Source organism: Mauremys reevesii, linkage group 3 (genome assembly GCF_016161935.1).
Source record: "Mauremys reevesii isolate NIE-2019 linkage group 3, ASM1616193v1, whole genome shotgun sequence".
Classification (NCBI taxonomy): domain Eukaryota; kingdom Metazoa; phylum Chordata; order Testudines; family Geoemydidae; genus Mauremys; species Mauremys reevesii.
The window spans coordinates 52,116,817-52,260,995 of NC_052625.1; the positions used below are offsets into that span (position 1 = coordinate 52,116,817).

At 47.2% G+C, this 144,179-nt stretch overlaps 1 protein-coding gene, 1 long non-coding RNA gene and 1 pseudogene across 2 annotated transcripts; all 3 read right to left on the reverse strand.

The window, feature by feature from the left end:
* Positions 1-52,321: 52,321 nt before the first annotated feature.
* Positions 52,322-57,201, reverse strand: LOC120400002. The gene is made up of 3 exons (XR_005595454.1): positions 56,891-57,201; positions 53,182-53,270; positions 52,322-52,977 (listed from the first exon to the last, which is right to left on the reverse strand). It is a non-coding gene; the product is annotated as an uncharacterized LOC120400002 (long non-coding RNA).
* A 6,917-nt stretch (positions 57,202-64,118) lies between these two features.
* LOC120400000 (golgin subfamily A member 3-like) lies at positions 64,119-66,910 on the reverse strand. The gene has a single exon (XM_039528325.1). It carries the CDS (start codon positions 66,383-66,385, stop codon positions 64,481-64,483), a length of 1,905 nt encoding a protein of 634 aa, XP_039384259.1. The 5' UTR covers positions 66,386-66,910; the 3' UTR covers positions 64,119-64,480.
* A 23-nt stretch (positions 66,911-66,933) lies between these two features.
* Positions 66,934-67,648, reverse strand: LOC120400001 (annotated as a pseudogene).
* Positions 67,649-144,179: the final 76,531 nt, after the last annotated feature.

Here is a 144,179-nt window from a genome sequence, read left to right on the forward strand (position 1 = left end):
CTATGGTGCTAACTGCTCAGTGAACTCTACCGCAAACATACTCAAATACAACTTTAGTCAGAGTTCAAGATGAGTGCATGAACCAGGAATGATTCATTCAAATATTTGTGTGCTCTCAGATTTTCCAAAGACGCTTCTAAGTAATCTGTTTTTATTTCTCTGGATCCCCATACATATTTTCAGCCTGATGGTTATGGTACACTTCAAACACAAGCTTGGTTTGATGGGATAGGTTGCATGAGCAAAACCACCTTGTATTTCTTATATATCTAAGCCTACCTGATGTGATCAAGTATTTCAGCCTAGTTCAACTTAATCCACTTCCCACTACTCGGAGGTAGCCTCCAGGACCAGCACCAAGAGGAGGAAGGAGATGATATTCCTCCCACCCCCATAAAACAGAGGTGTCATGCAACAATTGTAAGGAATCACAAGAAGAGTTGCTTTATTTTTCAAACACTGAAGAAGGAACTCCTTTAGAATTAGGAAGTAGGATTATCCCTAAAGATACTCTCTCTGCTTGATGTAGAGCTTCTCCTACAACCATCTCCATCCCACCTGACTTCCTTTTACAGATCTAAAGACACCATACACAGACCTTCACGCCATCCATCTGCACATCTGCCCAGTGCCATGCCTAGCTTCTTGGGTCAAGTGCTGGGCTCAGGCAGGCCCAGCAATACCAAGAGCCAAAGGGGACATTTTCATCCCCCGCCCCCTCCAATCATCTTCAAGGGGCCCCAAATATTGTCAGAGAAGCCAAACTTACTTCACAGCAAAATACAGACACAGTAGCCAAATTTTACTTCTTTTAAACTCCTAAAATCCAAGATTTTCTTGGCTTCTAACTAGCCCCTGGATTCCTGGAAGGTTGTTTCTTAAATAGCAATATCCAGGAGACCCAAAATATCCACTTGTCACCACCAAGTAATGGGAACTGGAACCAGCCCTGGGCTCAGGACTTACCCATCAGAGAGAAAGACAAGGAAGGAGAAGATAATCTAGGGTATGTCTTCACTGCAGAGTTATCTCAAGCTTTTACCCAAGTCAACCATTCTCCCATTCCCACACACACCCTCTTACCTTAGTTCAGGGTGCTTTCAACCCATCATTCAGCTGGGGGTGTGCATTAGAGCTCAGCTTGTGCTTTCACTCGGGGTGCTAACCCACCCACCTTGCAGTGAGGACGCAGGCTAAATCACTTGAGTGGTGATAGTCTTCTAGTGCTTTGCTCAGTTCCCCCCATGTGCCCAGCAGGACAGACAAGTTCTTCCACAATTCACTGGGAAAGATTCAGAGCAGCTCCTCTGACTGCAGGGCACAGAACCATGGGATATACCCTGGGAAGTCCTAACGACACACACGGGGCAGTGCACCACCAATGAGGATACAGTAACTTCGACATAACTTTGCAATGTAGCTGCATGTACCCAGACTGGGCAAACCCACATGCTTAGACCTGGATGCCAATCACCCTGACTGATCCTGCTAGCATACGCCGGCCAGCAACCATCATTACACCCAACTCATGGAGCCTTTTGTAATCTACGGCCATTTTTGTGAGTTTTGGTCTTGAGCTAGGGAGCCACAAAGAGAGCAGCAGTGGAGTCAGTGGAGTCAGTGCACTACACATTTACCATCTATGGCAGGCACATGAAAGTTAGTGGGTGCAGGAAGTGGAGGTGACATGAAGTTAATTTCTCAAGCACACAAATGGAATTTTTGTTGCTGCTGTTACATGACTCAGCATTTTCATATGTCAATAATTGACAACAGTTAAAATGAGACAGAAACCAAATGCATGTGGGAGAGGGAGATACAGGTCTCTAACCATGGGGGACAAAGGAGAAGTAGGCTGAGAAGCTGATACACTCTACACAGCACAAGAGAATCAGAATGAGTGTAAATGACATCCGGCTATGCAGTGTAAATTCATAATATGCTCTAGGGAAATCTCTGTGCCTGCCCGCAGAGGGTAAGTCCGAGGAGGCTTGAATTCTCACATGCAGCTAAATCCTAAACCCACTGAAGTCAATGGCAAAACTCCCATGGACTGCAATGGAATCGGGATTTGACTCATTTTTTATATGTCTGTAAGATTGAGCAGGTTTTGTCTGCTGCGTCTCTGTGCTATCCTGTAACATGGGAACAAGCCCTTGGAGCACCAGGGAGAAATACCCTTTTTGTTTATGAATTTTGAACCCTGATTTGGGGCCAAGGGGGCGGCAAGTAGATTCACAGATCCCATCAATTGTCCCAATACACTATGGGAATTCCATGCATCCAAAACCATCAATAACCTCCTGAGCATTACCAGGCTTCATACCCTGGTGTAACAGCACCTTTTCCACAACATCACACACCTGCATAACAATGGCCCAACGGTTGATCTCCCCGTGCCAAATTGGTTTGCTACAGACAAGCTGCATTTGGGGGTGGCCAACTTCCAGATAGCTATTGCAATGCACTTGTCCACTGGTATGGGGCACCATATGCTGGTACGCTGCTGTAGCTCCAGGGTTAGTTCAGCACGTATCTCCAGAAAGGTTGCCTTCTCCATCCTGAAATTCTCTCACCACTGCTGGTTGTCTCAGACCTGCAACACGATCCTTTCCCATCAATCCACTCTAGTTTCCCAAGCCCAGAAATGGTGCTGTATGATATGAAGCTGCTCCAGGAACCAGTCCTCTATCATCAGTTGCTTGGTATCTTCCTCTCCTTCCTCATCCCAATACCACTACTGCTGAAGACTCTCCCAATGCTGCAGCAGCAGCTGCTGCCACATCATCAGCTCAGTGGTGCGGCTGGTGAAGTTCAAAGCCAGTTTCATCTGAGTGAGTGCTCAAATACAGCCCAAGCAGCCTCTGCAATATTCCAGGTTGCCGGCAGAGTGGTGCTGAGCATTGTTGGGTCCATGCTGGCTGTCAGAAATTCAAACATGGCCCTAGTCTGCCCATAAGGAAAGCATGAGGCCGAGACAGATGAATCACTGGATTTTTAAAAAACATGAACTAGCCTGGTTTCCAGTGTGTCCCACAACGCACAGCAAGAAAAATCCCAGAATGCACACTGCTCAGCTGCAAAGCAAAGGAGCATGGGTTACCCTCCAAGAATGCCAGGCCCTCAGTTCACAGCAAAACACTGCCATGTGTACACAGGGATGCACTCTGACAGAGTCACATGGTCCTGTGTGCATGCTACCACTGCAGCTTGTGTAATGTGCAGCAAAAAGTGGTGATTAACCCCTCCCCTGGGTGTAGACAAGCCCTTAGACAGATTCTGTGACTGAATTTTAACATGAAAGTTGCATAATGTATAACCAAAAAAGAACTAGATAAGTTCATGGAGGATCGGTCCATCAATGGCTATTAGCCAGGATGGGTAGGGATGGTGTCCCTAGCTACTGTTTGCCAGAAGCTGGGGATGAGCAACAGGGGATGGATCACTTGATGATTACCTGTTCTGTTCATTCCCTCTGAGGCACCTGGCACTGGTCAGTGTCAGAAGACAGGATACTGAGCTAGATGGACCTTTGGTCTGACCCAGTTTGGCTAATTCTTATGTTCATTCACAGTATATGGAGTAATGCATAAGGTAAGATAAAAGGTAATCAGATCTCATGCTTTGGGGCATAAGCTGATCTCCAGAGCAGCCAGGGTGGCATCTTTCTCTTTCCCCACGTGCAGTGTTGCACAAGTTCTCTAAACTCATTTTATGGACTTTTTTTTACACCTTCATCTAAAGCATTCCGAGTGCTCAGATCCAGTATGGCACATCCACGCTTCCAAAACAGCAAAGGGTGAAGTGGGACATGCGTTACACTGGATAGCACATCCCTAATTCCTGCATTGAAATGATAGAAGCAATAGGTCTTTATAATGTGGTGATATATTTTTTTACGACTGACATCAATGGGTGATCTTCCTAAGTAAGGACTTCTGGATTGGGCCCATTGGGCTTAATTGATGGACATTCTGAAACTGTCGAGAACAGTACCAATAAGCTACGTGGGTTAATAGTCTATTTTACTCTAACAAATCTGGATTTACCTTGGCCCAGCGGGGCATCAAATGATTCATTCACATGCTAAACTTCTTTTTAACTGATCTGTCCATAAATTATAGCATTTTCATAATTATAATCGGCAGCTCTCCCTGATAACTGTGGACATAATTTGAAGACCATTGACATTTTAATATCTATTGCTCTTGAATCAGTATTAGGCATGCTGAGACGATTTCTTGGTGTTAAACTTTAAAACACAGGTGTGTCATAGGGAATGTTTTATAATGCTATGCTTAACATACAGACCTTTGTTACAAATTACTACAATGTGTGATCATTTTTCAACAATCACATGTATCGTATTGTTTTCTGCCCCAAATCTCCCTTCCACAGGCAGGAACAAAAAATACTGGTTGAACATTAAACAGGAAAACAATCTTTAAAAAGTTAAAGTGTGCTTAATTCAGTTTGTAAACTTGAAAAAGGTTCAGAACAAAAACAATTTTCCAAGTGTCAGAATTTCCCCATGAAATAGAAGTTCCATTTCCCAACCAACTCTAGTTATAACCTGATTACAAAAAGACTGCCGTGTGGCAGCTTAGTCTGCTAGCAAGGGCAACACATGATTCATTTCCAACTATTAGCCATGTTGTCCACAGTCTTAATTCCCTAGATGATTCCAAACTCTGTTCACACTTACCTGGGGAGACAAGACCTTAATGTGCTCTTGTTTCTTTAAGCAGATGTGGCCAGGAGAGGAATTACACACACTGGGGTTCATTCTGGTACTTTCTTTTTTGAATAAAGGGGTGGAATTACACACAGGATGCATTTTTCCTCATACCCAAATCATTTGGAGATAGGGTTCATAGGCAAACAAACATGCAAGGGTCACATCCTGTAACTACAGCTGGCTGCAGTGATGTCAACTGAAGAATGAATGCGGTGTTCCGAATGAAGGAACTATGTACATTTAAGACAATGTCACACCAGAGCAAAGGCCCGTATGTCTTTTTGAACCCTGATCAAGCTGGGAGTCTGTCCGCACATTGGGGAGGAAAACCCAAGTTTCCATTGGTCTGAAGCCCCTTTGAACAACATTAATCTGAGCAAGGATCTCAATTTGGGACAAGCCACAGCTTTGTTTAGGAACCTGAATATAGAGTAATGCATGGAGACAAAATAATCTTTTGAACCATTAATATTTGACATAATTAGGCTTGGCAACATTTGATTTGATTTTTTTTTATAATTTCAACAGATATCAATGTTTAAGCATTGCCATTTTTAATTAATTTTAACTTTCACATTTACAGGAAATTATAGGAGAGAGCAGACTATTTAAATGACAGGAGATGTTGGGATTCAAAAAGTTAAAGTTTTATATCCATTAAAACACATACTGTCAACATCACAAGTAAAACATCCTTAGATCAAATGACGTTCTCAAGCAGCATTCTTCTTACTTTGCCTATCTGTAAATTTCTACTATTAGCAATGGAAATTTTTCTTCATTGGTTTGTGTGTGCGCACAGTGAAATTGACCTTTACTGATGTTAACTGATTAAAATCTAATCTTTCAAGACTGGATATAATGCAAAGGGAACATTAGTCCTTCAGCTGCATATTACCCAGAGCTATGATCCCATCAGAGCACATAGGATTAACAAAATCAGGCCTGGTCAATGCTTGGATAGGAGACCTCCCCCTCCCAAAAAAGAGAGCCAGGTTGACGCAGGAAGTGGTGTTAGTAATTCAGTAGGTGCCAGTTTTCCCTCTTAATCTGTAAATGAACCAATTGTGCAGCAGATTGTTAGGGGTCACTGTCATGTTGGAAATATAAGATATAGAATGTCAAGTTCCTACTCACTTCTGTACATTAGAGACCCCAGAGAGAGCAGTTTTTGCAAAAGCAGAGGTGTTAGACTCTGACCTGATGCTGACATGGATCATTTTAATCTCATTCTACACCATGGTCCTCTAGCATTTTTTATTGGTTAATCTCCCTCACTTCCTAACAAACCATCATGCAGCATAACTGCATGCTGTCCTTTCATCTAACAGCGGTTACATCTCACTTCAGAAATGGCCACATCTTGACTGAAGTGATTCCCCTCCTTGGGCTTGACCACTGTAAATCTAGTGACCATTCGGGGTCACAGAGCAGCATAAAGGGGCTGGATGCCAAGCAGTTCTCCCCAGAGAGGAACCCCCACCAGAACAGCTCTCTGCCACGCTCCTGTGCAGACCTCAACACAGGAGCATGCTTGGAACATGGCTGGAGCACTCTTCTGACAATTCTAGGCCAGGGGGACGGCCCATATTCAGCCATTTAAGACCACTGTGACAGAGCAGTCTTGGGACTGCAGAGGGGCTGGTCAGGGCCCAGAGTTTGGGAGGTGCAATAGTGGTTTAAAGACACCTTTGCTTCGTTCCCCTTCTGAACTGCATTTCTCAGAAGGCACAGCTGAGAATTGGCACCAATGAGCTTTCCTTTGGCTTAGGAATTTATTGGAGAGGTTGTCTGGTGGAATTCTGATAGCCATCTAATGAGGCTGTGAATGCGTTCTTTATTTTTTTTATTGAAAATCCCAAAGGACTTGCCCTCTAAACTGACCCTGGAAAATGCTTGCACAAAACATGAGACATAATAATTTTCATATTTCTGGTAAACCTGTGGTGGAATGTCCAACGTTCAGAGGATAGTAGCAAAAATACTGCAGCGACAGCATTTCTCTGCTCCACTCTTTGTGGTTTCCAGCAAGGCAATACATTTTTCTATATCTTAATATTTAAAATCTGTAGCCTTTGAACTTTACTTATTGTATATAAATCAGCATTCCTGAAACATTCTGAGAGACAATCCATCCCTCTGATCAAAATATTGACCTGAACATTTTACTGACTCAAATATCCTGCAATTCTCCCAGGTTTGCCCTCCACAGCATAAATCCTCTGTCTAGAGACTAGTGCAAGGGATGACTGGGAAGCAGAATCCCTGAGTGGTATTTTCCAGATTTACCAACAGCCCACAGGCCATCCTCTCATCCAGAAATCTCAGCTCACACACCAGCATCCAAGAGGCATCCAAATATAAAGCATAAAGCAGAGAGCAAATTCTCCTAGCTTAGCGCATCTCCTAGTTTCTCTCCAGTGACCACTACATAACAAAGCAGATTGGAAAAAAAAGCTAAAACTAAACACTTGCTTATACAACAACAACAAAGAACTTGTGAGACTGTGTAACACCACCATCTGGTGATGCCTGCCATAGCAATATTAATCATGGTGGCTCATAACATTTCCTGACGATCCATATGCAGAAGGTGTGATATGCTTTGCTGCGGCACCATCCAGCCCCCAGTTTGCATGGTGGCCCTTCAGTAGGAGCTCTGTGTGGGGCAGAGGAACAGCTTGTTCTCTGTGACATGACCCCTGCTCTGTGCCTGGATTGCCATATAGAACTACAGCTGTTTTATCTCCATCCAAGGTTCCTCTACTGAGCAGCCTCGAGGTGACTCAGTCAATGGCAGTGCACCTCCTACAGGAGCCGCCATGCCAAGGAGAGGGATACAAGCATTCCTGTATCTGGCTCATGGCTCTGCAGGGAAAGGCATTGCAGTCTGCATGGAGCTTTGATCTACGCTTCCCCAGACCATCTCACCAGAGGACAGGGTGCAGGAGAACTCTGCAAGGGGAAACGGCATTGAATTTTCCTCCCTACGTTTCCCATTTTTGTGCCCTTTCCCATGTGGGGACAAGGGGTATGTGCACACCCAGGGACTAGAGTAAGCAGGGATGAAAATGCAGAATATGTCCAATATATCAACTCCTAAGCAATCTCTAAATTCCAGCTTTGATGTAACATTTAGCTCTAGCCCTTCTGGCTAGAAAACCCATGTCATCCTGTGCAGTGGAAAGAGTGTTCATTGTATAGTCTCCACACAGTATACCTTATCACCTCCTGAGATCTGACAGGGCCAAATTAACCTGTAAAATTCCTAGCTCTCCATTAGCCAAGGAATTGCAATATAGTGAAGAGCTTTCCGTTAACTTTATTCCTGAATAAGGGAAGTTTCTTGACACCAGCTATAGTAAGGCTGTATTAAATCAATTACAATCCAAACCAATGCTGCCTAAAAGTGACTTCTAATTAGAATGCAGAAACATTGTTAAAGTGTTCCAGATAGATCAATTAAATAGCTAAATTGAGAAGGAATAGTTTCCCAAAGGACTAATTTTCCTCCTCCTTGGAAATTAAAACCTACAGAAGTTAAAATTTCTCTGCAGAAATATGAAGTGATCAGATTAAAATACCACTTGCCAATGCTATGTTTTTGTCATCATGAAGTTTTTTTTCTTTTTAGATTTTATTTTTCCCCAGCTGTCACCCTCCAGATATGTTAGAAGTACAAAGTACAGCTTTTTTTCACATCTGAATACCCACTTTTGAATGATCCATGAAGAAACAGACACAATGACAGGAAAATATTAATTACATCATTGTTGTATGACTTGTATTTATTGTGGAGGGTCAGAGAGAGAGGAAATCTACTTGATCATTTGAGGAACTGAGAACCAGTCTGAGATAAGCGGCAGACAGAAAAATGATAAACTTGGATTAGGATCAGCCTGAGAATGCTAGAAATTTTACAAACATCTTTGGGAAATGTGAACAGATAAAGTATGCTTGATTTATCTATGTACTTACCAAAAACTGCACTGGTCTCTGTAGCACATAGATGTATTTGCATTCAATTCAAATCTAGCAAATGCAAAAGTATGAGTGTCTCCCGTGATTGGGAGAGTCAGTAAAATTAAAATGTAATGCACCATTCCCTGCATACACAATGCTTGCCTGTCCATGATCATTGATTAACTAAAGCCTGATTAAACCAGATCATCCTTATATCATGCTACAAAGATCACCAGAGTTAAGTTCTGGTGGACCAGCATAGGGGATCAGTCTTGGAAAATCTATTTCCAGGAAGCTACAGAAACTGTATCCAAGCAGGACTTGACTGTTCTCTCCCACCATTCTTCTCAATAATGGAGGCTGCTGCAGGTCAAACCAGCCCCTAGCATAAGTTAGAGCAGTCTCAGGGCTGCTCTAACTTGCACTGGCAGATATTGTGTGAGGGCCAAGGCATGGGTGACCTGGTCTTGGGGTTAGCTTCAGGAATGAGCTAAGGGTCCAGGTCCCAGGAGACAATTACAGGAACCAGGCCAGGTCAGGATACCAGGAGATCAGAATTAGAAGTCAGGTTAAAACCAGGCAAGCAGTTCATTGCAGGGCAGAACCCACTTACACAAACAACTTCCTGTTTCTTCCTCTGTCTTAAATAAGGGCTGCAGCCAGTCAGGAGCCATGGAGTTCTCCCAGAGTGTAGGGGTGGGGCTTCTGCTCCTGTTGGGCTTCATGTACGCTGATCCCAGCTGCTGTTTGTGAGCTGCCAGATGGAGGATGGGAGCATGACGACTCCCAGGACCCCCCTCTCCATACCTGGGTTCAAGACCTGTGGGGCCTGACATATTAGCTCTCAAGGAGTCACTCTGAAAGCCAGGCTTGCTAGAATGCATGGCACTCCAGCCCCATCTTCTTCCACCCAGCTCACTCCACGCCCGTTGTGGCCGGATATTAGGAACAACAGATGTAGAGCTAGTTTAACCCTTAACAAGTTGAGGATTCCCCTAGCTGGGAAAACCCAGAATTGCTTCCATAAGGCAGTTTTAAGTCCCCTTTGCACCACTGGAGCTGTGCAAAGAGGATTTATGAGGGATCAAGAATCTAGCCCAATGTCTGATAACTGCAGCTGAAAACCCTTTTCAAAGGGACATAGATCATATCAATTTATGTCTACCTCTAACAACAGAGCTATGGTACAATCCATGTTACAACTGCTTTAGAAACATGTGTTAATGGACATGGGAGTTGTTTATAGCCTCGTATGCAGCAACTAGCACCGCTGTTGGGGGGGAAAACCCAAAACAAGAGAGAAGCCTTGTTACAACTATGCTAAATATCAACCACCTTGCTGGAAAACACAGTAGCTTTCCAACATGACTACAGTTGGCCTAGTTCAAACATCGGTGTTGTCAGGATCTTCTTTCATTCTTAAAGGTAAAGTGGCGCGTGGTGCAGCGTTCCAAAAATTCCCACCCAGGCAAAAACTGTACATTGCAACTGAAAATAATGCTTGGCTCCTTAAATCCCTTTCCAGTAGCTTCCATCCCCTTTACAGGGTATTCTGCAATAATGGCACTAACTCTTGGAAACTGCCATGTTTTGGATAATTATTGCCAAAGGGACAAAGCATGGTTTAATGGCTAAAGCAAAAGATAGACTCAAGAGACCTGCTTTCCTTTCCCAGCTTTACTACTGACTGACTGTGTGACATTGGACAAGCCACTGTGGCCGCTTGGTGCCTCGGTTTCCCCAGCTGTATAATAAGGGCAATGTAAGTCATTCTTTCTTACCTAACAGGGGCACTGGTTGGCTGGAAAAACTTCAGATGAAACAAATGTCCTGTCCAAAATTAAAGATTTTCCCCAATGAAATGTTTTCACAGAACAATTTAGTTTGTCAATCAGCTCCAGTAATGCTTTGAAGACTGCTTTGGCCCCACAGTGACTGGGTGCATTAAAGAGTGAAATACAGACACAAGCATTTTCTAAAAACAAGTGTCTTACTTATAAAATATCATTTGTAAGGTCATCTAGGAGACTGTGTAATATCAGTACTGTACAAAGATCAGAGCTGGTGTACAATTCTGTGTCATCTTAACCCCCAAATGTTAAAGCAGAATGGAAACTAGTTTCCAATCACTCATGCTGAGCTGCAGGAAACACCCACATTAATTTTATATAATGCTGTTTGTAGTAGACTCAACAACCATTATAGCAGCTGCCAAGTTCATAGCTTGCTTTTTAACCTCAGCTGCACTCAACACTGCAAAGCCTAACCAAGTTAGGAGGCAAAGTTTCATTTTCAAAAGGGATTTAGGCACTTAGGAGCCAAAATCCCATTGACTGTCAATGGGATTTTGGCTAAGTGCCTAAATCCCATATGAAAATGAGACTCAGGCATTGCAACATTGGGTGCAGAAATGCCGAAAAATCTGGGCCCAAGTCCTCAGATGGTGCAAATTGGCTGGCTGATTTACATCAACTGAAGATCTGGCTCCAAATCCCTAGATTAGTCAAACACTATAGGCCAGATTCAGCCCTGGTGCAACTCTGCTGGGTGCAAAGGACCAGGGATGAGTCTGGCTGTGTACAGCATTCAGAGATCAGGGTGATTAATGCCTAGACAGACAGGACAGTTTTCCATGCTTGTATGTTTCTGATTCTGAAACTTACTTCACACAATCTTAACCAAGAAAATATCTTTGAAATAGACTCCTTAAGCCTATAACTGTGCGTGCACATGTGTGTGTGTGTGGGGGGGGGGATTGGGGTGATTTTTTGTTAAAAGTGTCACATATGGATTACCACACTGTATTATCATAGGACCGCAAGCATAACTGCTGTGCCTCACCCCTCACGCCAGGTGTGGTTTGGGCTGCATGGGAGGTTGTGGATTCCGCAGCTTCTGTGATGCACATCCTCAGGAAATCATCCCTGTGCAACAGATAATAATGATGTCAACGAGTGTGCTGTTCTGCCTTCTCTTTTAAATCCATATATAGCTCTCTGGTGTCTGCCAGCTGTGACAGCTGCTTGCTGTGTAGCGTTCTGTTTTGGGCCAGGGGCTATCTTTGTAGTAAGTTTTGTACAGTAGCTGACATAGCAAAGCCCTGATTGGAGACCCAATGCGCTACCACAATAAATCTGTAACATAACTAACACAGGAATAGAGCTGGCATATTTTGAAGTGCCATGAAACACTCACTAAAACCATCTTTATGGACTTTGGTCTATTTTTGAAAAGCGATTGATGAAGAGGTAAGCCGTAAAGTAGAATATGAAGGCAAGAGGCAGTCTAGTCCCAGATCCTGTATGAAAATTAGATTTAGTGCCACCACCCAGCTGTTCCCTGTTCCTTTCTTCCCCCAGTTAGGGGTAGCTGGAAAACTGGAACTCTGTTTCATGAAAAATGTCAAGGTTTTGACATGTTTCCATTCTACATGCTAATGAAAAATGAGATCTTTTGAATTTTCTTGAGAAAACAAGAGAAAAATAGCCAATAACTCAGACTATGACTCTACACAGCACACATCTTTCAGAAGAGTGTACCACGTAGCGTATGTGTAGCTACACATCACAGCAAAAAGCAGGCTGCATTGTCTAGCTACACGTCAGTGATAGGCTCTGGCAGTAGGGAGGCAGCAGGATGCTACACTGCTAAAAATAAAAGTTTAGGTGAGGGAGGATTCAGACATGTCCTTACCCTACTCACCGCCTCACTGTTTACACCCGGACTGGGAGAATGTGTAGGGTATGTACTCTATACACCATCAGAAGGAGCAGGAATTGTAGATGTACACTGTGGGTCAAGTCAGGTACATCAGGCAAAACAAGGACTTGAAACTGCGTCTTCCACATCCCAGGTGAGTGCCCTAACCATTAGGCTTTTGGCTTGCACATGGAGATGCCCAGAAATTACATCCTGGGCCCGAGAAACCTTCCCAACAAACGTTTAGTGAAAAAACAGACACATTTCCACCCCGCCCCCAAAGAACTGTTTCAACTGCTTGCCATTTTCAGTTTTCAGAGCCCACTGGTGAATGGCCCTGCTGAATGTGATGATCCTTTTGAAGGGAAAAGAGAGCTTAGATGGGCAGCAACATTGCAAACCAAGAAGAGCATTGTGGGATGGAACGTGCTGGGGAGAGGACTATGCTGTTTCTACAACTATTCTGGTGCCCTTCTCACCGAACTGCTAGAACAAACACCCCCAGCTAACCATGTCCGAAGAGGAGAGTGTGGTGAAGGTGGGGGTGCTGAAGGGAACGTTGAGTGGTAGTGTTGTATGCTTGGATGGAGTACTATGGTAAAGGAAGCACTAAAAGGCATGAGTTGAGATTGCAGCAGGTGGTCTACAGCGTGTTGTGGTAGAGATACAATATGTGCCTGAGGGTGAAGAAGAGAGTAGGCATTGTTACACCGCCTCGCTTTTCACTTCCTTGCTTCTGTGGCAGGTGTGCTGTGTTGCATAACTTTAACTGTGGCATACAGAGCTGAGCAAAAAATTTGGGGCAAATATTAAATTCACCAAAAATACATTTTGGGGGACACTGAAATTATTCACCAATTTGGGTCACATGCAGCAAATAGTTTTGGCTGGGGAAAAAAGGGAAAAAAATTAGGAAGTGTCAAAACATTCCATCGACCTGTTCTAAACCAATTGTTTCAATATTTTTTTTGAATCAACATTTTCAGAACCTGTCCAAATTTTGTTTGGGTAAAATGAAACATTGTGAATGTCATTTTGAGTAAATATTTGAAATGTTACATTCAACCCAAAGAACATTTTCAGTTTTTCATTTCAGCAAGAAAAAAAAAATCAGTGTTGGTGTGAAATAAACTAAGATTTTGTCCCGGGTTGGCCAAAGTGAATAATCAACTATTCACTCAGCTCCAGTTGTGGAGCAACTTCAATTGTTTCAGAACAAAGTTTTATATATTAAAATATATAGGTTTTGGGTAGAGAGCAATTCTACTGGTGGAAGTTACACACACTTCTAACATGATGAAATTCTGATGGACGCAAATTCCTCACGCTGCACAGCATGTAGCCACAGGACTAATACAATTTATCCCAAGTAGCACTGAAAATTCCGGGCAGGAGAAATTCTGGACTCACCAGACTTCACTAAATGCGTGAAATAAGAAATGACAGTCTTATTACTGTGGGCTTCTGTGTGGTGCTCATCATTTTAATATTTAAACACTTCACATATATGAATAGATTCCCTTTAACACCACACACAGATAGGTGGGGATTGCATTATTATCTCCCATTCACACTTGGGGAACTGAGTCACAGAGAGAAGAGATTTGCCCAGTGTCAGACAGGAAGCCTGTGAAAGTGCCAGGAATATAACTCAGATCTCCTGAGTCCCAGTCTAGTACCTTAAGCGTAGGGCCAGCTTTCTTCCAACCAGAATCTCCCTGATATAGGCAAGTGCTTTGAAAACATGGGAGACAGGATTAGGGAGGTAAATGGGCCAGTAAGCCAAGAAACAGAATGCCTGAACTAGCTAAGGTAAGAGGGAACACCCAGGGAACACTGGACAAAATAAGCCTGGAATGTAGGATGAGGTAAAAGGTAAATCATACATGCACAGAGCATGCTGTATAGGGATTGGTCCCTACAAAGCAACCAAGCCAATCCTGAAACGTGTAATGCAATGTATAGTAAATGCCATGTAATGTGTAAATGTCTATAAAGTAAGAGGTTTGCTGTGTAACTTTGGGTGCCTGGTACACCCTATACCTAGGGCCCTACCAAATTCATGGTCCATTTTGATCAATTTCATGGCCAGAGGATTTTTAAATTGGTCAATTTCATGTTTTCAGCTGTTTAAATCTGAAATTTCAAGGTGTTGCAACCGTGGGGGGTCCCAACCCAAAAGGTACCCGAAATAGGGTCTGATCTCCTCACACTCTTCCCCAGAGCTGCCATGCAAGGGAAGGACAAGTCCTGTCCCTGCCCAGCCCAGCAGGGATTCGCGGCTAGGAGCCCCCTGGCTGGAGCGCTTCCAGGAGCAGGAGGAGATTGAACCCACATCCACTAGCCTCCTCCAGCTGCAGGAACCCCTAGGGCTGGGGCTTCCTGCAGCAGGGAAGCACTCAGAGGTGGGTCTGCTCTCCCCCTGAGAGCGAGCGCGACCATGCAGGGGAAGGACAAATCCTCTCCCTTCCCAGCCCAGCAGGGACTCGCAGCTAGGAGCCCCCTGGCTGGGGCACTTCCAGCAGCAATGGGGAGATCAGATTTCATGGGGAAGTGCTTATTTCATGGTCCATGACACATTTTTCATGGCCCTGAAATTGGTAGGGCCCTACCTATACCCACCTCCATGCTCGAGTGTGATCAACTCTGTGTAGCTTTGTTGTATGCCAAATAAAGGAACCTGAGTAACAAGACTGGAGTTGAACAGAGTTCTTCAGGAATTGAGTGGAAGAGCTCTTGTGGGACCCCCAATATACCATACCAATTTTCTTGTGGTATTTCAGCACTTCTGCTTCCAGTCCAGCTGGAACCAAGAAGTACCGATATACTAACATACAACAAGGTGGGGACAACTAAGCTTAGTTTCTTGTTCCTCGAGTCAAACTGCTTCATTCACCCTAATGAGCATGATCAAACTTGAGTCAGACTGCGAGCAAATGAAAAGCCAGCCCAGCTACAGCCATTAGCGTCATCGCTACCACTCTATCAAGGTTCTGTGAAGAACGGGCTTTCCTGGCAGAATTGTCCTAGCTGAGACATCCATTTCTTCCCACTGCTATTAAAAAACAGTGAGGGCAAGGACACCAGTTTGGCTGATGCAGTGAGACACTTTGCCGTTTGCACAGCCCTCGTACAGAGGGATAGCTGTCTGCATGACTAGGTTTGATTAGGTGTTCTTAACACCATCTTAAACAGCCGGTCTGAGACTCCCCATCAAGAACATTAGTAAGCACAACAGGGATTATGCAATGCAAGTGCTGAATAATGGAGCAGCAATTGGAACAGAAATAACTGCCTCTCGTCAATAACTTGCAACGCTCCATTATAATTGTCTGTAATTTCGTCATAACCTTTCCCAAACAGGAGTAATGATATTGTAGAACAGGGAGTTACATCTTTGGTACACAGTTAACAGCAGTTCCCAGCAGGAGCATGTCAGCACTGGCATTGAGGATACCCTTTCACAGCCAGAATCTAAGAAATTAAGTCCCCTTTCAGTGTGGCACAGTCACCATTTGGTATCAGTGACCAAATTTGTTCCAATTACCATTCACTGAGTGATATCTCTAAGCACCCAGCCCTACGAACACAGCCTGGGGTTGGAAAAGTAAACCCTGTTCTTTGACTTTCTTCTCCACAGTAATAAATATCCAATTGAGTTAATACAGATTTTCATGAGTAAATCCAGTTACCAGCACTGAACTCTCCTGCATGCTCCCCCCACCTCCACGTTCTAGGACTGCCCTCCTGGCTGGACTTCTTGCGCCTCTGCACAACTTTTTGTCTGGACACTCCAGATGCATTTAAACATAGAACATCCCAAGGCAACAAAGCGTTGCCTTCGCCAGGAGCCTGCCTTGGGAAGTGATAGACCTACAAATTAAGAGTGAAGTGAGTCTGCATTGCAGAAGATAAATACTCTGACAAGGTGTACTGAGCAATATCAAAGCACATAGCTCTACTTTAAAAAAAAGCTATCTTAAAACAAGGGTAAGGGAAGTAGAAGTGAGTCAAGAAAAACCACCAGGGCACTGGAAGTAATGATCCCAGTGCCGGGCAGAGAGAGAAAATCCTATAGCACAACAGAGATGAGCGTTGTGCCTTAGCATCTCTGTATGTCACAAATACAAGCAACTAAAAATCCACTGATAATATTAAGAAAAACCATAACTTGGCCGCGCCCCTGCCCATTGAAGTTTCTAAAAATGGTGGGAAAGTCGTTTTGGCCAACTCAAATGTGTTCAGGATGCATGTCTGTTGGAGATGCACAAGTGTGCCTTATTTTCAGTTGGGAGAAGTTGGACTTTCTGCCCTGCCAAATTTATGTGACCCATTATATCAGTAACTCATCAATTAAGAGTCAGACGCTTGCTGACTCTCCTAGATATTCCATATATTCTCAAGAGTTTTCTGGGGGGCTGTTGTAGTTAAGTTATTCTTCAATCCCTCACCTCGTTCACTATACAAACCTTATTTCTGCATCAAATACAGTTAAGACTGGATCATAATGTGTATGCACGAGGGACTAAATTGAGATTGTGTAACCCCTTAGTTAGTGTATTTTACATGTACCACTTTGTGCTGGATCGACACAGGATATCAGTCTGCTACAGCCCCTGATGACAGAGCCTACTATAGTGACTCACATTTTTAGCTCTGGAGGTTCTCAATTTAGTGTCTGGTGTTAAATGAAATGACAGTCATCACAGCTGCACAAGGAAACTAATTTCTGAATGCTTGACTTTACAACCTTTACATTCTTTTGATGTATTTTTTCAAATAGATATAATTTTATAATTTGGAGGAGGATTGACTATAACTATGAATTGACAGCTTTGAATAGATTCATACATTCAAAGGCCAGAAGAGACCACTGTGACCATCAAGTCTGGCTGTATAACACCATAGAACTTCCCCCAAAATAATTCCTAGATCAGATCTTTTAGAAAAAACATCTTGATTTAAAAATTGTCAGTGATGGAGAATCCATCACCATCCTTGGTGAGTTGTTCCAAATGTTAATTACCCTCATTGTCAAAACTGTACACCTTATTTCCAGTCTGAATTAGTCTAGCTTAACTTCTAGCCACTGGATCATGTTATACCATTCTCTGCTAGACTGAAGAGCCCACTATTAAATATTTGTAAAAGCAACAAAGAATCCTGTGGCTTTTACAGATCCAGACTAACACGGCTACCCCTCTGATATTAAATATTTGTTCCCTATGAAGGTACTTCTAGACTATAATCAAGTTACCCTTTAACCTTCTCTTTGTTAAGCCAAATAGACTAAGCTCCTTGTGTTTCTCACTATAAGACATGTTTTCTAATCCTTTAATCATTCTCATGGCTCTTCTCTGAACCCTCTCTAATTTATCAACATCCTTCTTGAATTGTGGACACCAGAACTGGACACGCTATTCCAGCAGCAATTGCACCAGTGCCTGTTTATGTCGCCAAGGATTGAATTAGTCCTTTTGGCCAAAGCATTACACTGGGAGCTCATATTCATCGGATTATCCACCATGACTCCCAAATCTTTTTCAGGTCATTGCTTCCCATGATAGAGTCCTCTTCCCCTCCCCCCCATCATGTAAGTATGATCTACATTATTTGTTCCTAAATATATATGTAGCAGGGTGGACCCTGCTCCTGCTGTGAAGAGGTTTAAAAAGTGGCCTGGCAGGGCTTGAGAGCAGTGGCTCTCAAGGCTGAGTTGATTGGGGAAGTGGCTGCAGCTGGGGGCCACGCCCCAAACAGAGCAACAGGGCCTTATAAGAAGGCAGGGCAGCCAGAAGCCACACAGTCTCTCTCTGCTTGTAGAGAGAGATGGGCCTGGCTGCAGGGAGCTAGACCAAGTACCTGAGGGAAGCAGGGCTGGGGAAAGGCTGAGGAGCTGGGGAAGCTCCAGCCTAGAAAACCCCAGGCTGCAGCCTAGCACAGGGCAAAAGGTACTGGGGGTTGCAGGGGGCAACCTAGGGGTAGGCCAAGGCAGCAGGTCCAAACCCCCTTTGCTGATGATGAGTGCTGGCTACTGCAGTCTGCCCCAGTGAACGGGGGCTAGATAGAGACTGGGCAGTAGCCACTACTGAGGTGAAGTGGGGATAGTAGAGTGGGGGTTCCCCTGGGAAGGGGAAACCCAATTAAAGGTTAAAGGGGCACTGGGGTCCTGGGAGAGACATGGGGCCAATAGTAAACAGGTGGATCACCGGCCTGCAGAGGGCGCTCTGGGCTGGAACAGAGCTAATTCCCAGAGTCACCAGCAGGAGGCGCCGCAGGGGGTGAGTACAACCCTGTTACAATATACATTTAGCCATATTAAAGTTCATATTGTTTGTTTGAGCCCAGTTTACTAAGCTCTCCAGTAAACCACTTCTCCACTTTTTAGGTCCTCTGCAAACTATCAGTGATAATTTTATGTTTTCTTTCAGGTCATTAATAAAAATATTAAATAGTGTAGGGCCAAAAACAATCTCTGCAGGACCCCATTAGATCACACCCCTTCAGTGATGATTCCCCATTTCCAATTACATTTTGAGACCTACCAGTTAGCCAGCTTTTAATCTTTAACATGTGCCGTGTTAATTTTATAATCTTTCTAGTTCATTAATCAAAATATCATGCCATACCAAGTCAAATGCCTTTCAGAAGTCCATTACATCAATGCTATTACATTTATCAAATAAAGATATTAAGTTAGTTTGACAGGATCTATTTTCCATAAACCCATGTTGATTGGCATTAATAATATTACTCTGCTTTAATTCTTTATTAAATCAAGTGGATCCTAGACCATTAGGAGAGGAAGGTCATGATGTGTTACCCAAAGGATATTTTCCCTAGGTTTACAATATGGTCTTGGGTTTGATTTATGACTATAGTGTCAGGAAGTATTGTCGTCCTCCCTGCAGGTAAAATATGGGAAAGCAAATAATTTAATTTATAGTTTTATTAGTATACAGTATCAGAGGGGTAGCCGTGTTAGTCTGGTTCTGTAGAAGCAGCAAAGAATCCTGTGGCACCTTATAGACTAACAGATGTTTTGTAGCATGAGCTTTCGTGGGTGAACACCCACTTCTTCGGATGCAAGCAGTATACAGTGCCATTTTATTAATGTACAGAGTTCAAATCAATTAGTAAAGCTCACTAATAAAAGGAACTTATTTATATTACATATATATGTTTTATTGGAAATGGAGCTGAGAGAGAGAAAATATATACATACAACAAGCCTTGTACATTCATTTATTATTTCCTTTGCAGTTTTGGTTTGCTTACTAGCACATACGGTGTGAAACAACATGACAGAAGTGACTACCAGTAAGTGATACTTTCTAGTTCTCTTGTGACTTATCCTTCCCCTTCTCCTCTCCCTCCCCAACCCCTGCCCCTCATGGAACATGCCTGCATAACACTGACAGACCCCAGTCGTCAGTGGGCGGGATCAAACCTGGAGCCTCTGGAGCTTAGTACATGAGCCTCTACCACATGAGCTAAAAGCCAACTGGCTATTAGCTAAGGCAAAAGCAACTCCTTGGAGGAAAGAGGAAAATACAGGGCTGGCTCCCTGAAAAGTAGGTGGAATGCTGTACAACTGAAATATGACCAAGGGCATCATTGATATCGCCACTGTTAAACAATTGCAACAAACCTTGTACAAAGTGAGGTGTCAATGGAAATGTTATGACCAGTGGTGAGCTGGAGCAGGTTCCCACAGGTTCTCAAGAACCGGTTGCTAAAATTAGACCTCTGTGGAGAACCGGTTGTTAAAGGGCCAGGAGGTGGGCAAAGAACTCTGGTCCGCGGGCTGGACCATCCTGTTGCTCCCAGGATTCCCAGCTGGGGAGGCTGAGGCTCCCCCGGCCCTTCCCCCGCTTCCTCCCAGGTGCAGCGTGGCTGCCGGCATCAGCTGGGCAGTTCAGCTGAGCTCTGGAGTCGTCCTGCTGCCGCTTTTTGAATGGCCCAGCAAGGTGTGGGGTGCGGGGGCTGCTGCAAGCTCCAGGGCTGGCCAGAGGAGAGGGGAGGGGGCAAGTGGGGTAATTGTCCCAGGCCCTGCAGGGGCCTCCGGCCCCATGAGGATCTCTCCCTGGCCCCTCCCCCGCTCCTCCCCCTTAAATCAGAACTTTTTATAGGGAACCGGTTGTTAAGATTTTGGCAGCTCATCACTGGTTATGACTTGCTAAACATGATTATCCTGATTATATTCATGCACAGTTTTGCATCTGAAGTTATGAATGTTGGCTATATACCTGTATCACCTGTATATACCTAATCCCTCAAGCCTATTTTAATTCATTTTCCATGGTCACTATTCCTTTCCCAAAAAGACTGAAACTTCTATGTACTTTTCGCTTCTACAGTATTTGCTGGCAATTCCCCACTGTCATAGATCCCACACATGCTACCATCATATATTGTCAAAGCCCCTTTGGACAGAAGGGCCTGCTGGACCAGAAAGAGGGCCCTGAATCAGTTCCACCGCAGCCTTTTTAAGCCAAAAATCCTGTCTTTACTTTTTTAGGCTATGTCTACACTACAACACCACAGCTACACTGCTACAGTATAGGTATTTACTACAGAGATGGGAGGGGTTTTTCCATTGATGTAGGTAATCCACCTCTGAGAGGCAGCAGCTCTCAGAAGAATGGAGGGTAGGGGTTCTATAAATCTATCAGCAACAGGTTCAGAGAGGGTGGCCCATTCATATCAATAAGTGAGTGGGGCAGGGGCCCAGTTAGGAGGATGGAGAGACTCATGGACCTAGGGAAGCCTGACTGAAGCAGGGGCAGGAGTCCCATGGTAAGGGGAATGAGGGGCCCAGCTCAGCGTGCAGCTCAGTTCACATAATTAAAGTACTGTGGAACCCTCCAGTAAGCTGCTGCTTGTGATATGTGTACGCAGCAGCATAGGGCAGGAGACAGCAAGGAGCAACTTCTTACATGTTAATGGTTCTCTGGTGCCATCTAATGGCTTAATGGGATCAGGAGGGAGACCTGGAGGGGCTACTTGTTGCAGAAATTGGTGAGGAAGGGGGTGGATAAGGAGAGAGAGAGAGAGACAGCAGCCGTCTCTCACATGCATGAAGTTACTGTAACAACCATGTAATAAAACTATTAAGGTTCTGGGACCTAGACCATGGACAAGATTTCTCTCACTGGCCCTGTTAGCAACTACACACTGAAAACCTTTCAAAGCATCATCATTATCCCCATTCCACTATAACAAAATGTACAGGAGTGGTAGCAGCACAAATGAATCACATAGCAACCATGTGGCCTAGTGGAAAGACCACAGGACTGAGACTATTCTTGGCTCTGTCACTGACTTGATGGGTGACCTTGTACAAGTAATTTCACCTCTGTGTGTCAGTTTCCCACCTGTAACATGGGGATAATTTAAAGATTTTTAAGCTCTAATTAAAAGCATGAGATAAATGCTATGTCTTTTGATTATTACCTAGCCGCAGTAGCCTGTCAGTTGCAAACCTAGGTGCGAACAACAACTGCCTCAACAACCATTAACCCCTACCAACAATCATTTCTCTTTCTATTTAAAGAAAAGTAAAAATTAAGGTCTTGACTACACTGAAAACTCACATTGGCATAGCTATGTCTCTCAGGACCATGAAAAATCCACACCCTTGAGAGAGATAGCTATGCTGACCTAATCCATGGTTTAGACAGTGCGAGGGTGATGGAAGAATTCTTCTATAAACCTAGCTACCCCTTCTCAGGGATATGGATTAATTGCAGATATGGGAGAACCTTTCTCATCACCATAGTGAGTAGCTGCACCGCTGTAGTGGTTTAAGTGTAGACATGCCTTAAATGACAAAAAGCTTTGTTAATGTAGCGTTAAGGTTGCCCAGTGATAGCTCATGACTGATGAGTTTTGCTCAACTCAATGTTCTCAAACTTCTGAAAAACAGGAAATACAGAGTTAAGGTTAATGCACAGGCAAGCTTAACTCTGGCCTCTCTGAGCAATGCCTAAATACACCCATAAAACACACACACACACACAGCCTTTTCACTGTAATGGGCAGGCACCACATAAACTTGCCCTACACTCAATTACTGAGCTTGCTCCCCCAACAGAATATCATTTGGTGTCCTTTTACAACCCTCTGCACTTGCACACAGGTTACCACCTAAACCTATACTTTCTCCTACCCATCATGAAATCCACAGACTGCTCTCATATCTTGCCTCACTACTGACAATACCCATGGCAAGAAGATGCAAGTGCTCTGCTATTGACACAGCCTACACAAGTCTGCATTTAAATGATGCAGACCGGAACCTCAAGGTACACATGCACCTCTTTCCTTTGATAATACACAAAGGGACGCAGACCCAGATCTCCTCATAATCGCAATCACAGCTCTTCCAAGCTGCTCCAATTTATTCCTCCCCTAGTCAGTACAGTTACATCTAGCAAAGGGAATGCAGCTGGAGTGCATGCAGATAATTCCCAGTGGCTATAGTCAGTTCTGGGGTGGGGGTGGGGGTGGGGAGGCAGAGAGGAAGCATTAAGGTTGCAGAGGCATTTACCTTAACTCCATATTTCCTGGTTTGCAGATGTTTGAGTTTTGCTGATCTCAATACTCGGGAAGGGCACGAGCTATTGCTGAGCAACTCTAACTTTGCATTATCAAAGGAGTTTTTTACCATTTAATTATTGATGTTTCTATAGGGTAATCTTAATTAATGCCATGACTTGTTTCAGTCACCACATTCACTGCCACCATCCGATATTTGGATTACATGTGATTTCTGGGGAACGTGGAGTATGCTGAGAATTTTCCTTGCGGAGGAAAACCCACACGAACTGAGGGATATTCAGCAACAAGAAAAAGATCCTAAAATCTAAGACTAGAGCCCAACACACACAGCCTTCCCCAAACCTACTATATTTAATATCCACAGAGGTGTTCCTTAGAGCAGCTGCACAAAGGGTGCAGTATCCTTGCTTCCCAAAAGGTCCCTGCTTATTGTTGCTGCTACCACCATTGTTCAAAGCCACTTGTAGGCTTCTCGTGATCATGTCACTCTTCTGCTCTGCAACTCTTCCTCTAAAAAATGTCCCTGAAAAAGCTAATATTCCTCCAGGCCAATCAGTCATTCTTTAAAAGACAATTACCTATTTCAATGGAATTGTTACAAGAGGCACAGACAGTGTTCCTTTGAGTTCAATAAAATAAGTGATTCTTTCTCTAACTAAAAGAGCCTTATTATCAAACTAATTTAAAAAAGCCAAAGTTTATCTGGGCCTATGTTAATTGGCTCCTTGTTTAGGTCTTTCCCAGACTCTACAGTGTATGACAATTTTGATGTATTCTCTGATTTGTCCTTTGTCTATAGAGTGAGAAAAAACTAGAATTCAAATAACCCCATTTTCAGAGTAAAATCTATTAATGCTTTGTCCACATTTCTGATAGGTGAAAATGCAACAAAGTTTCAAGCTGTTAAATGACTACCTCTAGCTTCAATAATAATGATAAAAAGAATTTATTTCTTCACAGGGGTCTAGCATGCTAGTGTTCATTTTTCGAAGAGGGATGAGGGATGTATATTTGTAGAAATTGACAGTAAGTAAAATGTCTATTGGAAATTTCACCTAGTATATTACATGTTTGTATGTACCAATAACTGAAATGGACTGCATAAATCTTTGGCAAATTCTGAGTTGAAGTTTCTTGAATAATGAATAATATATATTTATTATTCATAATGAATATTTCATTAATTAGAATAGCAGCAAAGAGTCCTGTGACACCTTATAGACTAACAGATGTATAGGAGCATGAGCTTTCGTGGGTAAATACCCACTTCGTCGGATGCAAGCCATGCAAGTATTCACCCATGAAAGCTCATGCTCCTATACGTCTGTTAGTCTATAAGGTGCCACAGGACTCTTTGCTGCTTTTACAGATCCAGACTAACACGACTACCCCTCTGATACTTGATTAATTAGAATGATTCTCATGTTTGAATCCTGAATGACAGGACAATATGGATAGTGAGTCCCTTACTGAGATCCGGTAGTGGAAACTATTTTGTCATCTTGAGAGCGGTTACAGTGCATCTAATGGAGTAGTGATTAGAGATGTAAGCTCAGGACTCATGGGTTCTATTTCCTTTTGACTCTGTCTTTGACTCACAACACAACTTTAGGCAAGTCACAACCTCACTGCACCTCAGTTTCCACATGTGAAAAATGGGGTAAAAATACCTGCCTCACTAGGTTGTATAATGAGGCTTCATTAAATGTTTGTAAAGCCATTACTGAAAAAGTACTATATCAGTGCAGGTACTAATGTTGTTGTCCTCCAGAGATACATGCCAGCCATAGAAAACAAGTACAGATATTTCTTGCCTTTTATACAGAAGATGAGAAGAAATCACATCCCCCTAAAGATCCTGACAAAAATAGCAAATCAGATTCAGAATAAGCAGGGCATGTATCCTACTCACCTGGCAGAATGGCCTATTGCAAACACCAAGTAATGACAAGTATGATCCCGACTCGGCTATCAGCTCCTACAACAGAGTTTCGTGCCAGAATACCAGCAAAGAGACTATTGGGTGGGGAGGGCAGGGGGACCCACTGCTGGGGAAATACCTTAGTTTATTCTGAGTGCCAACAACAATCTTCAGCCTTTTGGGCTGCTTACTCAGACAATGCTCACCTCAGAAACCAAGAGTTATACCCTTGTAGAAAAGGAACAAGTGGTTTCTCTGTAGAACAGAAGTCACCTTCTTCCTCACTGGACTGCTCCTACTAGTTGAGTCTAGGGTGACCAGACAGCAAATGCGAAAAATCAGGACGGCGTGGGGGGTAATATGAGCCTATATAAGAAAAAGATCCCAAAATCGGGACTGTCCCTATAAAATGGGGGCATATGGTCACCCTATTTGAGTCTAGCTGCTCCAGCCATTTGAGCACTAACATTACTATTCCTCGGGGTCCTAGTTTCTTCCCCCACAGCTAGCAAAGAAAGATTTGAAAAGCACAGATGGCAGTTACTTAGTTCCTATTGGCTTTCAGTGGTGGCTAACTGCCACTTGTGCCTTAAAAAAAAAAGGCAGGGAAGATTTTCAAAGGGAAACTATCAGGGGAGCCATGACCATCAGTGTCTGAAAAGGTCTGTCTCTACCACTACAGTTCCTATCTTGCAGACTCCCAGCCCCTTCATGTTTACTTCCTTTATTGATCAGTCTTTCTTGTTTTAAGATTTTATTAGTATTTGTCCCTTTCCACCAAGAACCTAAAATACAAATGAAAAACAACCCCATAAAATCTTGGCAAAAGATAGAGACGTCAACTCCAGTTCAACATGCAGGGCTCATCTGCACACAAGGTGACTTTGGACTATTTTAAAAGAAGGATTCTTTACATTTCCTTTTAACGTAGTTAAAACAGTAATATTGAGAAATTAAAACAGCATCTGCTGGACACAGGGCCGGTGCTTCCACTAGGCGACCCTAGGCAGTCGCCTAGGGCGGCAGGATTTGCAGGGCGGCATTTTGCCGCCCTCAGCGGAAATTCGGCGGCGGGGGGTCCTTCCGCTCCAGGTCTTGGGCGCAAATTTGGCGGCGGGTCCTTCACTTGCTCCAGGACCCGCCGCCAAAGTGCCCCAAAGACGCGGAGCGGAAGAACCCCCACCGCCGAATGCTCAGAGGAGGACCACTGCTGCCTAGGGCGTCAAAAACCCTGGCGCCACTTCTGGCTGGACAGAACTAAATGATTGTGGATCACACACTCACTTCACTTGCATTATAGTTGGATAGGTTCAGAAAAGCAAAGGCCCAGCTTTGAGAGCATGTGTCTAGATTTTTAGAACTGCACACAAAAATTCAGGTGACAAATTTGCAGTTTCCACAACTGCACATGTAGTTTTGCACAGCCAGTTATAAAAACCATTGACCACATTGTCAGACTGAGCAAAATAACCAAAGACAGGTGACAATGAATTAACAAGTTTCTGTACCAAGATCCTGAATCGTAATACCCCCATACTCAAAATCCTGTTCCTACTCCCAGTTTTGCTCACTAGTCCAATTCTAACTGGAAGTAATGTAATCTTTGCAGACTTCTCTACTACACTCACTGTAACTAAAGCTTCTACAATTTAATTTCCCCTATAACATAGTGGGGTGGCCTAACAAGAAATCACTAGAGCTGTGTGAAACTATGGTGTCAGCTTGAAAGGTTTCACACCCCCTCTCAGGGTTGCTTTGAGTTTCTGGTTCTAATGATCTACAAAGTTAGAAGTGAAAGTCAGAAAAAATTGGCCAAATTTGGCCTAGTTATGTGTCATCACCATGGGAAAAGACACTGCAAGCCGATTAAGCAGAACATTTTAGCTCTTACCATCAGTAACTGGAATTCTGCTTTCCTGGACCAGTGGCTTCCAATATCTTGGGTGTTACAAAGGTGTGACACACAAGAGTGCTGGTTAGAGAATGGTCTTCATTTCCTGGTTAAAGTACAGCTAAAGTCAGCACTTGAAATAACCTGCTCAAAAAATTGGCCAGTTCAACCTGGGGTGTGAGCATCCAGACACTTAGAATATCAGCCCTTGCCCTCTCCTGTTCAACAGCAGAGTTCTGCGTCCCTGTATGGTGTTGCTCATGTCACAGGAGGCTGGTCAATATAGAGTTTAACAAAGCTATGCGTATTGTTACCAGGACTTTACATGCCACTCCATTGCCAGGGCTGCTGATACTTTGTAATACAGCATCGTTATTTGCCATGAGAAGACCTCTGTCATGCTGCTAGTCAAGATCCGTGAGAACCGTGACTTGCCTTTGTACACAGACCTCTTCAACCGCTCACCTATCTCCCAGATGCCCTGGATGGTCATTTAGATCACCACAGGACACGACGGTGGAATCTGCTTCGTGCAACGAGTAATCAGCGATGCCAGTTGTTAATCACACTCTCATCACCTAACCAACCATCCGTCCACCAGGTTTTGATCTGCCATGGCAACTGTAGTCATCTCTGAACTGGTTTCAAAAGGACAAGGCAACTGTGTGGCCACTCTCTTTAAACTGGGTTTTTCTAATGACCAGCAATGCAGCTGTGGTCAACTTCAGCCTATGTCACATATCTTTGATGCATGCTCACTGACTTATTTTGACAGCAGGTTATCGGCTCTCCACCTGGTTGATGATGACACCATCAAATTTCTGGGCACATGGTGCCTACTCTGAAAGAGATTTCCTGGTTCCAATCACCTGACCTGGCATTAGGGTGACTCCAGGGGCTACCATTACACTGGAGATGTTAATCTTGAGTCTCATCTCATTTGCAACACTCTTCCAGTTCCTGTCTCACTATGTGAGCTCTAACCTGCTATAGAGAATGGGCTAGTGTATACTTCAATCTTATGTAGTTTGGTGCAGCCCAAGCTCTATTGCTGGTTGGAGAACGCATGACTGGTTAGGAGGTGGGAATCAGTAGCATGCCAGGGAGCCAAAAGAGAGCCTCTAGTAGGAAGATCTTGGAGAACCAGTCACAGATAGCCTGAAGCACCACTATGAATACCAGCAGCTGGAAGCTATTTCTGTGGTAGGCCATTAGATATCCCTCGGGCACATTGCCAGACTGTATTATTTACACAATGTTGCCTACAGGTCACTGGTACCCTGACATACTAAAAGATAGATAAATATCAGGTCTTTCAGCAACACAGGTATAATAAAGCGCAACTCTGCAGGTATCCCTTTTCTTTATAGCAACCTTTTTTTGTTACACTGTATAGCTCCGCTCCTGCATGACAACGCTGTCCATCATTTCACAGGCTACGACTGAGCATTAGCATTATCAACCATTACGCTGCTGAACTATGCTCTGGAGCAGGCGTTTGCACCGCATGTCCTTCTAGCCTTATACAATAATTATTCATTTTGCCAAGTTGGTTTCCTGCTGCTTCACATGAGAAAGCAAGCGCCAGACAATTCATCTCAGCAGGAGCGATGACAGAGGCAGGAGTGCTGGGAGAATGTTACAGAGGCAGCAGGTGACTCTTGAGATTCCATGAAATCACTCACTCTAGGGACCTTTAATCCTGTCAGAGTCAATTTGTTGTCAATTTTCCACATTGTTTAAATACTAGGGGAGAATTGGTTTATCACGGGAAACGCTTCCTTTCCAAAGCTGTTTAATTATGTCTGTATGCACTGGGCAGGCGTAACATTTCTGCAGGTGTGATTTGGAGTCAGAAATTAGAGACAAAGAATGATTTGGTTATCTGCTCCATCCCCTTTGTCAACCACAGCTGATCCTCACAGTCTGATTTCTAGGACTTTCTTAGTTTTAGATGGCCCAAGCAATGCAATTTCAACCACTTTAGGAAGCTACAAATTTATGGCTGTAGTTGTGAGTGTGTTGTTTATTTATTTTCTTTAACACTTTACCATCAAGGAATTGCACAGAGAAGGAGATTAGTTCAATGATTAAGTCCCAGAGCATGGGGATTAACTATGTTCTATTTCCTACTCTGCTATTGATTTGTTGTGTGATCTTGCAAGTCATTTGTGATCTAATTTTCAGATGTGCTGAGCACCAACAGCTCCAAAAGTGAGGTCATTAACCTCTTTGAACCCCAGCTTATTGATCTGTGAGGTCTAGGAGGTAAATGTTATACCCATTTTATGGGAGCGTTATAAGGCTTTAGTAAGTTGTTTGTAAAGAGCTTTGATAGCCCTAGCACCCTCTTCACATACAGGATTAGGGCCAGAGTCTGATGTCCTTACTCCTGTAAAATAATACTGAGCACCAAGATGGTCCCATTGTGGTCAATTGGTCTGTTTGTGGAGTCAAGTGCTACTCACTTTGCATCAAGGTAGCACACTGTGGTCCTTAATGTTCTTGGTTAACACTTAGCACCTTTATCGGTATTTCATTTCCTGCCATATTCACAGGATTGTTCATTCAGGAGGATCTCGTTCTCCGTATGGTTGAAAAGCTTAAAAGTTCCACACATGTAACATAGTTTTAGTGTAATTCAGTAATAGTGTTCTGCTTTATACAGTATTTCACATAGATAGATGCACATTCAGGAAGCAGCATGATCTAGTGGAGGAGCAGCTGGCTTGTGACTCAGGCGATAGAAGTTCTCTTCCCAGCAACCTGCTGTGTGACCTTGGGCAAGTTCCTGCACCTCTGTGCCTCAGTTTTCCCCACACACTCCTTTTCTATTTCACCTATTCAGATTATAAACTGAGGCAGGGATGTCATCTTTGACTAGGTGTTTGTACAGCACCCAGACCGGTGGGGCCCCTGATTCCATAAGGAGGCTCCGGGTGTTACAATACTACAAATACTATCCTCATTAATTCACTCTAGCAAGTTTTGTGAATACAGTATTTTGCCCATTGTACTTTAGTTTTAATTGTTTATGATAATACTCCAAGATATGCTAACAAATCTACTGCAGTATTTCTGGCAAAAATAATGAAATCGTAGCCACGAGACCTCTCTACAGCATCTGCTCTTTAAATCTTTGCTGGAATGGTACAGTGGAGAGTCATTCTTAGTGCAAGCTAGACTGTAAGAAGGTTAGTCAAGTAGAGATTAGCGAAGTTCTACTGGCGTACTGGAGATGAGCCCAATTCTGAGAGGCACTGAACATACCGTATTGCATATTTGTCTTTGCTTTTAGCCTTTTCCATTAACATCTGCAATAAATTGCTGATGTGGAGCTTGATCCTGTTAATGGCTGAGCAACTTCTGGAAGTGCTGAATGTCACCCATAACCATTGACATAAGTGGGAACTGAGGGCATTCAGTACTAAACCTGGTCCAAAAAACCAAAAATGTTAACTGGGATTTTTCTGTGGAAATTATTGGGAGGGGCTCACATCAAAAATTATTTTTTAAAGACAATTTTCATTAGAAATTTAATCTTTAGATAATTTAGACTGGTTCTATACCTGGTTCATAAAAAACAAACCATCAATTCCAGGATCCCCCCCCCCCGCACAAAAATCCCCCAAATTTTCAACAAAAACTGGCAAAAATTAAAAAAATTAAAAACATCTCAACTAGCTCTACACAGCATATCCAATGATTGCTCAGTAGCTGGTGGGATCAAACCCATAGTCTCTACCATTCCATACATCCAAGAAGAAATAATTTCCCTTGAACCCAGTTCACTTGAATTCACTGAACTTCACCAGTGTTTATACACTTCAAATTAGCTGCACTGAGCCACAGTATTTGGATCTGGTTTCCAAACACCTCCAGTGATGAGGGATGCTCCGTTTTGGAGGTTCAGCGTTGGGCCATTTCTTCTTCAAATACTTGAAGCCAGTTACTCAGCCCACCTCATTCCTCCCTTAGTCATGCTGTCACCAAGAAAATATTTAGTGCTTTTAATCTACTTCATCATCAGTCCTCACAAGTTGGAAATAGATACTGTACCAACTCCACTAATTACCTTGTGGAGCAACACACCATACCTTGGTGGAATGTCATTCCTGTTGCTTTCTTGACATCATATTTTAGTGCTGCAAATGCTGATTCTGAAATGTCAGACTTCCTAGTAATGGTGTTATAAATAAGGAGACATATACCCTAGGGCAAAGGCAGGTATTAGTTGTCTTCATATCTTTGCTGGCAGGATAATTGGATGCAAGTTAAGACTGACGCTACCTGAATTTTTTATCTTCCACTGCTACAGCAGGTTGTGATTAGTTTGTCTCTCTCCACCCTTTCTTCCTGGAGTTTTCACTCCATCTATCTTCCTGCCATCACTCCTTTTCTACTGATATCTGATATAAAGAGTCACAAAGGATGGCCACATTCACTGTTACTGCAAGATAAGTGGACAATCTATTTTGGATACTATAAGAATCCTGCCCTTTGTTCAAAAACTCTGACCTAAGCTTGATAGAAGGTGAGAGAAGTTCAGTTCACTTTTCACCTTTGCTTCTGAGTTTGGCTTGCCTCTGCAATACCTGCTGCTAGGAGAGCATCAAAAGCAAAAGTGCCACAAAGCTTCTTTAGTGGTATTCGCTCCCTGCTCAGCCAGAAGCAGGAAGCAACAGAAATCTTCCCCGCTTCCTTGACGTTTCCAGCTCACGTGCAGGCCTAAGAGGGTTACAAAATTCAGATTAAGCATCGAAACATAGAATCATAGAACCATAGAGTCAGAAGGGACCACAAGAGTCACCTAGTCTAACCCCCTGCCAAGATGCAGGATTTGTTGTGTCTAAACCATCCAAGACAGATGGCTGTCCAGCCTCCTTTTGAAGGAGTGAGGAAGCTTCCAAAACCTCCCTAGGCAGTCTGTTCCATTGCCCTACTGTTCTTACAGTTGGGAAGTTTTCCCTGAGATTTAATCTAAATCTGCTGTGTTTGTAGTTTGAACCCGTTGCCTCTTGTCCTGCCTTTGTCACAAGAGAGAGAACAAATTTTCTCCATCTTTTTATAACAGACTTTGAAGTATTTGACGACCGCGCTCATGTCACCCCTTAATCTCCTCTTTTCCAAACTAATCATACCCAGTTCCTTCAGCCTTTGCTCAGACGGCTTGCATTCCATCCTTTGATCATATTTGTTGCTCGTCTCTGGATCCTTTCCAGTTGCTCTATATCCTTTCTATACAACTGTAATCAAAATTGGACACAGTACTCAAGCTCAGGCCTAACCAGCGCTGAGCAGAGTGGTACTGTCACGTCCTGTGACTTGCATGCTATGCTTCTGTTAACGCAACCCAAAATTGCATTTGCTTTTTTTGCAACAGCATCGCATTGTTGACTTATGTTGAGATTGTGATCCACCACAACTCCCAGATCTTTTCAGCAATGCTGCTGCCATGCCAGTTATCCCCCATTCTGTAATTACGCATTTGGTTTTTCTCCCCTAAGTGTAGCACCTTACATTTGTTTTTGTTGAATTTTATTTTGTTGTTTATTTTGTTGTTTATTTTATTTTTATTTTGTTGTCCATAGCCCAGTTCTCCAATTTATCAAGATCCCCTGAATTTTAGCTCTATTCCCCAAATAGAATAGACACCGCCCTAGCTTGTCTCATCTACAAATTTGATCAGTATGTGCTGTCTTCCTACATCCAAGTAATTAATAAAGATGTTAAACACTGGACCCAGAACAGATCCCTGTGGAACCCCACTTTAGGCCTCCCTCTAATCTGACATTCCATTAATAGTTACTTTTTATTTGTGGTTGTTTAACCAATGATGTATCCACCTAATGGTAGTTCTACCGAGCCTGCATTTCTCCTTCTTATTTAGGAGAATGTCATATGGGACTGTGTAAAAAGCCAGAATATAGTCTAGGTATAGGGACAAAGTCCAGGTATATTATGTCCACCGCATTCCCCCCTATCCACCAAACCAGTTACCTTCTCAAAGGAGGAAATCACACTAGTTTCACACGATTTGTTCTTGGTAAATCCATGATGGCCGCAAGTGATCACCCTTTCATCCTCCAGGTATTTGAAAATTGAATGTTTTAGACATCGCTCTAGTAGGTTTCCAGGAATCAAGGTCAGGCTGACTAGTCTATAATTCCCCAGCTCCTCCTTTTTAAAGACGGGCACTAGGCTAACCCTTCTCCAGTACTTCTTGGACCTCTCCTGTCATCCATCCGAGGGCTTATCCAAGTTGAACTCAAACACTGAGGCTTTGGTGGTTTGCCCAGCATTGATTCCCTCCACTGGTCCATATTCGTGCAATACTGACTAAGGGCTTGTCTACACTTAATAAGCCGCACTGCTGCAGCTGTTCCACTGTAGCACTTCACCGAAGATACTTCCTGCTCTGATGGGAGAAGTCCTCTAGTCTGGGTAGGTACTCTACCTCCCTGAGAGGCAGTAGCTAAGTTGCCGGGATAATTCTGTCAACCTAGCATAGTCTACACCAGAGGTTCGGCCGGTTTAACTGCGCTGCTGAGGGTGAGGATTTTTCACACCCTGAGTAATATAGTTACAACTAACTTAATTTCCTAGTATACACCAGGCCTAAATCTTAGCATCACCACTTAGGGCTTGGCTATATGAACTTTTAAGTTTGCAGTCCGCTGGGGTGTAAATCTACCCTGCTCTAACTTGTTGCACTCTGTGCATGTGGACCCTGATGACGTGCATTGACAGTTTGTTAATGCCTTTTGATCTAGTCAGCTTTGAAGTGGGACTAGATCAAAGCACTCTAACAAACTATTAATGTGCATCAGCCAAGTCCACAGAGTCTGTGGCAGACTAATGCAGGGTAGATTCACACCCCAGCCTGTTGCTCACTAAATGTTTGGGTAGACAAACGCTTAGAGATATGGGGTCAAATTCCAAGGGATGATGTTATTAATCCATGTTTAGTAGAGAGTGTGTAACAGCCAACCAAGAACGGGGCCCCATTGTGCTCGGCCCTGTACACACACAGAGTAGTAGATGGTCCCTGCCCTGAAGAGCTTGCAATCAAAGTAGACAAGACAAGCACAGGGTGGGGGAAGAGGTAGAAGACACAAGCAGAGTCAATAATGGGATGGCAGCAAACAGCATGGGAAGATGTCATTTTATTTCAGTGGGTTCAGTTAGGGGAGATGTTGAAAGAAAAGAGAATGGAGAGGGGACATTGAAAGGAAGAGAGGTGACGGGGACAGATCTAGAAATGAAACTGAGGTGAGGAGTCTGGGGAAAGAAGAGAATTGGAGAAAATAGCCAATCAGCACAGGGCTGGGAAATTCCAGCCAAAGACAGTAGAAAGTTCTCTGAATATCTGAAGGTCCCTGCTTTGGCTGCTACTGGCTGGAATGTCCAGTTGGCTAGATAATGCAAGGTATATGTCAGTAAGGGGGTGTAAGGTGGTCTCGGTTCTCTCTAGCTAGTTCTAAGACACCCTTCTCTATACCATCTGAGCATCAATGGTGCAATGTACAAGACAAGGGGTGTAAAAGGAAAGAATTGTAGCAAGGGTGTAACAACTAACTAGGATTTGTAAGGTGTTACTTTAATTTATACCTCTGGGCCCCTCAGCATGCAAGTTACACTAACTTGTACCCCTTTATCTCCCTTACTGATGTGTGGCTTGCGTCACCTTGCGCATCACCTCTGAATTTTGTCCGCTGTAGGAGAAATAAGAAATTTAAAGCTAGAGCTGAGCAACCGCCAAGTTCAGGATCTAGCTTGCCTGTACGAGCCAGATAACAAGCTAAGCCATTGGAGCATAGCAGCAGCAAACAGCTTTACACAGGTGCTGACTTTGTACTACAGGGCTGTATATGCAGCAGAACTAGTGACATTTGCCTCCTCAGTCAGTTTTGGTATCATTGTTTAGGGAAGTTTGTCAGTGAAAAAAAAATCCAGCCACATGTGCAGGTTTCTCCCCCAAAACAAAACTAGGGGCACCTCAGTGGAAGCAGATTTTGTTCTGAAACTGACAAGAATAGTAGGGTTCAGAGGTTTATGCAAATATCAAAGAGTGTGAAGCAAACTCCCGCTATTTCATGTTGTTCAGAATGCATCTAGAATTATCTCTGAAGCACGAAGGGCTGTCAGCAGGGAGAGGAGATTGAGGCTGGATTAGCATCAGTCCACTGAGTCCCATTTAGAGGAGGAGAGGTGGCTGCTATACTCTGTGACCTGTATTTTCAATGTCCTTTTATTTATTAACAAGCTACCAAAAATAAAAACTCAGCTGAGTTTGCTGCAGAGCAGCAACATGGGCCCTTTGAAGTCAGCCTGCCTTCTGGATTCACCGCTGCCGCACAGAACACTAACACAACACAGCTTCACCTACCCTCCACTGATAGGGCATCTCATGGGGCAAGCAGAGGAACAGAGGGTGGAATGGCCCATTATTAGATTTTGGGAGGAGACTTTCAAGGAAAGGAATTTGCCCAGGTTTTCATAGCCAATTCTTAGCCCACATAGAGGATGGATTTACTGGTTTAAGCATCACTTGTGAATTAACAGTGCTGCCTGGAACCACATTTTAGACTCCCACCAGGGTTAACTCAATCTTTCAACTTGAGTAGTTGAGTTGACTTCAGTGCAGTTTACTGTGTGAGGTCCAAAATGAAGCCCTCATCTCCATTGTATCCAAGTGCCTATAGAAGAACTTGGAAGTGAGTCCTCTCTTCTGCTGTGCATAGATATTAAAGATCATTTGGAAATTTTTTATAAGGTCAGTGTCCTTGGACATAATAGATTCAGTGTTTGGCTCAGCTGAACAGAGAGGGAAAAGGGAAAGAGAGGCTCTGAGCCAGTGTGTGGGTCCTTTGACTTACGGGCTCCATGTGGCCACTCTAAATTGTGTAGACTGCAGTGACACCTGCAGGGCCACAGCTGAGCCAGGATGTGGCCCAATAAACCAAAATGGGGGGTTTCCAATAAGCCCTTGCAGGTTTTGGCACATGAGCTTCAATGATGTTCCCTAATTGCAGCTTGTATAGTCACACACACACCCCTGCACAAAGCGGGAGAAACATATTACCATTCTCCCTTTGAAAAGTATTTTTCCACCCACTTTGCTCCCACTAGCGTTAACAACTCCACAAGGTGCAAGACGGTTGAAAATCAGACCCCCTACCCCATCAGTGTATGCTGGTGTAGCGTTCTGTGCCCCTTACTGAAAGGCTACATTTCCGTGGTTAAATAAATCCTTGGTTATGTCTTCTGGAACCCTCAGAATGAAACACCAGCTATACATTTAATGCACCGTAACCAATCTGTAGTCATTTAGGACTTCCCAGTTGTCACTAGCTCTAACCTCTCGAATTCATGCTAACCGCAGGAATACAGCTCCTCAGCCCCTGTGCCCCGTACACATGCTCCCACTCCACCGCCACTTGAGCCTAAATAGAGCCAGTGTTAGCTGTAGTAGACTTGAGTAATTCTCATTCTGCCCCACAGAAGGAGTGGCACACTCGCATACTGGCAGGTTATTAAAGTTGCCCATTTTGACCTGAGCAGCTAGTCAAAATTTGGGGCCCTGTGGCTTTTGCAGTTGAGAGTAGAATTTAATGGTGGTCAGATATTTCTTTGATGCAGTTTTGTTTATTTACAAAGTCCTGCCTTTCTGAATATAGAAGAAATCAAGCAACAAGAAAAAGCTTCATTTGCTTACAGCACCAAGCACATTCTTTTCAGCCTGCACCTTGACCCAAAAACATCTCCCCAGGTTTTTTCCAGGGTTGCCAACGTGCTTACAGCTGCTCCTTTCAGGCTCTCTCTCTGTTGTCTTTCCTCTCCTCCTCCCCCACAAATACTCAGCAAAAGTTCATGTGTGAACCCACATAGTCCTTGTCTTAGTCTGGTCTTACACAGCTTTGTTAATTGAAGAGTGAGTTCACACCTATCAATCTCAATCCCATAATAATGTTATGATCTAGGTGAAACCTTATAATATTCTCACTCTCTTCAATTTTCCTCACTGGTGAGCTCACATGGCATCTTGCTTTCCCTCCATAGCAGTGTCTGACTCTGGATCCAAGGAGGGAAATGACAGCACAAGACACAAATTAGGGGCTTTTTCTAAAAAAAAAAAAAAAAACGTGACTGATGCAACACATAATAAGAATGATAAAGATATCTCACAATCCAGTTTCCTCCAGTCAGATGTTTTTTTGCACCATGAGAAAATTGTTGCAGTTGTCCTGTGACCCGGTTAATGTAATATTAGGGCATGAGAGGACATCTCAGAACAAACTGTTCTGCCCTGACTTCCCCAAGAGACCAATTAATACTGCATGCTTTTCTTTTGGCTGAAATGATTCAGTAATTTAAAACTGTTTTCATCAGCTTCTGAACTTCCCTTTTCTACCTACCAGCGATGTGAAGTTTGTGGACCTCTGATCCCAGCAAACCCAGGCCAATAGGCCGATGACCCCTCATCCTCATTTTCTTTAATGAAAATGTGTCCCTGTGCACGTTGCTAACTGGTGCAAAGAATGTGTGGAAATGAGGAAAGGCTGGTGACTGGTATGAGTGACCTTCAAAAGCATTAGCCAGAGATGTGTGACTGCCAGTGAATAACTATTCATTTATTATGCTTGATGAACAGTAAATCATTCTAAGTAACTTATTTTTCCATTCATTTCATTCCTGGAGAATGATTAGCAGCAAATAGCTATGAGAAACCTCTGCGATGGAGCTGGGCACAATGTTCACAATGAGATTCAAACTTGTGAGAGTGACTTGTGGTCAGATTACCAGAGTTGGTTGGGTTTGGTGAAGCTCTGTGCCTCTGTCTGTCCATGTCCCTGTGTCTGTCTGGTATACAAAAGAACCCCTATTTTATGAACAAGCTGGGGGATGGAGTTCATAAAATTGAATGTGTCAAAACTACAGTAGGTACAGAGCATGTGCTGCAGCCTGGTGCACTGCATTAGTTTCTTCCTGGCCTCCAAACCACAGTAAAGCAATTTCCAGGACACTGAAGACATCAGAACATGAAGGGAGGTTTCCTTGTTCTTCACTGACGTTACTTTTGAGACTTCTCCCCAAGTTAGGAAAAATGGTTCATGTAACTAGTCATTCTTAGGAATGGTGTTTGGGTGTTCATTCAAATTCCTACTGTTCTATTTGGCCATTTTCACACCCCTTATTATCTGAATACATCTGCACACATAGATTTTTGTTCATAAACGTTGCTCACAGAACGGACATTCTCCAAAGACCTGAATCCACAGGAAAACGAGGGTATCCGTGCATGAACAGGAGTTTTTCCGTGATCCCCTCAGAGAGGAGAAAAATGCAATGTGAATTAGATGACTCATCATACTGCATGGATAGTGAAGAGCGGAAGTGAACAATTCAACCAAATCATATGCTGAAATTGGCCCTGGAAACTGTCCCCTGAATAATTACAAATAGATTTGCAAAAGTCAAACTCTAGTTATGAATGATTCACATACATAAAATAGTTACAATGAATTAAGCTAACTCTGTTTATTACAAATTCCAAACATACTCCAGGTTCACCAAAAGTTTGGGCTCAGTTTATGGCTCTAATGTAAAGCCTGATGAAACACATTTTAAAGAGGAACTATGGCCTGGAATAGGACATTAGACATGGGGTCTAGCCCTGGTTCTGCCACTGAACTGCTATGTGACCTCTCCCATCAGCTTAACTCCACCTCCATGAGAGGCAGTAGCTATGTCTCCCACCAACATAGCACTGTCTACATGGGGGATTTAACTACATAGCTCAGGGGTGTGGATTTTTCACATCGCTGAGTCACACTGTTATACCAAAGTAAATGTGTGGCATAGACCTGGCCTATATGTTTATACAATTCCTAGCACAACAGGGCTTCAATTTCAGTTGGGGCCTCTAGGCACTATTGATATTCAGATAAAATGAACAAGCCTCACTTCATGTGTGGGCTTAATCGCATTCCAAAGTAAAAAACAGGTCATGTGCAGGGGACAAATAGAAATCAATGGGACTATTCTGCTCAAAATGACAGCACTATATTTCACAGCTCTGGCCTCCAGGTGCAAAAATTAAGAATTTTGGTTAAGTATCATATGACTTAAGTATTGACGAATCAATTGGTTTTAATAAAATAATCAACTGTTATTTAACATGGAAAGAAAAGCTGCAGAAGATTTAGAGAGTACCACAGACGTGCAACCACCTTTAAAAGCAGCAGCTTTCTCTGAACTATGGGTGTAACTAAAACTCTGGTTGAAACAATACATTTTGCCTGTTCACCGCCACTTCTAGCCAATAAGAAAATGGTTATCACACACGGACTACAAATGAGCTGTGTGCAGACACTGTACAAAGCACACAAATAATTATGTTTGGTTTTGACTTTTGCAGTGGAGTCCACAGCTCTCCCCCAACCCAATATGTATCCTGGTATTCCAGCCCTCCAAAATGCCATCCACCAAAATAAGTTTACCATTCAAAGAAGTCGCTACACCTATCAGATCCCTTATGGCCAGGAAGGACTTCTTACAACAGCAGATGCTTCCTAATTTACACCCTGTCTCTCTGCAACCACTCCATCTCTTTCTTTCTGGAGTCTGTTTCTCCACAGTTATCCTCCCACAGCCCTAATTTTTATGACCAATTTCACACAGAGAAACTGAAATCCCACAGTGTAGAGTAAATGGTAACCAAGCTTTAAAAATAACCATAACCCTAGCCCAGGGAACTCTACCTTTACAAACCCTAGAGAGAGGAGCCCTACACTTTGTAAGCCTAACCTGAGACTGGCACCAGACATAACCCTAGCCTGGGGAGCCCTATCTGCCATAACCCAAACCTGGAGAGCCCTATAGGCCCCAGGCCTTAACCTAGCCCAGAAAGTGCTACCATTTGTAATCCTAACCCGAGCCTGGGGAGTGATACAAACCCCAGGTCTTATCCTTGCCAAGGGAGCCAAATCCTTTGTAAACCTAATGCTAGCATAGCTCCCTCAGCCTGCAGCCTTAGGCATAACCCTAGCTTGAGGGCCCCTGCCCTTTATAAACCTAAAGGTAACCCTAGCTTGGGGAGCCCTAATTGCCCAAAGCATAACCATACCGCAGGGAGTCCTACCCTTTGTAACACTAAGCCTAGAATGAGAAGCCCTACTGGCACCAGACATAACCCTAGCCTGGGGAGCCCTAGGTTTTAACTAGAGGCAAACCTCGAGGAGCCCTACTGGCCCAGCTTGCCCCAAATCTGCAGAGCCCTACCCTGTGTAACACCAACAATAGGTCAGGGATCACTATCCTTGGAAACCATAACCATAAGACAAGCCCTACCAGCACCAGACCTAGCCATAACTTTACAAACGGTAGGGCTTCCTGGGTTAACCTTATCAGGGGAAACCTTACCATTTATAAAAATGGTGCCTTAGCCTGGGGAGCCATATCTCCTCAAGACCTAAACCAAGCCTAGGCAACCCGATCCTTGGTAACCTTAACCCTAGATCAGGGAGCTCTACTTGTTATAACCCTAACCCAGGGAGCCCGACAAGCGTTAGGCCTAAGCAAAACCCAGGAAGCTCTACCCTTTGTATCTCTGCCCCAGGCCTAACCCCACCAGGGGAGCACTGTCTTTTGAAACCCTAACCCTAGCACAGGAACCTTACCCTTTACAAAACTAACTCTAACCCAGGGAGCCCTAGCTGCCACAACCCTATTCTTAGGCTAAGGATACATACGCTACATAACCCTAACCATACAATATGGAGCCCTGTAACCCTCACCCCCAGTGGCCCTGTTCTTTACCCTAACCTGAGGAGTCCTACCCTTTATAACCCTAAATCTAGTCCAAGTAGCCCTACCCTTTACAACCCTAACCCTAACCTTTTCCATCCCATCCTAAACCTACACCAGAAAGCCTTCCCTTTATAATCCAAATCTTAGCCACGGGAGCCCTACCATGTATAGCCCTAATGCTATTCTGAGGAACACAACCCTTTATAATAAAAAAGTAAGAAGAGCCTTATTGGGTCAGACCATCTATCCCAGCAGCCAGTGCCCAATGCTTCAGAGGGAAAGAACAGAACAGGGCTATTTACTGAGTGAGCCATCCCTTGTCATCCAGTCCCAGCTTCTAGCAGAGGTTTAATGATCCCCAGCGCATGGGGCTGCATCCTGACCATCTTGGCTAATAGCCGTCAATGAACCTAATTCTTTTTTTGAACCCAATTATACTTTTGGCCTTCACAATATCCCCTGGCAACAAGTTCCATAGGTTGTGTGAATAAGTAATTCCTTATGTTTCTTATAACCTAATGCCGATTGATTTCATTGGGTGAGCCCTGGTTTGGTGTGTTATGTGAAGGGGTTAACACTTCCTTATTCACTTTCTCCACACCATTCATGATTTTGTAGTGCTGTCATATTCCTGCTCAGTCATCTCTTTTCCAAGCTGAACAGCCCTATTCTTATTCTCTACTCATACAAAAACTGTCCATACCCCTAATCATTTTTGTTACCTTTCTAGTTTTTTTCCAGTTCTAATATATCTTTGAGATGGAGCAACCAAAGCTGCATGCAGTATTCAGACGTAGGTGTGGGTGTACCATGGATTTATATATAGTGGCATTATTATATTTTCTGTCTTATTATCTCTTCCCTAATGGTTCCTAACATTGCTGGCTTTTCTGACTGCCGCTGCACATTGAGCAGATGTTTTCAAGGAACTATCCACAATAACTCCAAGATCTCTTTGAGTAGTAACAGCTAATTTAGATCCCATCATTTTATATGTGTAGTTGGAATTATGTTTTCCAGTGGGCATAACTTTGCATTTATCAACATGAAACGTCATCTGCCATTTTATTCCTCACCAAGTTTTGAGAGACCTCTAACTCTTTGCTGTCTGCTTTGGACTTAACTATCTTGAGTTATTTTAATCTGCAAATTTTGCCACCTCACTGTTTACCCCTTTTCCCAGATCATTTATGATCTATGTTGAACAGTACTGGTCCCAGTTAGGGTGACCAGATAGAAAGGGTGAAAAATCAGGATGGGGGCAGGGGGTAATAGGCACCTGTCATAAACAGATAGAGGTATTAACCCTTAACTTTTACCTGTAAAGGGTTAAGAAACTCAGTAAACCTGGCTGACACCTGACCAGAGGACCAATAAGGGGACAAGATACTTTCAAATCTTGGCGGGGGGAAGTCTTTGTTTGTGCTCTCTGTTTTGGGGGTGTTCGCTCTTGGGACTAAGAGGGACCAGACATCAATCCAGGCTCTCCAAATCTTTCTGAATCAGTCTCTCATGTTTCAAACTTGTAAGTAATAGCCAGGAAAGGCGTGTTAGCCTTATTTTTGTTTTCTCAACTTGTAAATGTTCCTTTTTGCTGAGAGGATTTTACCTCTGTTTGCTATAACTTTGAACCTAAGGCTAGAGGGGGATTCCTCTGGACTATATAAATCTGATTACCCTGTGAAGTATTTTCCATCCTGATTTTACAGAGATAATTTTTACCTTTTTCTTTAATTAAAAGCTTTCTTTTTAAGAACCTGATTAATTTTTTCCTTGTGTTAAGATCCAAGGGGATTGGATCTGGACTCAGCAGGAATTGGTGGGGGAAGGGAGGAGGGATGGTTAAATTCTCCTTGTGTTAAGATCCAAGGGGTTGCATCAGTGTTCACCAAAAACTTGGTGAAAAAGCCTCTTAAAGCTGCCCAGGGAGGGGAAGGTTTTGCGGGGACAGAAAGTGATCCAGACACTGAAATTTCTGGATGATGGCAGTGTTACCAGATCTAAGCTAGTAATTAAGCTTAGAAGTGTCCATGCAGGTCCCCATATCTGTACACTAAAGTTCAAAGTTGGGGAGGAACCTTGACAGCACCTATATAAGAAAAAGCCCCAAATGTCCGGACTGTCCCTATAAAAGCAGGATATCTGGTCACCCTAGTCACAGTACAGCTCCTTGGTGGACCCTACTATTTACTTCTCTACACTATGAAAAGTGACCAGTCATTCATTCATTCATTCAGTTTTCTACCTTTTAATCAGTTACTGATCCATGAGAGGATCTTTCCTCTTAGTGCCGGACTGTTTACTTTGCTGAAGTAACTTGCCCAACTCTTTCTGAAAGTCCAGTACACTATGAGCACTGATCACCCTTGTCCATATGTTGGTTGATGCCCTCAAAGAACTCAGCTTAGTGAGGCATGATTTCAATGCTTAATTTGTGCCAGGGCAGAGCCCTGACACCTCTAGGCTTGGCAGTTCATAGTCCTGGCATCTCTGGGCTTGCTGCATCAGTTATGAATGTCAAAAATTGCTTGCGCCCCAGCACCTCTCATTACAAATTAAGCACTGCATGATTTCCCTTTACAAAAAGCATTATATTAGCTGCTTGTCAAAACTACATAATAGACAGCTTGGCAGACAATGTACCAGGTGTTCAAAGAGCAAATATTTTTCTTTACCTTCCCCACTTATGAAATGCTCAGTAATAAGGAAATTTGTTGGATTGGAAGGTCCATACCACTCTTCTGTTAGACGTAACTAGCCAGAATCACCAAAGGATTTCTAGGACCACATAATCCTTTTAAAAAAATACAGTGTTTGATTGAATAGTCTTGAAATAGTTTATCATCTCCCCCGCCAAAAAACAAAAAATCTACTCCTCACCCTCCAAGCTATTACAATTAGTACTGCAAAAATTAACTCAAAGTATGAAAACTTCTTTGAAATATCCATTGGATTGTCTAGTTATATGCAGAAACCTGTTTAGCCATAGAAATTACATTTGGAAAGTACAGCAACATAAAGTACAATAGCTACTTTTGGAAGATTGGTTTAAATCTCAGTACATTTTAGTATATGAGGAACAGTATCCATTTTTGCATGTTTATAAGAAGTGAACCTCAGAACCACACCTGTTCGAAATTTTCCAGCTACAAGGTTTCCCATCCCCCACCCTCAATCAAAACTGAGATTTTTCAAACAAGTTTTTCAGGAAGTTTCATTTTTAATAAATTTTGATTTTCTAAAAAATAGAAAACCCTCCCCTGCTGTTTCAGAAATTTTGTTTGGAAGGCATGGGGTTTCTCCCCACTTTCTTACTGTTTTATAAATGGAAAATAACTTCCCACATTTTTGAAATTCTCATGAGGAAAAATGTTTTCTGATAGCAACATTTCAAAAAGGGATTTTTACTGTGCAAGATTTTTGGGGAAAAAAAAAAACCTTGGTTTTCCAACTAGCTATACTTGGAACCTTTTAAATTTCACCCATTATCCTGATAGCGTTGGTCTGGAGAGCTACTCAACAACTTCCATTGGCTGCAACTCCCATTCAGCCTGATAGCTGCAAGATTGAGGACAATGAGACTTTCTATTGACTTCAGTTGAAGTAGAAGGATTGAATATACTGACTCCCAACTCCCACAGATTTCAATTGAAATTGCAGGTACTCAGAACCTCAGTGCACCAGGCCTTTAGTGATGTCTACGATATACACTACAGAATTACTTCAGTATAAGTATGTCACTCAAGGGTGTGAATAATAGTTATACCGACCTAGGCGCAGTTGTAGACAGCGCTGTCGGCAGGAGAGCTTCTCGCAAAAGTGGAGTTAATCCAACAGGAGAGCTCTCTTCAGTCGGCTTAGAGCATCTTCACCAAAAGCGCGACAGCAGTGCAGCTGCATGGGTGCACGTTTGTAGTGTAGACTTCAGTTAATCCACCCCCCTACTCTTGTACACTTATGTTATCTAGACACCACCGAAAGCTCCTTCACTGGAGAAAACAGACTGGAAGTTTCATGTGTGGCTTTCTCATAAGGTTTCCTGTACTACCATTTTTCTCATGTTGCTCCTATGCTCCAGGAGTTGGGGTAGATAAAAAAAAAATCAGGTATACAGACAAGCAGACATTGTAAAGAATAAAATTCAGCTATACTTTAGAGCCTCCCAAAAAAAAGATTCAGGTTCACTTTGGGTGGAGCACTTGGGAAAGTTCAAGATAGTTCTTGTCATAGTCACGCTACTTCAGCAATCCCTGCTAATTTATACAAGCCACAAAGTTCAGCTGTGGATCCAAACTTCTCCAAGGTTGATGATGGGCCAGTAGGAGTTTTGGTTCTGCCTATTGTAGAAATAGAGGGCCACCTTTGATGCTCAAGTCCTGATCCTGTCTGGAGCTGAAGTGCCCCAGAGCTCAAGGATCTTGGGTTTCTATTTGAACAGATTTAGACAATGTGCTAAAATTCACAGATAGCCAACAGCAAAACACAATACTGCACAGGCAGCATATGGTAAATCGTAGAGAAGGAGAAAAACATTTTGTCTCTAAGTGCTATTGACTCGGAGGTGAAGCAGTGTTCAAAATGATTGGATCAGTCTCTGTCCTTGTTATTGCCATTAACAACATATGATCATTCATATAGCTCCATATTTTTTGTAACAGTGGCTCACTGTTTCCCAACTTAATATGAAATCTGATTAGACTGTTTCAAACATACAAAAGAAAGAAACACTGATATCAGTCGCGATGCTCTGAGGGATAAGGCAGATCAGATACAGAATGAGTTAGAGGAGAAAGTCACTTAAATGTGCGTGTCACCAAATCTTCGATCACCCAAATGGAAAATTAACCTTGTAGCCAGAAGGAAAGTACAAGAGTAAATTCCCACCAATATCTTCAAACCACCAGCCCACTGACCATCTGAAACAACTACGGCAGCATATTATCTTCACAACCCAGTGAAAAACACTTGAAATGGACTGGCTTTACCAGGAGTTTATGTATTAAATTGTGAATGAATGCTACAGCAGAGATTTGCTGGCATCAAAGAACAGTCTGCAGTAAGCTTCCGTGAACTGAACTAATACTGATTATATAAGAATACAATTCACCTTTAGAACACTAAGGTAATTAGGAAAAGCTCAGCAAAACAGCTAGGGGGATATCACCCAAACAACTCTATCACGTGGCACCCTTGGTGGGGGGAGATAAGCTACTCTGAAAATATGCGTGTTTTCTACTGATCTCTAGGAAAAATTATTCTGCTTTTGCAAATTACATTTGTAGTCAAACATTAGATTTTCAAATGGCATTATGTTTTCAGCACAACAGCAGTAAAAGGGAAACGCAGACACTGTCCTGAATGCTTAACAATACACTGCTGTAGTGCCTGCTTTTATTAAAATCTCATTTCGCTGGGATAGTTCCTTTGAGAGAGAGATGGTGAATAATGCTAAGGAATCACTGAACCAACACCACATAATTATATCACCCCTATTAAATATTCCTGTTTGTGCATTCATGATGTTTTCATGCATTTGACGCATAAAATTTTAGGGTTATAGTAGGCAAAAAGAACCTCGGATGCACTCAAGTTTAAATCAAACACCAGGCATATTAAATGCAGTGAAGGTTCCATAGCCTCTCTCCAACCAAAGCATTACTGCCAAAACTTTATTTTACATCACAGGTTTCAGAACAGCTGCAGGATATCACAAAATGCCTGCGAGCATGAAATTCAGGGCAGTGGCTAGCTCATGGCATAAAGGACAGTTACAGGTTGATGTTAGTTGCATTAGTATCCTAGGAAAATAAGATCTCCCCATCCCCAAAAGAAGTAATGCTAAAAATTTTGAAAGTCATCTGTCTTTGAAACATACTGGCATATTTAGTGACATGAGTATAATGCAAGTTAAAGGCCAGATTCTGATATTGTTAATGATATGGAACATAATGCTTCACTCCATGAGTGGTTCCATCAAAACCAAACGGGACTACTGTCAGAGTCAGGAGCAGTAATGGGGTCATAAATTGGTCCCTAAATCCAAGAACCTTAGTTGTGCGTGCTTTTTCCTCCCCTTCCCATTTCTTTCTCCTGCTCTCTGCAGTCTTCCCTTTCATTTTACATCAAAAGCATTCTCTTTTTTCCCCATTCTCTTTCCTCATTTTCTATCATCTTCTTTGCCCTCTGAAAATGCCCTCCATGGGGCCTATGTCACACATTTCCCTCTGCTGGGTGGACTCAAGACTGCTAAATGGTGCTCAGTAACACTGGCCAGGTCCTTACAGTGCAAGGGGAGAGCTACACTCCAGCAACCTTGGTGAAAATTTGGTTCCAGAACCAATCCAAACACTGAGACTGGCCCTATCACTTTAATGGGCCAAACCAAAACCCCAGTTTTAACAGTCTGCCCTGAGGTGAACATGGCTACCAGTCTTTGCAGGCCACAGAGATTTAAAGGGGCCATACACAGAAAGAAGGACATAACAGTTATGTAGTTAAATATGCCACAGATCCAGACTTTTTAGCTCAAGCCCAGTCATAATAATGTAATACGCTAGCACATTAAACTGTGAATTTGGTTTCAAGATCAAGGACACATAACCTAGCTTTCATAATGTCATCCTTGTAATCTGAGACGCTTACACTAGCAGATAACGAATGAGGGGACATGCTAACTGAGCAGGTCTATTGCGAAGAGCTTCATGCTTCTCAACACCAATAAAGGCTATGGCTAGTTAGAAATGCACTCACTGTAGTAATTGACTTTGCATAGTGTACATGGACTAAGAACAGATTTAAAGCTTCATGTTCCTAGATTTTACAGAGTAAGGCCACGTTTCAAGTTAATTTCAGTTCCTTTCGAGTTTCATATGAGCTTATGGGAGGAAGGGGAATAAAGGCAAATTTGGAGCCCCTTGCCCGGTGAAGTGATGCTCTATAGAAGAGATATAACTTATTACTCAGACATGCTGCAGCTAAAATCATGGACCAAAGCTTAGGTGGAAATTTAGAGTCCTGGTCCCATTTCTAGTGTTATAACCATCATAATTATTACATGGCTTGTGGAAATATTTGTTGGTCACAGGTACTGTAAAAAGTAGGAACTTTGTGTACACATTGCAGCTAGCCACTGAATTATTCCAGACTGTCAGGTTCTGCTTCCAGAAAGGAGAACTACCTCTATGCTCCCAGGGCAATCATTCAGGTTCCTGGCAGCAAATTAAGGTGATACACATGGGACTCTCTGCGTTTGAACTAAGGGCACATGAATCAGCTTCCTTTGTTATTGGGTGGATTCATAAGATTATTTATTTCATAATATGTTGCATAAACCCTGGAGATGGGGCCAATATGGGATAAAATATCCTCTTTTATTAACTGTTGGGAAATTCAAGTTCTGATCCAGCACCAGCTCTGAAATCGGCAAAGAATTATTTGACTTGTACAAGTACCTTTAAGCAGAGGATCTCAAGTCATTTTGCAAGTATTAATAATTTATCCATCCCTGCTACATCCCTATGAGACAGGGAAATATTATCCCTATCTTATAAATGGGGTAACTGAGGCAGGGGGAGATTAAGTGACTTGCCCAAAGTCAAACTGGAGGCAGCTGAAAGAACTAGGACTATATCCAGGTCTCCTGGCTTCCACCACATGACTAAGTCCAGGAATCAGGACTGACAATATAATTGCCTTTAATGCTTCCATTGAAATTTTTCATTAAACACAATTTAAAAAAAAAAAGCAGCAGCATTTTTGTGAAAAATTCCATATAAAAAAAGGCCAAATTTAGAGGAAAATATAAGTGCTAGAAAAATTTGTACCATCAGCTCTAGCAATAATACTGGCCCGCCTACTAGGCAGTGGCATGATAAGGGTTTGTACAATGCTTTATATAGGTCAGATGCTCTTTTTGATACTAGAATATTATCCTGGCATAGTGTAGCAGGCATGCTTTCTTCTGCATCAGAACCCCTGGGAGATAGCAAAGCTCCCAGAGCATCCCTCAGAGCAGCAAAAGCTCCACACCACAGGCTTGGGTGGGAATGGGTGAATGGGGCACTGGCCTCGGACTTGGGAGAACTAGATTATTTTCCTAGCTCAGCTCATTCATGCTGGAACTAGGGGTGCTGCCATAACCCCTAGCTTGAAGTGGTTTCCTTCATATACAGGGTTTCCAGTTTGGTTCAATGGTTCTCAACACCCCCACTATACAAATTGTTCCAGCACCTCTGGCTCAGCTACTGACCTGCTGCATAACTTGGGTAAACCATCATCTCTACACCTCTGTTTTCCCTCTCCTTTTGTGTGTCTTCTCTGAAACCAACAGTCCTTTGGGACAGGGACTGTCTTAGGCCTTGTCTACAGAGAAAAGATTTTTCAATATAAACTGAGGTGTAAATTTAAACCAATATAATTACACTGGTATAATCCCCTGTGTAGACACTTACACTGATGCAACTTTTTTAGCGGTATAATTATACTGCTAAAGCTTTCCCATATGGACAAGAGCGCACTATGTCTTTATATGGAGACAACACAATCAGGCTCTGAACTCAGTTGAAACTTTTAAGTGCAAACAACACAAATAGCAATAATGGCCATCTGGCATGTAAATAGTGGCTTGATTTTGGCATAGTCATGTGACTACAATTGTTGAAGTCCATAGGTAGAACCTGTTACGTTGCACTCCATAATGTTTTATGGAAATATGCTTATGAGTGTAAATATAATGTAATTGGTCTATGCTTTCCAGGTCTCGTGTAAGGTATCATTACAAAGTTTATAATCTACCAAGTCTGTTCATCCTATTTGTATGTATATCATTCTTGTAGCTAAGACTAGGAATATGAAGTATAACTCTGAGGTCCTATTGTAATTATGCAAAGTGTGGGCCATTAATGGTGGCTTAGAATCTTGATGGCTCCCATCAACTAGGACAATTGGCTGTAAATGCATTTATTTACCTGCAAGCCTTTCTGTGTACCTGACCTGGGTAATGAAGAATGAGGTCTCAGCGGATATGTGACCAGGTCACATGATACTGGAATCTATCTTCAGCCTGGTGCTTTTCCATTTAGAAGGAGGGGTGGGGACCCAGAGAGACAAAAGATCCCTGCCTTGTGTCAAAGATATAAAAAGGGGGTGGAACAGAACAAAGGGGGCTGCGGTCATGAAAACACCCCTGCTTTCCACCTAAGATGTCTGCTGGAATTAAACAAATATTGTACCGGGGAAAGGACTGTGCCCAAACTAGGAAGGAGTCTAGTCTGTGAAAGAAGCTTATTGGAATATCTGTAATGGTGAGATATTACCTATATCAGTTTCTTAATGTATTAGGCTTAGACTTGCATGTTTTTGCTTTATTTTGCATACTTTGTTCTGTCTTATTACTTGAAATCACTTAAATCCTACTTTTTATACTTAATATAATCACTTTTGTTTATTAATTAACACAGAGTAAGTGATTAATACTTGGGGGAGCAAACAGCTGTGCATCTCTCTCTATCAGTGTTATAGAGGGCAGACAATTTATGAGTTTACCCTATATAAGCTTTATAAGAGTAAAACAGATTTATTTGGGGGGTTGGATCCCATTGGGAGCTGGGTGTCTGGAGGCAGGGAACCTGCAGAGCTGTTTTCACTTAAAGCCTGCAGCTTTGTGGGGGTGGCCTGGGCCCTGGGAGCATGTCTGGCTCAACTAGGCAGGGTTCCGGAGTCTCAGGCTGGCAGGGAAAATGGGCTCTGAGGTAACTTCAGTACATCAGATGACAGTCCCAAGGGTCTCTCTGTGACCGAACCCATTACAGGGCCCTATCAAATTTATTGACATGAAAAAAGCATCACGGACTGTGTGCGCTTTTACCCAATATGATACAGATTTCACAAATGTTTCCCAAACTGGTGGTCCTGACCTAAAAGGGAGTTGCAGGGGAGTTACAAGGTTATTTTAGGGAGTTGCAGTATTGCAACCTTACTTCTGTGCTGCCTTCAGAGCTGGGCGGCCAGAGACTGGTGGCTGTTGGCCAGGTGCCCAACTCTGAAGGCAGCACCCCAGCAGAAATAAGGGGTGGCAATACCATACCATACCACCCTTACTTCTGCGCTGCTGCCTTCAGAGCTGGGCAGCCAGAGTGTGGCAGCTGCTGGCCAAGGGCCTAACTCTCAAGGCAGCAGCACAGAAGTAAGGGTGGCAATACCATACCAGCCCATCCTTACTTCGGCGCTGCTGCTGCTGGTGGTGGCTCTGACTTCAGAGCTGGGCTCCCGGCCAGCAGCCTCTGCTCTCTAGCTGCCCAACTCTGAAGGCAGCAACACCACCAGCAGCAGCGCAGAAATAAGGGTAGCAGTACCATGACACCCCCACACACACACACATACACACACAAAAATTCCTTTTGGGGTCAGGACTCCTACAATTACAACACTGAAATTTCAGATTTAAATAGCTGAACTCATGAAATTTACGATTTTTAAAATCCTATGACTGTGAAATTGACCAAAATGGACCGTGAATTTGGTAGGGCCCTACTAATAAATGTGTCTGGGATTTTCAAAGGGAGTCCTACCCATTTAACGTCAATGATATTTGAGTGCCCATCTCCCTTTAGATTACCTCTATAATTCATTGGGAAGTCACCCGCTGTTCAGAAGTCCCTGATTATCTCAAGCAACATCTGCATACTAAGAGACCTTCAGACTTATTTTTCACCTCCCTTTTTAAAATCCTTTCATTTTATTGATCGAAATGTTTAAACTGTCCTTGTTAATACTCCAACTAGGCCAAGTTTATTCCTGGTTCAACTCCACTGGAATTATGTCAGGAATGAATTTGCTTCATTGTTTCCAATTACTTATTTGATTACTCAGACATTTCCTATAGTGCATTCCTTACTCTGAGGTAAAAATCATATCTTGCTCCCTCTCCCCACTATACACATTACTCTGTTATTCACTTCACTTCTTTTATTAAAGTGATTTTGCTGCCGCTCATCTATTTTATGACTCCATTACACTGCTATTTGACCTGACCTGATGTAGCAAAGGAAAATGACTGTGAAGCATCTTATAGAGAATATAGTGGTACAATTAATGTCTGTACAGTGTTATGCTTATGTATCAGTAATTCATTTATGAGCCCTTCGCACTATTTCTCTGCATGTCCTTCACAGTAATTTCCACTTACCCATCATAATGGTGCTGGCCGATGGCTCTAGTTTTAAAGGACTGCCAGCATTTCCATGGTTTCCCGGTTGTAATAGGTGGGCCACTTCCATACCCTTCAGCTGTGCCTATTCTGCTGTCTATAGTCCAAAAATGCACTGGTTTCCCTATGCCTACTGTCCAGCCTGTACCAAGCTCTCTAATTCCCACTAGCAAGTAAAAACTGTGGGTTTTTTGTTTGTCTTAAATCTTCCAGTATCTAGGACTGAAATCACTTATTTAACTGTGTAACCCATAGAATTGTCTACGCCCAAGTATCTAGCTGGCCCTACTTCCATTGCACGTAGGCTTTCAGTAGATTACAGTTGTAGCCGTGGATGGGATGGGATGGGATGGAATGGGATGGAAGGAACACAGTTAGTTTGATCGAGCTGTGGGGGGGAGAACAAATGAGCATAAAATGTCCACAGTTTGACACAGCGAAGGACACTCTTTGCTTGGGGATATTGATGTTGAGCATATCGATTCTGAAGCAATTAACACACTGTTCTCTGATTTATTTACCCTTTTTTCCAATTTATGTTCAGCCAATGACACTCTTAAATCGGAGGGCTACATTTGTTTTGTGTGGCGGAGTGGAGAAGCATTTCAAAGAGGATAAATATTAACCCCTTTCTGTTTATCATGTAGGCAGGGCTGCTTAGTTAACAAATATACAATAGACCAGCTCAACTTTTTGCAGGAAGAAGAACTGGATTTTAAAGGCAATAAGATGTTGCACCTAAAGTATGAAATTCAGCCTTGACCAGAGAGCCCATCCAGGGGCTCCTATTCAGTACATGAGGATGAATTTCATTCTTAGAATTCAAATGGTTCTTAAATAGTCTTGGGCTGACTTCTCAAGGGGAATTTCACCCTGTGAGGATAAACGAGGCCTCATCTTGTTTAGAGTCTGTTTTCTGACAGAACTACACTGTAAAACTGTACTGGGTGTCGGTTAGTGTGCAACGTTTCTCAGGATATTGGACCTGATCCAAAGCCCATTGGAGTCAAAGGGATTTTGTTTGATCAGGCCCACAAAGAGCAATTACATCCTTTTGGCCAGAATTGCCTTTATTTTCTATTAATAGACAAGCAGAACAAGACTACGGTCGCTCTTAGCAAGCACTCTGTGCGCATCACCTCTATAGCAGGCCGCATCTGAAAACAAAATGGCAGCACCACCATCTGCAGGAAAGGAGACCTGTCATCAGTGGAAGGTTCAGTACACAGACAGCAAATTATGACAGATGAAGCCGCATACTTAGACTACATTAATATTGCTCTTTTTCCTGGCTATGGCTCTGGGAAGAAAACAGGAGGCCTAAAGCCAGCACCTTCCTGCTCTAGTAACTTACTGTCCACAATCTACCTGTCGTAAATAGAACTTACAATTTGATTTTGGTTCCAGGGACACTACTCCCAACATGCTCTTCCCAGGTAGGCTCAGATGCAAGTTTCTCCCAGCCCTTGGTGTCAGTCTGCAACAGAACATGAACAGACAAACTACAATAGACTCCTCTTATCCTTGGACTCTTCTTCACCTCGGAGCCAAAGACAGAGCAAGAGCATTCTAGCGTATGGAAAAAATAAAAGGATGGGAGAGGAGGGTGGAGGACTGGAGCAATAAATCACACTGCCCAGTATCTACTCCATTCCCTGCTTAAATACTGAAAGGATTTAATTAAATTAAGACTTGCCAACTAAGCATAGGATACAAAATGGGCACTCAAATGCTGATTCATAGTGATAGCTCTCTAACGGAAAGCTAGAGTGATCTTCTATAATAAAAAGAATAAATTCTAACTGAAGGATATAAGTATTTAAAATGTTTTTATTCAATGCCAGTCACTCTTATCTCCAGAAATTGTGAATGGTGTTAATGGCAGCTATCAATTGACATTTTCTGAAGATTGTCTAGCAGAGGTTTAGGTGAACACTTATGAATTAACCAAAGTAATTGTTGATGGAGCTCTTCGTACAACAGTGAAAGCCTCCTGCCTTGCCCAAACAAATGACTTAGCATGTCAGTCATTGTGCCTCTGTGTTGGAAGGAAAAGGGAGGTATATTAATTTGATGCTCTTTCCGGGGAGAAGTAGTATTTGATTACAGAGAGTTAGACACTAAGTACTCAGAATGAAAGCCTTCATCATACACATAAAGTCATTGTGTTGGGAAAAAATACAGCAGCGTGGATGATATGTTCTTTTTTAAAAAGATGGCACCGTATTTCATTTCACTTAGCACCCCCTAGAGAAGTTCCCTCTGGGTTTTCAAAAGCTGTTAGTGTCTGTTTCTGTCTCATTGATAAAGAAATAGAAACTGTTCCTGATGGAGCAAGCCAGCCTCATATTATCAGGGTCACCTTTCCCATCTTGTTTCTTGAAAATACAGAGCAATGGAAGTGAAAACTAATGTCTAGCTCTAGTTGTGGAAGTGCTGTGCAAGCTTTCCACATGTATGTGATGCTACTACTCAATACACTTAGTTTTTAATCTGCACTATACCTTTGAGTCTAACTAGCGTGAGTAGAGACTGCTATCCATAGCGATCTGTGTAGGGGGTGGCTTTGTGATTAATGTAGATTGTGGACTAGGATGAGAGCACCAAACTCATTTTTCATTTGGAATTCGTTATTCCCTGTGACCACTGCTAGGATTCAATCCCAGGGCCTTGCAGGCAGGAAGGTCCAGTAGTGCACAAATCTCCAGGTCCACACTAGGTGTGTAGCTTCTGAGAACACACACACTTTCACCCATCCATTCAATCATACCTTAACCCTCTCTCTCTTTCCCCACTAGAACAAAGGATGGTAATGGTGGAGACCTGGACATTGTGGGGGCCAAGTACCCTATTATTTCTCCTTGCTATAACTTACTTACCATTCACTGAACTCTTGTATGCCTTGGGCCATGAATAATCTGTAGCAAGTGACAGTGAATGCTAGCAGGGAAACTTTCTTGAGGACTGAACCTATTGGTCCAACTCTTTCCATTCCACACAGTAAGAGAAGGTCCAGACTCCCTCTGACAATCCTGCCATGCCACCTAGAAGTAGAGTTCCTGGGTACAGGACTGCAGTCCTTAAGATTTTGAATGGGTCATCAAGGTAGGGGGACATGAAAGACACGAGTAACACGCAGAGAGAGAGAGAGAGAGAGAGAGAGAGAGCGCGCAAAGGGTTCTGCTTGAAGTGGCAGAAGTCACTGGCTGGAGAGAGTCGGGGTGGGCAAGGATAATGAGGGAGATGGGGCAGACTTGGAACATTTTGCTAATCCACAGAATGGAACCTCTGCACCTTCTAAAGTTCACCCATTACTACGGTCTGTTTCTGCAAAATGCCAAGCACCTTCATTGCTGGGTGCCCTCAACTCTTGGCACAATCAACAGGCACTGAGATCTGGCAAGATGGGCTCAGAGTCTAGGCTTTAAATGAAAATGTCTATTTTGACCCCTTGTGACATAGCAAGGTACAATCCAGACTAAGGAGTAGCTGTGTCACCTCTGCCCTGTAACCTGGGGTGCCCTTTACCATGTTGCTGTAGCCTCCAGCCTGAACTGCTTCCCAAAATCCCCCCAGCATGTAAGTCACTCCCAGCTCTGTGTGGTGTGCTGTAGCCAGCTATGCCTTGGCTCTTACCAAACTTTAAAAGTACCATAGTGTGACCCCAACACACTCCCAGTCCCAGATTCCCTACTAGAAATGACTGCCCAGCCCTCTCCTAGACAGTACGACTATAGTGAGTCTGTTATTCCTTTAAGGGAATAAAACACACACAACTTGCTACCTCAAATGGAGTTATCCAGACACTTCAATTTGAACATACCGGATTAAATAGAATAAAACAAGCTTATTAACCAGAAAGACTTTAAGCAAGTACAAGTAGTGAGGCTAAAAAGTCAGAAACGGTTACAAGAAAAATGAAGACAACATGCTTATTGAGGCCTAATTTAGCAAACCACATGAGTAGGGCCCTACCAAATTAATGGTCCATTTCGGTCAATTTCACAGTCATAGGATTTTAAAAATAGCAAATTTCATGAGTTCAGCTATTTAAATCTGAAATGTCACCATGTTGTAATTGTAGGGGTTCTGACCCAAAAAGGAGTTGGGGGGGTCACAAGGTTATTGTAGGGGGGGTTGTGGTACTGTTACCCTCACTTCTGCGCTGCTGCAGGTGGCGGCACTGCCTTCAGAGCTGGGTGGCCAAAGATCAGCAGCTGCTGGCCAGGAGCCCAGCTCTGAAGGCAGAGCTGCTACCAGGTTCAGCACAGAAGTAAGGGTGGCATGATATGGTATTGCCACCCTTATTTCTGTGCTGTTGCTGGCAGGGCACTGCCGTCAGAGCTGGGTACTCAGCCAACAGCCACCACTCACTGGCCACCCAGGCAGTGCAGAAGTAAGGGTGGCAATGCCAGGACCCCCACCTCCAAATAACCTGGTGACCCCCCCCCCTGCAGCTCCCTTTTGTGTCAGGACCCCTAATTTAAGACACTCTGGTCTCCCCCATGAAATTGGTATAGTGCAGGGTAAAGTACACAAAAGATCAGATTTCACAGGGGAAGACCAGATTTCATGGCCTGTGACACTTTTTCATGGCTATGAATTTGCTAGGGCCTAAGGTGACCAGAGAGCAAGTGTGAAAAATTGAGACGAGGGGTTGGGGGTAATAGGAGCCTATACAAGGAAAAGAACCAAAAATTGGGACTGTCCTATAAAATCAGGACATCTGGTCACCCTAATTGGGCCCTACTTATTAGATATATACGCGGGAGGGATGTCAGCGTTCTAGTCTGACCCAGTATGCCCCCTTGTGGGCAGGCAGAGTGTTGCCAATGAGCCCTTTGTTGGTTTTCCCCTCCCCAGGGTATCAAGTCCAAACATCTAGTTAAGTAACAAGAAGCACCTCCTTAGAAAGTCCTGTTTATTAATAGAAAAGCTAATGCAGAACATCAATACTCTCATCCCAGCTTCCCAGCAGGTTGACTAGGTCATTCTTAGTCCACATGCTCCACCTGAATCCAGTGTTCACCTCTACCCAGACCGTTCCTCCAGGGTTCTCTTTGTTCCCATCTCTGCCCCCGATGTTAGGCCTCTTACCCCTATAGAAGTAACGTCCTTCTCCAGAGTCCGGGGCCCAGGGAGGTCTGTCCATTGCAACTCCTCTCCAGGGACAGCAGGTGATCCTGACCAGGCTGGGGTTCTGGCTAGTGACTGGGGGATCCCTGGCTGAGACTAGGTCCTCTTGAATGCCTGCTGGCTGCAGGCCTCTGCCTAGGAGGCTTCCCTCTGCAGGAGTTCCTCTTACATGCTTCCTGTCATGGCAGGTTCCCTAGAGAGCTCACAGTCTAGGCTCCCTGTCAGTTCTGGCTCAGTCTTCTCCTGAAGGCTAAGCTCCCCTCCACAGGAGCCTCCTATCTCCCTTTGTAGTTCCCTGTAACTGAGCTTGGGTACCTTTATAAGGTTCAGGTGCTTGTTTATTAATTAACCACTTGGCGCCATCACTCCCTCCCAGATGGGGCCTTCATAAGCAGTTACAGGGAGACTGGGCCCTATCTCTCCATGAAGAGCAGCTGCCCCATGACAAGGGGGAGGTGCTTCTAAACCTAGAAAAAACTGTCTACAAGGTTCCTGAACATTTAGTGAGAAGAGACTCCAGTAATATTTCCATCACTTCCTGCTTCTGCCCAAGCTGAAAATGCCATAGGAGCAGGAGTCGAGTGCTGCTTTGGTGCTAGAAACAGGAAGGGTAGTGAAAAGTAAGAGTGGGGAAATACAAGCTGGGAACTGCTTAGAGATTCAGACAAGTGCTGTGAATGTGAATTACTTAAAGGTTTGGATGACAAATGCTGCAGAAAGTAAACCCTAAGGCTCAGATCCTTAGGTGGTATTTAGGCTCCTAACCCCCACTTATTTTAGCTGGAGCTAGGTGCCTAAATACCATTGAGCATCTGGGCCTATAAGCTAGATTGTTACTTGTTGCACACGAGGAACAAGAATTCCTTTTGCACTCCTATGTAGGCTACCCTTACTGGCTATCTGTGGGCAAAGAATGGGGGAAGCCTTGGCTTCTCCTTCCCCCTCCTTTCTGGATGGCCAATACAGCTGAGCTGGCATAAAGGGCAGTAATTTACTACTGCCTAGGCCAGCAGTCAAAAGAAGCAGGGGAGGAATTTTGACTGAGGAAAAGTGCCTTCCCCCGTTACTCCTGGAATGGTACAACTTCTGTATCAGCCTTGCGCAAGGCTATGGGAAGGTGTAATCTAGTACTAAGTGTTGTTACTTAATTATATACTATTTTTTCTATTCTATTTCCCTCTCCCAGAGTTCTTCAGGATTTGGGGGGAAAATTAACACAAATCCTGATGTCCTGGTGAAACATTGGAGCTTAAGCCACCACCATCCACCATTTTGCAGGTTACTACAGTAAACTGGAACTGTCTGGCTGCATAGTTGATATTTCCATCCCAGAAAAAAAAATCTAGTTACAGAATATTTCACATTTTGTTACAGCATAAACTGTGCCTCCTCTGGTCTAAGCCAGGGGCATATTACAGAACAGCTAGTTCCATTTGTCTACCCCATTCTTCATTTCCCTTTAACTTCAGGAGTACAATCAGAAATACTTGCTGTCAGATTTGCTTCCTCCACTCTTCATGAACAAACTTACAGAGACAAAGGTCTGACCTATTTGAGAAGTGTCTCATGAGTCAGTTCTCTTTATTAGCAGTAAGTTTCATTTTGAATCGCTCCCACAATTTCCATTATCATAGATGAAAGGATGTTAAAATTGCCTTATTTCCCAAACTCATGCAAAAGCCCTTGCTTTTACACTATCAGAAATAGACTTTTTTCAAAGTCTGCAGCTGAAGGGTCTGTCTGACAATACATGAGTGGGCACAGTGTGGTGGACTGAAGTACACAGCAGGGAAATGGAGAATTTCACTCCTCATGCCTTAAGAAAAACCTAGAGCACTGTGTACCAGGATAGCCCCAGCTGATGATAAAGGTGCAACAGAGGCACGGTCATGCCATCAGGGTCAGCCATGAGCCAGTCCAAAACACTTAGCTATGTTTGAAAGCAGAAGAATGGGGTGTCTTTGATAAGGTCCTTAGTGGTTTTGTTTTGCTTGTAAGTGATAAGACAGTAATCCGCCTGTCAAAGTTACACACAGTTCAAAGGAACCCTGGAGAAGACCAAGGTCATATCAGCATAAAGGTCAATTCAGACGAAAAAATATTCTCAATATAGCAGAGGACAGCTTTTCACTCTAGGGGTTCAGTTTCTTTTGTTCACCCAAACTTTCTAGGATTCTTTTGTCCAAACACTAACCAAACCTGAAGCAACTGAGTTTTCAAAATACATGCTGATATCACTAAAGAATAGAAGACAGCTTGGAAATCTCAAGGTTTTTCCAAAAACAACCGGGTCTGGAGCTGTGTCCTGGTCAGAGACATAAAAGACAAACAGAGCTCTCTGCAAGCAGGTTCAAAGTGATTCACAGACATTGATCATTCAGGAAAAAAAAAGTTGTTTGCAGTGTTGCATGTATCCTGGGAACAAAATGGCTACAACTATACATACAAAGTAAAGGGATTTAAACTAGCTTGTTTCCCCTCAAGAAAGATCTTGGTTTCATCATGGATAGCTCTCTGAAGATATCCGCTGAACATGCAGCAGCAGTCAAAAAAGCGAACAATGTTAGGAACCATTAGGAAAGGGATAGATATATTTTCTCTTGTCACTATATAAATCCATGGATCATGAAAATGGACCCATCTTGTTCATAGAGTTTACTGGAACCTTGATAATTGAATTAAGGAATCACAGATGTTCCCTTCACTCACTATTCCTTTATATATGGAGGATCCACTAGCTGCGAGCTAGCTAGTGAAGTAGAGTTGCTGTCAAAGGTCTCACCCCCACTTGGAACTGTTGGGCTCCAATGTGGGGACCTGACTTGGTTTCCCTCTAAACTAAAATCCTAGTTTAGATCTAGTAAGCTGCCACCACTCAATCATTAAATGTGGATTGAGACACAGTCCTTCCCCAAAATCCTAGGGGATTCCAAGAGCCCCAAATCCATGGAGTTCTTACACCCAGGAAAAACAAACCATTCCCCCTGCTTCCTCCCCCCTCCCTTTTCCTAGGAGAGACACCGGGATCTACTACAGAGGGATACCTCCCCCTTCTCTTTCCCTGAGAATCCACCCAAGGAAAGACCAACAAGTCCTTAATAGAAAAGAAATGAATTTATTAAAGACTAAAAGAAAATACAGAATCTCTATGAGCCCAAGCTGGACACTCATAGGGAATAACCTTATCAATCTCTGGAGAGAATCCCCCCTCCCCCTTTCTCAGTAAAAAGCAATATCAGCAAACAGGAATAAAGCATTTCCTTTAGCAAACACACAATTGCAAATATAGAAATCAAATCATAAGACTAATTCGCCTTTCTAATTAATACTCACTATTAATTAGTTGAAACTACTCCAGAAGAACTTGGAGACATGACTGTCTCTGTTAGATTCAAAAAGAGAGCTAACCAAGAACACAGACAAAGGCTTCCCTCCACAGAGATTTGAAATTATCTCATCTCTGATTGGTCCTTTGGTCAGGTGGTCACCAGGTACTGCATGTTAACCCTTTACAGGTAAGACACACTTTAACCCTTAACTATCTGTTTATGACAGTTGCTTTCTGCTATTTTCTATGTTAGGTGCTACAATAATACCTGTATGACCTAATCATGGACCAGGATCTCATCATGGCAGGCACTGAAGATATTTGTATGTTCTCTGTTACCACAGGAATGGAAGCCCAGATTCAAAAAGGGGTTTAAGTGCATAAGTGTCAGATAAGCACAATTTCAATCCATACCCCCTCCCCAACTTGGCTGGCACCTAACCCTGTAGACACCTACATTTTTTGCTGTAAAAGTTCCATAGGTGCCTAAATTTCTGGCTCTGGACACGCACACTCTGCCAAAGTCCAGGTGTGAGTGGGAGACTGGTGGGAGGAAAAAGAAGACTTAATATCTCTTATTCCTTGGCATTGGTGTGACAGCCAAATCATAAGCAATTTTGGTATCCTGATGTGTGAAGTTCTCAACAAAACCTCAGTGTGTGGCATGAAGTAATAGGCTCCCTCTTCAGCCATTTCACTATCTATCTCGTGCCATTCTGGCATACAGATGCATTGCACTGATCATAAGTTAACATGGCCATGGAGAGACAAGTGTGGCCAGGGTTTTAATGCTATTGGTTGGGCTTCGTTTTTTCATAGCCAGCAACATACACAATGTGAAGACATCAGCAGCATCTCCCTTAGTTGCATACACAGCTATATTAAAAGAACATTACTGAGGTTGCAAAGTCGAGCACTCAAAATGCCAGCAATAAGATTGTCCTTGCAATGTTAAAATGTAGTACTCCTTGTGCATGTATGTTAGATACAGTCTTGCCTTGCATCCCATAAGATGTCTGGCAGAGCTAGAAGTAGAAACCTGTTCCCCTGGATACCAGTCCAGTCAGGGCCGGCTTTAAGAAGTGGGGGACCCAATTCGAACAGTTTTGACGGGGCTCCGGCAGGGATAACTATTAAAAAAACACACACACATGGGGCTTGTACTCAACGGGCAGTGCTCCGAGTCTTTGGCGGCACTTCGGCGGCGGATTCTTCACTCGCTCCAGGTCTTCGGTGCCTGAAGGACATGGTGCAGAAGTAACGCCAAAGACCCAGAGAAAGCGAAAAACCCGTCGCCGAAGTGCCGCCGAAGACCCAGAGCGCCGCCAGTTGAGTAAAAATTAAAAAGGCGCCTCTAGCCAGGCAAGAGATTCTTACTGGGCTCGGGGCCTTCTTAGGCGAGGGGACCAATTCGGGGGAATTGGTAGAATTGGCCCTGCCCTTAGGAATCCTAAAACTAGGGTGGGAAGCCCTACCCATAGGAACTCTAACTCTAGCTCCCCAAGTGCCCAACCCATAGGAACCCTAACCCGAGGGCGGGACCACCTACCCATAGGAACCCTAACCCTAGGGTGGGGTACCCTACCCATAGGAACCCTAACCCTAGCTCCAAGTGCCCAACCTTAGGAACCCTAACTCTAGGGCGGGGCACCCTCCCCATACGATCCCTAACTCTAGCACCAAGTGCCCTACCCATAGGAACCTTAACCCTAGGGCGGGGTGCCCTACCCATAGGAACCCTAACCCTAGCTCCTAGTTCCTTACCCTTAGGAACTCTAACAATAGGGAGGGAATCCCTACCCAGAGGAACGCTAACACTAGCTCCAAGTGCCATTCCCTTAGGAACCCTAACTCTAGCTCCAAGTGCCCTACTCTTAGGAACCCTAATCCTAGGGCGGGAAGCCCTACCCATAGGAACCCTAACCCTAGCTCCAAGTGCCCTACCCATAGAAACCCTAACCCTAGGACAGGGTGACCTACCCATAAAACCCTAACCGTAGCTCCAAGTGCCATACCCTTAGGAACTCTAACCATAGGGGTGGAAAGCCCTACCCTTAGGAACCCTAACCCTAGATCTAAATACCCTAACCTTAGGAACCCTAACGCTAGGGCGGGAGGCCCTACGCATAGGAACCTTAAACCCTAGCTCCAAGTGCCTTATCCTTAGGAAACCTAACCCTAGGTTGGGAATCCACACTCACAGGAACCCTAACCCTAGGGCGGAGTGCCCTACCCATAGAAACCCTAACCCTAGCTCCTAGTTCCCTACCCATAGGAACCCTAACCCTAGCTCCAAGTAACCCACCCGTAGGAACCCTAACCCTAGGTTGGGAATCCCCAAACATAGGAAACCTTACCCTAGGGCGGAGTGCCCTACCCATAGGAACCCTAACCCTACCTCCCAGGGCCCTACCCATAGGAACCCTAACCCTAGCTCCAAGTAACCTACCCGTAGGAACCCTAACCCTAGCTCCAAGTGCCCTGCCCATAGGAACGCTAACCCTGAGGGGGGTGCCCTTCCCATAGAAAGCCTTACCCTAGGGCGGGAGGCCCTACCTATAGGAACTCGAAACCTAAGGTGAGAAGTCCTACCTATATTAACCCTAACCCTAGCTCCAAGTGTCCTATCCATAGGAACCCTAACCCTAGCTCCAAGTGCCCTACTCTAAGGAACCCTAAACATAGCTCCAAGTTCCCTGCCCATAGGTACCCTAACCATAGTGCAGGAAGCGCTACTCATAGGAACCCTAACCCTAGGTTGGGAATCCCCAACCATAGGAAACCTTACCCTACGGTGGAGTGCCCTACCAATAGGAACCCTAACCCTACCTCCCAGGGCCCTACCCATAGGAACCCTAAACCTAGCACCAAGTGGCCTACCCATAGGAACCCTAACCCTAGGGCTGCAAGCCCTACTCATAAGAAACCTATCCCTAGCTCCAAGTGCCCTACCCATAGGAACCCTAACCCTAGGGTGGGAAACCCTACACCATAGGAACCCTAACTCTAGGGTGGGAAGCCCTACCCATATTAACCCTAATCCAAATCCAAGTGCCCTACCCATAGAACCCCGAACCCTACGGCGGGGTTCCCTACCCATAGGAACTCTAAACCTAGTTTAGAACCTTAACCCTAGCTCCAACTGCCATACACATAGGAACCCTAACACTAGGGCGGGAAGCCCTACCTATAGTTACCCTAACCCGAGTTCCAAGTGGCCTATCAATAGGAACACTAACCCTAGGGCGGGAAGCCCTACCCATAGGTACCCTTGTTGCATCGCAAGAGCAGGAACGAAGTCCAAGCAGAGAGAGAAAGTGTGTGTGTATGCATCCATCTTTATTCATTCCCAGCATGCTCTTATATACAACATGATAAGCAATCACAATTGCTAATTAGTTAATTAAACCCACACAGCCGCAGCTGTAACTCATAGGGTAATTATCATTCTACACACCTGTCTACCTATTCACAATTAGCTGGCCAATGAGAACAAGCCCAAAGCCAGCCCTTCACACACAATTCTCAATCCAGAAGCCTTCAGCATCTCACATTCAATCCCACATCTCCCCCCTTTATTTACAATCAAAAGAAAAGGGAAAAGGAAAACAAGATAAAAACATTCACCAAACATTTTCAACTTATAACAGCATAACACCACAATCTATCTTAATCAAATATTATGTTATTCATAAAACATTTGCAACTCATAACAGCATAACATTATTACCTATCATAAACAAAACTTTATAAGATCAACCTATATGACCATTCAATCCTTAACATATAATTTCAAAAACATCAAACGAACAAAACAAAACACAATAAACAAATGATGTAACCTCTGCAGGACCCCCCCCCTTTTTTTTTTTTTTGGAAACATCCCTCAGCTGTCAGGTGATCAAACTGACACTGAGGGTGGTGGGGGGTCTTAAGGAAAAAACATCAAACCACATGACAATACAACAACAATTCTGGCCAGAAAACAGACAACACAAAACATAACAAGGAACATAAAACATAAATCTTAGTTCTAAATAATAATTGCATGGTACCACACAGATTTTCTGTCAAACACAAAAAATCATCTCAAGTGAGTAATTCATTCATGGAGGATCAGACAGAAAAAGTCCTGGCAGAGCTAACAAACAGCTCTCCTCCGGGGGCTCTGGTTCCGCGACATCTGAGCGCGTCTCGTGAGGCTCCTCCGCATCTGCCTGCCGTCACTCCGGAGGACGCAACCAAGGCCGGACCCACCTCGCTGGCATCCACCTGGGACCCGCATCAGTGGCAACACACACATAACCCCTGCCCCACGTTAGCAAGTCAACTGGTCCTTTCCATATTTGCTGCTGATAATCAAACCATTTGACCGAGGGTCGGGGGGCCGCACCCTGCTCTTCCCCAGTCATCCCGTTGACATGTTTAATCGCGGGGGGCACCTGGCTGTTTTTACCAAGATGTAACCAATTAAGAGCTTGCAGCAACCGAGCGGCAGGTGTCTTATCCAAGGCGTCTGCCCGCTCACTGCAAATCCCCCCTTTTTGTCTTAAAAGGAGCGCCTTAAAAGAGGCATGAGCACATTCAATAATAGCGTGTAGTTTGTCTGCTTCAGCCTGAAGGGTTTGGACAAGCAGTTCTTTGGCTTGTAGCTCCTTCTTAATTTCACTCAGCTCAAGAACAGCAGCTCTATAATGACGACGGTTATGTGCTGCATCTACTTTGGCTGCCGCAACCTGCTTTTGAAGGTTATTAACGTTTGACTTTTCTCTTTCGAAGGCAGTCTGTAAAGCTTGAATATTTAGGACTGCTTGAACCCGGAGATTCAGCTGCACCAGGTCTGCCTCTCTCTTTGCTAGTACTGTTTCGAGGATGTTGCTGTGCTCTCGCAAAGCAATGTTAGACTGACCAAAACCAGTGAGCTTCCCCTGTTCATGTTCCAGTTCGAGGGCCAACTTCTTGTTTATTTCTTCCAAAAGTTTTATCTTTCTCCTAGATTCTCGAAGCTCCTGGCTGGTAAGTGAAATTACTTCTTGCAGCTCTTTCTCCGACATCATCTTACTGTGGCTAACAGCCTGCAGCTCTATCTCCAAAGCTTGAATCCGTTCATGGGAAGCCTGGTTATTTCCTCCATCAGCGATTTGTGCATCCCGTTCTTTTTGCACTGACTGGAGGTGGCATTTTAACTCCACTATCTGCTGGTGAACCTGGGATACTTCCTTCTGAAGTCTTGAGCATTCAACATCAATGGACTGCTTTTCACTTCGAAGTTTCAGTAACTCCCGTTTTAATTCTTTCACTTCCAAATCCAGCCGCTTCTTTGTAGATTTTAATTCACTAATCAGCTGGTCCTGTGAACTTGCATCTCTTTGATAAGCTTCCACCATTACCTTTTGCTGTAAGAACTGCTCCTTTACTTTTTGGGTCTGTTTCTTCAGGCTGGCACTTTCCTGTTGCAGATTTTCCACCTGGCTCAATTGTGCCAAGATTTCTGATACTGCCTCAGTACTTTCACCTAAGAAGTTTGCGCCTTCATCAAGTTCTTCTTTGCTTGCTTTTGCTGCCTGCAGAGCTACCTCTAGGACAATCTTCTCATTCTGCAAATATTGGATCGTGTCATCCTTAGAAATAACATCACCCTGGAATTCCTCTAACCTGGCCACCAGCTCATCATATTGAGTCTGTAGGTCATTTAGGGACTGCTCTTTGGTGTGCAATGATTCTTGGGTTAAGGTGAGCTGCTTCATGAGCACTAGATGCTCTTGCTGTAAAGATTCAAACTGTAGATCTCGCTGATGCAGAATCAATTTAACCTGTTCCAGTTCTTGCTCCAGTGTTACTGCAAAATCAGCCATTTTCTGAAGTTGTCTTCTCTCATCCTCAAACTCCTCCAATCGTCTCTGCGCGGTGAGCCATACTGGACTCAGGGAGAAAACCTTCTTATCGCCCTGAGCCACTGATTTCCAGAGCTCACAGCCCAACCGCTCCCAAACAGTATTACTACTCGATTGAACGGAAAGTCCCCCTCTTCGTCCCCACCGCAACAGGCGGGATAATGCATCAGAGGGGAACTTTTCTCCCCACCGCTCCGTGATGCGTATCAAATCTGCTGACGCAGCAGTTCCCATATTAGCTGCTCACTTCTTGGTTCGAGTGTGCCTCCCTTGTCAGATGCCCTGCGGCTCCCAGCCGCTTACTCGAACACCCTGCGGCTCCCAGCCACTTGTTTGGTACGCCTCCTTTCTTCGGACGCCCCGCGGCTTCCCAGCCGCTCACTCGGACGCCCTGCGGCTTCCCAGCCGCTCACTTGGACACCCTGCGGCTCCCAGCCGTTTGTCAGGTACGTCTCCCTGATTCGAACGTCCCGCGGCTTCCCAGCCGCTCGTTCGGATTCCCTGCGGCTCCCAGCCGCTTGTCAGGCACGCCTCCTCTCTCGGACGCCCTGCAGCTCTCAGCTGCTCGCTCGGACGCCGTGCAGCTCCCAGCTTTGATGCGTTCCCACTTGGCGCGGCGGTTCTGGAACCAGATCTTGACCTGTACCTCGCTGAGCGTGAGGGATCTGCGAGCGCTCCGTCAGGCTCAGGTACTTCTTGCAGTGGAATTCCTTCTCCAGCTCCAGCAGCTGTTCGCTCGTGAAAGCCGTGCGCTTTTTATTTTTATTTTTTTTTTTTTTCCCCCCTCCGGCCGCTCGACGCTGGGACTTCAGGCGCGTCCTTCTTTTTCTTTTTATCAATTCAGGCCACCAACACTATCTTCATTCAAGATTGGCAACAGTGGTACTAGTACTTATCTTGTTTTAGTTCTGTTTGCCTTCTTGATAGTTCACGATTTGTCTTCTAGTGACTTCAGTTATGGGTTTAGTTCTCTTTGCATTTCATTCATTTCCTTTGCCTCAGCCTTCTCATACTTTCCTCTCCTTCTCCTAGTGATAACCAGTACAATAATTCCAGCAACAATTGCTAGTACCACCACTACAATGACTGCAATAATACCAGCAGTCAGACGTTTCATGGAAAACTCTGGGGGCTTTTCATCAACATAGTAGATTAGAGCTTGATCAAATTTTAGAGGTTCTTCACTGATGTTTATCTGTAGTGTGAGTCACCTTTGACATCTTTTTCAAAGTAGTAAGCCACGTCAGATATATCCACACTCTTGGCAGACTTCTGGGAAACATTTTGTTTCAGTTCAATAGTGATATAAGGTTTTTCATACACAACATCAGTTATATACTCTGGATTCAGCGAGTAACGCTCCTTAAATTCATTTTTGATGATTACCTTCAAAAGAGAAGCATCCACAGCTGTACTTCTCTCACTGTGTTTTGTTTCAATGATGATCCAGCTTGTTCTGACTAGTTCACTGCACTGTAAGTCTGTATCACATCGGGGTCACCATTTGTTGCATCGCAAGAGCAGGAACGAAGTCCAAGCAGAGAGAGAAAGTGTGTGTGTATGCATCCATCTTTATTCATTCCCAGCATGCTCTTATATACAACATGATAAGCAATCACAATTGCTAATTAGTTAATTAAACCCACACAGCCGCAGCTGTAACTCATAGGGTAATTATCATTCTACACACCTGTCTACCTATTCACAATTAGCTGGCCAATGAGAACAAGCCCAAAGCCAGCCCTTCACACACAATTCTCAATCCAGAAGCCTTCAGCATCTCACATTCAATCCCACATACCCTAACCCTAGGTCCAAGTGCGCTACCCATAGGAACCCTAACCCTAGCTCCAAATGCCCTAACCATAGGAACCCTAACCGTAGATCCAAGTGCCCTACCCATAGGAACCGGAACCCTAGAGCGGGAAGCCATACACATAGGAACCCTAACCCTAGGTCCAAGTGCCCTAACCATAGGATCCCTAACCCTAGCTCCAAGTGCCCTAACAATAGGAACCCTAACCCTTGGGTGGGAAGCCCTTCCCATAGGAACCCTAACCCTAGGGCGGGAAGCCCTACCCATAGGAACCCTAACCCTAGCTCCAAGTGAACTACCCATAGGAACCCTAACCCTAGCTCCAAGTGCCCTACCCATAGGAACCCTAACCCTAGCTCCAAGAGCACTACCCATAGGAACCTTAACCCTAGCTCCAAGTGCCCTACCCATAGGAACCCTAACCCTAGCGCCAAGTGACCTACCCATAGGAATCCTGACACTAGGGCGGGAAGCCCTACCCATAGGAACGCTAACCCTAGTTCCAAGTGCCCTAACCATAGGAACCCTAACCCTAGCTCCAAGTGCCCTACCCATAGGAACCCTAACCCTAGGGTGGAAAGCCCTACCCATAGGAACCCTAACTGTAGGGCGTGAAGCCCTACCCATAGGAACCCTAACCCTAGCTCCAAGTGCCCTGCCCATAGGAAACGGAACCCTAGAGCGAGAAGCCCCACCCATAGGAACACGAACCCTAGGTCCAAGTAAACTAACCTTTAGGAAACCTAACCCTATCTCCAAGTGCCCTACCCATAGGAACCCTTACCCTAGCGTGGGAAGTCCTACCCATAGGAACCCTAACCCTAGGGCATGAAGCCCTACCCATAGGTACCCTAACCCTAGCTCCAAGTGCCCTACCCATAGGCTCCCTAACCCTAGCTCCAAGTGCCCTACCCATAGGTACCCTAACCCTAGCTCCAAGTGCCCTACCCATAGGAACCCTAACCCTAGCTCCAACTGCCCTAACCATAGGATCCCTAACCCTAGCTCCAAGTGCCCTACCCATAGGAACCCTATCCCTAGGGTGGGAAGCCCTACCCATAGGAACACTAACCCTAGCTCCAAGTGCCCTACCCATAGGAACCCTAACCCTAGCTCCAAGTGCACTACCCACAAGAACCTTAACCTTGGCTCTAAGTGCCCTACCCATAGGAACCCTAACCCTAGGGCGGGAAGCCCTACCCATAGTAACCCTAACCCTAGCTCCAAGTGTCCTACCCATAGGAACACTAACCCTAGGGCAGGAAGCCCTACCCATAGGAACCATAACTCTAGGGCAGGAGGCCCTACCATAGGAACCCTAACCCGAGCTCCAAGTGCCCTACCAATAGGAACCCTAACCCTAGGGTGGGAAGCCCTACCCATAGGAACCCTAACCCTAGCTCCAATTGCCCTACCCATAGGAACTCTAACCCTAGCTCCAAATGCCCTAACCATAGGAACCCTAACCGTAGAGCGGGAAGCCATACACATAGGAACCCTAACCCTAGGTCCAAGTGCCCTAACCATAGGATCCCTAACCCTAGCTCCAAGTGCCCTACCAATAGGAACCCTAACCCTTGGGTGGGAAGCCCTTCCCATAGGAATCCTAACCCTAGGGCGGGAAGCCCTACCCATAGGAACCCTAACCCTAGCTCCAAGTGAACTACCCATAGGAACCCTAACCCTAGCTCCAAGTGCCCTACCCATAGGAACCCTAACCCTAGCTCCAAGCGCACTACCCATAGGAACCTTAACCCTAGCTCCAAGTGCCCTACCCATAGGAACCCTAACCCTAGCTCCAAGTGACCTACCAATAGGAACCGGAACCCTAGGGCGGGAAGCCCTACCCATAGGAATCCTGACACTAGGGCGGGAAGCCCTACCCATAGGAACTCTAACTGTAGGGTGTGAAGCCCTACCCATAGGAACCCTAACCCTAGGTCCAAGTGCCCAAACCTTTAGGAACCCTAACCCTAGCTCCTAGTTCCTTACCCTTAGGAACTCTAACAATAGGGAGGGAATCCCTGCCCAGAGGAACCCTAACACTAGCTCCAAGTGCCCTACCCATAGAAACCCTAACCCTAGGACGGGGTGACCTACCCATAAAACCCTAACCGTAGCTCCAAGTGCCATACCCTTAGGAACTCTAACCATAGGGGTGGAAAGCCCTACCCTTAGGAACCCTAACCCTAGATCTAAATACCCTAACCTTAGGAACCCTAATGCTAGGGCGGGAGGCCCTACCCATGGGAACCTTAAACCCTAGCTCCTAGTTCCCTACCCATAGGAACCCTAACCCTAGCTCCAAGTAACCCACCCGTAGCAACCCTAACCCTAGGTTGGGAATCCCCAAACATAGGAAACCTTACCCTAGGGCGGAGTGCCCTACCCATAGGAACCCTAACCCTACCTCCCAGGGCCCTACCCATAGGAACCCTAACCCTAGCTCCAAGTAACCTACCCGTAGGAACCCTAACCCTAGCTCCAAGTGCCCTGCCCATAGGAACGCTAACCCTGAGGGGGGTGCCCTTCCCATAGAAAGCCTTACCCTAGGGCGGGAGGCCCTACCCATAGGAACTCGAACCCTAAGGTGAGAAGTCCTACCTATATTAACCCTAACCCTAGCTCCAAGTGTCCCATCCATAGGAATCCTAACCCTAGCTCCAAGTGCCCTACTCTAAGGAACCCTAAACATAGCTCCAAGTTCCCTGCCCATAGGTACCCTAACCATAGTGCAGGAAGCGCTACCCATAGGAACCCTAACCCTAGGTTGGGAATCCCCAACCATAGGAAACCTTACCCTAGGGTGGAGTGCCCTACCAATAGGAACCCTAACCCTACCTCCCAGCGCCCTACCCATAGGAACCCTAAACCTAGCACCAAGTGGCCTACCCATAGGAACCCTAACCCTAGGGCTGGAAGCCCTACTCATAAGAACCCTATCCCTAGCTCCAAGTGCCCTACCCTTAGGAACCCTAACCCTAGGGTGGGAAACCCTACACCATAGGAACCCTAACTCTAGGGTGGGAAGCCCTACCCATATTAACCCTAATCCAAATCCAAGTGCCCTACCCATAGAACCCCGAACCCTATGGCGGGGTTCCCTACCCATAGGAACTCTAAACCTAGTTTAGAACCTTAACCCTAGCTCCAACTGCCATACACATAGGAACCCTAACACTAGGGCGGGAAGCCCTTCCTATAGTTACCCTAACCCGAGTTCCAAGTGACCTACCAATAGGAACCCTAACCCTAGTGCGGGAAGCCCTACCCATAGGAACCCTAACCCTAGCTCCAAGTGCCCTACTCTTAGGAACCCTAATCCTAGGGCGGGAAGCCCTACCCATAGGAACCCTAACCCTAGCTCCAAGTGCCCTACCCATAGAAACCCTAACCCTAGGACAGGGTGACCTACCCATAAAACCCTAACCGTAGCTCCAAGTGCCATACCCTTAGGAACTCTAACCATAGGGGTGGAAAGCCCTACCCTTAGGTACCCTAACCCTAGATCTAAATACCCTAACCTTAGGAACCCTAACGCTAGGGCGGGAGGCCCTACCCATAGGAACCTTAAACCCTAGCTCCAAGTGCCTTATCCTTAGGAAACCTAACCCTAGGTTGGGAATCCACACTCACAGGAACCCTAACCCTACGGCCCTACCCATAGAAACCCTAACCCTAGCTCCTAGTTCCCTACCCATAGGAACCCTAACCCTAGTTCCAAGTAACCCACCCGAAGGAACCCTAACCCTAGGTTGGGAATCCCCAACCATAAGAAACCTTACCCTAGGGTGGAGTGCCCTACCAATAGGAACCCTAACCCTACCTCCCAGGGCCCTACCCATAGGAACCCTAAACCTAGCACCAAGTGGCCTACCCATAGGAACCCTAACCCTAGGGCTGGAAGCCCTACTCATAAGAACCCTATCCCTAGCTCCAAGTGCCCTACCCTTAGGAACCCTAACCCTAGGGTGGGAAACCCTACACCATAGGAACCCTAACTCTAGGGTGGGAAGCCCTACCCATATTAACCCTAATCCAAATCCAAGTGCCCTACCCATAGAACCCCGAACCCTACGGCGGGGTTCCCTACCCATAGGAACTCTAAACCTAATTTAGAACCTTAACCCTAGCTCCAACTGCCATACACATAGGAACCCTAACCCTTGGGTGGGAAGCCCTTCCCATAGGAACCCTAACCCTAGGGCGGGAAGCCCTACCCATAGGAGCTTGGAGCTAACCCTAGCTCCAAGTGAACTACCCATAGGAACCCTAACCCTAGCTCCAAGTGCCCTACCCATAGGAACCCTAACCCTAGATCCAAGAGCACTACCCATAGGAACCTTAACCCTAGCTCCAAGTGCCCTACCCATAGGAACCCTAACCCTAGCACCAAGTGACCTACCAATAGGAACCCTAACCCTAGTGCGGGAAGTCCTACCCTTAAGAATCCTAATCCTAGCTTCAAGTGCCCTACCGATAGGAACCCTGACCCTAGGGCGGGAAGCCCTACCCATAGGAACGCTAACCCTAGTTCCAAGTGCCCTAACCATAGGAACCCTAACCCTAGCTCCAAGTGCCCTACCCATAGGAACCCTAACCCTAGGGTGGAAAGCCCAACCCATAGGAACCCTAACTGTAGGGCGTGAAGCCCTACCCATAGGAACCCTAACCCTAGCTCCAAGTGCCCTGCCCATAGGAACCAGAACCCTAGAGCGAGAAGCCCCACCCATAGGAACCCTAACCCTAGGTCCAAGTGCCCTAACCATAGGATCCCTAACCCTAGCTCCAAGTGCACTACCAATAGGAACCCTAACCCTTGGGTGGGAAGCCCTTCCCATAGGAATCCTAACCCTAGGGCGGGAAGCCCTACCCATAGGAACCCTAACCCTAGCTCCAAGTGAACTACCCATAGGAACCCTAACCCTAGCTCCAAGTGCCCTACCCATAGGAACCCTAACCCTAGCTCCAAGCGCACTACCCATAGGAACCTTAACCCTAGCTCCAAGTGCCCTACCCATAGGAACCCTAACCCTAGGGTGGAAAGCCCTACCCATAGGAACCCTAACTGTAGGGCGTGAAGCCCTACCCATAGGAACCCTAACCCTAGCTCCAAGTGCCCTGCCCATAGGAACCAGAACCCTAGAGCGAGAAGCCCCACCCATAGGAACCCTAACCCTAGGTCCAAGTGCCCTAACCATAGGATCCCTAACCCTAGCTCCAAGTGCACTACCAATAGGAACCCTAACCCTTGGGTGGGAAGCCCTTCCCATAGGAATCCTAACCCTAGGGCGGGAAGCCCTACCCATAGGAACCCTAACCCTAGCTCCAAGTGAACTACCCATAGGAACCCTAACCCTAGCTCCAAGTGCCCTACCCATAGGAACCCTAACCCTAGCTCCAAGCGCACTACCCATAGGAACCTTAACCCTAGCTCCAAGTGCCCTACCCATAGGAACCCTAACCCTAGCTCCAAGTGACCTACCAATAGGAACCGGAACCCTAGCGCGGGAAGCCCTACCCATAGGAATCCTGACACTAGGGCGGGAAGCCCTACCCATAGGATCCCTAACTGTAGGGCGTGAAGCCCTACCCATAGGAACCCTAACCCTAGGTCCAAGTGCCCTAACCTTTAGGAACCCTAACCCTAGCTCCTAGTTCCTTACCCTTAGGAACTCTAACAATAGGGAGGGAATCCCTGCCCAGAGGAACCCTAACACTAGCTCCAAGTGCCATTCCCTTAGGAACCCTAACCCTAGCTCCAAGTGCCCTACCCATAGAAACCCTAACCCTAGGATGGGGTGACCTACCCATAAAACCCTAACCGTAGCTCCAAGTGCCATACCCTTAGGAACTCTAACCATAGGGGTGGAAAGCCCTACCCTTAGGAACCCTAACCCTAGATCTAAATACCCTAACCTTAGGAACCCTAACGCTAGGGCGGGAGGCCCTACCCATGGGAACCTTAAACCCTAGCTCCAAGTGCCTTATCCTTAGGAAACCTAACCCTAGGTTGGGAATCCACACTCACAGGAACCCTAACCCTAGGGCGGAGTGCCCTACCCATAGAAACCCTAACCCTAGCTCCTAGTTCCCTACCCATAGGAACCCTAACCCTAGCTCCAAGTAACCCACCCGTAGGAACCCTAACCCTAGGTTGGGAATCCCCAAACATAGGAAACCTTACCCTAGGGCGGAGTGCCCTACCCATAGGAACCCTAACCCTACCTCCCAGGGCCCTACCCATAGGAACCCTAACCCTAGCTCCAAGTAACCTATCCGTAGGAACCCTAACCCTAGCTCCAAGTGCCCTGCCCATAGGAACGCTAACCCTGAGGGGGGTGCCCTTCCCATAGAAAGCCTTACCCTAGGGCGGGAGGCCCTACCCATAGGAACTCGAAACATAAAGTGAGAAGTCCTACCTATATTAACCCTAACCCTAGCTCCAAGTGTCCTATCCATAGGAACCCTAACCCTTGGGTGGGAAGCCCTTCCCATAGGAACCCTAACCCTAGGGCGGGAAGCCCTACCCATAGGAACCCTAACCCCAGCTCCAAGTGAACTACCCATAGGAACCCTAACCCTAGCTCCAAGTGCCCTACCCATAGGAACCCTTACCCTAGTGTGGGAAGCCCTACCCATAGGAACCTTAAACCTAGGGCGTGAAGCCCTACCCATAGGTACCCTAACCCTAGCTCCAAGTGCCCTACCCATAGGCTCCCTAACCGTAGCTCCAAGTGCCCTACCCATAGGTACCCTAACCCTAGCTCCAAATGCCCTACCCATAGGAACCCTAACCCTAGCTCCAATTGCCCTAACCATAGGATCCCTAACCCTAGCTTAGAACCTACCCATAGGAACCCTATACCTAGGGCGGGAAACCCTACCCATAGGAACCCTAACCCTAGCTCCAAGTGCCCTACCGATAGGAACCCTAGAGCGAGAAGCCCCACCCATAGGAACCCTAACCCTAGGTCCAAGTGCCCTAACCTTTAGGAACCCTAACCCTATCTCCAAGTGCCCTACCCATAGGAACCCTTACCCTAGCGTGGGAAGCCCCACCCATAGGAACCCTAACCCTAGGGCGTGAAGCCCTACCCATAGGTACCCTAACCCTAGCTCCAAGTGCCCTACCCATAGGAACCCTAACCCTAGCTCCAAGTGCCCTACCCATAGGTACCCTAACCCTAGCTCCAAGTGCCCTACCCATAGGAACCCTAACCCTAGCTCCAACTGCCCTAACCATAGGAACACTAACCCTAGGGCAGGAAGCCCTACCCGTAGGAACCATAACTCTAGGGCAGGAGGCCCTACCATAGGAACCCTAACCCGAGCTCCAAGTGCCCTACCAATAGGAACCCTAACCCTAGGGCGGGAAGCCCTACCCATAGGAACCCTAACCCTAGCTCCAATTGCCCTACCCATAGGAACTCTAACCCTAGCTCCAAATGCCCTAACCATAGGAACCCTAACCGTAGATCCAAGTGCCCTACCCATAGGAACCGGAACCCTAGAGCGGGAAGCCATACACATAGGAACCCTAACCCTAGGTCCAAGTGCCCTAACCATAGGATCCCTAACCCTAGCTCCAAGTGCCCTACCAATAGGAACCCTAACCCTTGGGTGGGAAGCCCTTCCCATAGGAATCCTAACCCTAGGGCGGGAAGCCCTACCCATAGGAACCCTAACCCTAGCTCCAAGTGAACTACCCATAGGAACCCTAACCCTAGCTCCAAGTGCCCTACCCATAGGAACCCTAACCCTAGCTCCAAGTGCCCTACCCATAGGAACCCTAACCCTAGCTCAAAGTGCAATACCCATAGGAACCTTAACAATAGGGTGGAAAGCCCTACCCATAGGAACCCTAACTGTAGGGCGTGAAGCCCTACCCATAGGAACCCTAACCGCACGTCCAAGTGCCCTAACCTTTAGGAACCCTAACCCTATCTCCAAGTGCCCTATCCATAGGAACCCTTACTCTAGTGTGGGAAGCCCTACCCATAGGAACCCTAACCCTAGGGCGTGAAGCCCTACCCATAGGTACCCTAACCCTAGCTCCGAGTGACCTACCCATAGGCTCCCTAACCCTAGCTCCAAGTGCCCTACCCATAGGTACCCTAACCCTAGCTCCAAGTGCCCTACCCATAGGAACCCTAACCCTAGCTCCAACTGCCCTAACCATAGGATCCCTAACCCTAGCTCCAAGTGCCCTACCCATAGGAACCCTATCCCTAGGGGGGGAAGCCCTACCCATAGGAACCTTAACCCTAGCTCCAAGTGCCCTACCGATAGGAACCCTAACCCTAGCTCCAAGTGCCCTACCCATAGGAACCCTAACCCTAGCTCCAACTGCCCTAACCATAGGATCCCTAACCCTAGCTCCAAGTGTCCTACCCATAGGAACACTAACCCTAGGGCAGGAAGCCCTACCCATAGGAACCATAACTCTAGGGCAGGAGGCCCTACCATAGGAACCCTAACCCGAGCTCCAAGTGCCCTACCAATAGGAACCCTAACCCTAGGGCGGGATGCCCTACCCATAGGAACCCTAACCCTAGCTCCAATTGCCCTACCCATAGCAACTCTAACCCTAGCTCCAAATGCCCTAACCATAGGAACCCTAACCGTAGATCCAAGTGCCCTACCCATAGGAACCGGAACCCTAGAGCGGGAAGCCATACACATAGGAACCCTAACCCTAGGTCCAAGTGCCCTAACCATAGGATCCCTAACCCTAGCTCCAAGTGTCCTACCAATAGGACCCCTAACCCTTGGGTGGGAAGCCCTTCCCATAGGAATCCTAACCCTAGGGCGGGAAGCCCTACCCATAGGAACCCTAACCCTAGCTCCAAGTGAACTACCCATAGGAACCCTAACCCTAGCTCCAAGTGCCCTACACATAGGAACCCTAACCCTAGCTCCAAGTGCCCTACCGATAGGAACCCTAACCCTAGCTCCAAGTGCACGACCCATAGGAACCTTAACCCTAGCTCCACGTGCCCTACCCATAGGAACCCTAACCCTAGGGTGGGAAGCCCTACCCATAGTAACCCTAACCCTAGCTCCAAGTGTCCTACCCATAGGAACACTAACCCTAGGGCAGGAGGCCCTACCATAGGAACCCTAACCCGAGCTCCAAGTGCCCTACCAATAGGAACCCTAACCCTAGGGCGGGATGCCCTACCCATAGGAACCCTAACCATAGCTCCAATTGCCCTACCCATAGGAACTCTAACCCTAGCTCCAAATGCCCTAACCATAGGAACCCTAACCGTAGATCCAAGTGCCCTACCCATAGGAACCGGAACCCTAGAGCGGGAAGCCATACACATAGGAACCCTAACCCTAGGTCCAAGTTCCCTAACCATAGGATCCCTAACCCTAGCTCCAAGTGCCCTACCAATAGGAACCCTAACCCTTGGGTAGGAAGCCCTTCCCATAGGAATCCTAACCCTAGGGCGGGAAACCCTACCCATAGGAACCCTAACCCTAGCTCCAAGTGAACTACCCATAGGAACCCTAACCCTAGCTCCAAGTGCCCTACCCATAGGAACCCTAACCCTAGCTCCAAGCGCACTACCCATAGGAACCTTAACCCTAGCTCCAAGTGCCCTACCCATAGGAACCCTAACCGTAGATCCAAGTGCCCTACCCATAGGAACCGGAACCCTAGAGCGGGAAGCCATACACATAGCAACCCTAACCCTAGGTCCAAGTGCCCTAACCATAGGATCCCTAACCCTAGCTCCAAGTGTCCTACCAATAGGACCCCTAACCCTTGGGTGGGAAGCCCTTCCCATAGGAATCCTAACCCTAGGGCGGGAAGCCCTACCCATAGGAACCCTAACCCTAGCTCCAAGTGAACTACCCATAGGAACCCTAACCCTAGCTCCAAGTGCCCTACACATAGGAACACTAACCCTAGCTCCAAGTGCCCTACCGATAGGAACCCTAACCCTAGCTCCAAGTGCACTACCCATAGGAACCTTAACCCTAGCTCTAAGTGCCCTACCCATAGGAACCCTAACCCTAGGGTGGGAAACCCTACCTATAGTAACCCTAACCCTAGCTCCAAGTGTCCTACCCATAGGAACACTAACCCTAGGGCAGGAGGCCCTACCATAGGAACCCTAACCCGAGCTCCAAGTGCCCTACCAATAGGAACCCTAACCCTAGGGCGGGATGCCCTACCCATAGGAACCCTAACCATAGCTCCAATTGCCCTACCCATAGGAACTCTAACCCTAGCTCCAAATGCCCTAACCATAGGAACCCTAACCGTAGATCCAAGTGCCCTACCCATAGGAACCGAACCCTAGAGCGGGAAGCCATACATATAGGAACCCTAACCCTAGGTCCAAGTTCCCTAACCATAGGATCCCTAACCCTAGCTCCAAGTGCCCTACCAATAGGAACCCTAACCCTAGCTAAAGAAGCCCTAACCATAGGAAACCTAACCCTAGAGCCGAAAGCCCTACCCATAGGAACCCTAACCCTAGCTCCAAGTGAACTACCCATAGGAACCCTAACCCTAGCTCCAAGTGCCCTACCCATAGGAACCCTAACCCTAGCTCCAAGCGCACTACCCATAGGAACCTTAACCCTAGCTCCAAGTGCCCTACCCATAGGAACCCTAACCATAGCTCCAATTGCCCTACCCATAGGAACTCTAACCCTAGCTCCAAATGCCCTAACCATAGGAACCCTAACCGTAGATCCAAGTGCCCTACCCATAGGAACCGGAACCCTAGAGCGGGAAGCCATACACATAGGAACCCTAACCCTAGGTCCAAGTTCCCTAACCATAGGATCCCTAACCCTAGCTCCAAGTGCCCTACCAATAGGAACCCTAACCCTTGGGTAGGAAGCCCTTCCCATAGGAATCCTAACCCTAGGGCGGGAAACCCTACCCATAGGAACCCTAACCCTAGCTCCAAGTGAACTACCCATAGGAACCCTAACCCTAGCTCCAAGTGCCCTACCCATAGGAACCCTAACCCTAGCTCCAAGTGCCCTACCGATAGGAACCCTAACCCTAGCTCCAAGTGCACTACCCATAGGAACCTTAACCCTAGCTCTAACTGCCCTACCCATAGGAACCCTAACCCTAGGGTGGGAAGCCCTACCCATAGTAACCCTAACCCTAGCTCCAAGTGTCCTACCCATAGGAACACTAACCCTAGGGCAGGAGGCCCTACCATAGGAACCCTAACCCGAGCTCCAAGTGCCCTACCAATAGGAACCCTAACCCTAGGGCGGGATGCCCTACCCATAGGAACCCTAAACCTAGCTCCAATTGCCCTACCCATAGGAACCCTAACCCTAGCTCCAAGTGTCCTACCCATAGGAACACTAACCCTAGGGCAGGAAGCCCTACCAATAGGAACCATAACTCTAGGGCAGGAGGCCCTACCATAGGAACCCTAACCCGAGCTCCAAGTGCCCTACCAATAGGAACCCTAACCCTAGGGCGGGAAGCCCTACCCATAGGAACCCTAACCCTAGCTCCAATTGCCCTACCCATAGGAACTCTAACCCTAGCTCCAAATGCCCTAACCATAGGAACCCTAACCGTAGATCCAAGTGCCCTACCCATAGGAACCGGAACCCTAGAGCGGGAAGCCATACACATAGGAACCCTAACCCTAGGTCCAAGTGCCCTAACCATAGGATCCCTAACCCTAGCTCCAAGTGCCCTACCAATAGGAACCCTAACCCTTGGGTGGGAAGCCCTTCCCATAGGAATCCTAACCCTAGGGCGGGAAGCCCTACCCATAGGAACCCTAACCCTAGCTCCAAGTGAACTACCCATAGGAACCCTAACCCTAGCTCCAAGTGCCCTACCCATAGGAACCCTAACCCTAGCTCCAAGTGCCCTACCCATAGGAACCCTAACCCTAGCTCAAAGTGCCCTACCCATAGGAACCATAACAATAGCTACGAAAGCCCTACCCATAGGAACCCTAACTGTAGGGCGTGAAGCCCTACCCATAGGAACCCTAACCGCACGTCCAAGTGCCCTAACCTTTAGGAACCCTAACCCTATCTCCAAGTGCCCTATCCATAGGAACCCTTACTCTAGTGTGGAAAGCCCTACCCATAGGAACCCTAACCCTAGGGCGTGAAGCCCTACCCATAGGTACCCTAACCCTAGCTCCGAGTGCCCTACCCATAGGCTCCCTAACCCTAGCTCCAAGTGCCCTACCCATAGGTACCCTAACCCTAGCTCCAAGTGCCCTACCCATAGGAACCCTAACCCTAGCTACAACTGCCCTAACCATAGGATCCCTAACCCTAGCTCCAAGTGCCCTACCCATAGGAACCCTATCCCTAGGGGGGGAAGCCCTACCCATAGGAACCTTAACCCTAGCTCCAAGTGCCCTACCGATAGGAACCCTAACCCTAGCTCCAAGTGCCCTACCCATAGGAACCCTAACCCTAGCTCCAACTGCCCTAACCATAGGATCCCTAACCCTAGCTCCAAGTGTCCTACCCATAGGAACACTAACCCTAGGGCAGGAAGCCCTACCCATAGGAACCATAACTCTAGGGCAGGAGGCCCTACCATAGGAACCCTAACCGTAGATCCAAGTGCCCTACCCATAGGAACCGGAACCCTAGAGCGGGAAGCCATACACATAGGAACCCTAACCCTAGGTCCAAGTGCCCTAACCATAGGATCCCTAACCCTAGCTCCAAGTGCCCTACCAATAGGAACCCTAACCCTTGGGTGGGAAGCCCTTCCCATAGGAATCCTAACCCTAGGGCGGGAAGCCCTACCCATAGGAACCCTAACCCTAGCTCCAAGTGAACTACCCATAGGAACCCTAACCCTAGCTCCAAGTGCCCTACCCATAGGAACCCTAACCCTAGCTCCAAGTGCCCTACCCATAGGAACCCTAACCCTAGCTCAAAGTGCAATACCCATAGGAACCTTAACAATAGGGTGGAAAGCCCTACCCATAGGAACCCTAACTGTAGGGCGTGAAGCCCTACCCATAGGAACCCTAACCGCACGTCCAAGTGCCCTAACCTTTAGGAACCCTAACCCTATCTCCAAGTGCCCTATCCATAGGAACCCTTACTCTAGTGTGGAAAGCCCTACCCATAGGAACCCTAACCCTAGGGCGTGAAGCCCTACCCATAGGTACCCTAACCCTAGCTCCGAGTGCCCTACCCATAGGCTCCCTAACCCTAGCTCCAAGTGCCCTACCCATAGGTACCCTAACCCTAGCTCCAAGTGCCCTACCCATAGGAACCCTAACCTAGCTACAACTGCCCTAACCATAGGATCCCTAACCCTAGCTCCAAGTGCCCTACCCATAGGAACCCTATCCCTAGGGGGGGAAGCCCTACCCATAGGAACCTTAACCCTAGCTCCAAGTGCCCTACCGATAGGAACCCTAACCCTAGCTCCAAGTGCCCTACCCATAGGAACCCTAACCCTAGCTCCAACTGCCCTAACCATAGGATCCCTAACCCTAGCTCCAAGTGTCCTACCCATAGGAACACTAACCCTAGGGCAGGAAGCCCTACCCATAGGAACCATAACTCTAGGGCAGGAGGCCCTACCATAGGAACCCTAACCCGAGCTCCAAGTGCCCTACCAATAGGAACCCTAACCCTAGGGCGGGATGCCCTACCCATAGGAACCCTAACCCTAGCTCCAATTGCCCTACCCATAGCAACTCTAACCCTAGCTCCAAATGCCCTAACCATAGGAACCCTAACCGTAGATCCAAGTGCCCTACCCATAGGAACCGGAACCCTAGAGCGGGAAGCCATACACATAGGAACCCTAACCCTAGGTCCAAGTGCCCTAACCATAGGATCCCTAACCCTAGCTCCAAGTGTCCTACCAATAGGACCCCTAACCCTTGGGTGGGAAGCCCTTCCCATAGGAATCCTAACCCTAGGGCGGGAAGCCCTACCCATAGGAACCCTAACCCTAGCTCCAAGTGAACTACCCATAGGAACCCTAACCCTAGCTCCAAGTGCCCTACACATAGGAACCCTAACCCTAGCTCCAAGTGCCCTACCGATAGGAACCCTAACCCTAGCTCCAAGTGCACTACCCATAGGAACCTTAACCCTAGCTCTAAGTGCCCTACCCATAGGAACCCTAACCCTAGGGTGGGAAGCCCTACCCATAGTAACCCTAACCCTAGCTCCAAGTGTCCTACCCATAGGAACACTAACCCTAGGGCAGGAGGCCCTACCATAGGAACCCTAACCCGAGCTCCAAGTGCCCTACCAATAGGAACCCTAACCCTAGGGCGGGATGCCCTACCCATAGGAACCCTAACCATAGCTCCAATTGCCCTACCCATAGGAACTCTAACCCTAGCTCCAAATGCCCTAACCATAGGAACCCTAACCGTAGATCCAAGTGCCCTACCCATAGGAACCGGAACCCTAGAGCGGGAAGCCATACACATAGGAACCCTAACCCTAGGTCCAAGTTCCCTAACCATAGGATCCCTAACCCTAGCTCCAAGTGCCCTACCAATAGGAACCCTAACCCTTGGGTAGGAAGCCCTTCCCATAGGAATCCTAACCCTAGGGCGGGAAACCCTACCCATAGGAACCCTAACCCTAGCTCCAAGTGAACTACCCATAGGAACCCTAACCTAGCTCCAAGTGCCCTACCCATAGGAACCCTAACCCTAGCTCCAAGCGCACTACCCATAGGAACCTTAACCCTAGCTCCAAGTGCCCTACCCATAGGAACCCTAACCGTAGATCCAAGTGCCCTACCCATAGGAACCGGAACCCTAGAGCGGGAAGCCATACACATAGGAACCCTAACCCTAGGTCCAAGTGCCCTAACCATAGGATCCCTAACCCTAGCTCCAAGTGTCCTACCAATAGGACCCCTAACCCTTGGGTGGGAAGCCCTTCCCATAGGAATCCTAACCCTAGGGCGGGAAGCCCTACCCATAGGAACCCTAACCCTAGCTCCAAGTGAACTACCCATAGGAACCCTAACCCTAGCTCCAAGTGCCCTACACATAGGAACCCTAACCCTAGCTCCAAGTGCCCTACCGATAGGAACCCTAACCCTAGCTCCAAGTGCACTACCCATAGGAACCTTAACCCTAGCTCTAAGTGCCCTACCCATAGGAACCCTAACCCTAGGGTGGGAAACCCTACCTATAGTAACCCTAACCCTAGCTCCAAGTGTCCTACCCATAGGAACACTAACCCTAGGGCAGGAGGCCCTACCATAGGAACCCTAACCCGAGCTCCAAGTGCCCTACCAATAGGAACCCTAACCCTAGGCGGGATGCCCTACCCATAGGAACCCTAACCATAGCTCCAATTGCCCTACCCATAGGCACTCTAACCCTAGCTCCAAATGCCCTAACCATAGGAACCTAACCGTAGATCCAAGTGCCCTACCCATAGGAACCGGAACCCTAGAGCGGGAAGCCATACACATAGGAACCCTAACCCTAGGTCCAAGTTCCCTAACCATAGGATCCCTAACACTAGCTCCAAGTGCCCTACCAATAGGAACCCTAACCCTTGGGTAGGAAGCCCTTCCCATAGGAATCCTAACCCTAGGGCGGGAAACCCTACCCATAGGAACCCTAACCCTAGCTCCAAGTGAACTACCCATAGGAACCCTAACCCTAGCTCCAAGTGCCCTACCCATAGGAACCCTAACCCTAGCTCCAAGCGCACTACCCATAGGAACCTTAACCCTAGCTCCAAGTGCCCTACCCATAGGAACCCTAACCGTAGATCCAAGTGCCCAACCCATAGGAACCGGAACCCTAGAGCGGGAAGCCATACACATAGGAACCCTAACCCTAGGTCCAAGTGCCCTAACCATAGGATCCCTAACCCTAGCTCCAAGTGTCCTACCAATAGGAACCCTAACCCTTGGGTGGGAAGCCCTTCCCATAGGAATCCTAACCCTAGGGCGGGAAGCCCTACCCATAGGAACCCTAACCCTAGCTCCAAGTGAACTACCCATAGGAACCCTAACCCTAGCTCCAAGTGCCCTACCCATAGGAACCCTAACCCTAGCTCCAAGTGCCCTACCGATAGGAACCCTAACCCTAGCTCCAAGTGCACTACCCATAGGAACCTTAACCCTAGCTCTAACTGCCCTACCCATAGGAACCCTAACCCTAGGGTGGGAAGCCCTACCCATAGTAACCCTAACCCTAGCTCCAAGTGTCCTACCCATAGGAACACTAACCCTAGGGCAGGAGGCCCTACCATAGGAACCCTAACCCGAGCTCCAAGTGCCCTACCAATAGGAACCCTAACCCTAGGGCGGGATGCCCTACCCATAGGAACCCTAACCCTAGCTCCAATTGCCCTACCCATAGGAACTCTAACCCTAGCTCCAAATGCCCTAACCATAGGAACCCTAACCGTAGATCCAAGTGCCCTACCCATTGGAACCGGAACCCTAGAGCGGGAAGCCATACACATAGGAACCCTAACCCTAGGTCCAAGTTCCCTAACCATAGCATCCCTAACCCTAGCTCCAAGTGCTCTACCAATAGGAACCCTAACCCTTGGGTGGGAAGCCCTTCCCATAGGAATCCTAACCCTAGGGCGGGAAGCCCTACCCATAGGAACCCTAAACCTAGCTCCAGGTGAACTACCCATAGGAACACTAACCCTAGGGCAGGAGGCCCTACCATAGGAACCCTAACCCGAGCTCCAAGTGCCCTACCAATAGGAACCCTAACCCTAGGGCGGGATGCCCTACCCATAGGAACCCTAAACCTAGCTCCAATTGCCCTACCCATAGGAACTCTAACCCTAGCTCCAAATGCCCTAACCATAGGAACCCTAACCGTAGATCCAAGTGCCCTACCCATTGGAACCGGAACCCTAGAGCGGGAAGCCATACACATAGGAACCCTAACCCTAGGTCCAATTCCCTAACCATAGGATCCCTAACCCTAGCTCCAAGTGCTCTACCAATAGGAACCCTAACCCTTGGGTGGGAAGCCCTTTCCATAGGAATCCTAACCCTAGGGCGGGAAGCCCTACCCATAGGAACCCTAACCCTAGCTCCAGGTGAACTACCCATAGGAACCCTAACCCTAGCTCCAAGTGCCCTACCCATAGGAACCCTAACCCTAGCTCCAAGCGCACTACCCATAGGAACCTTAACCCTAGCTCCAAGTGCCCTACCCATAGGAACCCTAACCCTAGCTCCAGGTGAACTACCCATAGGAACACTAACCCTAGGGCAGGAGGCCCTACAATAGGAACCCTAACCCGAGCTCCAAGTGCCCTACCAATAGGAACCCTAACCCTAGGGCGGGATGCCCTACCCATAGGAACCCTAAACCTAGCTCCAATTGCCCTACCCATAGGAACTCTAACCCTAGCTCCAAATGCCCTAACCATAGGAACCCTAACCGTAGATCCAAGTGCCCTACCCATTGGAACCGGAACCCTAGAGCGGGAAGCCATACACATAGGAACCCTAACCCTAGGTCCCATTCCCTAACCATAGGATCCCTAACCCTAGCTCCAAGTGCTCTACCAATAGGAACCCTAACCCTTGGGTGGGAAGCCCTTCCCATAGGAATCCTAACCCTAGGGCGGGAAGCCCTACCCATAGGAACCCTAACCCTAGCTCCAGGTGAACTACCCATAGGAACACTAACCCTCGGGCAGGAGGCCCTACCATAGGAACCCTAACCCGAGCTCCAAGTGCCCTACCAATAGGAACCCTAACCCTAGGGCGGGATGCCCAACCCATAGGAACCCTAAACCTAGCTCCAATTGCCCTACCCATAGGAACTCTAACCCTAGCTCCAAATGCCCTAACCATAGGAACCCTAACCGTAGATCCAAGTGCCCTACCCATTGGAACCGGAACCCTAGAGCGGGAAGCCATACACATAGGAACCCTAACCCTAGGTCCAATTCCCTAACCATAGGATCCCTAACCCTAGCTCCAAGTGCTCTACCATTAGGAACCCTAACCCTTGGGTGGGAAGCCCTTCCCATAGGAATCCTAACCCTAGGGCGGGAAGCCCTACCCATAGGAACCCTAACCCTAGCTCCAGGTGAACTACCCATAGGAACCCTAACCCTAGCTCCAAGTGCCCTACCCATAGGAACCCTAACCCTAGCTCCAAGCGCACTACCCATAGGAACCTTAACCCTAGCTCCAAGTGCCCTACCCATAGGAACCCTAACCCTAGCTCCAGGTGAACTACCCATAGGAACACTAACCCTAGGGCAGGAGGCCCTACAATAGGAACCCTAACCCGAGCTCCAAGTGCCCTACCAATAGGAACCCTAACCCTAGGGCGGGATGCCCTACCCATAGGAACCCTAAACCTAGCTCCAATTGCCCTACCCATAGGAACTCTAACCCTAGCTCCAAATGCCCTAACCATAGGAACCCTAACCGTAGATCCAAGTGCCCTACCCATTGGAACCGGAACCCTAGAGCGGGAAGCCATACACATAGGAACCCTAACCCTAGGTCCCATTCCTAACCATAGGATCCCTAACCCTAGCTCCAAGTGCTCTACCAATAGGAACCCTAACCCTTGGGTGGGAAGCCCTTCCCATAGGAATCCTAACCCTAGGGCGGGAAGCCCTACCCATAGGAACCCTAACCCTAGCTCCAGGTGAACTACCCATAGGAACACTAACCCTCGGGCAGGAGGCCCTACCATAGGAACCCTAACCCGAGCTCCAAGTGCCCTACCAATAGGAACCCTAACCCTAGGGCGGGATGCCCAACCCATAGGAACCCTAAACCTAGCTCCAATTGCCCTACCCATAGGAACTCTAACCCTAGCTCCAAATGCCCTAACCATAGGAACCCTAACCGTAGATCCAAGTGCCCTACCCATTGGAACCGGAACCCTAGAGCGGGAAGCCATACACATAGGAACCCTAACCCTAGGTCCAATTCCCTAACCATAGGATCCCTAACCCTAGCTCCAAGTGCTCTACCATTAGGAACCCTAACCCTTGGGTGGGAAGCCCTTCCCATAGGAATCCTAACCCTAGGGCGGGAAGCCCTACCCATAGGAACCCTAACCCTAGCTCCAGGTGAACTACCCATAGGAACCCTAACCCTAGCTCCAAGTGCCCTACCCATAGGAACCCTAACCCTAGCTCCAAGCGCACTACCCATAGGAACCTTAACCCTAGCTCCAAGTGCCCTATCCATAGGAACCCTAACCGTAGATCCAAGTGCCCTACCCATAGGAACCGGAACCCTAGAGCGGGAAGCCATACACATAGGAACCCTAACCCTAGGTCCAAGTGCCCTAACCATAGGATCCCTAACCCTAGCTCCAAGTGTCCTACCAATAGGAACCCTAACCCTTGGGTGGGAAGCCCTACCCATAGGAACCCTAACCCTAGCTCCAAGTGAACTACCCATAGGAACCCTAACCCTAGCTCCAAGTGCCCTACCCATAGGAACCCTAACCCTAGCTCCAAGTGCCCTACCGATAGGAACCCTAACCCTAGCTCCAAGTGCACTACCCATAGGAACCTTAACCCTAGGGCGGGAAGCCCTACCCATAGGAACCCTAACCCTAGCTCCAAGTGAACTACGCATAGGAACCCTAACCCTAGCTCCAAGTGCCCTACCCATAGGAACCCTAACCCTAGCTCCAAGTGCCCTACCGATAGGAACCCTAACCCTAGCTCCAAGTGCACTACCCATAGGAACCTTAACCCTAGCTCTAACTGCCCTACCCATAGGAACCCTAACCCTAGGGTGGGAAGCCCTACCCATAGTAACCCTAACCCTAGCTCCAAGTGTCCTACCCATAGGAACACTAACCCTAGGGCAGGAGGCCCTACCATAGGAACCCTAACCCGAGCTCCAAGTGCCCTACCAATAGGAACCCTAACCCTAGGGCGAGATGCCCTACCCATAGGAACCCTAAACCTAGCTCCAATTGCCCTACCCATAGGAACTCTAACCCTAGCTCCAAATGCCCTAACCATAGGAACCCTAACCGTAGATCCAAGTGCCCTACCCATAGGAACCGGAACCCTAGAGCGGGAAGCCATACACATAGGAACCCTAACCCTAGGTCCAAGTTCCCTAACCATAGGATCCCTAACCCTAGCTCCAAGTGCCCTACCAATAGGAACCCTAACCCTTGGGTGGGAAGCCCTTCCCATAGGAATCCTAACCCTAGGGCGGGAAGCCCTACCCATAGGAACCCTAACCCTAGCTCCAAGTGAACTACCCATAGGAACCCTTACCCTAGCTCCAACTGCCCTACCCATAGGAACCCTAACCCTAGCTCCAAGCGCACTACCCATAGGAACCTTAACCCTAGCTCCAAGTGCCCTACCCATAGGAACCGGAACCCTAGAGCGGGAAGCCATACACATAGGAACCCTAACCCTAGGTCCAAGTGCCCTAACCATAGGATCCCTAACCCTAGCTCCAAGTGTCCTACCAATAGGAACCCTAACCCTTGGGTGGGAAGCCCTTCCCATAGGAATCCTAACCCTAGGGCGGGAAGCCCTACCCATAGGAACCCTAACCCTAGCTCCAAGTGCCCTACCCATAGGAACCCTAACCCTAGCTCCAAGTGCCCTACCCATAGGAACCCTAACCCTAGCTCCAAGTGCCCTACCGATAGGAACCCTAACCCTAGCTCCACGTGCACTACCCATAGGAACCTTAACCCTAGCTCTAAGTGCCCTACCCATAGGAACCCTAACCCTAGGGTGGGAAGCCCTACCCATAGTAACCCTAACCCTAGCTCCAAGTGTCCTACCCATAGGAACACTAACCCTAGGGCAGGAGGCCCTACCATAGGAACCCTAACCCGAGCTCCAAGTGCCCTACCAATAGGAACCCTAACCCTAGGGCGGGATGCCCTACCCATAGAACCCTAACACTAGCTCCAATTGCCCTACCCATAGGAACTCTAACCCTAGCTCCAAATGCCCTAACCATAGGAACCCTAACCGTAGATCCAAGTGCCCTACCCATAGTAACCGGAACCCTAGAGCGGGAAGCCATACGCATAGGAACCCTAACCTTAGGTCCAAGTTCCCTAACCATAGGATCCCTAACCCTAGCTCCAAGTGCCCTACCAATAGGAACCCTAACCCTTGGGCGGGAAGCCCTACCCATAGGAACCCTAACCCTAGCTCCAAGTGAACTACCCATAGGAACCCTAACCCTAGCTCCAAGTGCCCTACCCATAGGAACCCTAACCCTAGCTCCAAGCGCACTACCCATAGGAACCTTAACCCTAGCTCCAAGTGCCCTACCCATAGGAACCCTAACCCTAGCTCCAAGTGACCTACCAATAGGAACCCTAACCCTAGTGCGGGAAGCCCTACCCATAGGAACCCTAACCCTAGCTCCAAGTGCCCTACCCATAGGAACCGGAACCCTAGGGCGGGAAGCCCTACCCATAGGAATCCTGACACTAGGGCGGGAAGCCCTACCCATAGGAACGCTAACCCTAGTTCCAAGTGCCCTAACCATAGGAACCCTAACCCTAGCTCCAAGTGCCCTACCCATAGGAACCCTAACCCTAGGGTGGAAAGCCCTACCCAAAGGAACCCTAACTGTAGAGCGTGAAGCCCTACCCATAGGAACCCTAACCCTAGGTCCAAGTGCCCTAACCTTTAGGAACCCTAACCCTATCTCCAAGTGCCCTACCCATAGGAACCCTTACCCTAGTGTCGGAAGCCCTACCCATAGGAACCCTAACCCTAGGTCCAAGTGCCCTAACCTTTAGGAACCCTAACCCTATCTCCAAGTGCCCTACCCATAGGAACCCTTACCCTAGTGAGGGAAGCCCTACCCATAGGAACCCTAACCCTAGGGCGTGAAGCCCTACCCATAGGTACCCTAACCCTAGCTCCAAGTGCCCTACCCATAGGAACCCTAACCCTAGCTCCAACTGCCCTAACCATAGGATCCCTAACCCTAGCTCCAAGTGCCCTACCCATAGGAACCCTATCCCTAGGGCGGGAAGCCCTACCCATAGGAATCCTAACCCTAGCTCCAAGTGCCCTACCCATAGGAACCCTAACCCTAGCTCCAAGTGCACTACCCATAGGAACCTTAACCCTTGCTCTAAGTGCCCTACCCATAGGAACCCTAACCCTAGGGCAGGAAGCCCTAACCATAGGAACCATAACTCTAGGGCAGGAGGCCCTACCATAGGAACCCTAACCCGAGCTCCAAGTGCCCTACCAATAGGAACCCTAACCCTAGGGCGGGAAGCCCTACACATAGGAACCCTAACCCTAGCTCCAATTGCCGTACCCATAGGAACTCTAACCCTAGCTCCAAGTGCCCTACCCATAGGAACCCTAACCCTAGGGCGGGAAGCCCTACCCATAGGAACCATAACCCTTGCTCAAAGTAAACTACCCATAGGAACCCTAACCATAGCTCCAAGTGCCCTACCCATAGGAACCCTAACCCTAGCTCCAAGCACACTACCCATAGGAACCTTAACCCTAGCACCAAGTGCCCTACCCATAGGAACCCTAACCCTAGCGCAAAGTAACCTACCAATAGGAACCCTAACCCTAGTGTGGGAAGCCCTACCCATAGGAACCCTAACCCTAGCTCCAAGTGCCCTACCCATAGGAACCGGAACCCTAGGGCGGGAAGCCCTACCCATAGGAATCCTGACACTAGGGCGGGAAGCCCTACCCATAGGAACGCTAACCCTAGTTCCAAGTGCCCTAACCATAGGAACCCTAACAATAGCTCCAAGTGCCCTACCCATAGGAACCCTAACCCTAGCTCCAAGTGCATTACCCATAGGAACCTTAACCCTAGCTCTAAGTGCCCTACCCATAGGAACCCTAACCCTAGGGTGGGAAGCCCTACCCATAGTAACCCTAACCCTAGCTCCAAGTGTCCTACCCATAGGAACCCTAACCCTAGGGCGGGATGCCCTACCCATAGGAACCCTGACCCTAGCTCCAATTGCCCTACCCATAGGAACTCTAACCCTAGCTCCAAATGCCCTAACCATAGATCCAAGTGCCCTACCCATAGGAATCCTGACACTAGGGCGGGAAGCCCTACCCATAGGAACGCTAACCCTAGCTCCAAGCGCACTACCCATAGGAACCTTAACCCTAGCTCCAAGTGCCCTACCCATAGGAACCCTAACTGTAGATCCAAGTGCCCTACCCATAGGAACCGGAACCCTAGAGCGGGAAGCCATACACATAGGAACCCTAACCCTAGGTCCAAGTGCCCTAACCATAGGAACCCTAACCCTAGCTCCAAGTGCCCTACCCATAGGAACCTTAACCCTAGCTCCAAGTGCACTACCCATAGGAACCTTAACCCTAGCTCTAAGTACCCTACCCATAGGAACCCTAACCCTAGGGTGGGAAGCCCTACCCATAGTAACCCTAACCCTAGCTCCAAGTGTCCTACCCATAGAAACACTAACCCTAGGGCAGGAGGCCCTCCCATAGGAACCCTAACCCGAGCTCCAAGTGCCCTACCAATAGGAACCCTAACCCTAGGGCGGCATGCCCTACCCATAGGAACCCTAACCCTAGCTCCAATTGCCCTACCCATAGGAACTCTAACCCTAGCTCCAAATGCCCTAACCATAGGAACCCTAACCGTAGATCCAAGTGCCCTACCCATAGGAACCGGAACCCTAGAGCGGGAAGCCATACACATAGGAACCCTAACCCTAGGTCCAAGTTCCCTAACCATAGGATCCCTAACCCTAGCTCCAAGTGCCCTACCAATAGTAACCCTAACCCTTGGGTAGGAAGCCCTTCCCATAGGAATCCTAACCCTAGGGCGGGAAGCCCTACCCATAGGAACCCTAACCCTAGCTCCAAGTGAACTACCCATAGGAACCCTAACCCTAGCTCCAAGTGCCCTACCCATAGGAACCCTAACCCTAGCTCCAAGCGCACTACCCATAGGAACCTTAACCCTAGCTCCAAGTGCCCTACCCATAGGAACCCTAACCCTAGCTCCAAGTGCCCTACCCATAGGAACCGGAACCCTAGAGCGGGAAGCCCTACCCATAGGAATCCTGACACTAGGGCGGGAAGCCCAACCCATAGGAACCCTAACCCCAGGTCCAAGTGCCCTAACCTTTAGGAACCCTAACCCTATCTCCAAGTGCCCTACCCATAGGAACCCTTACCCTAGTGTCGGAAGCCCTACCCATAGGAACCCTAACCCTAGATCCAAGTGCCCTAACCTTTAGGAACCCTAACCCTATCTCCAAGTGCCCTACCCATAGGAACCCTTACCCTAGTGTGGGAAGCCCTACCCATAGCAACCCTAACCCTAGGGCGTGAAGCCCTACCCATAGGTACCCTAACCCTAGCTCCAAGTGCCCTACCCATAGGCTCCCTAACCCTAGCTCCAAGTGCCCTACCCATAGGTACCCTAACCCTAGCTCCAAGCGCACTACCCATAGGAACCTTAACCCTTGGGTGGGAAGCCCTTCCCATAGGAACCCTAACCCTAGGTCCAAGTGCCCTAACCTTTAGGAACCCTAACCCTATCTCCAAGTGCCCTACCCATAGGAACCCTTACCCTAGTGTGGGAAGCCCTACCCATAGGAACCCTAACCCTAGGGCGGGAAGCCCTACCCAGAGAACCCTAACCCTAGCTCCAAGTGAACTACCCATAGGAACCCTAACCCTAGCTCCAAGTGCCCTGCCCATAGGAACCCTAACCCTAGCTCCAAGCGCACTACCCATAGGAACCTTAACCCTAGCTCCAAGTGCTCTACCCATAGGAACCCTAACCCTAGCTCCAAGTGCCCTACCCATAGGAACCCTAACCCTAGGGTGGAAAGCCCTACCCATAGGAACCCTAACTGTAGGGCGTGAAGCCCTACCCATAGGAACCCTAACCCTAGGTCCAAGTGCCCTAACCTTTAGGAACCCTAACCCTAGCTCCTAGTTCCTTACCCTTAGGAACTCTAACAATAGGGAGGGAATCCCTGCCCAGAGGAACCCTAACACTAGCTCCAAGTGCCATTCCCTTAGGAACCCTAACCCTAGCTCCAAGTGCCCTACCCATAGAAACCCTAACCCTAGGACAGGATGACCTACCCATAAAACCCTAACCGTAGCTCCAAGTGCCATACCCTTAGGAACTCTAACAATAGGGGTGGAAAGCCCTACCCTTAGGAACCCTAACCCTAGATCTAAATACCCTAACCTTAGGAACCCTAACGCTAGGGCGGGAGGCCCTACCCATAGGAACCTTAAACCCTAGCTCCAAGTGCCTTATCCTTAGGAAACCTATCCCTAGGTTGGGAATCCACACTCACAGGAACCCTAACCCTAGGGCGGAGTGCCCTACCCATAGAAACCCTAAACCAGCTCCTAGTTCCCTACCCATAGGAACCCTAACCCTAGCTCCAAGTAACCCACCCGTAGGAACCCTAACCCTAGGTTGGGAATCCCCAAACATAGGAAACCTTACCCTAGGGCGGAGTGCCCTACCCATAGGAACCCTAACCCTACCTCCCAGGGCCCTACCCATAGGAACCCTAACCCTAGCTCCAAGTAACCTACCCGTAAGAACCCTAACCCTAGCTCCAAGTGCCCTGCCCATAGGAACGCTAACCCTGAGGGGGGTGCCCTTCCCATAGAAAGCCTTACCCTAGTGCGGGAGGCCCTACCCATAGGAACTCGAACCCTAAGGTGAGAAGTCCTACCTATATTAACCCTAACCCTAGCTCCAAGTATCCTATCCATAGGAACCCTAACCCTAGCTCCAAGTGCCCTACTCTAAGGAACCCTAAACATAGCTCCAAGTTCCCTGCCCATAGGTACCCTAACCATAGTGTAGGAAGCGCTACCCATAGGAACCCTAACCCTAGGTTGGGAATCCCCAACCATAGGAAACCTTACCCTAGGGTGGAGTGCCCTACCAATAGGAACCCTAACCCTACCTCCCAGGGCCCTACCCATAGGAACCCTAAACCTAGCACCAAGTGGCCTACCCATAGGAACCCTAACCTTAGGGCTGGAAGCCCTACTCATAAGAACCCTATCCCTAGCTCCAAGTGCCCTACCCTTAGGAACCCTAACCCTAGGGTGGGAAACCCTACACCATAGGAACCCTAACTCTAGGGTGGGAAGCCTTACCCATATTAACCCTAATCCAAATCCAAGTGCCCTACCCATAGAACCCCGAACCCTACGGCGGGGTTCCCTACCCATAGGAACTCTAAACCTAGTTTAGAACCTTAACCCTAGCTCCAACTGCCATACACATAGGAACCCTAACACTAGGGCGGGAAGCCCTACCTATAGTTACCCTAACCCGAGTTCCAAGTGGCCTATCAATAGGTACCCTAACCCTAGGTCCAAGTGTGCTACCCATAGGAACCCTAACCCTAGCTCCAAATGCCCTAACCATAGGAACCCTAACCGTAGATCCAAGTGCCCTACCCATAGGAACCGGAACCCTAGAGCGGGAAGCCATACACATAGGAACCCTAACCCTAGGTCCAAGTGCCCTAACCATAGGATCCCTAACCCTAGCTCCAAGTGCCCTACCAATAGGAACCCTAACCCTTGGGTGGGAAGCCCTTCCCATAGGAACCCTAACCCTAGGGCGGGAAGCCCTACCCATAGGAACCCTAACCCTAGCTCCAAGTGAACTACCCATAGGAACCCTAACCCTAGCTCCAAGTGCCCTACCCATAGGAACCCTAACCCTAGCTCCAAGCGCACTACCCATAGGAACCTTAACCCTAGCTCCAAGTGACCTACCAATAGGAACCCTAACCCTACTGCGGGAAGCCCTACCCATAGGAATCCTGACACTAGGGCGGGAAGCCCTACCCATAGGAACCCTAACCCTAGCTCCAAGTGCCCTACCCATAGGAACCGGAACCCTAGGGCGGGAAGCCCTACCCATAGGAATCCTGACACTAGGGCGGGAAGCCCTACCCATAGGAACGCTAACCCTAGTTCCAAGTGCCCTAACCATAGGAACCCTAACCCTAGCTCCAAGTGCCCTACCCATAGGAACCCTAACCCTAGGGTGGAAAGCCCTACCCATAGGAACCATAACCCTAGCTCCAAGTGCCCTGCCCATAGGAACCGGAACCCTAAAGCGAGAAGCCCCACCCATAGGAACCCTAACCCTAGGTCCAAGTGCCCTAACCTTTAGGAACCCTAACCCTATCTCCAAGTGCCCTACCCATAGGAACCCTTACCCTAGTGTGGGAAGCCCTACCCATAGCAACCCTAACCCTAGGGCGTGAAGCCCTACCCATAGGTACCCTAACCCTAGCTCCAAGTGCCCTACCCATAGGCTCCCTAACCCTAGCTCCAAGTGCCCTACCCATAGGTACCCTAACCCTAGCTCCAAGCGCACTACCCATAGGAACCTTAACCCTTGGGTGGGAAGCCCTTCCCATAGGAACCCTAACCCTAGGTCCAAGTGCCCTAACCTTTAGGAACCCTAACCCTATCTCCAAGTGCCCTACCCATAGGAACCCTTACCCTAGTGTGGGAAGCCCTACCCATAGGAACCCTAACCCTAGGGCGGGAAGCCCTACCCAGAGAACCCTAACCCTAGCTCCAAGTGAACTACCCATAGGAACCCTAACCCTAGCTCCAAGTGCCCTGCCCATAGGAACCCTAACCCTAGCTCCAAGCGCACTACCCATAGGAACCTTAACCCTAGCTCCAAGTGCTCTACCCATAGGAACCCTAACCCTAGCTCCAAGTGCCCTACCCATAGGAACCCTAACCCTAGGGTGGAAAGCCCTACCCATAGGAACCCTAACTGTAGGGCGTGAAGCCCTACCCATAGGAACCCTAACCCTAGGTCCAAGTGCCCTAACCTTTAGGAACCCTAACCCTAGCTCCTAGTTCCTTACCCTTAGGAACTCTAACAATAGGGAGGGAATCCCTGCCCAGAGGAACCCTAACACTAGCTCCAAGTGCCATTCCCTTAGGAACCCTAACCCTAGCTCCAAGTGCCCTACCCATAGAAACCCTAACCCTAGGACAGGATGACCTACCCATAAAACCCTAACCGTAGCTCCAAGTGCCATACCCTTAGGAACTCTAACAATAGGGGTGGAAAGCCCTACCCTTAGGAACCCTAACCCTAGATCTAAATACCCTAACCTTAGGAACCCTAACGCTAGGGCGGGAGGCCCTACCCATAGGAACCTTAAACCCTAGCTCCAAGTGCCTTATCCTTAGGAAACCTATCCCTAGGTTGGGAATCCACACTCACAGGAACCCTAACCCTAGGGCGGAGTGCCCTACCCATAGGAACCCTAACCCTACCTCCCAGGGCCCTACCCATAGGAACCCTAACCCTAGCTCCAAGTAACCTACCCGTAAGAACCCTAACGCTAGCTCCAAGTGCCCTGCCCATAGGAACGCTAACCCTGAGGGGGGTGCCCTTCCCATAGAAAGCCTTACCCTAGGGCGGGAGGCCCTACCCATAGGAACTCGAACCCTAAGGTGAGAAGTCCTACCTATATTAACCCTAACCCTAGCTCCAAGTATCCTATCCATAGGAACCCTAACCCTAGCTCCAAGTGCCCTACTCTAAGGAACCCTAAACATAGCTCCAAGTTCCCTGCCCATAGGTACCCTAACCATAGTGCAGGAAGCGCTACCCATAGGAACCCTAACCCTAGGTTGGGAATCCCCAACCATAGGAAACCTTACCCTAGGGTGGAGTGCCCTACCAATAGGAACCCTAACCCTACCTCCCAGGGCCCTACCCATAGGAACCCTAAACCTAGCACCAAGTGGCCTACCCATAGGAACCCTAACCCTAGGGCTGGAAGCCCTACTCATAAGAACCCTATCCCTAGCTCCAAGTGCCCTACCCTTAGGAACCCTAACCCTAGGGTGGGAAACCCTACACCATAGGAACCCTAACTCTAGGGTGGGAAGCCTTACCCATATTAACCCTAATCCAAATCCAAGTGCCCTACCCATAGAACCCCGAACCCTACGGCGGGGTTCCCTACCCATAGGAACTCTAAACCTAGTTTAGAACCTTAACCCTAGCTCCAACTGCCATACACATAGGAACCCTAACACTAGGGCGGGAAGCCCTACCTATAGTTACCCTAACCCGAGTTCCAAGTGGCCTATCAATAGGTACCCTAACCCTAGGTCCAAGTGTGCTACCCATAGGAACCCTAACCCTAGCTCCAAATGCCCTAACCATAGGAACCCTAACCGTAGATCCAAGTGCCCTACCCATAGGAACCGGAACCCTAGAGCGGGAAGCCATACACATAGGAACCCTAACCCTAGGTCCAAGTGCCCTAACCATAGGATCCCTAACCCTAGCTCCAAGTGCCCTACCAATAGGAACCCTAACCCTTGGGTGGGAAGCCCTTCCCATAGGAACCCTAACCCTAGGGCGGGAAGCCCTACCCATAGGAACCCTAACCCTAGCTCCAAGTGAACTACCCATAGGAACCCTAACCCTAGCTCCAAGTGCCCTACCCATAGGAACCCTAACCCTAGCTCCAAGAGCACTACCCATAGGAACCTTAACCCTAGCTCCAAGTGACCTACCGATAGGAACCCTAACCCTACTGCGGGAAGCCCTACCCATAGGAATCCTGACACTAGGGCGGGAAGCCCTACCCATAGGAACCCTAACCCTAGCTCCAAGTGCCCTACCCATAGGAACCGGAACCCTAGGGCGGGAAGCCCTACCCATAGGAATCCTGACACTAGGGCGGGAAGCCCTACCCATAGGAACGCTAACCCTAGTTCCAAGTGCCCTAACCATAGGAACCCTAACCCTAGCTCCAAGTGCCCTACCCATAGGAACCCTAACCCTAGGGTGGAAAGCCCTACCCATAGGAACCCTAACCCTAGCTCCAAGTGCCCTGCCCATAGGAACCGGAACCCTAGAGCGAGAAGCCCCACCCATAGGAACCCTAACCCTAGGTCCAAGTGCCCTAACCTTTAGGAACCCTAACCCTATCTCCAAGTGCCCTACCCATAGGAACCCTTACCCTAGTGTGGGAAGCCCTACCTATAGGAACCCTAACCCTAGCTCCAAGTGCCCTACCCATAAGCTCCCTAACCCTAGCTCCAAGTGCCCTACCCATAGGTACCCTAACCCTAGTTCCAAGTGCCCTACCCATAGGAACCCTAACCCTAGCTCCAACTGCCCTAACCATAGGATCCCTAACCCTAGCTCCAAGTGCACTACCCATAGGAACCTTAACCCTAGCTCTAAGTGCCCTACCCATAGGAACCCTAACCCTAGGGCGGGAAGCCCTACCCATAGTAACCCTAACCCTAGCTCCAAGTGTCCTACCCATAGGAACACTAACCCTAGGGCAGGAAGCCCTACCCATAGGAACCATAACTCTAGGGCAGGAGCCCCTACCATAGGAACCCTAACCCGAGCTCCAAGTGCCCTACCCATAGGAACCGGAACGCTAGAGCGGGAAGCCATACATATAGGAACCCTAACCCTAGGACCAAGTGCCCTAACCATAGGATCCCTAACCCTAGCTCCAAGTGCCCTACCAATAGGAACCCTAACCCTTGGGTGGGAAGCCCTTCCCATAGGAATCCTAACCCTAGGGCGGGAAGCCCTACCCATAGGAACCCTAACCCTAGCTCCAAGTGAACTACCCATAGGAACCCTAACCCTAGCTCCAAGTGCCCTACCCATAGGAACCCTAACCCTAGCTCCAAGCGCACTACCCATAGGAACCTTAACCCTAGCTCTAAGTGCCCTACCCATAGGAACCCTAACCCTAGGGTGGGAAGCCCTACCCATAGTAACCCTAACCCTAGCTCCAAGTGTCCTACCCACAGGAACACTAACCCTAGGGCAGGAGGCCCTACCATAGGAACCCTAACCCTAGCTCCAAGTGTCCTACCCATAGGAACACTAACCCTAGGGCAGGAGGCCCTACCATAGGAACCCTAACCCGAGCTCCAAGTGCCCTACCAATAGGAACTCTAACTCTAGCTCCAAATGCCCTAACCATAGGAACCCTAACCGTAGATCCAAGTGCCCTTCCCATAGGAACTGGAACCCTAGAGCGGGAAGCCATACACATAGGAACCCTAACCCTAGGTCCAAGTTCCCTAACCATAGGATCCCTAACCCTAGCTCCAAGTGCCCTACCAATAGGAACCCTAACCCTTGGGTGGGAAGCCCTTCCCATAGGAATCCTAACCCTAGGGCGGGAAGCCCTACCCATAGGAACCCTAACCCTAGCTCCAAGTGAACTACCCATAGGAACCCTAATCCTAGCTCCAAGTGCCCTACCCATAGGAACCCTAACCCTAGCTCCAAGCGCACTACCCATAGGAACCTTAACCCTAGCTCCAAGTGCCCTACCCATAGGAACCCTAACCGTAGATCCAAGTGCCCTACCCATAGGAACCGGAACCCTAGAGCGGGAAGCCATACACATAGGAACCCTAACCCTAGGTCCAAGTGCCCTAACCATAGGATCCCTAACCCTAGCTCCAAGTGTCCTACCAATAGGAACCCTAACCCTTGGGTGGGAAGCCCTTCCCATAGGAATCCTAACCCTAGGACGGGAAGCCCTACCCATAGGAACCCTAACCCTAGGGTGGGAAGCCCTACCCATAGTAACCCTAACCCTAGCTCCAAGTGTCCTACCCATAGGAATACTAACCCTAGGGCAGGAGGCCCTACCATAGGAACCCTAACCCGAGCTCCAAGTGCCCTACCAATAGGAACCCTAACCCTAGGGCGGGATGCCCTACCCATAGGAACCCTAACCCTAGCTCCAATTGCCCTACCCATAGGAACTCTAACCCTAGCTCCAAATGCCCTAACCATAGGAACCCGAACCGTAGATCCAAGTGCCCTACCCATAGGAACCGGAACCCTAGAGCGGGAAGCCATACACATAGGAACCCTAACCCTAGGTCCAAGTTCCCTAACCATAGGATCCCTAACCCTAGCTCCAAGTGCCCTACCAATAGGAACCCTAACCCTTGGGTGGGAAGCCCTTCCCATAGGAATCCTAACCCTAGGGCGGGAAGCCCTACCCATAGGAACCCTAACCCTAGCTCCAAGTGAACTACCCATAGGAACCCTAACCCTAGCTCCAAATGCCCTACCCATAGGAACCCTAACCCAAGCTCCAAGCGCACTACCCATAGGAACCATAACCCTAGCTCCAAGTGCCCTACCCATAGGAACCCTAACCCTAGCTCCAAGTGCCCTACCCATAGGAACCGGAACCCTAGGGCGGGAAGCCCTACCCATAGGAATCCTGACACTAGGGCGGGAAGCCCTACCCATAGGAACGCTAACCCTAGTTCCAAGTGCCTTAACCATAGGAACCCTAACCATAGCTCCAAGTGCCCTACCCATAGGAACCCTAACCCTAGGGTTGAAAGCCCTACCCATAGGAACCCTAACTGTAGGGCGTGAAGCCCTACCCATAGGAACCCTAACCCCAGGTCCAAGTGCCCTAACCTTTAGGAACCCTAACCCTATCTCCAAGTGCCCTACCCATAGGAACCCTTACCCTAGTGTCGGAAGCCCTACCCATAGGAACCCTAACCCTAGGTCCAAGTGCCCTAACCTTTAGGAACCCTAACCCTATCTCCAAGTGCCCTACCCATAGGAACCCTTACCCTAGTGTGGGAAGCCCTACCCATAGGAACCCTAACCCTAGGGCGTGAAGCCCTACCCATAGGTACCCTAACCCTAGCTCCAAGTGCCCTACCCATAGGCTCCCTAACCCTAGCTCCAAGTGCCCTACCCATAGGTACCCTAACCCTAGCTCCAATTGAACTACCCATAGGAACCTTAACCCTAGCTCCAAGTGCCCTACCCATAGGAACCCTAACCGTAGATCCAAGTGCCCTACCCATAGGAACCGGAACCCTAGAGCGGGAAGCCATACACATAGGAACCCTAACCCTAGGTCCAAGTGCCCTAACCATAGGATCCCTAACCCTAGCTCCAAGTGTCGTACCAATAGGAACCCTAACCCTTGGATGGGAAGCCCTTCCCATAGGAATCCTAACCCTAGGGCGGGAAGCCCTACCCATAGTAACCCTAACCCTAGCTCAAAGTGTCCTACCCATAGGAATACTAACCCTAGGGCAGGAGGCCCTACCATAGGAACCCTAACCCGAGCTCCAAGTGCCCTACCAATAGGAACCCTAACCCGAGCTCCAAGTGCCCTACCAATAGGAACCCTAACCCTAGGGCGGGATGCCCTACCCATAGGAACCCTAACCCTAGCTCCAATTGCCCTACCCATAGGAACTCTAACCCTAGCTCCAAATGCCCTAACCATAGGGACCCTAACCGTAGATCCAAGTGCCCTACCCATAGGAACCGGAACCCTAGAGCGGGAAGCCATACACATAGGAACCCTAACCCTAGGTCCAAGTTCCCTAACCATAGGATCCCTAACCCTAGCTCCAAGTGCCCTACCAATAGGAACCCTAACCCTAGGGCGGGAAGCCCTACCCATAGGAACCCTAACCCTAGCTCCAAGTGAACTACCCATAGGAACCCTAACCCTAGCTCCAAGTGCCCTACACATAGGAACCCTAAACCTAGCTCAAAGCGCACTACCCATAGGAACCTTAACCCTAGCTCCAAGTGCCCTACCCATAGGAACCCTAACCCTAGCTCCAAGTGACCTACCAATAGGAACCGGAACCCTAGGGCGGGAAGCCCTACCCATAGGAACCCTAACCCTAGCTCCAAGTGCCCTACCCATAGGAACCGGAACCCTAGGGCGGGAAGCCCTACCCATAGGAATCCTGACACTAGGGCGGGAAGCCCTACCCATAGGAACGCTAACCCTAGTTCCAAGTGCCCTAACCATAGGAACCCTAACCCTAGCTCCAAGTGCCCTACCCATAGGAACCCTAACCCTAGGGTGGAAAGCCCTACCCATAGGAACCCTAACTGTAGGGCGTGAAGCCCTACCCATAGGAACCCTAACCCCAGGTCCAAGTGCCCTAACCTTTAGGAACCCTAACCCTATCTCCAAGTGCCCTACCCATAGGAACCCTTACCCTAGTGTCGGAAGCCCTACCCATAGGAACCCTAACCCAAGGTCCAAGTGCCCTAACCTTTAGGAACCCTAACCCTATCTCCAAGTGCCCTACCCATAGGAACCCTTACCCTAGTGTGGGAAGACCTACCCATAGGAAACCTAACACTAGGGCGTGAAGCCCTACCCATAGGTACCCTAACCGTAGCTCCAAGTGCCCTACCCATAGGCTCCCTAACCCTAGCTCCAAGTGCCCTACCCATAGGTACCCTAACCCTAGCTCCAAGTGAACTACCCATAGGAACCCTAACCCTAGCTCCAACTGCCCTAACCATAGGATCCCTAACCCGAGCTCCAAGTGCCCTTCCCATAGGAACCCTATCCCTAGGGCGGGAAGCCCTACCCATAGGAATCCTTACCCTAGCTCCAAGTGCCCAACCCATAGGAACCCTAACCCTAGCTCCAAGTGCACTACCCATAGGAACCTTAACCCTTGCTCTAAGTGCCCTACCCATAGGAACCCTAACCCTATGGCAGGAAGCCCTAACCATAGGAACCATAACTCTAGGGCAGGAGGCCCTACCACAGGAACCCTAACCCGAGCTCCAAGTGCCCTACCAATAGGAACCCTAACCCTAGGGCGGGAAGCCCTACCCATAGGAACCCTAACCCTAGCTCCAATTGCCGTACCCATAGGAACTCTAACCCTAGCTCCAAGTGCCCTACCCATAGGAACCCTAACCCTAGGGCAGGAAGCCCTACCCATAGGAACCCTAACCCTAGGGCGGGAAGCCCTACCCATAGGAACCCTAACCCTAGCTCCAAGCGCACTACCCATAGGAACCCTAACCCTAGCTCCAAGCGCACTACCCATAGGAACCCTAACCCTAGCGCAAAGTAACCTACCAATAGGAACCCTAACCCTAGTGTGGGAAGCCCTACCCATAGGAACCCTAACCCTAGCTCCAAGTGCCCTACCCATAGGAACCGGAACCCTAGGGCGGGAAGCCCTACCCATAGGAATCCTGACACTAGGGCGGGAAGCCCTACCCATAGGAACCCTAACTGTAGGGCGTGAAGCCCTACCCATAGGAACCCTAACCCTAGCTCCAAGTGCCCTGCCCATAGGAACCGGAACCCTAGAGCGAGAAGCCCCACCCATAGGAACCCTAACCCTAGGTCCAAGTGCCCTAACCTTTAGGAACCCTAACCCTATCTCCAAGTGCCCTACCCATAGGAACCCTTACCCTAGCGTGGGAAGCCCTACCCATAGGAACCCTAACCCTAGGGCGTGAAGCCCTACCCATAGGTACCCTAACCCTAGCTCCAAGTGCCCTACCCATAGGAACCCTAACCCTAGCTCCAACTGCCCTAACCATAGGATCCCTAACCCTAGCTCCAAGTGCCCTACCCCTAGGAACAACAATCCCTAGGGCGGGAAGCCCTACCCATAGGAACACTAACCCTAGCTCCAAGTGCCCTACCCATAGGAACCCTAACCCTAGCTCCAAGTGCACTACCCATAGGAACCTTAACCCTAGCTCTAAGTGCCCTACCCATAGGAACCCTAACCCTAGGGCGGGAAGCCCTACCCATAGTAACCCTAACCCTAGCTCCAAGTGTCCTACCCATAGGAACACTAACCCTAGGGCAGGAAGCCCTACCCATAGGAACCATAACTCTAGGGCAGGAGGCCCTATCATAGGAACCCTAACCCGAGCTCCAAGTGCCCTACCAATAAGAACCCTAACCCTAGGGCGGGAAGCCCTACCCATAGGAACCCTAACCCTAGCTCCAATTGCCCTACCCATAGGAACTCTAACCCTAGCTCCAAATGCCCTAACCATAGGAACCCTAACCATAGATCCAAGTGCCCTACCCATAGGAACCGGAACCCTAGAGCGGGAAGCCATACACATAGGAACCCTAACCCTAGGTCCAAGTGCCCTAACCATAGGATCCCTAACCCTAGCTCCAAGCGCACTACCCATAGGAACCTTTACCCTTGGGTGGGAAGCCCTTCCCATAGGAACCCTAACCCTAGGTCCAAGTGCCCTAACCTTTAGGAACCCTAACCCTAGGTCCAAGTGCCCTAACCTTTAGGAACCCTAACCCTATCTCAAAGTGCCCTACCCATAGAAACCCTTACCCTAGCTTGGGAAGCCCTACCCATAGGAACCCTAACCCTAGGGCGTGAAGCCCTACCCATAGGTACCCTAACCCTAGCTCCAAGTGCCCTACCCATAGGCTCCCTAACCCTAGCTCCAAGTGCCCTACCCATAGGTACCCTAACCCTAGCTCCAAGTGCCCTACCCATAGGAACCCTAACCCTAGCTCCAACTGCCCTAACCATAGGATCCCTAACCCTAGCTCCAAGTGCCCTACCCCTAGGAACCCTATCCCTAGGGCGGGAAGCCCTACCCATAGGAACACTAACCCTAGCTCCAAGTGCCCTACACATAGGATCCCTAACCCTAGCTCCAAGTGCCCTACCAATAGGAACCCTAACCCTTGGGTGGGAAGCCCTTCCCATAGGAATCCTAACCCTAGGGCGGGAAGCCCTACCCATAGGAACCCTAACCCTAGCTCCAAGTGAACTACCCATAGGAACCCTAATCCTAGCTCCAAGTGCCCTACCCATAGGAACCCTAACCCTAGCTCCAAGCGCACTACCCATAGGAACCTTAACCCTAGCTCCAAGTGCCCTACCCATAGGAACCCTAACCGTAGTTCCAAGTGCCCTACCCATAGGAACCGGAACCCTAGAGCGGGAAGCCATACACATAGGAACCCTAACCCTAGGTCCAAGTGCCCTAACCATAGGATCCCTAACCCTAGCTCCAAGTGTCCTACCAATAGGAACCCTAACCCTTGGGTGGGAAGCCCTTTCCATAGGAATTCTAACCCTAGGACGGGAAGCCCTAACCATAGGAACCCTAACCCTAGGGTGGGAAGCCCTACCCATAGTAACCCTAACCCTAGCTCCAAGTGTCCTACCCATAGGAATACTAACCCTAGGGCAGGAGGCCCTACCATAGGAACCCTAACCCGAGCTCCAAGTGCCCTACCAATAGGAACCCTAACCCTAGGGCGGGATGCCCTACCCATAGGAACCCTAACCCTAGCTCCAATTGCCCTACCCATAGGAACTCTAACCCTAGCTCCAAATGCCCTAACCATAGGAACCCTAACCGTAGATCCAAGTGCCCTACCCATAGGAACCGGAACCCTAGAGCGGGAAGCCATACACATAGGAACCCTAACCCTAGGTCCAAGTTCCCTAACCATAGGATCCCTAACCCTAGCTCCAAGTGCCCTACCAATAGGAACCCTAACCCTTGGGTGGGAAGCCCTTCCCATAGGAATCCTAACCCTAGGACGGGAAGCCCTACCCATAGGAACCCTAACCCTAGCTCCAAGTGAACTACCCATAGGAACCCTAACCCTAGCTCCAAGTGCCCTACCCATAGGAACCCTAACCCTAGCTCCAAGCGCACTACCCATAGGAACCTTAACCCTAGCTCCAAGTGCCCTACCCATAGGAACCCTAACCCTAGCTCCAAGTGCCCTACCCATAGGAACCGGAACCCTAGGGCGGGAAGCCCTACCCATAGGAATCCTGACACTAGGGCGGGAAGCCCTACCCATAGGAACGCTAACCCTAGTTCCAAGTGCCCTAACCATAGGAACCCTAACCATAGCTCCAAATGCCCTACCCATAGGAACCCTAACCCTAGGGTGGAAAGCCCTACCCATAGGAACCCTAACTGTAGGGCGTGAAGCCCTACCCATAGGAACCCTAACCCCAGGTCCAAGTGCCCTAACCTTTAGGAACCCTAACCCTATCTCCAAGTGCCCTACCCATAGGAACCCTTACCCTAGTGTCGGAAGCCCTACCCATAGGAACCCTAACCCTAGGTCCAAGTGCCCTAACCTTTAGGAACCCTAACCCTATCTCCAAGTGCCCTACCCATAGGAACCCTTACCCTAGTGTGGGAAGCCCTACCCATAGGAACCCTAACCCTAGGGCGTGAAGCCCTACCCATAGGTACCCTAACCCTAGCTCCAAGTGCCCTACCCATAGGCTCCCTAACCCTAGCTCCAAGTGCCCTACCCATAGGTACCCTAACCCTAGCTCCAATTGAATTACCCATAGGAACCCTAATCCTAGCTCCAAGTGCCCTACACATAGGAACCCTAACCCTAGCTCCAAGCGCACTACCCATAGGAACCTTAACCCTAGCTCCAAGTGCCCTACCCATAGCAACCCTAACCCTAGCTCCAAGTGCCCTACCCATAGGAACCGGAACCCTAGGGCGGGAAGCCCTACCCATAGGAATCCTGACACTAGGGCGGGAAGCCCTACCCATAGGAACGCTAACCCTAGTTCCAAGTGCCCTAACCATAGGAACCCTAACCATAGCTCCAAATGCCCTACCCATAGGAACCCTAACCCTAGGGTGGAAAGCCCTACCCATAGGAACCCTAACTGTAGGGCGTGAAGCCCTACCCATAGGAACCCTAACCCCAGGTCCAAGTGCCCTAACCTTTAGGAACCCTAACCCTATCTCCAAATTCCCTACCCATAGGAACCCTTACCCTAGTGTCGGAAGCCCTACCCATAGGAACCCTAACCCTAGGTCCAAGTGCCCTAACCTTTAGGAACCCTAACCCTATCTCCAAGTGCCCTACCCGTAGGAACCCTTACCCTAGTGTGGGAAGCCCTACCCATAGGAACCCTAACCCTAGGGCGTGAAGCCCTACCCATAGGTACCCTAACCCTAGCTCCAAGTGCCCTACCCATAGGCTCCCTAACCCTAGCTCCAAGTGCCCTACCCATAGGTACCCTAACCCTAGCTCCAATTGAATTACCCATAGGAACCCTAATCCTAGCTCCAAGTGCCCTACACATAGGAACCCTAACCCTAGCTCCAAGCGCACTACCCATAGGAACCTTAACCCTAGCTCCAAGTGCCCTACCCATAGGAACCCTAACCGTAGATCCAAGTGCCCTACCCATAGGAACCGGAACCCTAGAGCGGGAAGCCATACACATAGGAACCCTAACCCTAGGTCCAAGTGCCCTAACCATAGGATCCCTAACCCTAGCTCCAAGTGTCGTACCAATAGGAACCCTAACCCTTGGATGGAAGCCCTTCCCATAGGAATCCTAACCCTAGGGCGGGAAGCCCTACCCATAGTAACCCTAAACCTAGCTCCAAGTGTCCTACCCATAGGAATACTAACCCTAGGGCAGGAGGCCCTACCATAGGAACCCTAACCCGAGCTCCAAGTGCCCTACCAATAGGAACCCTAACCCGAGCTCCAAGTGCCCTACCAATAGGAACCCTAACCCTAGGGCGGGATGCCCTACCCATAGGAACCCTAACCCTAGCTCCAATTGCCCTACCCATAGGAACTCTAACCCTAGCTCCAAATGCCCTAACCATAGGAACCCTAACCGTAGATCCAAGTGCCCTACCCATAGGAACCGGAACCCTAGAGCAGGAAGCCATACACATAGGAACCCTAACCCTAGGTCCAAGTTCCCTAACCATAGGATCCCTAACCCTAGCTCCAAGTGCCCTACCAATAGGAACCCTAACCCTAGGGCGGGAAGCCCTACCCATAGGAATCCTAATCCTAGCTCCAAGTGAACTACCCATAGGAACCCTAACCCTAGCTCCAAGTGCCCTACACATAGGAACCCTAAACCTAGCTCAAAGCGCACTACCCATAGGAACCTTAACCCTAGCTCCAAGTGACCTACCAATAGGAACCGGAACCCTAGGGCGGGAAGCCCTACCCATAGGAACCCTAACCCTAGCTCCAAGTGCCCTACCCATAGGAACCGGAATTCTAGGGCGGGAAGCCCTACCCATAGGAATCCTGACACTAGGGCGGGAAGCCCTACCCATAGGAACGCTAACCCTAGTTCCAAGTGCCCTACCCATAGGAACCGTAACCCTAGCTCCAAGTGCCCTACCCATTGGAACCCTAACCTAGGGTGGAAAGCCCTTCCCATAGGAACCCTAACGGTAGGGCGTGAAGCCCTACCCATAGGAAACCTAACCCGAGCTCCAAGAGCCTAACCTATAGGAACCCTAACCCTATCTCCAAGTGCCCTACCCATAGGAACCCTTACCCTAGTGTCGGAAGCCCTACCCATAGGAACCCTAACCCTAGGTCCAAGTGCCCTAACCTTTAGGAACCCTAACCCTATCTCCAAGTGCCCTACCCATAGGAACCCTTACCCTAGTGTGGGAAGACCTACCCATAGGAAACCTAACCCTAGGGCGTGAAGCCCTACCCATAGGTACCCTAACCGTAGCTCCAAGTGCCCTACCCATAGGCTCCCTAACCCTAGCTCCAAGTGCCCTACCCATAGGTACCCTAACCCTAGCTCCAAGTGAACTACCCATAGGAACCCTAACCCTAGCTCCAACTGCCCTAACCATAGGATCCCTAACCCGAGCTCCAAGTGCCCTTCCCATAGGAACCCTATCCCTAGGGCGGGAAGCCCTACCCATAGGAATCCTAACCCTAGCTCCAAGTGCCCAACCCATAGGAACCCTAACCCTAGCTCCAAGTGCACTACCCATAGGAACCTTAACCCTTGCTCTAAGTGCCCTACCCATAGGAACCCTAACCCTATGGCAGGAAGCCCTAACCATAGGAACCATAACTCTAGGGCAGGAGGCCCTACCATAGGAACCCTAACCCGAGCTCCAAGTGCCCTAACAATAGGAACCCTAACCCTAGGGCGGGAAGCCCTACCCATAGGAACCCTAACCCTAGCTCCAATTGCCGTACCCATAGGAACTGTAACCCTAGCTCCAAGTGCCCTACCCATAGGAACCCTAACCCTAGGGTGGGAAGCCCTACCCATAGGAACCCTAACCCTAGGACGGGAAGCCCTACCCATAGGAACCCTAACCCTAGCTCCAAGCGCACTACCCATAGGAACCTTAACCCTAGCTCCAAGTGCCCTACCCATAGGAACCCTAACCCTAGCGCAAAGTAACCTACCAATAGGAACCCTAACCCTAGTGTGGGAAGCCCTACCCATAGGAACCCTAACCCTAGCTCCAAGTGCCCTACCCATAGGAACCGGAACCCTAGGGCGGGAAGCCCTACCCATAGGAATCCTGACACTAGGGCGGGAAGCCCTACCCATTGGAACGCTAACCCTAGTTCCAAGTGCCCTAACCATAGAAACCCTAACAATAGCTCCAAGTGCCCTACCCATAGGAACCCTAACCCTAGGGTGGAAAGCCCTACCCATAGGAACCCTAACTGTAGGGCGTGAAACCCTACCCATAGGAACCCTAACCCTAGCTCCAAGTGCCCTGCCCATAGGAACCGGAACCCTAGAGCGAGAAGCCCCACCCATAGGAACTCTAACCCTAGGTCCAAGTGCCCTAACCTTTAGGAACCCTAACCCTATCTCCAAGTGCCCTACCCATAGAAACCCTTAACCCTAGCGTGGGAAGCCCTACCCATAGGAACCCTAACCCTAGGGCGTGAAGCCCTACCCATAGGTACCCTAACCCTAGCTCCAAGTGCCCTACCCATAGGCTCCCTAACCCTAGCTCCAAGTGCCCTACCCATAGGTACCCTAACCCTAGCTCCAAGTGCCCTACCCATAGGAACCCTAACCCTAGCTCCAACTGCCCTAACCATAGGATCCCTAACCCTAGCTCCAAGTGCCCTACCCATAGGAACCCTATCCCTAGGGCGGGAAGCCCTACCCATAGGAACACTAACCCTAGCTCCAAGTGCCCTACCCATAGGAACCCTAACCCTAGCTCCAAGTGCACTACCCATAGGAACCTTAACCCTAGCTCTAAGTGCCCTACCCATAGGAACCCTAACCCTAGGGCGGGAAGCCCTACCCATAGGAACCCTAACCCTAGCTCCAAGTGTCCTACCCATAGGAACACTAACCCTAGGGCAGGAAGCCCTACCCATAGGAACCATAACTCTAGGGCAGGAGGCCCTACCATAGGAACCCTAACCCTAGCTCCAAGTGCCCTACCAATAGGAACCCTAACCCTAGGGCGGGAAGCCCTACCCATAGGAACCCTAACCCTAGCTCCAATTGCCCTACCCATAGGAACTCTAACCCTAGCTCCAAATGCCCTAACCATAGGAACCCTAACCATAGATCCAAGTGCCCTACCCATAGGAACCGGAACCCTAGAGCGGGAAGCCATACACATAGGAACCCTAACCCTAGGTCCAAGTGCCCTAACCATAGGATCCCTAACCCTAGCTCCAAGCGCACTACCCATAGGAACCTTTACCCTTGGGTGGGAAGCCCTTCCCATAGGAACCCTAACCCTAGGTCCAAGTGCCCTAACCTTTAGGAACCCTAACCCTAGGTCCAAGTGCCCTAACCTTTAGGAACCCTAACCCTATCTCAAAGTGCCCTACCCATAGAAACCCTTACCCTAGCGTGGGACGCCCTACCCATAGGAACCCTAACCCTAGGGCGTGAAGCCCTACCCATAGGTACCCTAACCCTAGCTCCAAGTGCCCTACCCATAGGCTCCCTAACCCTAGCTCCAAGTGCCCTACCCATAGGTACCCTAACCCTAGCTCCAAGTGCCCTACCCATAGGAACCCTAACCCTAGCTCCAACTGCCCTAACCATAGGATCCCTAACCCTAGCTCCAAGTGCCCTACCCCTAGGAACCCTATCCCTAGGGCGGGAAGCCCTACCCATAGGAACACTAACCCTAGCTCCAAGTGCCCTACACATAGGAACCCTAACCCTAGCTCCAAGTGCACTACCCATAGGAACCTTAACCCTAGCTCTAAGTGCCCTACCCATAGGAACCCTAACCCTAGGGCGGGAAGCCCTACCCATAGTAACCCTAACCCTAGCTCCAAGTGTCCTACCCATAGGAACACTAACCCTAGGGCAGGAAGCCCTACCCATAGGAACCATAACTCTAGGGCAGGAGGCCCTACCATAGGAACCCTAACCCGAGCTCCAAGTGCCCTACCAATAAGAACCCTAACACTAGGGCGGGAAGCCCTACCCATAGGAACCCTAACCCTAGCTCCAAGTGCCCTACCCATAGGAACTCTAACCCTAGCTCCAAATGCCCTAACCATAGGAACCCTAACCGTAGATCCAAGTGCCCTACCCATAGGAACCGGAACCCTAGAGCGGGAAGCCATACACATAGGAACCCTAACCCTAGGTCCAAGTGCCCTAACCATAGGATCCCTAACCCTAGCTCCAAGCGCACTACCCATAGGAACCTTAACCCTTGGGTGGGAAGCCCTACCCATAGGAACCCTAACTGTAGGGCGTGAAGCCCTACCCATAGGAACCCTAACCCCAGGTCCAAGTGCCCTAACCTTTAGGAACCCTAACCCTATCTCCAAATTCCCTACCCATAGGAACCCTTACCCTAGTGTCGGAAGCCCTACCCATAGGAACCCTAACCCTAGGTCCAAGTGCCCTAACCTTTAGGAACCCTAACCCTATCTCCAAGTGCCCTACCCATAGGAACCCTTACCCTAGTGTGGGAAGCCCTACCCATAGGAACCCTAACCCTAGGGCGTGAAGCCCTACCCATAGGTACCCTAACCCTAGCTCCAAGTGCCCTACCCATAGGCTCCCTAACCCTAGCTCCAAGTGCCCTACCCATAGGTACCCTAACCCTAGCTCCAATTGAATTACCCATAGGAACCCTAATCCTAGCTCCAAGTGCCCTACACATAGGAACCCTAACCCTAGCTCCAAGCGCACTACCCATAGGAACCTTAACCCTAGCTCCAAGTGCCCTACCCATAGGAACCCTAACCGTAGATCCAAGTGCCCTACCCATAGGAACCGGAACCCTAGAGCGGGAAGCCATACACATAGGAACCCTAACCCTAGGTCCAAGTGCCCTAACCATAGGATCCCTAACCCTAGCTCCAAGTGTCGTACCAATAGGAACCCTAACCCTTGGATGGAAGCCCTTCCCATAGGAATCCTAACCCTAGGGCGGGAAGCCCTACCCATAGTAACCCTAAACCTAGCTCCAAGTGTCCTACCCATAGGAATACTAACCCTAGGGCAGGAGGCCCTACCATAGGAACCCTAACCCGAGCTCCAAGTGCCCTACCAATAGGAACCCTAACCCGAGCTCCAAGTGCCCTACCAATAGGAACCCTAACCCTAGGGCGGGATGCCCTACCCATAGGAACCCTAACCCTAGCTCCAATTGCCCTACCCATAGGAACTCTAACCCTAGCTCCAAATGCCCTAACCATAGGAACCCTAACCGTAGATCCAAGTGCCCTACCCATAGGAACCGGAACCCTAGAGCAGGAAGCCATACACATAGGAACCCTAACCCTAGGTCCAAGTTCCCTAACCATAGGATCCCTAACCCTAGCTCCAAGTGCCCTACCAATAGGAACCCTAACCCTAGGGCGGGAAGCCCTACCCATAGGAACCCTAACCCTAGCTCCAAGTGAACTACCCATAGGAACCCTAACCCTAGCTCCAAGTGCCCTACACATAGGAACCCTAAACCTAGCTCAAAGCGCACTACCCATAGGAACCTTAACCCTAGCTCCAAGTGACCTACCAATAGGAACCGGAACCCTAGGGCGGGAAGCCCTACCCATAGGAACCCTAACCCTAGCTCCAAGTGCCCTACCCATAGGAACCGGAATTCTAGGGCGGGAAGCCCTACCCATAGGAATCCTGACACTAGGGCGGGAAGCCCTACCCATAGGAACGCTAACCCTAGTTCCAAGTGCCCTAACCATAGGAACCCTAACCCTAGCTCCAAGTGCCCTACCCATAGGAACCCTAACCCTAGGGTGGAAAGCCCTTCCCATAGGAACCCTAACTGTAGGGCGTGAAGCCCTACCCATAGGAACCCTAACCCCAGGTCCAAGAGCCCTAACCTTTAGGAACCCTAACCCTATCTCCAAGTGCCCTACCCATAGGAACCCTTACCCTAGTGTCGGAAGCCCTACCCATAGGAACCCTAACCCTAGGTCCAAGTGCCCTAACCTTTAGGAACCCTAACCCTATCTCCAAGTGCCCTACCCATAGGAACCCTTACCCTAGTGTGGGAAGCCCTACCCATAGGAACCCTAACCCTAGGGCGTGAAGCCCTACCCATAGGTACCCTAACCCTAGCTCCAAGTGCCCTACCCATAGGCGCCCTAACCCTAGCTCCAAGTGCCCTACCCATAGGTACCCTTACCCTAGCTCCAAGTGAACTACCCATAGGAACCCTAACCCTAGCTCCAACTGCCCTAACCATAGGATCCCTAAACCTAGCTCCAAGTGCCCTACCCATAGGAACCCTATCCCTAGGGCGGGAAGCCCTACCCATAGGAATCCTTACCCTAGCTCCAAGTGCCCAACCCATAGGAACCCTAACCCTAGCTCCAAGTGCACTACCCATAGGAACCTTAACCCTTGCTCTAAGTGCCCTACCCATAGGAACCCTAACCCTATGGCAGGAAGCCCTAACCATAGGAACCATAACTCTAGGGCAGGAGGCCCTACCACAGGAACCCTAACCCGAGCTCCAAGTGCCCTACCAATAGGAACCCTAACCCTAGGGCGGGAAGCCCTACCCATAGGAACCCTAACCCTAGCTCCAATTGCCGTACCCATAGGAACTCTAACCCTAGCTCCAAGTGCCCTACCCATAGGAACCCTAACCCTAGGGCAGGAAGCCCTACCCATAGGAACCCTAACCCTAGGGCGGGAAGCCCTACCCATAGGAACCCTAACCCTAGCTCCAAGCGCACTACCCATAGGAACCTTAACCCTAGCTCCAAGTGCCCTACCCCTAGGAACCCTAACCCTAGCGCAAAGTAACCTACCAATAGGAACCCTAACCCTAGTGTGGGAAGCCCTACCCATAGGAACCCTAACCCTAGCTCCAAGTGCCCTACCCATAGGAACCGGAACCCTAGGGCGGGAAGCCCTACCCATAGGAATCCTGACACTAGGGCGGGAAGCCCTACCCATAGGAACGCTAACCCTAGTTCCAAGTGCCCTAACCATAGGAACCCTAACAATAGCTCCAAGTGCCCTACCCATAGGAACCCTAACCCTAGGGTGGAAAGCCCTACCCATAGGAACCCTAACTGTAGGGCGTGAAGCCCTACCCATAGGAACCCTAACCCTAGCTCCAAGTGCCCTGCCCATAGGAACCGGAACCCTAGAGCGAGAAGCCCCACCCATAGGAACTCTAACCCTAGGTCCAAGTGCCCTAACCTTTAGGAACCCTAACCCTATCTCCAAGTGCCCTACCCATAGGAACCCTTACCCTAGCGTGGGAAGCCCTACCCATAGGAACCCTAACCCTAGGGCGTGAAGCCCTACCCATAGGTACCCTAACCCTAGCTCCAAGTGCCCTACCCATAGGCTCCCTAACCCTAGCTCCAAGTGCCCTACCCATAGGTACCCTAACCCTAGCTCCAAGTGCCCTACCCATAGGAACCCTAACCCTAGCTCCAACTGCCCTAACCATAGGATCCCTAACCCTAGCTCCAAGTGCCCTACCCATAGGAACCCTATCCCTAGGGCGGGAAGCCCTACCCATAGGAACACTAACCCTAGCTCCAAGTGCCCTACCCATAGGAACCCTAACCCTAGCTCCAAGTGCACTACCCATAGGAACCTTAACCCTAGCTCTAAGTGCCCTACCCATAGGAACCCTAACCCTAGGGCGGGAAGCCCTACCCATAGGAACCCTAACCCTAGCTCCAAGTGTCCTACCCATAGGAACACTAACCCTAGGGCAGGAAGCCCTACCCATAGGAACCATAACTCTAGGGCAGGAGGCCCTACCATAGGAACCCTAACCCGAGCTCCAAGTGCCCTACCAATAAGAACCCTAACCCTAGGGCGGGAAGCCCTACCCATAGGAACCCTAACCCTAGCTCCAATTGCCCTACCCATAGGAACTCTAACCCTAGCTCCAAATGCCCTAACCATAGGAACCCTAACCATAGATCCAAGTGCCCTACCCATAGGAACCGGAACCCTAGAGCGGGAAGCCATACACATAGGAACCCTAACCCTAGGTCCAAGTGCCCTAACCATAGGATCCCTAACCCTAGCTCCAAGCGCACTACCCATAGGAACCTTTACCCTTGGGTGGGAAGCCCTTCCCATAGGAACCCTAACCCTAGGTCCAAGTGCCCTAACCTTTAGGAACCCTAACCCTAGGTCCAAGTGCCCTAACCTTTAGGAACCCTAACCCTATCTCAAAGTGCCCTACCCATAGAAACCCTTACCCTAGCGTGGGACGCCCTACCCATAGGAACCCTAACCCTAGGGCGTGAAGCCCTACCCATAGGTACCCTAACCCTAGCTCCAAGTGCCCTACCCATAGGCTCCCTAACCCTAGCTCCAAGTGCCCTACCCATAGGTACCCTAACCCTAGCTCCAAGTGCCCTACCCATAGGAACCCTAACCCTAGCTCCAACTGCCCTAACCATAGGATCCCTAACCCTAGCTCCAAGTGCCCTACCTCTAGGAACCCTATCCCTAGGGCGGGAAGCCCTACCCATAGGAACACTAACCCTAGCTCCAAGTGCCCTACACATAGGAACCCTAACCCTAGCTCCAAGTGCACTACCCATAGGAACCTTAACCCTAGCTCTAAGTGCCCTACCCATAGGAACCCTAACCCTAGGGCGGGAAGCCCTACCCATAGTAACCCTAACCCTAGCTCCAAGTGTCCTACCCATAGGAACACTAACCCTAGGGCAGGAAGCCCTACCCATAGGAACCATAACTCTAGGGCAGGAGGCCCTACCATAGGAACCCTAACCCGAGCTCCAAGTGCCCTACCAATAAGAACCCTAACCCTAGGGCGGGAAGCCCTACCCATAGGAACCCTAACCTAGCTCCAATTGCCCTACCCATAGGAACTCTAACCCTAGCTCCAAATGCCCTAACCATAGGAACCCTAACCGTAGATCCAAGTGCCCTACCCATAGGAACCGGAACCCTAGAGCGGGAAGCCATACACATAGGAACCCTAACCCTAGGTCCAAGTGCCCTAACCATAGGATCCCTAACCCTAGCTCCAAGCGCACTACCCATAGGAACCTTAACCCTTGGGTGGGAAGCCCTTCCCATAGGAACCCTAACCCTAGGTCCAAGTGCCCTAACCTTTAGGAACCCTAACCCTAGGTCCAAGTGCCCTAACCATAGGATCCCTAACCCTAGCTCCAAGTGTCCTACCAATAGGAACCCTAACCCTTGGGTGGGAAGCCCTTCCCATAGGAATCCTAACCCTAGGGCGGGAAGCCCTACCCATAGGAACCCTAACCCTAGCTCCAAGTGAACTACCCATAGGAACCCTAACCCTAGCTCCAAGTGCCCTACCCATAGGAACCCTAACCCTAGCTCCAAGTGCCCTACCGATAGGAACCCTAACCCTAGCTCCAAGTGCACTACCCATAGGAACCTTAACCCTAGCTCTAAGTGCCCTACCCATAGGAACCCTAACCCTAGGGTGGGAAGCCCTACCCATAGTAACCCTAACCCTAGCTCCAAGTGTCCTACCCATAGGAATACTAACCCTAGGGCAGGAGGCCCTACCATAGGAACTCTAACCCGAGCTCCAAGTGCCCTACCCATAGGAAACCTAACCCTAGCGCCAAGTGACCTACCAATAGGAACCCTAACCCTAGTGAGGGAAGCCCTACCCATAGGAATCCTGACACTAGGGCGGGAAGCCCTACCCATAGGAACCCTAACCCTAGCTCCAAGTGCCCTACCCATAGGAACCGGAACCCTAGGGCGGGAAGCCCTACCCATAGGAATCCTGACACTAGGGCGGGAAGCCCTACCCATAGGAACGCTAACCCTAGTTCCAAGTGCCCTAACCATAGGAACCCTAACCCTAGCTCCAAGTGCCCTACCCATAGGAACCCTAACCCTAGGGTGGAAAGCCCTACCCATAGGAACCCTAACCCTAGCTCCAAGTGCCCTGCCCATAGGAACCAGAACCCTAGAGCGAGAAGCCCCACCCATAGGAACCCTAACCCTAGGTCCAAGTGCCCTAACCTTTAGGAACCCTAACCCTATCTCCAAGTGCCCTACCCATAGGGACCCTTACCCTAGTGTGGGAAGCCCTACCTATAGGAACCCTAACCCTAGGGCATGAAGCCCTACCCATAGGTACCCTAACCCTAGCTCCAAGTGCCCTACCCATAGGCTCCCTAACCCTAGCTCCAAGTGCCCTACCCATAGGTACCCTAACCCTAGCTCCAAGTGCCCTACCCATAGGAACCCTAACCCTAGCTCCAACTGCCCTAACCATAGGATCCCTAACCCTAGCTCCAAGTGCCCTACCCATAGGAACCCTATCCCTAGGGCGGGAAGCCCTACCCATAGGAACCCTAACCCTAGCTCCAAGTGCCCTACCCATAGGAACCCTAACCCTAGCTCCAAGTGCACTACCCATAGGAACCTTAACGCTAGCTCTAAGTGCCCTACCCATAGGACCCCTAACCCTAGGGCGGGAAGCCCTACCCATAGTAACCCTAACCCTAGCTCCAAGTGTCCTACCCATAGGAACACTAACCCTAGGGCAGGAAGCCCTACCCATAGGAACCATAACTCTAGGGCAGGAGCCCCTACCATAGGAACCCTAACCCGAGCTCCAAGTGCCCTACCAATAGGAACCCTAACCCTAGGGCGGGAAGCCCTACCCATAGGAACCCTAACCCTAGCTCCAATTGCCCTACCCATAGGAACTCTAACCCTAGCTCCAAATGCCCTAACCATAGGAACCCTAACCGTAGATCCAAGTGTCCTACCCATAGGAACTGGAACCCTAGAGCGGGAAGCCATACACATAGGAACCCTAACCCTAGGTCCAAGTGCCCTACCAATAGGAACCCTAACCCTTGGGTGGGAAGCCCTTCCCATAGGAATCCTAACCCTAGGGCGGGAAGCCCTACCCATAGGAACCCTAACCCTAGCTCCAAGTGAACTACCCATAGGAACCCTAACCCTAGCTCCAAGTGCCCTACCCATAGGAACCCTAACCCTAGCTCCAAGCGCACTACCCATAGGAACCTTAACCCTAGCTCCAAGTGCCCTACCCATAGGAACCCTAACCCTAGCTCCAAGTGACCTACCAATAGGAACCCTAACCCTAGTGCGGGAAGCCCTACCCATAGGAACCCTAACCCTAGCTCCAAGTGCCCTACCCATAGGAACCGGAACCCTAGGGCGGGAAGCCCTACCCATAGGAATCCTGACACTTGGGCGGGAAGCCCTACCCATAGGAACGCTAACCCTAGTTCCAAGTGCCCTACCCATAGGTACCCTAACCCTAGCTCCAAGTGAACTACCCATAGGAACCCTAACCCTAGCTCCAACTGCCCTAACCATAGGATCCCTAACCCTAGCTCCAAGTGCCCTACCCATAGGAACCCTATCCCTAGGGCGGGAAGCCCTACCCATAGGAACCCTAACCCTAGCTCCAAGTGCCCTACCCATAGGAACCCTAACCCTAGCTCCAAGTGCACTACCCATAGGAACCTTAACCCTTGCTCTAAGTGCCCTACCCATAGGAACCCTAACCCTAGGTCAGGAAGCCCTACCCATAGGAACCATAACTCTAGGGCAGGAGGCCCTACCATAGGAACCCTAACCCGAGCTCCAAGTGCCCTACCAATAGGAACCCTAACCCTAGGGCGGGAAGCCCTACCCATAGGAACCCTAACCCTAGCTCCAATTGCCCCACCCATAGGAACTCTAACCCTAGCTCCAAGTGCCCTACCCATAGGAACCCTAACCCTAGGGCGGGAAGCCCTACCCATAGGCACCTAACCGTAGCTCCAAGTGCCCTACCCATAACAACTCTAACTGTAGCTCTAAGTGCCCTAGCCTTACGAACTCTAACCCTAGGGCGGTAAGCCCTACCCATAGGAACCCTAACCCTAGCTCCAGGTGCCCTACCCTTGTACTGTAAGAGAACATTCTCTTCCCTTACACCCCTCTGCCTCATTCACTGTCCGTCCTATACTCCTGCCTCATTCAAGTCACTTTTTGCTTATGGTCTATGTACTATCAGAATTTCTATGCACAAGGTAGCTAAATTAAGGTTGCAGAGGCATTCATAATTCTGTCACTTCCTAACTTCTGAGTGCTTAACTTACCAACCTTTATATTCTTTAACATATTTGATGTCAGTTTCTAGGTTTCTTTTAAAGATCCAATTGAAACCCCAGGAACTCCATCTTACACAACTCTATTGACCCCACCTATGGGTCATCAGGGTCTGAATGCAGGACATTTAGTTTTATATCACAAACCTCAACCACTGGCTCCATATATGAGTAATGATCATAATAGCAGGCTCTTAGCCTGCTCGTTAGAGTATGATGTCGCATGGTTGGCCTGTGGTCTCTTTGCTGGACAGCAGAGAACATTGGGCTCCATTTCTGGCCTCAGAAGGGACTGTGATCAAGTGATGACAGCCAGCCACAGATTTAGCACATTCATTCTGAAAGTTAGTACAGCTAACTGGTTATAACTTAGCTCTGCCCAAAGTCACCTTATGCAGCCTGCCAGTTACCTCATCTGTAAATTGGAGGGAATGGTAGATGCCAGCCTCTTAAGGTAGAGGGATAAACTCTTGTTCAGTAAGAATTCTATACACATGACAATCCTTATGTGTTCCACTATTTGGAGTTAATAAGACTAGAAATTATGGTATCTTTTCTTAGTTCTCAAAGCCAGCATACCTTCCCCTAGATCAAAGGTATCAGCAGCTGGGACTGAGCTCTAGCTCTGTACTTACCATAGGAGCTCTGTGAGGTGGAGACATGATCACTGCAGTTGGCATATTCAGGGATTTTAGCAGCAAGCCCCCAACAAGCTTTACCACACATGCAAATTATGAGTTTTAGAGGCTTGTAACTCAGCCAGATCTGGGTGTATTTTTACAGTGGTAGCATCAGACACCACTGACCTCAACGTTACCCTCTATCAAGTTTCAAATTCCTACTCCAAACTTACAGGGTCTAAAGGTCTTTTTAAAAAGTTTATAAATGTTTCCCTAACAATGGCAAAGTGACCTGTTTTCCTCTTAACCTTGTTCATGGACATAACCACCATTTCTCTGGTGAAGCTTCCCTTCCCCTATTCCCTCCCAAACAAACAAAAAAACCAATCAGTCAGCCTCAGGCAGAAAGCAAGCATGCCACATTTCAGTCAAAATGGTTAAAACTGACAAAAGCAACTGAAGACAGAAGTTTATAGTGGAAAGCATGATACAATCTTAACTGAGTGTTTCTCCCAGGTCTACAAGTAATGGGTTTTTTTTTTGTTTGTTTGTTTTTTAAGCGTTAGGCCTGAGCCAAATTCAGATCTAAAACCATATTTGGGTTTGGAAGCCCCCCTCAAAGTTTGCTTAGTTCCCCTCACTCTTTGCAGAGGCCATGCAGTCATGAAAGCCAAGGAGATACTGTGGAGGCCATCAATCATTGGCAATATTGTGAGATCTGTGGGTTTTGGGAAATAATTCCCTTCCATTCTTCAAGGGTGCAAATCCCCTCTTGCCTGAGGAAGTGATCAGATAGAACGTATGGGCCTAATTCTTCTACTCCACACTTGTTTTATGCTGGTTGATGTCAGTGGAGTTCCTCCCAGTTTATTTACAGTAAGAGTAGAGCATCAATCCCTGTTAATCCAACATTCATGTTGTTTTCAATCTCATACATAGGTATATCCTAAGTAGGGTACAGTTTGATCCATTGACATTTTTACTTCCCCCTCTTATTATGCAAGCTTCTCATTTGCAGTTCCAATAAGCCATTTTAGGGAGAATTCTGCTATAAACTACAAATAAGAGCTTGTCTTGTTTTCCTCCTGTTTCAGTGACTGCTAGTGAAGGAGGCAGAAGCATCTGGGCTACAAACAAAATCAAAACTTAAAAAAAAAAAAAAAGCTTTCTAGTTCTGACTATCCTGGGACTCCAAAGTTCAATTTAGAAGAGGCATGCTACTGCACAGCAATACGCATGCACCCCCAGTAGCCATCAATATTCCCTTGAGAGAGGATGTGCTTGCCTATTAAATCTTTCAGCAGGGAGTCAGGGCTTGCCCATTTGCTTCTGTTTGCATGTTACTCTAAACCAAAGATTAAAGGGTAACCCAGATCAAGTGTTTATTCCAGTTTGGGTTGGCTTTGTTGCAAAGGTTAAGCATGGAACTTCTCAGCAATTAGCCGAAGAAAAGGGCAAGCTAAAATTGTATCAACTGTCTATAGTATCAGAGGAGGCAACACAGGATCTAGCTTCCCTTTCAAATGCAAGATGAGTCACCTGTTTTCTACCAGAGCTCAGGCCAAGAATGCTCAGATGTGAATTTAGGGGGGTGCTTTCAAGAGCACTTAAACCAACAGCTGTTTTCTTTCAGTTGGGCTGTGTTGTAAATCCAACCCCAAGTTAAAGCACTGAAGTGGAAAAGTTGGTGCTAGGTGCCAATAAAAGAGAGGGCCAACACTTCCTATTAAAGTGGAAACAGAGCACTAGATTCATCTGCACAAAGATCAGGGTGGTAAAGCATCCCCAATGCATTCACATTGTCACCTTTCCAGGTTCATCAGCAGTTCAGGCCAATTGAGACCCCTTAGAGAATTTCTACTAATTCCTTAATGGAAGGCCCATGTTGTTAAACAGAAGTTGCTTATATAGCATCTCAGAAGTTCACATGTGTAATCACCTCGTACAGCAGGGCCTGAACTGCTTTAAAGAAGACAATGCCCACAGTGAGGAGGATGTTCAACTGGTTAGAGAACTACCTTGGGACTCAGGAAGCGGGGGTTCAGGTACCTACTCCACCACAGATTTCCCATGTCACCTTAAGCAAGTTGCTTAGGACAAGATGAAAAGATTCTTAGGTGCTGTGGTGGTTGGTGTCTGCAAGTAGGAAGAAAAAAACAATTACTGGAACACTGATCCACAAAGCCTGACGTAGGCACTCAGGCTTCCTATGCAGTGATTGGAGAGAGATAGATACTTGATGAATGAGAGCCACAAGAGCCTGCATGCAAGGCAGAGAGCCACCTAACCTAGCCAACCAGAGATGTGCCTCTCAGACAGAGGGGATCCCAGTTGGGGATCACAAGCAGCAATGGGCACCTATCTCCTGGAGTCAGGCACCTAAGTTGTGTTGTTTGTTTGTTTGTTTGTTTGAGTGAGGACTTGCCTCACTCCACACAAGAGAGTTAGACTAAGAGGTAGGGGTGATGCCTATTAGCCTAGCCACTGGGATGTGGGAGCTGCAGGTTCAATTTGCCCCTCTGCCTCCTGAGGAGACAGATATGAACAGGGGTCTCCCACCTCTCAGGAGAGGGCTCTAACCCCTGAGCTATGGGATATGCTGATGTGGGCCGTCCCTCAGTCTCTCCTGAGGAAGCTGTTCACTTTATATAGCCAAACAATCATTAGGCCATGAGGAGAGAATGAACCTGTAGCCTGGTGGGGAGGGCACCCACTTGGGAAGTGGGACCAGAGTCCAGTCCCTCTGAGCCAAAAGAAAGTAGCTTCAACAGAAGAGATTGGGGTAATGTTGAGGTGGGGTTCCCTCATAGCTCAGTGGTTAGAGCACTCTCCTGTGAGAGCAGGGGCAGCTCTAGAAATTAGGCTGCCCCAGGCAGCGCGGTGTGCTGCGCCGCCCTTCCTCGGTCCCGCGGCGGGTCCCCTCTTCCCGCGGCTCCGGTTGAGCTCCCGCGGCAGGTCCACCAGAGCCCCGGGACGAGCGGACCTGCCGCAGGCATGACTGCGGGAGCTCCACCGGAGCCGCGGGAACAGCGAACCTCCCGCGGGCACGGTCCGGCGGCTCCGCTTGAGCTGCCGCAGTCATGCCTGCGGGAGGTCCAACCGAGCCGCGGGACGAGCCCCCCTCCGCAGTCATGCCTGCGGCAGGTCCGGTCGTCCGCGGCTCCGGTGGACCTCCCGCAGGCATGACTGCGGCAGGTCCACTGGCCCAGCCTGCCGCCCCCTAGATTTGGCCGCCCTAGGCAACAGCTTGGTTTGCTGGTGCCTAGAGCCGCCCCTGTGTGAGAGGCCCCTGTTCAAATCCTCATTCCCACCCCCACCGAGAGGGGAATTAAAGAGGGGTCTCTCAGATGAGTGCTCCAACCCCAGGGCTAAAAGTTACAAGGCAGGTGCTACCAGTGACCAGATTTGAGTGAGAGCTGATCTGATAGGCAGCCTCCACATAGGCCCATTGGATCAGGCCCCACATGCTCAAGTGCATCTTGAGCAAAGAAAGATATTGCATTTGACCACTTTTCAATTTGCAGCCTTACATTGCTCTTTTCTATGGAAAAACATAAGAGCCTCAGATGGATCTCTGTCTCCTCCAGGAATTTACATCAACTGCCACCAGCAAAGACAGAGCATTTTATTTTGTTTTCTCTCTGGGACAGGGAGGGACAGCAACAGAACTGCAGCATCTCCACCCAAGGAGTTACATGAATTTGGTTCACATGGCAGCTATTTTGACCACACACAAAAATGGCTCTCAGATGAATGATCATTTTATGGCTAAAGAGACCACATGTGTTCATGAAACTTTTCCCTGAACTCAAGTGTGAGCCATCTAGGTGTAGTAATCACATTGCAGACACAGTGTTCCAATAGAACTCCCAGTTCAGTATATTACTCAATACAATGGGAGAAGGTGGGGGAATTGCAAAGCAAGTTGTAAAAATTGTATTCACTTACCCAATAACATATGACTGGCTGACTGACTAGCTTTAACTCTATTTATTTTAGATAACTCTGGTTTATTAGCAGTATCCTACTGCTAAACTTCAGAGCTGAGCTGAATAGCCATATATATATAATATATATATATATAAGGCCCACCACTCATTTCTTCCTAGCCAGCTGTCTGTATTTTACTTAGATTCCAACCTTGCTTCAGCCATGATCTTTATTAGGCAATTCAGCTGGCCCTCATCATAAGCCAGGTTCAGCAATTAGACAGATTTTTATTCTACAGTCTTTTCCGTAAACTTTTAACCCATTGCCCAGGCATAGAAAGAAATTAGCTCAGTTACTGCAAGTATAGCATATGTGACTGCCGGCATCTTGGCCAACCCACTGGCAGTTGAACTGGGGACACACACACCTAGGCCAGATTCTAGTTTGGTTAATACAGAGCCAAGTTTTCAAAATAATTCAGCAATCAACAGCTCCAATTTAAATACCTAATTAAGTGGCAAGATTTCCAAATGGGCTTAGCACTCATCAGTGATTGTTTTCAACAAGAGCTGAACTCGTGACCATTTCATTTAAATGCCTAAATGGGAGCTGTTAAAACCTTGAATTAGCCTTCTATGCAGCACTATGACTCCATCTCCTTCTCTACCCCTCCCTACTCCCCACAAGCACAGGGATTACAGCTCTGCCTGACTCCTACATGGGGGGCACCCACAGGAGGATGGAAGGCTCTTTGCACACCCATGCAGGGATCAGGCACAGCAAAATGTTCCATGAGCTCATGGTTTTGTTTTCTGGCAAACATGGCTGTTTTGCTTTGCTCTGTAGATAACAAAACACAGTGCTGGCTACGGATGCTCTGGGAAATGTTTGACATCAGCACAATCTGCCAGACATTGAATAAAGTCTAGGGCAGCACCAAAATAACAGCTGTGGTGTCTGATAGATTTCAGTCATAATAAACCAGTTGCAGGGACCCTTCACAGTTCTATCTTGGCTACATTCAAGTCTCATTTGGCCAGCGTAGTCCAAGGCCTGTTAAGTTTCAGCTGAAAGGACCCACTTATAATTGCCAGATTTATTTATTTTTAGCATTGGGTTCAAAAAGAGAAGAAAGGTGGTCTTCTGGTGAAGGCATGACGGGACCCAAGAGGTTTGGATTTTGTTCCCAGCCCCTGCCACAGACTCCCTGTGGGCAAGTCATTTAACTTCTCTGTCTCCATTCCTCCTCTATAAAATGCAGGTTCTCCCTGTCTTGTCTATTTCATTGTAAACTCTCTGAGCCAGGGACTGTCTCTTACTACAGGTATGTACAGCACCTAGCAGGTTGTTATCTCAAATGTAATCCTGGCTTCTAGATACTACTTTAGTAGTAAGAAGAAAACCAGTGCTTTGATACAAGTAATATTTCATCCCACCTCTCAACATATGCACTTGTTTAACATTAACCAAGGAGGTTTTGCCCAATTATTTTACACAGCAAAACACATGCTAATGAAGCCCTGTTGTTAGCTTCACCATAAGCAGAAAGATCCAGCAGGCATCCTTGTCAGTAGTCTCAGCAGAGAGGGTAGGGGCTCGGTGTGAATAAAAGCTGAAGCATTCTTGTTCTGAGTGTGGTCTCTGAGGCTCAGGGTTGAGACATTGGCAGGGCAGTATGGGGAATTCTGCACTCAGCCTGTACCTGTTCTGTGATCAGATAACAGCACCTTTCACTAGCACTAATTCCACTTTGGATTAATGATCCCCTTTATCTGTTATTCTGGCTGGATAGCAGTGCAGTCATTATCATTTTGCAGCTGATCCATAGCTAAAATAAATCCCACTGGGCCGGTGCCTTTTCCAACTTTTCCAACCACAGAAATCTTCCCCTTCCCTGTGAACATGATGTCAAATATGGGATTACATAGCAAGTACTTAAATCTCACAGATGAACCCACAGGCTGTAAACACAGCTCAATCTCATTGTTTTCTGGATGGACAGACAGCCTCTGTATTAGATACAAACAATTATACCAGACGTTCATCCTGATGCTGCTAAATGGGCACAATCCTTATCTAGGAAATCATATTTATTCTATTAAGGTGAAGGGGTGTGCCATAAAACATGATGCCACACGATGTTCAATGCCAGGCCAAATAGTTTCTTGATAACTTCAAAGCTCTGGCGAGAGCTTTGAAACTGACAAGACACACTGACAGCTGGCAGCTGGGGCTATCCAACTGAAAAAACAGCCTCCTGGGCACGCTTATGGTATAAGCAGGAAAGGTCAGACCATTCTTCTAGGGAATATGATATTTATACCACTCACTCATGGGATAAATATTGGATTACGGAGTGGCATTACCCAACATCAGCATGTGAGAGCAGATCCTACTGAGAGAGCTGTATGCACCAGTCTTTTGTAGACCTTGCAAAGTGAAACCTGATTGATTGTGTGGATTACCAGGTGCAGTACACAGAGAACCCCTCAAACCAGGCCCTGCCTAGAAAGTTAACCATAGTTCTTCACTAACTTGAGACAATAAAGCCAGTGCTCAGCCTGTGTAGCTACACAGGTGCTAGACAGGCACACAGGAGGTAGGAGGGAAGAATTCTCCCTCTCAGGGCACATAACATCTGCAAACTGCTCCTCAAAGGCTACTTCTGCCTCTGGCTGAACATCTCCCTGGCCCAGTGTATGCACACACAGAGCATGGAATGAGGCCAGGACACAGGTGTAGTAGAAGATCCTCCGGTCACCCCCCTGCGGCTCCTTTGGGCTGCTGCTATTCTGCCCTCACCCATTCCAGATGAACCTTCACAGACATGAAGGCAGCATTGAGCTAATCTATGAGCACTTTAAAGCAGGATTATGTTTTCTTGTATGTTTGACTAGTGCCAGTAGAGTTCAGTAATAACAGCCCCTCTCTAGTGCTTTTCACCCAGAGGTCTCAGAGCACTAACAAAGGAAGTTATCCCCATTTTACAGATGGGCAAATGGGGGAACAAAGAGGTGAGGTGACTTGCCCAAGGTACCCCTGCAGCAGAATCCAGATCTACAGAGTCCCTAGATATTAGGGATTGAGATGTAATGCAAGTATTGCAGCATGCTCTGTCCACTGGGACACAGTTTCTCTAATAAATGATCTCAAATTATTGTCTTTTTGGTTACCTGTATCAATTAAGTTTAAAATAAAATGATGCGAAGGACTAAAAATGTCTGTAAGCATGGTGCAGTATTTGAATCACAGAGCCTAGTTTGGGCCATGAAATCTAGCAACAAAAATTTCTCCTGTAAAGTTATGGTTATGGATAACTACTCTGTTGAATTATCTGTTGAATTAGTTTAAATGGGAAAAGTGAATGATCATGTTCACTGATTGCACAGCAAATTGTGGTTATTCTGCACATGAAGGCATATTTCTCCATTGCACTGTCCAGACTGTTCTAGTCTTTGTGTATTTTTCTCACACCTTTCTGCTTTATTCATGCTGATTTAAGAGTTATTTGCCTATTCTCATGGAGTTGTAAGAATCAAATTCCATCTGTGTCTGCCAAAGGAAGGAAAGAGGGAGAGAATCTGCAGAAAGCTCTGCTTTCCATATGCCACCTAAGGCTTTTCTAAAGAAACTTGTGCATAGATGAGTTGTGTGAAATAAACAACTCGCCTTCCCAAGAAGAAATCCATTTGACCATTTGTTCACATCAGTTGGCTCCTAGTTGGCTAATTTGAAAAAAAAACAAAGATTTTCAGCAAATGATTGGCTACATAAGAATTTTATTACAGGAATTACTCGTTAATATAGCAGCTCAAAACAAAATGAACAAGACTCATGTTTGGTCAAGATGTCTGAGGTCCCATTTGGAACAAAAGCAGGTCGGATCCTGCAATGCTTTGCTCATCTGAGCAGTGCTTACATGGGCAGTTCTACTGGTGTCAACGGGGCTACTTCTGTGAGGAAGGCTCTGTAGTAAATAAGAGCCACAATGTTTCAATGTAGACACCTACTGACAGGCACCTACATCCATTTCTAGCAGGGGCGGCTCTAGGCACCAGCAAAACAAGCTGGTGCCTAGGGCGGCAAAATCTAGGGGGCGTCCCCTGCTGCCGGGGGGGGCGGGAGGCTGGATCGGCGGACCTGCCGCAGTCATGCCTGCGGGAGGTCCACCGGAACTCCGGACCTGCCGCAGGCATGACTGCGGAGGGGGCGCTCGTCCCGCGGCTCGGCTGGACCTCCCGCAGGCATGACTGCGGCAGCTCAAGCGGAGCCGCCGGACCCGCGAACCCTCCGCAGCCGCGGGAGGTCCAGCCGAGCCGCGCGACCGGCGGTCCCTCTGCAGTCATGCCCGCGGGAGGTCCGCTGCTCCCGCGGCTCCGGGGCGCCTCCCGCGCATGACTGCTTGGGGCGGCCAAACAGGTAGAGCCGCCCCTGATTTCTGGGCACCAAAAATAAAAGTTGCTGATCTTCACTGGTGTTGAACATAAACAACTCCTATTGATGTCATTGGAAAAGTTTGCAAGTGGGACTCATCTTGGTGAAAGTTTGTAGGATCCAGTGTTATGTGGGTTGTCCGATGCCACACAAGAAATTAGTGCTATGAAACCTGTGAGTATTAGCCCTGCTCACTGATATTTCCTCATCACTTGATGATGCCTCTTAAATATACTAGGAGAAAGTACAACAGGGGCTTCAGTGTGTCATGACCTTTTTTTAAACTCAGTGTCAAAATACACAAGCTATATAACCACAGCTAAAAGCCAGTAAGGAGCCATGTACAGAAAGACAGAATGCTCACGCCTTGAGTCATGTTACATGGCAAGTTTGTGACCAACTTTGGGATACAAGCACCTATGTACTGTGTCATAATCAAAACAGGGGCCTAAAATGTTCCTATCTGCTGATTTAACCCAAGCAACTCAGTGAGATACAATCAGTTTCACAGTGAAAGATTTTCTTTAGCCTTGATAGCCATTGCTATTGTGAGCTGCTACAGAAGCATATCTCTTTGCACGATGCCACTGAAGGTGATACAGCTGCAGTGCCATGGGCCAATGTTTTAGAAAAAAAACCTGTGTTACATACAGTTACGTACAGCAATGCAGGGAAAAACAGTACAGATGAAGGCTGAGGATCAAATAAAAGCAGCATGACTCCAAAAGCTTTGAGAGGAAGGATGGTCTTGTGGCTAAGGCATGAGCCTGCCAGTCAGCAGCAGAGCTGTGCAAATAACCAATCTTTCAGTTCAGTGGCTGAACCAGAAAATGTTTAAAAAAAAATAGTTTGGAGCCAAATAAAAGGTTTCATTCAGCCTAAAATAAAATGTTTTGTTTTGTTTTCAAGGTGATGTTTTTTAACCTCTTTTTTAAAAATAAATTGAAATAAAATTCTAAATAAAAAGTTGTTTTGAATCAAAAGTCAAAATGTTTCATTTCGGACACATTGACATTAAACCTTTTGACTTTGGGGGATTTTGGGTGGTTTCTGGTTTTTTGACAAAAACAACTAGCAAATATGCCACAAATCTGGGAAATGTTTCAGTTGACCTGAATTTGTATTTTTTGCCCCGCCCCCCCAAAAAAGTGTTGTCCAAAAAAGTTGTGCTCAGTTCTATTCAGGAGACCTAGATGCTATTCAGAGCTCTGAGACAGGCTGCCAATGTGATGCAGGGCAGTCACTTGATATCTCTGAGCTGAGCTCCATTCCTGGTTTCTAAAATTCCCTACCTCACAGGGTGATGTCAGAGTAAGTCGATTAATGTTTGTGAGGTGCCCAGATTCCACATGGATGAGTGCCAGAGAGGACCCAATAAATACAATAAAATCAGAAGGACAGTAAATATTCGTTACTGGATGTAGAGAGACAATCAGGACACTGCAGCACTCCTCAGCTCTATTAAAGAGCCTGTTATCTTCTGCCAAATGTGTTTATTTTTGTCCTCTTACAGTCCAATAGGTTATCTTTACATCTTGAGATTTATTTCTGAATGTGTCAACAAGTTGCTGAAAAGGTCAGACACATGATGACACGCTACAGCGATGCAAGAAGAAGCAGAGACCCGTTCCTGGAAATCATGATTATGAGGTTTTCAGAAGAAAGTGTGATGCAACCAATGGAGTGGGAGACCGAAGGCGGCAAACAGTCACCTTCCTTCTTTTGTTGTGGTTCATATTTCCGTTCTTCACATGAAATTGGGTGGGTTTGCTTCTAAGTATAGGTTTTGCTGGCTTATTCTGAAAGCTTGTCATAACTCTATAGATATGATAAAGCCAGCCGGTTGCTAGCTGAACTATATTTATCAATGTAGTTCATAAAGCAAAGTCTCAAAGAGGTCTTTGAGTTTAGAGTTTTCTTTTAAACACAACAGTCAACTTACCTCTGTTATTAAACAGAGATTCCCCGGCCAGGTCCCATTTTATTAAAACAGAAGAGCCAGGATCTGTTTACATGTACTTTCTTTTGGTTAAGTGGTTTCTATGCTAAAGAGTCAAGAAACCTGTTTATTGATTTTTCCCCTCCCATCATTTTACTTAATAGCCCACTCCATCCCCCTACTCCTGCGTAGATTCTACTTGGAGCATACATGGACTGCAGTGCCCTGCATGGCTATGACTAAAGTGCAGTGCCCCCAGTGGTAACTGTCACAGTTAATGGGCTAACTGCACGTGTTACCCCTTCTAAACTTTCCGAGTGCCCCCTCTCTTGGTCTCAGGCCTTCGAGCATCACCTGTCTCGGGATTGAACCTCACAGATCTTGGACCAGGCCTTGGGGTGCAGTCGTCTATGTACTCACTGTGATTTAGCTCAGCAGGTCTGACCTCTGTCAAGTACCTGCTAGACCTCTTCTTTGAGAACAATGACAGTGATAACCAATGATCAGACAGCTTCCTCAAAGCAAAGTATTACTGATTTACAACAAAAGCATTTCAGATAAAACAGGTCTGAAAACAAAACAGACTACATGGACATCTAGCTTACCCCGTGTCTAACTATCTTCCATATGGAGCTCCTGGTAGGTCTAAGTTTCCTGTAGACCACCAGAGATCTTGAGGGTCTGGCTGGCATAGTCCATTCCCTTAACACACAAACGATTTCTCCCCCTGCTTAAAGGAGAGTCTCCTTTAAAAGCAAGACACAAGAAGTAATTCTTCCATTCTTCTCAGCACTGATTAGGCCTCAACTGCAGTATTATGTCCAGCTCTGGGCACCACATTTTGGGAAAGTTGTGGAAAAATTGGAGAAAGGCCAAAGGAAAGAAAACATGACCTACAAGGAAAGATTTAAAAAAATGGGTTTGTTTAGTCTGGAGAAGAGAAGACTGAGAGGGCACATGATAACAGTCTTCGAGTACATAAAAGTCAGTTATAAAGGAGAGGGTGATAAATTGTTCTCCCTAACCACTGAGGACAGGACAAGAAGAAATGGGCTTAAATTGCAGTAAGGGAGATTTAGGTTAGACATTAGAAAATCTTGCTAACTGAAAGCATTGTTAAGCATTGGAACAAATTACCGAGAGAGGTTGTGGAATCTCCATCACTGGAGGCTTTGAAGAATGGGTTATATAAAACCTATCAAGGATGGTCTAGATGATACTTAATCCTGCCTTGGTTCAGGGGACTGCACTAGATCACCTGTTGAGGTTTCTTCCAGTCCTACATTTCTGTGATGATTAGTCTTTTTGATTTCCAAGTTTCCCGCCTGGCAAAACAAAGCTTGCATCTTCCTTGGAGAGAGGATATCGGATCCTCAAAGCTAATTGTTTCCCCCTTGTCTTGTAATTGCTCCCCAGTTACAGTCTGTTGCTTACCTGGATCCATTGTGCTGCATCCCTGTTTGCTTTTCCCAGAGCCCCCATGAAGCTAGAATAATACAGTCATACTGGGAAGTGTTATAACCCAATGTACAATAACTTCACCTCACTGACCAGGTCACATATAGCGGTCATAAAATTATTACATCTCACTATTCTTAGGCTGTTACATAGCATCTCCACATCTGTCACAGGAATAATAATGACTGCACTAGTTAGACTAGAGCTTGTCTGAAAATGGGGGGGAGGATTCTGCAAAAAATTTCAGCCAAATCAAAAATAATTTTAATTGAAGTTTTCCACAGAAAAATGTTGAGTTTTCAGCAAAAAAATGAAAGCTGGAATATTTCAGCTGAAAACCAAACTCCTTACTTAGGGGAATTGTAGTTAAAGTGCCTCATGCTCCTATTCTCCTCTATAGATCAGGCTCCTTGGTCTCCCATGATGCATGACAGTCTCCCCTCTTCGTTAGGGGAAACAATGCATTATGGCAGTCATATAGCCACAGTGCAGCAAGGGAGATGCAGTTTAGTTGGGGAGTTCCCAGGCCATGAAGAAGAATGGGAACATGAGACACTGTGTCAGCTTTTCAAAATCAAAATATTTCAGTTTTCAGCACTCCATTTTTCAATGAGAAATCAAATTTTCCACAGGAAGCAGACACTGATAGCAAAAAAATTTTGCAAGTCAAATATCCAATTTTCCACTGAAAAACAATTCCAACAGAAAATTTGCAACCAGCCTTAATGTAGTCCAGGAGCTGGTGTTTACCCCATCTCAGAACAAGCCTAGATAAAACAGTGGTAAAACCAATAGCAGCAGATCTGCTTTAGAGTTCCCGTCATTGCTACCATTGCAGGAGTTACACCATCAGGAGTACAGTGGTGAAAGGCTTTAAGAAGTTCAGTGTGGACAAGGCCTAAAAGGGTGAAGTTTATCCACGTGAAGAACTCCAAAGATGAGGCTTTGTGTATTCCACCAGAAATGAACATTATGAATGTGACCGCAACCTCTGCATTTAGATGGTGTGGAGACGAACATTTAGCTTGGTTCACAGTGTTTATTGATCCAGAGATCTCAAATGCTCCACAAAGGTGGACAAGGATCACTAACCACACTTTACAAATGAGCAAACTGATGTCCAGAGAAGTTAAGTGACTTGCTCAAGGTCACACCATCAGTCAATGTCCTCTCCACACTGCCTAGAACTTTAGTGATCACAAGTTCAGGGTATTGGAAGAAAGGCTTATTTCATTCCATATACCTTGTTAGAAATTTCAATTTATATTTCAAAATCTATTTTCACGGTGTCCAAGTAAAGGAAGCCTAGTGAGTGGGAGGCAATGGGTTAGCAGCCTAAGCATCAGGTTTACGTACTTAAACTTATTTACTTAAAATCCTAGTAGGGTCAACTTAGTCCTTCCTTTTGAATTAGATGAACTGCAGAGATGACAGGAAAATGGTGAGCATTTTTTATTAAAACATTTTGAATTTTTTGGAGAAAGTTATCACTCTCTTATTTCAAATGTTTGATCAGTTTCCATCTGGTCTATAAACTAGTCAAAAATAAAAGTTTATGAAAAATGTTTAACATTTTTCTTGAAACATTTTTGTCAACATTTCAAAAAAAATGATGACCAGCTGTAAATACATTGATTGATAGCTGTAGGTCTTTCAGATGAACTCAGACCCAGTCTGTTTTGTGTGGCCATTAAGTATTCTATGACTCTTTATAGAGGGGATTACCCTATTGTTCTTGGCCATAATTTCCCCTCCCCCAAACTGGCTGCAACCACCAACCCAGACAGAAGTGGCTGATGCTCTGCATATAATTTGTACACTGGGCTTCGATGAGCTTGATAAATGTAAGACATTTCAGGCATGATCCAAAGAGATTCTTTCTGATGTGTCTGTGCAATGGGACTCTGGTCCAGGACAACAGCTTCTAGGCTCTACTGCAACAACAGACGTTCAGATTGTGCTTCTCCCAACAGCAACTTTGATCACAACATGCAGAAGAAAAGAAGCAGAAGGAGAATGATGGATCTTAAAGCTGACAAATCTCATTCTTCAGTCAAATGGGAACACACTACCACTGATAATGCAAGGACTTACACTTGTGCTTAATTTTACACACTAGGAATAAATCCGATGACTTTAATGGAACTACTCAGAGTTCATAAAATTAAGCAAGTACAGAAATCTTTGCAGGATTGGGGCCAAATACTGTATAGCTGCACAGTCTTAAAAAGCCATCCTGTTCCACGCAGAAGTGACTGTATTTCAGAGGAGGGTAAAGGGATTTCTGTAAAGGATTCTATAAATGTAAGGCATCATTACAATTATATTAGTAAAACAATATACCCTCATTTAAAATAATTACTAGCCCAACAACCTCTAAATACAGAACAAACCCTCAAAATCTTAAATGTGTGAGACTCCATGTTTGCTGTCATTACAACTTTATCCTCTGCCAACGAGGAGATATCCTTTAGTAGGAGCCTTGAAAAAAATTCATCTCCTTCCAAAATCCACATGCAGTGTGGCTGGGGAAATAATAAGAAATTCAGGCTTAAATTGCATGGTAATGCTCTTAAGAATTGTACTTTAAGTTTTCATCCAGTAGTCACATGAAGTTCACTTTAATTTCTCTCTTAGCCAATCCTACAGTCCTCAGTAGCCAATAGTATTTTTATACCACCTAAGACAGCACAATAAACATTGTATTAATTACTTTCTCAGTGAATGGCATATCATTATCTAAACTGAGAGCCAGGCTAGTCTGTAAACTGTAAGAGCCAGGAATTCTTCAGCGCAAATTGCCCTGCTCTTGTCTCCCTGTGTGACCTTGCACAAGTCACTTCAAATCTCTGTGCTTCAGGATCTGTATCTGTAAAATGGAGGGACAAAGACACTTTCCTACCTCATAGACATGTAGTCATTAGTTACCATTTGTAGTATGGCAGCGCCTAAGAATGTTAGCCAATGATTCATGGTGGTAGGTGCTGTAAAGAAGACAGTCCCTGATCCAAAGAGCTCCCAATCTACATGACCCCGGATGCAACAGATGGATAAGACAGACACATTGGGTGGAGGTGGGTTTGAAGGATGAAGCAACAATAAAATGAGCAGTTTGTCAGCCTGCAAGGTGCTTGTAGAAAGTAAAGAATGAACTGGCTTTAGACTGCATGTGTGACTGTCACCAAGCTCCACCCATAGTGATGATATAATTGTTACTATAGTAACAGATGTACCTCAAACCGAGACTAAAAGAAAATAGACTAACAAAATAAGACAATATGTGGCAAAAATAAAATATGCTCGGTGCTATATAGATTTAATCACTGGTTCTTTAGAATCACCTAAATAACTCACTAGCGCCTCTGCCACTCATATGTACCACGATCATGGCAATACAATTTTACAGTATTACAAATTCTTTATTGATCTGCCTCTTGTAAACACACCAAATGGCAGCATAGAATTGGTAAGTCACAGAGACACTCATTCTTACAACCACTGGTCTCACGATGGGGTGATGTTAAATTAAACACAGTTTTGGTATGTGCCTCCTCTAACTTGTAATTTTATTAGACACATGTCTACATGAGTCTGTCTCCATAATAAAAAATAGGTACAAGGTGAGTTCTTCTCTGCACATTGGAAGATGCTCACATATCATCAGAGATGTTTGTTGCAAGCATCTGAGAAACAGAAGCAAACTAGTGCTGGACTGCAAGAGCCTCTGTGCTTCCACCCATGAGTAGCAGACAAATATGCACATTTCAGTGGCAATTCAGCCTGCTAACTACTATCAAAGATTCAGGGCACACCTATGACTGGGAAAAGAAGGGCTATGATGTAACACAAACTGTGGCCTACAACTTCCAAGAAGGCTCTTCACTAGGTGTGTAAGAAAAACTCATCCGGATAGTGATGAAGGCTCTATTTAAACACAAGTTGCTCGGGTAATTTATTTGTAAGCATGATACGAACAATTATGGGAAAATGAGTCAGTTTAGATTTAGCAGATTGGTTTGAATGTTTGCCCCAATCCAACAAACCCCTCCAATACTTGGGAGGAATCCATCAAGTCTCAGGACAATGGCAATGAAGAGTTCAGTCTTCAACCCCAAGGCTTCATCTCTCTGCATGGTGGAGCTCTCACCCTGCCTGTACAGGACCTCCAACAAGACTAAGAGTATCATTAGGTCCCACCTCTTCAAAGATCACATCTACTGTCCAGAGCCCCCATTCTGTATGGAAGACAGAAGCAGAGCTCAGCCTCCATTCCACCAAGTGATAGGACTTGTAGGGCAAGACAACAAACTTCCCACTACTTAACCCCCAAGTCATTGCCAGTATTGTCCCTGTTACATTCCCAATCCCAAGAGCCTTAACTCACTCCCTTGTGTCAACAGAGATGGGCCCAAGTAATGATAAAAGGCAAGATCCTCAGCTGATGCAAATAGATATAGGTCCAAGGACATCAATGGAGCAACCATGAGCTCCAATCCTGCCTGGCCTTCATGTGGGCCCTTCAAGTTGGGGAAGGTAGCTTGCTGCCTTCCCTGCCACAGGCAGGCACCTGTACCTGGCCCTAAATAATTTGCAGGGAAGGAAGAACAGTCACGGTTTGTCATGTGATAGACAAATGGCATCTTGTGATCATCTAGTCACCACAGCGAGAGAGAATCCTTCGCTACATCCATGCTGAGGGATCATGGCGTTCGATAGCACTGGCAAAAAAATGAAATAATTATAAATAAATCCTCTCCAATCCTTTTCATTCTGCTTCCAAAAAAAGTGTTTTGAAATGTCTGTTGAAAAACAGGCATGTAAGGTCAAATAATCTGCCTTGGATTGTTGCTCTCCTCACAGTTTCTACTTAAACCCCTTGTATTGGAACGAATGGACGGTGCAACTGACTTAAAGAGATAGCAGCGTTCTCCAGATGGACTTCTGCTGAGGTGGTACAGCAACTCAGTCAGCAGCATACAGCCTGCTGCTTTCACTGGGCTGTGATTTTTAAATCCCAGCTTTTTTGGCTGGAGTGTGGGTTTCAGCAGTGGAGGCAGCAAATCTCTGAAGCATGGGATTTAACATGCAGGCTCTTTCTCCTCAGTGTAAAGAAGAAATATGATCCTGGAAGAAAGAACAGACATCAGACTGATTTTACTAGGTCTACTCATGCTAGGCATGTGATGCTGACTGAGAAGAAAATGCATATTAGCAGGGTTTGGAAAGTGGAAGAGAAGAGTACAATTAGGAGCTTTCTTTGTGTGTGTGTGTGTGTGTGTGTGTATTTCTATCAATGCATGTACGTACTGAGCACGCAGGCTGTCATGTATGTGTAAGCACGCACGTGTCCATGTACGTGTACTTCTGTGGCTGTGTGTTTATGCATGTGAGACTGACTGAGTCAGAGTATCAAAACAGCCTAAGCTGTAAAAAGAGGTCTAGTGCAAACAATGACAAACTGTCTAGTGCTTATTAAAAAGTGAACATTTGCCAAAATGTACCACATTGTGGTATTGCAAAGGACCACAGTTACTTCCTGCTCTGCGTATAAAGGGAAAATGTGGCGTCTCATACACCATAGGCTAGTAACTGTTAGCAAATGTTTACTTTTCTATGGTATCCCAAACTGTTTCGAAGCCTTTCTGAGGTCTAGCCATTGCTATTTTCAACCCACTAGTGGCTCCGTTTCACTGGTATGTGAAACGATTCTTTTGCCATATATAAATAGCTAGTGTAACACTTTGCTGGCTAATGCGTATGTGCACTACTGCCCTCTACTGAATGGAAGCAGAACTGCTCTACTGAATGTCAAGAGGGCCTATGTCTCTAAGAGCTAGTGGAGAGTCCCTTCTAGTTTATGTTGTAGGGTGCTGTGGTTTTGAAGCAGTGGAATATGTCTTCTTTCCCATCTGTTCTATCAGCTTACAAGCAGCCACCACGTCAGCCAAGCAGAGCTGGTTGGGAAAGTTTTCTGATGGAAAACAGAATTTATTTTCCAAATAAATATTTGCAACTGTGGGCTGATACGAAGTCCCACTTTAGCAGTTTCTGCTTTTCACACACATAGACATGTTCCGCCCCCACCAGTGGCTTCAGCTTTGATTAGTAATTCTCAACTGGACAGCAGTGAGAGATTTTCAAAAGACAGTTAGGTTCCCAGCTTTCATTTGAAAATCAGCTCCATAGATTCCTACTATTCTTCTGAAATTGAGGTTGTTAGAAGTATGGAGGCTTTTGGTTTGCTTTGTCCAAAGTTAATTTTATGCCTACCCTTTCCAAGATATTAAAGGACCAGATGTCACAACATTTCTCTTTCCCATAAACACCCTAGAGTGTGTTCCTTAAAATAAGTCACTCTTTAGAGACATACAGACACACCTTAGGGCAGGCCCTTAACTAGTTGTTTAATACTAGTAGAATGGCAAATTCAGGATAGGACTGTAAATTTTTGCAGGTAGGGGAAAAGTTAATACTTAGAGGATATGCACAGTGCCAAGAGTAATATAATAGGACTGTAACCTATTAAACCACATATGGTCCTACTTATTTATTATTCATGTAAGAATTCCACATCTTTTCCATAGAGTAAATAAGAGAAGTGTGTAAGCTAGATGAGGAATTGAAGATTTCACTCTGGCTAGGCAAACCAGTATGGAATAAGGGAATGAGAACTCACGTAAACCTTCCAACTAAAATTAAACCATTTTTATCAAATTTGCAAGTGTCTCGATCCCTATTTTTCCTATTAGTTTCATTTTCTATTAATCTCCTCTTATGGAAAACTCCTGTGGCATTTAACAGAGAATGACATAATTTCTTTAGATTTTTTTTTTTACCAACCTGGTGTATATAATAGGAAATTATATCCTTGCCTTAGAAGTCAGTTTCTTGATTTAAAAACTCTATTGAAAGGACATCAGTCTATTACATTATATATTATTGTCAATATTACTGTATTAAGATAAGGACTCCACTAAAATACACACACACCCATATGGGGACTCGCACTGTATAATCACATACAAAGACACAGTTCATACTCCAAAAAGCTCACAGCTTATCAACTGTTTAGAGCAACTTGTATCAATCCCTTTTGACTGCATCTCTATTAAATTCCATAGGTGTTTGCCATAAGTATCTCCATTTCATGATTCTATCTAGAAGCAGAATTGCTGGACTGCTCTGGGAAAGCCTGTCCTCATGAGATTCCAGCCCAGTGTCACAGACCCAGAGGCTTTGGATAGTTCTTTTCAAGCTATGACCATCATAAACAGTACTAGTGGAAAATGGGAACTTCAAATTTGAATCCCTTCATATATCAGAGTTTGGTGGCTGGGTGAACAGAAAACTCCAATAAGAACTTCTGGAGTTTAGCATTCTGCAGTCCCCTTGATTTGGGTTCTGGGTCAAGGCCTATTTTCTGATTCAGTTTCTGATTCTGTTGCTGAATATTCACAAAAATGACCTAGGATGGAGAAAAAAATCTCACAAGAACTGCTTGCAAAACAGTGGTCCTGATCCAACCTGGTCTCCAAATCTCAATTCTCAGCCCAAAACTGACTCTTAGATCCAAACACCTCCACCCAGGTGCAACTGTCATCTGAACTAGTCACAGGGCTGAGAGTCACAAGAATTGTGCTCACTGTGAGTCTGACTTGCATTATTCCACAACTAGTCCCACAGAATTCAGGGGCACTGCTTCTAGGGGAAGGTACATCTCAACAGGAGTCAGGGTGCTGGACTTAGACCCTGTATGATCTTGGAAAACACATTCACCTCTCTGTGCTATAGATGTATTATTTTTATAATAATAATAATAATAATAATTAGATTTCTCATTATTGATCAAACAGTTATGTTTCATTTTTCATAGCTCACTTGGCACTGTCACCTTCTCTAGCTGAAGTGCAAAATGTCTTACAGTCTTATAGCACGTATTATTATTTAGTGAATAAAACACAGCTCGGGATGTTTATACATATTCTAAGAGTGTTTTTCAGGTTGTATTTTTGCTCCTCAATAATACATGAGGTAAAAATCCCATTTGTTTATAAAGCAACTGGAAATAGTCAATGCACGTTTGCAGCCTGCCTCTAAATGCTATTGAAGAAATCTATTTCTCAATGCCCTGCTGTGACCCATTCAATTTTAATAGAAGAAGTGGCTTTTGAATGGATGCCTAATGCAAACTTATTACTGTATTAAATAGACAGATGAATAGGTAGTTGTTTCCAGATCCCTGACTCTTTTGTTACTTTCAGTCATAATCCTTGGAGAATAAGTGAGCAGAGCATGGGCCAAGCAATACAGCCTGCTCTGATCTTTAGAGCTATTGTAAATAGAAACTTATTTGCACCCAGCTATGCTGATGAGTTTGTTTTGCTAGCATTCATATTTGCTGTAATACTCCATTTGAGCTACAGAATAAAGCAATGGAAGCTTTCCTTAATTTCCCTGCCACATTTTTGTTTTATGTTTTCCAGAATAAAAAATAAATAAAGCTCCAAAATGAAGGCAAATATATTTAAAATAGATATGATTCATTTAATACGCTGATATTTAAAATATGTATGATTTATTTAATATACTGACTTTCTGTGTAATGGAGGCACTTGGAGACCACTGAGAAAGACCAACCCAAGAGATATAGGTAGTTTAAATAAGGTCTGGATGAGCATTTAGGGTGAAATCTTGGCTCCACTGAAGTCAATGGGGCCAGGAATTCATCTTTAAACTTCAGGGAGGAATCTGTCCCAGTACATAGAATGGCAGACATATAGTTTGTAGGCCTGGGCTCAATATCCAGCTCTACCACTGATAAGTTGAGTAACCCTTTGGCATGATTCTTTCTGCCTCAGTTTCTTCATCTGTAAAATGGAGATGACAGTGTTTAGCCTTCATAAAAAGCTTTTAGATCTATGGACGGACAGAGCCATATCAGCACTATATATCATTCACATTGTACATACAAATCTCTTTTATGCTTTCCCATTACGCTTTACCCAAAACTAAGATGAAAATAGAAACTTATTTAAGATTTGGTCAGCGTGTTTGTTTTGTTATTTCCTTCTGTCCGTCCTGGTTTTGGCTATGACTGGGAATGAAAGTATTGAAACACTAAGAAAACCTATGTCTTTGTGATGTTTCCAGTTTGGCTGAAACCTACTAGAAATCTTGCAAGAGACCCTGCCCTTAGCGGAGTTCCAGCCCAAAGAGGTTCAGATAAAGGTTTCCAAACTGAATCTCCAAATCTTTTAGGCTCTTCTATCGCCATTTAAAAAACCTTCTAGTGAAGAAGGTGCTGGCATTTCTGCTCTCCGGAAAGGTGAGAATTGTGCATGGTCAGCATGCTGGTCCATAGCTTCACATAGCACCAGAGGTTTCAATGGATTTACATGAGCTGAGGATCTAGCTCTCTTTTAGGGGCAGGGATAGCTCAGTGGTTTGAGCATTAGCCTGCTAAATCCAGCGTTGTGAACTCAATCCTTGAGGGGGCCATTTAGGGAACTGGGGTAAAAATCTGTCTGGGGATTGGTCCTGCTGTGAGCAGGGGGTTGGACTAAATGACCTTCTGAGGTCCCTTCCAACCTTGATATTCTATGATTTTCTTAACTCAGACAGCTGAATAAAATTGAGGACAATGGGTGACATCTGGAAGGGGAAAGAGAAAAGGTGCAAGGCGCCTGCTAGTCTGGGAAATGAAGTTCTCCAAGCACGGTTGATGAAGAACGCCAGAGAGCTATGCCATCCAACAGTGCCACTGCTTGTCCTCATCTGCTTCCATCTGGTCATTTTATATAGTTATCTACACTTATACTATGGGTTCTATTTCCTGTGAGAAATGCAATTAAACATCATTTAAAGTGCCTTGAAATCCTTCTCTAACTAGACATTGCCCACAGTAGCTAAACAGTGTCCAATAAGATGCTGCTACAGAATAAGAGAGTCATATGGCATTGAACTAAAACAAAAATGGTGTAGAATTATTCCCTTCTCCTGTTCTGTTTTACTTCCTTTGTAATGTCTTTTTTTGCCCCTAGCCAAGAGAGCTATAATTAATATAATTGCTGGGCACTAGACTGGCAGAAGAGATCACAGCTTGAACTTGGCTGGCCTCTCTCACTGTAGCTTGGGTCTTTAATGATGAAAGATGTGCAAACAAGAAGAGACATTTCTAGTGCAATGGCCAAAAAACTGGCAGCCACTGTCAATACAGCATCTCAGCACATCCCAGGCAATCTGTTGTCCTGTGTACAAATCAATTAAGGTTAGCAGATGGTGGAAAAGTTCAGTATTAGATGCCAAATCTTATGGAGGCTTTGACTCTGCCCCAAAACAGGTCTTATTGTGCTCCCATTAAAGCCAGGTATAAACTTCAATTGGCCTCTTAGTGAGTGATGAAAGCCTCTGTTGTCTTTGATGTAGCACCGGGAGATACTACGAAGAGAAGAACATAATTTGAGTTTTCAATTATGAAATTCTGGGTAATTACTAATGAGGGGACCCACCTGAGTCAGTAAAATGAGCTTTTGAAACAGAAATGAATTTTGGGAATCTTCAGCTACGAAATCTTAGGGCTCAGTTCATTCCAAGTGATGACATAAAGCCAGCTGTTAACAATGGGGGGTATGGAAGGTGGATGGGTGCAGGGCTCAACAAGTGTGGCCTTGACATCATACAGCAATGCATGACAGCAAATGCTATCCAAAGGCTGCAACACGGAACTGACAGCCAGGACTCCTCAGTTCTGTTTGTGGCTCAGTTACTGAGTTATTTTGTGCCCTAAGGGGAACTTATTTAACCTCTTCATGCCTCAGTTTCCCCATCTATAAAGTGCATATAATAATTAAATACAATGCAGGTTATCCAGAGGCCTGGGAGGGGGTGGGGGGAACACCTGAAATCTGCAGACAATCACAGGTACAGGTACATAGAGATCTTTGCCTTTTGTGCTTTACATGTGTTTTACCTTTAATTTCACCAATCCTTTCACATGTCACCAGCCTCTGATGGTGTGTGTGGTGACTCTCCCAAGAGTCCCCACTACCCGGTGACTTTCCAATAACAGAAGCTTTTTGTATTTTTACCCTCATTTTAAGAGTGGGGAAAGTAGTGTGCAGAGAGGCTCAGTGGCTTGCCCCAGTGGAAAGGCACAATTCACAGAGTTAGAATCAGAGTCATTTTATAGCAGAGGATAAAGACCATATACTCTATCCTATTCCAACCAGAGCAGACAGTGCCCGTACTACTTACCATGAGGCAGCTCAGAGGGAAACACTATAGAGCATCCCAAAGGCAGGTCAGTTGTCCTTAGGCAGTGGAGCCTGCAAACATTTATAGTTTTCACAACAGAGATTACTAGCCAATGTTTCCAAGGCCATTTGGTTCAGCAAGACACAACAGGACTGAAGCACGCTAATGCAATAAACACTGAACTACGCCAGAAGAGGGTCTGGCTCAAGTCCCACTATACCCTGCAGTAGCCAGACTTGGAAACTGGCCCCTTCTTAATGAAGAAACACGATCCTGTTTGGGATAATGGCACGGCATTGGCTGGAGCAAATGAGATGGATATAGTTGGGAACAGCACACAGGGTCATTGGGCGGCTTAGGTATTTATGGTTGGTAAAGCTCTTTGAGTCTTGGATTAAATGCAATATAACCCACATCTTTGCTAGGAAACAGGGACCCACAAGTCTAGATCTCTGCTGGTGTAGCTCCTTCAGTATTAGCAACAGTGGACACTGTAGGGTAAAGAAGGCTGCAAAGTAGAGTGGTTGTCATTGACAAGTCAACGTTTGTCACAGCACAATATCTCATGTCAGATTTTTTTCCTATTCTTAACATAAGGGACTAGTGTCATTGCTTAGATCGCATGGGATGGTAGGAATTGATCAATGTTTATTTACTAATGACAATAGCTCCACTTTCCCGCTCTGAAGTACCCACCCTCCCCCATGAGCATATAACTGTTTGGCAATAACTGTTACTGGAAGTGGTGAGTAATAGATCTTCTGAAATATCTCCTTTCAGGTGAGATACAATGTAGGAGTGGGAGCCCTAGGGCAGTGGGAGCTTGGGGTGGGGAGGGAACTGTCAAACTTATACAGCAAGTTCTAGATGTTTGCTAAAGCAACTAGAACGTTTAGAATGAAAACCAGACGAAAGCATTGTATCAAAAAATAGATGATCCTGTTCCGCTGTCCCAAATTAACTGCATTCTTCATGGATATATAATCTTGTGTCTGGAGCCCAAGCATTGTTCTTCAGCTCCTAGGACTGCTGCCATTTGCTGTTCTGCCAGCCAAACGAGCATTGTGTGTGAACTCGCTCTGAGTAAGTGAACTCAGCAAGTCCTTTGATTCTTCTCTGACCCTTGCTTTAATGGTTGTTAAAGTTACCCTCCTTTCGATCTTTGCCAGTCTTTCATGCTCTGATTTCTCCTGACTCCTACAGCTTCTCCTTCTTTCTGCTCAGAGCAGCCCATCTTACAGGCCTCTCCTCTAGCAGCTTCTGCTCCCTTCCCTCCTACCTTCCTTCCCTTTGATCACTCATTTTGCTCACATTCACAAAGTCTGCTCTTGGACAATGGGGTTGGGTGACTTGTGTCTCCCTCACCGCCAGCTCCCTCCCTCTACTGCAGAGCCCAATGGACACCTAATCTAAAGGTCTG

Bases quoted from the DNA above. Each gene is read 5' to 3' on its own strand.
- LOC120400000 (XM_039528325.1), bottom strand. From the start codon at position 66,385: ATGGGAACTGCTGCGTCAGCAGATTTGATACGCATCACGGAGCGGTGG.